The sequence below is a fragment of the Ricinus communis genome, chromosome 8 (genome assembly GCF_019578655.1).
Source record: "Ricinus communis isolate WT05 ecotype wild-type chromosome 8, ASM1957865v1, whole genome shotgun sequence".
In the NCBI taxonomy this organism is placed as follows: Eukaryota; Viridiplantae; Streptophyta; class Magnoliopsida; order Malpighiales; family Euphorbiaceae; genus Ricinus; species Ricinus communis.
The window spans coordinates 18,514,112-18,645,875 of NC_063263.1; the positions used below are offsets into that span (position 1 = coordinate 18,514,112).

At 28.5% G+C, this 131,764-nt stretch overlaps 10 protein-coding genes, 1 non-coding gene and 1 pseudogene across 24 annotated transcripts; 8 read left to right on the forward strand and 4 right to left on the reverse strand.

The window, feature by feature from the left end:
• Positions 1-2,585: 2,585 nt before the first annotated feature.
• Positions 2,586-5,284, reverse strand: LOC8269761. 3 transcript variants are annotated; one of them, XM_002530519.4, is made up of 4 exons: positions 5,148-5,284; positions 4,736-5,017; positions 3,319-3,555; positions 2,586-3,088 (listed from the first exon to the last, which is right to left on the reverse strand). In XM_002530519.4, the coding sequence occupies exons 2-4, from the start codon at positions 5,015-5,017 to the stop codon at positions 2,828-2,830; spliced, it is 780 nt and encodes a 259-aa protein (XP_002530565.2). In that variant the 5' UTR covers positions 5,148-5,284; the 3' UTR covers positions 2,586-2,827. The 3 variants fall into 3 exon arrangements, with proteins under 3 accessions (XP_002530565.2, XP_015581713.2, XP_015581712.2); XM_015726227.3 differs by having other exon boundaries at positions 4,736-5,053; positions 5,148-5,281; XM_015726226.3 differs by having other exon boundaries at positions 4,736-5,048; positions 5,148-5,243.
• Positions 5,285-5,389: 105 nt separating this feature from the next.
• LOC8269760 (2-(3-amino-3-carboxypropyl)histidine synthase subunit 2) lies at positions 5,390-13,038 on the forward strand. The gene is made up of 10 exons (XM_002530518.4): positions 5,390-5,543; positions 5,653-5,864; positions 6,051-6,159; positions 7,515-7,869; positions 8,313-8,382; positions 8,573-8,640; positions 9,754-9,869; positions 9,955-10,061; positions 11,301-11,440; positions 12,312-13,038. Exons 1-10 carry the CDS (start codon positions 5,463-5,465, stop codon positions 12,551-12,553), a joined length of 1,500 nt encoding a protein of 499 aa, XP_002530564.2. The 5' UTR covers positions 5,390-5,462; the 3' UTR covers positions 12,554-13,038.
• LOC8269787 (endochitinase PR4) lies at positions 12,560-17,753 on the forward strand. The gene is given in 4 exon segments (XM_048378391.1): positions 12,560-12,682; positions 12,951-12,957; positions 17,141-17,175; positions 17,177-17,753. Coding segments are annotated over 4 exon segments (537 nt in total). The 3' UTR covers positions 17,549-17,753.
• Positions 17,754-28,245: 10,492 nt separating this feature from the next.
• On the forward strand, positions 28,246-29,392 carry LOC8280812 (endochitinase EP3). The gene is made up of 2 exons (XM_002534502.4): positions 28,246-28,719; positions 28,848-29,392. Exons 1-2 carry the CDS (start codon positions 28,308-28,310, stop codon positions 29,249-29,251), a joined length of 816 nt encoding a protein of 271 aa, XP_002534548.2. The 5' UTR covers positions 28,246-28,307; the 3' UTR covers positions 29,252-29,392.
• A 2,957-nt stretch (positions 29,393-32,349) lies between these two features.
• LOC125370933 (endochitinase EP3-like) lies at positions 32,350-33,508 on the forward strand. Its single transcript, XM_048378392.1, has 2 exons — positions 32,350-32,641; positions 33,102-33,508. Exons 1-2 carry the CDS (start codon positions 32,350-32,352, stop codon positions 33,506-33,508), a joined length of 699 nt encoding a protein of 232 aa, XP_048234349.1.
• Positions 33,509-42,083: 8,575 nt separating this feature from the next.
• On the forward strand, positions 42,084-43,500 carry LOC107262489 (chitinase 6-like). Its single transcript, XM_048378746.1, is given in 2 exon segments — positions 42,084-42,797; positions 42,939-43,500. Coding segments are annotated over 2 exon segments (819 nt in total). The 5' UTR covers positions 42,084-42,382; the 3' UTR covers positions 43,343-43,500.
• Positions 43,501-47,014: 3,514 nt separating this feature from the next.
• Positions 47,015-48,836, forward strand: LOC8280782 (endochitinase EP3). The gene is made up of 2 exons (XM_048378745.1): positions 47,015-47,549; positions 48,214-48,836. The coding sequence occupies exons 1-2, from the start codon at positions 47,123-47,125 to the stop codon at positions 48,618-48,620; spliced, it is 834 nt and encodes a 277-aa protein (XP_048234702.1). The 5' UTR covers positions 47,015-47,122; the 3' UTR covers positions 48,621-48,836.
• A 15,803-nt stretch (positions 48,837-64,639) lies between these two features.
• LOC8263176 (membrane-associated 30 kDa protein, chloroplastic) lies at positions 64,640-72,470 on the reverse strand. Its single transcript, XM_048378241.1, has 11 exons — positions 72,160-72,470; positions 71,502-71,617; positions 71,257-71,367; positions 70,159-70,223; positions 69,874-69,955; positions 69,119-69,193; positions 68,391-68,461; positions 68,213-68,295; positions 66,938-67,002; positions 65,853-65,927; positions 64,640-65,042 (listed from the first exon to the last, which is right to left on the reverse strand). Exons 1-11 carry the CDS (start codon positions 72,326-72,328, stop codon positions 64,941-64,943), a joined length of 1,014 nt encoding a protein of 337 aa, XP_048234198.1. The 5' UTR covers positions 72,329-72,470; the 3' UTR covers positions 64,640-64,940.
• Positions 72,471-82,100: 9,630 nt separating this feature from the next.
• LOC8263174 (E3 ubiquitin-protein ligase RSL1) lies at positions 82,101-85,901 on the forward strand. 11 transcript variants are annotated; one of them, XM_048378638.1, is made up of 5 exons: positions 82,646-83,068; positions 83,531-83,677; positions 83,847-83,905; positions 84,125-84,860; positions 85,443-85,901. In XM_048378638.1, exons 4-5 carry the CDS (start codon positions 84,247-84,249, stop codon positions 85,606-85,608), a joined length of 780 nt encoding a protein of 259 aa, XP_048234595.1. In that variant the 5' UTR covers positions 82,646-83,068; positions 83,531-83,677; positions 83,847-83,905; positions 84,125-84,246; the 3' UTR covers positions 85,609-85,901. The 11 variants fall into 11 exon arrangements, with proteins under 11 accessions (XP_015581566.1, XP_015581567.1, XP_015581572.1 ...); XM_015726080.3 differs by lacking the exon at positions 82,646-83,068 and adding an exon at positions 82,101-82,465 and having other exon boundaries at positions 83,531-83,905; XM_015726081.3 differs by lacking the exon at positions 82,646-83,068 and adding an exon at positions 82,101-82,442 and having other exon boundaries at positions 83,531-83,905.
• A 5,867-nt stretch (positions 85,902-91,768) lies between these two features.
• Positions 91,769-92,620, forward strand: LOC8263172 (annotated as a pseudogene).
• Positions 92,621-95,805: 3,185 nt separating this feature from the next.
• Positions 95,806-107,168, reverse strand: LOC8263171 (pentatricopeptide repeat-containing protein At4g38150). Of its 2 annotated transcripts, none has more exons than XM_015726072.3 (2): positions 106,807-107,168; positions 95,806-97,028 (listed from the first exon to the last, which is right to left on the reverse strand). In XM_015726072.3, exons 1-2 carry the CDS (start codon positions 107,039-107,041, stop codon positions 96,004-96,006), a joined length of 1,260 nt encoding a protein of 419 aa, XP_015581558.2. In that variant the 5' UTR covers positions 107,042-107,168; the 3' UTR covers positions 95,806-96,003. The 2 variants fall into 2 exon arrangements, with proteins under 2 accessions (XP_015581558.2, XP_015581559.1); XM_015726073.3 differs by lacking the exon at positions 106,807-107,168 and adding an exon at positions 97,104-97,216.
• Positions 99,612-99,719, reverse strand: LOC112536555. Its single transcript, XR_003080547.1, has one exon. It is a non-coding gene; the product is annotated as a small nucleolar RNA R71 (small nucleolar RNA).
• Positions 107,169-131,764: the final 24,596 nt, after the last annotated feature.

A 131,764-nucleotide genomic window follows, 5' to 3' on the forward strand; every position in this document is an offset into this window, starting at 1 on the left:
AAAAATTTAAAAAAATATTTATTTTGTTATTTTACTAATACAATATCTAGTACACGTTATACAAAAGCGTGTTTAGCAAAATATAAAATTCAGAGAATTATTAATAAAATAAATATTATTTTTAATTTTTATAATTCAATTAAAATCAATAAATCTTATGTTGTTTTATTTTTTAAAAAAATTGATATTAAATGTATTTGACATTTAGACATAAATTCAAGGGATTATTTATTAAAAATTTAAATTATGTGTATTTGATCTTAGGTTCAGAGCAAGATGATCCTTTCTCCTTATTTTTATTTTATATATATATATACCTAATTACCAAATCAAAACCTGTCCTCATGTCTCAAGATGGATCTCATGGTCCATCGTGAAATAATTCATGCAAGGTTTTGTCTATTTACTGCAAGTAAATTCCACATTTAAGAAACAAAGTCATTACAGTCTTATAATCCAATACAACTTGACAAATAAAAAATAAAAGTAAGAAATCATACTAATTAAATTCTTTTTGATATAAAATAAAAGTAACAAATTATACTAATTAATTTTTTTTATGGATACATATTTAGAGTTAATTTAAAGTATGCTGGATAAGATTTTATAGGTAGCAAAGTAATAAAATATTTTTAAAAAAGATTAAACTCGAGACTTTGATTAAGTTAGAAAAAAAAAAATTTACCATCTCATCTATATTTCTCTTGAAAACTCTACTTTCTTAATTTAGATTCAATACTCTCTAATTAGTATTTCTAATTATACTAATTTAAAATAATACATATTTATATGAGAAATGTAAAAAAAGGGAATAAAATTATTAAAAAGGATAATTATTATTTACTCCTATTTATTTTAATATATGCGTTATCTCTCGTCAATTTATTATATTAAATTTCTATTTTATTTTTTCAGAATTAATTACTAATTTTGTCCCTCCAAAATCAATATAGTTAAAGAATTAAATTGAAAACTAAAATTATAATTTAGTCCTCAAACTTCTAACCAAATATGAAATTCATTTAGAATTAATTTTTTTATCATGTCAGAATGAAATTATTAATTTTAGTAGGAGTAATAGTTAGTTTTACAATAAGTTAATTTTAATATTTAACAAAATTAATTAATTATTATTTTTACTTGCTCTAATTTTTAGCACAATTTCATCCTAAAAATTTAAATATTCTAAAAATATTTATATTTAGAACAACACTATCAAATTACTATATAATTTAATTTGAATTACTAAAACAAACTATATGTTTATAACTAGAAATATTTATTTTTACTATTATTTTGATAGACATTAGAAAACTATGCAAGGAATTAAAAATTTTACTTGAATTTGATAATAAAATTATATTTGGATAATTTTAATACCTCATAGAAAAGTCTAAAAATCGAATTGTAATTTTATTTATCAATCTTATTTTTTAAATACATTTATTTTGGTCGTGAGGAAATAATAGTTAATTTTATAAAAATATAAGAGAGATTTAGTATAATAGGCAATTCGTACTCTAATAAAGATAATTACTCCTTAGTAAAAATTATATAATAAAACTTTTTAAGTACTTAGCCTTTAATTAATTCTAATCGATCAAGTTAGCAAACTAATCAACTTATACAATAATTACATTATTAACCTTCCACTAAAGGCAGAAAAGATAACGAAAGAATTAATTGATTTTTTATGCAATCATCTATTATGTCTCAGTAATGGGTGTCAAAATGTATTCGTGGGTTGTGTTCGTGTCGGATTAACCTAATCAAGTGATATGAGTATGGTCGACACGAACAAGACTCATTTAGTAATCGTGTCAATTTATCACAACCCTAACACGATACAAATTTTTATCGAGTGATATAAACATAACACGTATAACACATTTATTTAAATGGGTCGTGCATATATCATAAACCTTGACACGATCCGCTTAACTTGTTATACAAATAATATAAGATTTAATGTATTTTTACATGCAAAAAATTATAACTTTCAAATCATTAGAGACGGTATTAAATCATAAATAATATTTTCAGCTACTATAAGAAGCATCTTTAAAATTCATAGAGACAATATCAAATTACCAAATTATTTTGTTAGAATTTTATTTTACCGAATTATTTTGTTAGAATTTTATTTTCTTTTGTGAAAGGAGTGGCACAAGAGTAAAGAAGTAAAAAACTTTTTTAAGTTCATCATACTAATTAAGTCTTATTTTGTTATATTTTACTTTTTAACTGTTTTATTTTTATTTACTTTCACTTTAATATATAATTATTTTATTTTTTATTTTTAAAATTTACGAATTGTAAATGAGTTGGGTCGGGTTGACACAAGCCAACACAACATAAAAAATTAAACAGATTACAACGGATTCGCAAGTCAACCCGTTACGCAACTTGTTTCAAACTGTGTCATAAACAGGTCAACCCATTTACTGATTCGGACCTGCTAAGTCACAATCCCAACCCGTATTTTTTTCATGTTTGACAAATTGAGTTCTGCGTGTCGACCCATTTTGACACCCCTAGTCTCAGGACGCAGGATACTGAAAGCTGAAAGCTGAAAGCTGAAAGAATTAACTGCAAATCAGTCGCATCATAATGGTTATTTCATTCAGAACCATCCTAGTGAATCCTAAGAGAAGTTTCATAAACACCTCTAACAATCTAGACTCTACCCTGAGTTTATATTTTTAAATGCTATACAAAATTGCTCTGCCATAAACAAATAATCTAGACAACAAAAGGCCTTTATGAAATATTATGTCACTTCTACCTCTAGGCACAAACCATCTTCAGTAATAGCATGAGCTAGATTTTACTTGTCTGCATTTGATTGTAGCAAAGACTTGTAAATTTGCCTGTACTTTGCAGGGCTGTCATAGGCAGTTGGGGTGTTGACAATTGTCTTTTCCAGCCAAAACTTGTCAACCACCTCTGTCTCGGTGAGTTTCTGGTAGAGCCTCTTCCACTTGTTCATTGCTCTTTTCAGACGAACACTCTTACTGCCTTTCAAAAGATACTTGATGTAATCTTTTGCGAGTCGAGTCAATTCCTCACCAGTAATAATGTAAATATACTGCAATAAAACAATTCAACAATATATTAATTAACAAAAAAATCTATGCATCCTATAGAAGAAACAAAAAGCAAGAGATAAATGTGAAATTTTTTGGTTTTTTGGCCTTTTTTTATTAACTTTCTCTTCTACCAACATTAGACATTCCCATATAACTCGCAATGCTAGATGTAACACAGAGGTTGTAGGCTATTTGAAACACCACAACAGGTAAAAGAAGGTTTTATTACCAGAAAGATGAATCCGATGGTGGCCAAGACTACTTGAAGAGTTTCATCCATGATTCCTGCAAGGCCTTCATCCTCAGACTCTCCAGCGTCATCCCCACCACCGCCACCACCACGAGGTGGGTTTCTCCCACTTCCTCCATCATAAAATTCTTGCTTTTCTATCTGCTTCCGCAACACATCTTCTACCGACTGTCCTTTGAAATTTTCCATGACTTTCTCAAAGGACCATGAAAATGGCTGTTATTCAAATAAATATTGTATCAAAGGAGAAGAAAAATGATGTACAAGTAGAAATACGAGATTCTTTTGGCAAAAATCTTAACGCATCTGATCTATTCAGAATGTTCATGATATTGTCTGAAACTCTGAGGCACAACAAGTTTTGTAGACTATTTTCTACAAAAGTAAATGAATAAATGAAGAGAAAATAAATAAACAAAAGTCTATTCATGCAATCATGGCTATTCACAGAAAAGAACTCGTACTGATCCATTTCCAAGTATTGACAAGGTTTTATTCAAAGCCAAATAATATAGCCATATAAACTACAGGCATTGACATATTAATCCAGTAGTTCCAGTTTTAGAGGCAATCTTGGTGGTTTCTGACCCAGTTTGATCTAAAACAAACATAATTAAGTCCAACCTATGAAAAGCCCTAATTTTGAGGAAGTTTGAATTGGCTGTTTTTCTAATTCAAGCTACATTTCTCCTAGTTGGGGACTTGTTTCCAAACCAAGAACATATTTTGTTGGGTTTAGTAATTTTAATAAAGTTTTCACACTCAAACACCCACCCGATACGTATTCTTTATATGTTACAGTCAGTCAGATGAGGCTAAAATAAGAGTTGAGCAATGTCAAACTACAAATGGAAAATTCTCAGTTTTGAAAGGTGAACTTCACAACTGAATTGGAAATAAACTTATTATGAATAAAATCAAACTGAAGCAATAAAGTCTTCAACTTTAGGATTGAGCAATTAACAAACAAACCCCTGCTCATAATCAAATCATAACAGCACCACTAGAAAAAGGAACTGCAAGTCTATCCTTTATTGGAACTCTTTATTCACCCAATCTCAGGGTTGTTAAAAGAAAAGAAATAGCCATATAAAGTCATACATGTTCAAGCAGTTGCGACAAAAGTCATACATGTTCATTAGAGGACAGATGCAGGTCTTACATAAGTTTTACTCACAAACTTGCAATTAATTTGATAAATACCAAATAACAACTGTATAACCAATATAACCCTGTTAGCCATCATTCAAATACAAAGACTAAGGTATTGTTTAGACTAAAAAATGGGCAAATTGCATTCTTGAAACAATCATGTTAATTTTACTATAGCAACTATAAGCTCTCCAAACATGAGAATTGACTAAAGAAAATTTATTTGAATTCTAGCATATTTTACCTCCTTGTTTTTGTCAGCCTTGTCTTTACCGCCAAACAAGCAAACAATTGCGGCTTGCTGATATTTCCTTGCAGACTGTGGTTGTTTCATTACAACTCCGTATTGGGAAGACACTCTAGCATTAGCATCAAGTTTTAATGATGTCGTAGGGATATTATCCTTTAAACGAACAGGTAATCTGCACATTGTACCATGTTGCTGCTGTTGTTGTGATTTGGAAGCTTTTCTTGAGACATGGAGAGAAGGCCTCAACGGAGGACCCGCACGAACACAAGTCGCCATCTATCAACAATCACATTAATCTTCTCAAACCCTACACTTCAATTAATTAACAAAAAATTTGCCAATGGATTCTTACTTTAATACGACAAGGACGAACTAAAGAAAATAGAGCAGAGGATCGTTAACTCACCGGTGATTATTAGCCGTCGGAATATCCGCCGGTTGTCTCTGTTTCTTTTTTTCTTTTTCCTAAGCGGGGAAGATAGAGAAGATGCGATGAAATAATAAATATTATAGAACAGAAAGTGGGCTGACTGAAAGCCCAATTGTATGCAACACAAGTGGGTTTGTTGGGATGGGCTATATTTTTATTTAGGCCCAATAATATTGGCCTGTTCAGCCTATCGGTTTAAAATAGAATTTTCTGTATTCAATGGGTTTTTAGAAAAGAAAATATTTTCGAACTTTATTCTCTTGTTTGTGACACAGGAGGGAGAGTGTGTTCATGGATTTCGAGGAGAATTACGAAATTGACCTTACCACCGATTTCATCCATAGTCGGAACTTCACCAGAGTCGCTTTACAGGTAATCAAAGATTGACACAGATACATGCACCTGTTAAACCCTATCAAAACCTCTCATATAATAAGTTTGTATTTTATTTATTTATTTATTTTTGTTGGATTGGTCATAGTTTCCGGATGAGTTGTTGAAGGATTCAGTGAGAGTAGTGAGTGCTCTCAGGAACAAAGTTGAGTTACTTGAAGAAAATGGAGGAGATAGAAAGGAGATTAGACTGTTTGTGATGGCAGATACAGCGTATGGTAGTTGTTGTGTTGACGAAGTTGGAGCTTCTCATGCTAATGCTGATTGTGTTATTCATTATGGTCACACCTGTCTCAGCCCGTCAGTATTTCTTCGTTTCTCGTTGAAATGTTAATTTTGAGCGTCAACAATGTTATGTTGAGTATAATTTTATTTATTTATTTCTACTATTATTTTATTTATCTATAATGAATATTGTTTCCTTATAGATATAATTTCTATGCATAATGTCTGTGTTTAGTTGAAGCAAAGCTATTTCGTTCGCAGGACATCAAATCTTCCAGCGTTCTTCGTTTTTGGAAAGGCTTCCATTAATGTATCCAGTTGTGCTCAAAGTTTATCAGATTATGCCTTTAGCAGCACCAAGCCTATTATGGTATATTAAATAACTTCAACTTCTCTATTTTCACTTCTTGCCTGGTGATCAATGCCGATAATCAAGGATAGTTGAAAAGTGGATTGAGTAATTTTACTTGCAACATCCAATTACCCTGTTTCATCCTCATTCCTAAATTCTAGTTTCTTGAAATGTGTTGCACTTTTGCCTAAATCTAATCCTTACCTTCTCCACTTCTCTCTGCTGTGGGATCTGGGGAGCTACCTGATAGTGTAGATGCAGGGGCGTTTATGGAGAAATCTTAATGAAGCTTGTATGGATTGGAAGCTAGGAAGATTCTAGAAGCTCGTATATTTAGATGCCTTTGAGCAATATACAGTATGTACTGTATGGTCAACTGCATTTCCACTGTCACATTTATAACAATTTCAGCATCAATGCAGTTTAAGTATCATTCTTGCATCCTTAAGTGCTTTCTTCCTTCCTTGGCATAGCTCAGCCAACGTTGTTATCTTGATTGCCTACTTTGGCATGGGAAAGGCTTGACAATTGTGGGATCGAAATTGCTAGGACTGTTGGGTAAAACCATTGTGCCACAGTGCACACAAAGAGGATTAACCTCCCCTGGTATTGTAAATTATTTCTTCTATGGTAGAAGTTCCATGTTTGCAGGTATTTTTTAGATGCAGTAATTATGTGGAATAAGTGCAAGATTTCACAGGAACTTCTTTTTTTGGGTTTTGGAGGGTCTTGGTGGCAATGTGGTCTTGGGTTAAGGCCTAAGGGGAAGCTCCCTGCAAGTTTTAAACTCTGCACTGATAATGTTGGAGATTAGATGCTTGTTGCTATAATGCTTTGCCTTAAAATAAGGCCAGTAGATTGTTTGTTACAGTAGATGTAGCTGTACTGATGTGCTTGTATTCATAAGGATTTGATATACATATGATGCTAGGATGCTACTTTATCATAGATTTCTTTTTTTTTGCATTTGTAATATTTGTTCATTTTCTCCATAGTACTATAATTCAAGTGTATAAACTCATTTTTATTTTTCTCTGGTATTTAATTGATGTGATCTCTTTCTAACTTTAAGTTGAAATGCTACAAGAAAAACCCTGGCATGGGGTATTCATATCCTCCTAAAGTCTACATCATTTCAAAATGACTGAGTTAAAGTGTTCCATAGTTTGAAGTATGAGTGAAATTTGGCGACTATCTTCCTCTATTTCCAGTTTTCATTTATGTATTTCAGATTCTTTATTTCGCTTTTCCTTTTCTGTGCTGCAGCTTCCTCATATTGCTTATTGAATTAAAATGTTCTGATATAGGATTTCCTGCAAGGGCAATTAATCTACACCATGATAGCTCTTTTATGTATTTCTTTCTTGATGTAGGTCCTATATGGGTTGGAATATGCACATGCAATTCCACATATTAGACAAGAATTGATTGCAGCTGCATCAATGCAATCCAGGCCAAGGCATTCAGAACTCCATTTTGCTGATGTTATGTGCTCAGCAATAAATCCCTCCAACAACCAGAAAAAATCTGATGAGCCTGCCAGACTGATTGGTGACTGTGTTGCTACCAATGATGTTGGTGAGGCAGCTGGATGTAGACATAAGATTGGAGGGCTGATCTGGGACTTATCTCGTGGGCAGAGGATGGAAGACTATTTGCTTGTGTGGATTGGTTCTGGCAATTCGGCATTTGCAAATGTTGTACTGACTTTTAATGGCTGTGAAATAGGTACAAGTATTGCAATGTTTAAAACATTGTTCCTTCTATACCTAATGCCTAATTTTTGGATGCGCGTGGTATGAATGCTTTTTCAATGTAGACAATTGATTTCCTGACTGCTTGAGTTCAATGCGGTTAAAGATAGCCAGATACCCTCCCCTGATAATCTTCTTCTCATATTTTTCAAGCCTTTGGCTTTAACACAAGGCATGATCCACACTTGTTTTCATCATTGAGCTTGCCCAATCAGTGCCAGTTGAGAGAACCTTGAAATATGTTGTTTTAATCATTATGTTCTTGTCACTAATGGAAATTCTATAATGCCAATATTAATCTTGGTTAGGCATACACTTGAATAATATCCAGTATGCACAAAAATCACAATTAAAGTGAATTACTTCTTTGTCTTCTTCTAAGATGTTCCTCAATTTTACTTGATATCATTCTTTTAGTCAGGTATGATGCCAAAGAAAGTCGCTTGGTGACAGATTTATCTCAACAGAGAAGGATTCTCAAGCGTAGGTATTGCTTTACAATATAACAATTCCTGTTTTTCCTTTTTGAATCTCTGTCACTCAACTTAGATTCATTTTGTCTCTTGTATCCTAAAAAGTAAATTCTTGATATATTATCCTCCTTTGCTGAGGATGTTCTCCATTAGTGTTATATGTGTTGGCTGATCTTTTTTGACTCGCTAAATGCTTTCTCATAGATATTACCTGGTGGAGAAGGCAAAAGATGCTAACATTGTTGGGATTTTGGTGGGAACTCTTGGTGTAGGTATGCTCTATTTTTGTTTTGATGCTTATTGTTTATTTATATTTTTGGGACTAGTAGTTCATTACTACGTAAAAGAGTATGTTGTACTGCTGCTACTGCTTCTTTTCCCTATACCTTTTCGTGGGGGTAAGGGTAAGAGAGTTGCTGCAAATGTATCTTTGTGGCATTTCAAGCTTTTTTGGTCTCTCATCTCATAATAGGCTGCTTTCAGTGGATGAGCTAGCTTGGGCTTCACTTTTTTAGATGGCTTGAATTTCATTTTTAGGGGAACCAGCCAATATAATAAAATTTAATTCAAAATTAAATAGAATAACATAAATGATCTAGTAAATATTTTACTATTGAGAATCTTAGGGACTTCACCAGTAAAAAAAGTTAAATTAAATTGATGTGATATTTCAGATTAATGATCTATTGTAAACTTTGGTGGAGCCATGACACCATGGAAGCTCCCTTCCTGGCTGCTTTGCTTCCACAAACAGTGCAATTTATTCTTGAGCATGTTGCTCTGCACATATTTCTCTTTTCCCCAGTCAGAGATTGGATACTCACTTTTACTTTGTTCTGCTTGTGCGCATTCCACATAAAATGGTACATGGAGTACAACTTGTTGGTGTTTCTTTCTATTATTATTATTATTATTATTATTATTTTTCATTCTTATATTGCTCTTCCCCCTCCCTCCTGACATGTATACCAAATAATTGTTATTGATATGATTGGCTCATATATTCATCAATAAATAAAACCTTATTTGGTCGACCTGATATTATATGTAAATTGTGTGATTATCCTTTATGCATGTGGATATTTTCCTCTGACTGTATTCTGGATTTTTAATTGGTGATTAATTTTTTTTTAATCTTGAGAGAATGAAACTTCAACATGCTAGTTGCTCATTTTATTCTCTGATTAGGAAGTACAACTGATTGTAGCTGATAATTATTTAGACATAAACATCACCTTCATTGGGGTTTCCCTTTAGGTTTGAATACCGAAATTGTTTGGGATTTATGTGTTGCTATACCTATGTATTGACATGAATTTGTTTCTGATGATTTATTTATATAGATGTTCCCAGTCATTTGTTTAATTTTGTCCATTGTGATGCAGCTGGTTACCTTGACATGATTCATCAGATGAAAGACCTAATTACTAGTGCCGGAAAAAAGGCTTACACTCTTGTTATGGGAAGACCAAATCCTGCTAAACTTGCCAACTTCCCTGAGGTAAGACTCAATTGACAATTGCCTCATCCTGATTAGAGAGTTAGTATTTTAGATATATATTGTAACAAATTGCTGTTTGTGACAGTGTGATATTTTTATCTATGTTTCCTGTGCCCAAACTGCTCTCTTGGATAGTAAGGAGTTCTTAGCTCCAGTTATCACTCCATTCGAAGCCATGATAGCTTTCAACAGGTTTGCATGTTTTTACAGTTGTTATTGAAATGTTGAAGTCCTAGCAATAACTGAACTTACTAAACACATGTTAATACTACTAGATAAGAAGCCTCAAGGTCTTGTGGATAATATAACTTTTAGAAGTAATAGTTTACATCATTTTTTTTTTTTTATCAGAAGTTCTTATCATGTTTATAAGTCAAGTATTTAACTATTAATGTTCCTCTGGAATTAGTCTATCAGTGATGTAATTATGATGTTTTCTTCTATAAAGTTTCAAATCAAATGTTTAGATTAGCTTCTTTTTTTTATAAAAAAAAATGTGTTTTTGGTTATTTAAAAATCTTGAGAATTCTTTGCAACATATGAGCTTCCATGCAATGTTGTGTGGCCTCAATGTGGACATGGGTTTTTCTTTTGTATGAGTTTATCAAAGAATTAAGATAGTGATTTATTGAAGTGGTCTGTGCATCTCCTACATTACATAGACATGGAACTTGGTTGCATAAAAATTAAGCAACATGCGGAGGCATGTTTCCTTCTTTTTGTATCTGCTTGCTTCTCTTTAAATTGCAAATTTTTAAAGTAAATTCTTGTCTCAGTTTTAAGATTCACTTGTTTGTGTTTTAAATTACACGAGAGTAACAACTATCCTGAAATTCTGAGCATGCTTTCCAGTGTTTGCTGAAGAGTAAAATAAAACGAAAATTCATCCTGATTGTGGCAGATATATCACAAAGCAATATCATAAAGATGAAATGGTAAATCATCTGTCCAGTCCATTGTAATGAACACGCTATCAAGGTTGCTTCAAGAGATCTATTCTTTTTCTTTTGTCACTTAAAATATACAGATGTCAAGATCAGCCAGATTCTGCTTTATTTTGAGGACTGCAGTGGAGTTTTATTCATCGTGTTATTTTTTTTCTTTTGGCTGAAATATTTTGTTTCAGAGAGCTTTTATATAGTATCTTGCAAATGTTAATCCCAATTGTTTGAATAAGTGAACCTTTGACATTTACCTCTTCTATCCTTCAATCAAACATCTAAGCTACCCAGGCTACTTCTATTCTATCACATATTAGCTAAACATACATTGTGCGAAATGAGAGTGAAAATGGTTGGAAAGGAAATTGAGGGGTATTTAAATTGAAGTGTGCTTCTAAATTTTATGTTTAAAGATAAAAATACAATATTTTTAGAGTTTTGAATATTTTTCATTGCTGAATGCTTACATTTTGGATTTCATTATGTGCAGAGGAAGCCAATGGACAGGAGCTTATGTGATGGAGTTCAGGGATTTGATTGATTCATCTCCCGTGGAAGCAATGATCAAACCTGCAGAAGCAAGGTTTTCATTCATACAAGGCAGATATGTAGAAGATTTTGATTTGCAAGGTGGCTTTACTCACTTTAGTTTATATGTTGCCGCCGGATTTGCTGAAATTATGTAATTGAGTTGAAAATGCTTTTCTTTTGTCTGTGAACATGATGAGGAAGCATGGTTATCTGTGTTTTATTCTAATTTTTGTGACTTATTTTAGGTTAAATTTTATGATATTTTCTTAAAGCTCAGAAAAACTTCTAGGTATTATTGATGAATTATCAAACAATAAACAGTTTGAAATAGAGCGAAATTCTGGTCAGAACGTACTTGGAAATGTTTCAGTTAAACAGTTTTGTGCGTTTACATAAAAAGGCATAAAATATTAGATCTAACCGTTCCAGAAAGGACAGAGAAATTAAATTAAAGGTGGTGAAATTTTTTTGGGTAATGGAATTATCTAATGTCTGATACAGTCTCTTTCTTATTCTTTTATTAATTCTTTTTATTTTTCATATTTTGTCACCATACTGTAGTCATATATATTGAATGGTGGTGTTAATTCTAATTTTTCTGATTGATTATATTGATAAAATGTTATTGACGTTTGAGTTGTGGAAATTATATGTTATGGTTGCTTTGAATTATATTAGGTTGCAAGTATAGATACATGTTTTATGTCAGTATACAGAATGTAGATTAAGGTAATATCATAAAACATGACTTCTAGCGTAAGGAGGTTATATGCTAGTTGTTGCCCCCTCCTCTCTCTTGGTTTGGCACATAACATGAACTGTTGAAAATTGTGGTTATCTTGTAAAAATGGCATTTTCATTCTGTTTTCTGTATGTTATCCGGTTTCTGAGAATTATGAAGAGTGCAACATTCTGTTTTAAATTGCTTTAACAAGTTAAATACTAACTCTTCAAATTGTTGCTCAAGCAGAGAACATTGAAGAAGATAATGAAGGCCTTGCTTTAGCAAATGCAACAGAGAAGGCCCTGCAACTGCATGACCGGAATTCTACCTCACTTATCAAGGGAACAATAAAATCCGGAGCCGAGTACTTTGCTAATCGGTCTTATCAAGGTCTTGAAATGCATGGTGACAATTCCAAGCCTGGGGCATTTTTGATTGGTAGGACTGGAAAAGCATCAGGTTACGAAAATGAGAAAACCAAGCAGTGATCAACTATGAAAAGTATAGGGAAATCAGGAGAAAAGTTGGACCTGATACAGCTACTTGAATGTCGAAGTGGCAAAGCTCAGCAAGGAAGAGATGACAGGTTCGCAGACAAGATTCAAAGGTTTGCTCCTGTGTGACAGATGCCTGAGTTTATACTTGTACTGGAGCATGTTGCTGAGATAAATTTAAAGGGGCAGAATCAGTTAGTTTACACCTTTTTGTAAAATTTTAGAAATAGTAATTGATTAGGATTACCTTCAATTCATATTCTAGAGAGAGAAGGAGAGAAGTATGTTTTGGTGTAGTTTTGGGTTGAAAAGGTTCATTGGTTTGTTACCCATCTGTGATCTGTTTTTGTAACTCATGAACTCTTTGTTAAGTGTGTGCATTCTTGTTCAGGAAGTTGGTCTGCTATATGCATCTAACCAGAAATCTAGACATACTTTGTACAATTTAAACTCATATTATATAACACATGTTATTGTCAGGTGCTTTTTTTCTTTTTGCAATTTTCATGAGAATCATTGTTCTTGGTGGCACATCAAAGATGCACCTCTGAGATTAGCTAGTTTCAGGTTGTTAAAGCAGGATTAAAGAAAAGCATGTAGATCAGGAGCTGCAACTTTATTAATATTGTTGAATTGGATATGGAGTTTCCCCCATATTTCCTCTTTCCCTTCTTTGTCTTTCCTCTTGTTTGCGAGATGAAGTGGAACGTAATTATCTAATTATTATGTTAGAATACTTTTGTAGGCTTAATGCATAGTTTCACTTTCAAATCTTATTAATTTAATTTCTTACTCTTCAGCTGTTTAATTTTAACCTGCAACCCTTCTTAATTTTTGTTTTTGACCTCTTTCACATTTGTATACGTTTCTTTTATATTTTTATTTAAATTTTTACTATATATTGAATAAAATATCACAGTATATATATAGAGGCAAAAGGTAAAAAAAGATTAAAAAATAAAAATTAATGAGTGCTGAAAATTAAAATAATAATTGTGAAGTGCGAGAAGTTAAATCGATAAAGTTTAGGAGTGAAATTATATTATTTTTGTAAATGATGTTCATTGTGTTTTACCAAAGAAATAACATTAAATAATATATATGTTTAAATCTTATTTACTTCTCAATATTTAAAAAGGGAAAAGATTTAGAGAGAGGGAATGAATGTAATGAAGGATCTTGTCTTAAATTCATAGTTAGGCGAAGAAAAAGAAAATTATGTCTTGTGAGATGCACGTTTTGTCCACATTATAATGTACCAAGACATTCAATATTATTTGCCATGGTGACAACTTTCTATCAACCAAAGAAAATTATGTTATACTTATGTTTCTCTACCTTTCAAGTTATCTCAATTTCACTACAACATTGGGTTTGTGGGTTTTGGTTGAGTTTTCAAAATAATAATAATTTAAAAAAAATTATATTCTAGATAGATATGTTTTTCTAAAATACTCTAAATTGTTAGCATTTGGGGTCGAAAGCAACAATCAGAATTTCTAAAAATATGAATTGAAAGAATGCAGTGATCTAATACTTGCGGAATTCTTTAATTTTCAAAGGTGTGTTTGAGGTTGCGGTTGAGTGTTCCAAAGCAGGTTTTAAAATCTTATAATTTAATATATTAATTTTTTAATTTTTTTTATAAACTGTTTTTTTTTTAAATATATTTTTAAAGAAAACATCTATTCATCTGTTTTCTGGAAAAATAATTTTTAAAACTTGAAAAATCATTCAAAATAAAAATTAAAATTAGTTGAAAAAGTATTTTTCGAGCTCAATGTTAAGCTCACCCTAAGTAGATAATAACAAAACCTTTTTGCAGCCACCTTAATCTTGTTTGATTCTAACAGTAATTGATGCCGGATTATGTGGCCGAAATTATGAGTTCATGTTTGACTCCAACAAGGTATTTTCTTCAATGTTAACCCTCAGTATAATGATCTCCTTCAAAGTATATGCCTGCTTCCTTCTCTTATGGGCCTCTTTCAATTACACTTAGAGGAATTTTTGACATTTCATCTATATAATATTATTATTATTATTAAAGTTTAAAAATAAAATTATTAATTAAATTATCACCTATTTCTAATCTTGAGTCTAAACCAATTATAAAATGTGCAATTCATTTATTTTATAAATCAATTTAGCCATTGACATTGTGATTACTAGCGCAGTTCATTAGTTCAATGCACCTAATGAAAGTCTAATTCCTACTTTCCTAGGCTGGCATATGGTGTGATCCTCGCCCTATTGAGCCTTAAATTTGATTAAGGAAAGATTGCACATTGTATAGTATGCCTAATACATTAATTACATTCCTTAAATTCAGTTAAAATCTAAAAGAATGGAAGTACGTTAATTGGTAATCTATTCCTATTGGATACTCTCTTTTCAATGAGAATTTAATAACATGAGGAGCACTCCGGAACTTATTTTTAAATACATTAAAATGATATACAAAATGCACTTTTACCATTACTAGGAGTAATTACTATACTTTTTCATATTATAGTAGTTTCTTATAAATATTTAAAAATGATATATATGTTTTTTTATAATATTATACTAAAAATTCATTCCATTAAATTTTTATTAAACAATTGTTAACAATGTTTGATTTTATACTATTTATTTTTAAATTTCTAATGTAATATACAAATTATTTTTTATAATTTATTTATTACACCAAAACTTCATTGTTTTTAATAAAACTAATTATTACCTCTTTCATTCAAAGTCAAGATAGCTAAAAAACTAAACTGATAAAATAAATTCAATTTAATCACTAAATTTATTATTAAAAATCAAATTCTTCTAAACAAATTTTTCAATCAAATTAAACGAAATTCTATTTTTAGAAAAAATCAATTTTAGTATACGTACGAAAATATTTAATAAGTATTATTTTACTTGCTGAAATTTAAACATTTTGAAAGTATTTATGTTTATCAAAATATTAAAAATCCATATAATTTAACTTTAAATTATTAAAATAAAATAGATATTATCAGCACCCCTTTTTCCAGATCTAGGTATCGAAGAAAAAATGGAAAATCCTATGATGAAAATTACTACCTTCTCGGGTCTTGGGAGGTGAAGGACAGACGAATCTGAGGCTAGCGTCGATGTTAATTCAGCTGAAATTAGCTTTTTGAAATCAATTTAGACCTAATTGTTAAAAAAATTAAGTTTGAAGATTGAAACGATAATTTTTACAAATTTAGGGACCTAATTATAAATTTTTTATAAACTTTTCTTATATAGAGTTGATCGGGTGTACATAGAGTCGATCAGCTGTATATAAAGTCAATCAGCTCTATATAGTGCCAATTGAGATTTTTGCACTCCAACCTTATTTTTTGTGACGATTTCACGTCCATATAAAGATTCTAGATGTTTTCCTTAACGATAATCATTATCTTTTATCGATAATTATTTAAATTTTAAAAATAAAATTTAATATTTATCACTATATTTCTAAAATCTATCGCTTCCTTTAATGTTTTCTTTAAAATCTTATCTCTATAAATAGAAAGATGTGTTTAGGATTTTGGGGAGGAATCAAGAACTAAAGATCGGATATGAGTGAAATAGATATAGGAGAAACACTGAGAAAGAAAGAACAAAGAGAAAATCTAGAGAAAATATAAAGAAAAGCGCTGTTGATCATAGTTGCCTTTAGAAGATCCAAGCCACTCAAGAAAGAACCATTTTAAGAAACAAGCTAGAAGATCATTTTGAAAACTGTTTTTCAATCAACAGAAGATTTCTCAAAGCCAGATCTAGTATTGGATTCCTACCTGGTCTTCGATTCAACTGCATCCTCATCGACTGAGACTCGCAAATCCAATATCCACAGTGACAACCTGAGGGTTCCTTCAATATGACATTCACCATCATTCTAAAATCGGTCTTTTTATTCTTTTTTTAATTTTCTTTTATTATTTGATCTTAGAAACATGATTAGGATTTTCATTTATGATCAGTATTGTTAGATTAGTTTTTCTATGAATATGCATGCTAATAGAGTTTTGAATATGATAATAAGAACTTAGGATTTTGAGATTTGATATTTTATCAAATAGAGTTTTAAATTTAATTAGAAATATGTTGTGGGATTAATATGCAGACACTTTACTAATTTCACCTAAAAAGGTGGATCAATGTTATTATATCTTTGATTTAAATTGAAAAATAAGAAAAGATCTTAGAAATTTTATTCTTTGCAATATATAATCAACTTTTTCCCATTCTAATAAATTAAGGATTCTTTTTGCAGAAACCTATATGCCTGCAGAGGGTAGAAATAACCTTTTCATTTTTTTGGGCAGGATTTTTACATGTGGTAAAGAGAATTTTAATGTAAGTATATACTCAAAATTTGAACTCGAAACTTTAGTTAAACTAAAAATTATACTTTTAACGTTTCACCTGATCGCTGTTAAGTTAGATGTAACCTTTTTGTAAGACATAATAGATAACTTTCTATAGGTAGCGCATGCATGCATACAAGCAAATTGAGTTATTCTAGCAGCCAAAATCATTAACTAGAGTGAAAATATTACTTTGGTTTTGCAGACTTCTGCTACATAGAGGAGATAGATGGTGCATCAAAAGAACTACTGCGACGAATCAAACACTCAATACCCCTGTAATCCAGACAAGAAATACTTCGGCCGTGGTCCAATTCAACTAACATGGAATTACAACTACGGTCCAGCTGGACAGGACAACAACTTTGATGGGTTAGGCTCTCCTGAAACTGTACCCAATGATCCTGTTGTATCTTTTAAGACAGCTCTCTGGTTCTGGATGAAGAATGCCCACCCAGCAGTAAACCAAGGTTTTGGAGCAACCATTAGAGCCATTAATGGTGCAATAGAATGTAATGGTGGAAATCCTGGTGCTGTTCAAGCTCGTATTGGGTATTAGACTGATTATTGCAACAAGATTGGTGTTTCACCAGGAGATAACCTTAGTTGTTAATCAAATTATTGATCAACTTGATTATAGGACAATCTGAATAAGTCTGCTCTTGTAATTTCCTCGCTGGAGTAGCTTAAATAATCTGACTACTTGTCAGAGTTGTTGTATTACAACCTAAGGAAAATAACAAGAAATCGTAGAAGACTTCTATTCATGTATTGACATATATACTTTACAAACTTAATAGATAAATTTTTTTTTTTGGTATATATATATATATAGTTAATTTAGAGCGTGTCAGGTAAGATCTTTACGGGTGGTAAAGCATTCTGTCAAGAGTTTTAATGCAGTCAAGAATTTACTTTGCTTTAATTGAATAACTCATTGTCGATATTAAATTTTATTTTTTATTTTGTATAATTATATTTCTACTAAGATTATTATATATGAAAAATAATTTATTTTAATTGAATAATTATTCATTATTTTTTAAATAATTATTTTATAAAAATATTAAAATAATTCTCTATATTAATAAAGAAATAATTTGAGAAAAATTATATTTCAGGTTTAATAATTTTCTAATTTATAATATTATAATATAATACTTTTAATGGTATTATTATTTTTTATTTTTCAAAGAAAGGACAATAAAGAAAAAAGAACATAAAAAGAGATGAATTTTAAATTTTCATAATAAAAAGGAATAAAAAATTATTAAATAATAAATAAATATTTAAATATTTAAATGATATTTTCTTCTTTATTGCTTGATATATTGTATTGAATTTACTAATAATAAAGTAAGAATGAGTTTTTTGAATTTAAAATATCTCAAAATTTTATTTACATCATATACAACTTAAATCTACAATGAAATATTACAATAAAACTCAATTTTATATTTATATGGATATTTTGATCTATAATTAGTTTAATATTTAAAATAAATATTGACCATATGAAGTAATTCACTTATAATAATCATACTAATGAAGCATTATAATAATAATTAATATAAAAAAATAATATATTAATAAAATAAAATTAAAAGTATCTTCCCTTTTTTTGACTTTTTGTCTTCAATTTTTATGAGAATTTGGATTGATTTATATGAACTCCATATGTTATATATAGTGTGATATAGTAATTTATCAATTTCTTATAAGAAGAATATATATGGATTATTGGATGAATATATATGAAATTATAATAGGATTAGGATTGAATTAGAATACTAATTAATCCTACTAGGATTAGAAAATTAAATTAATTGCATGTATAATTAGAATAAGATTAAATTAATTAGTTATTAATTACTTATTATCATTATAAAGGTATTCTAGTCAGTTCAAAAATTCAACTGTGCGGTTGCATGAATTCGTATTTTAAATATATTAGTTTTTTTTTATTCACGTGCAACGCACACAAATATTAACTATTTTATTCATTATTATTTAGAAAGAAAATTTTTGAACTAACTAAAATATCTATAAAATTAATCAGTAATTACTAACTTTATCCCACCCTAATTACATACGTAATTAATTTAAATTTTTAATCCTAATAAAATTAATTAGTGATTAATTTCTTAATCCTAATAGAATTAATTAGTGATTACAATCTAATACAATCCTAATACTATCATAATTTCATATGCATTCCTAATCCTATAAAAAATTGATGAATGTATCACACTATATATATAGTTATGATAGAGTTCAAATAACTCACTATAAATTTTCATAAAAATTGAAGACAATAAGTAAAATTAAAATTGTATGGTATTTTTAATTTTATTTTAATAATTTATTTATTCACGTATATATTTTTTTAATTTTATAATATTTTTATATATATTTTTAATCCTATAAGAAATTGATGAATTATATATATATATATATATATATATACTTATAATAGAGTTCAAATAATTTAATACAAATTTTTATAAAAATTAAAGACAAGTTATAAGAAAAAATGTATGATACTTTCGATTTTTATTTTATTAATATATTAATTTATATGTTCGTTATTATTATAATAATACTTATTAGTAGGATAATTTACTGTTTAATATTATATTATATATTAATTTATTAAATAAAATTATATTATAACTTTTATAATAATAATTCGCGCGTGACGAGCGATACTAATTAATATAATATATATATATATATATATATATATATATATATATATTAGAATTTAGCATCATGAATATTTTTATTGTTAAAATAATAAAAAAAATCAATTATAATAAATTGATTGATAAATCAATCTATTTATAATTTAAAAATTTATACCGATTATTTTTATAGCTCGGTTAATAAATTTAATTAAATTAATTTTTTATTTTAATAAATTCAAATATAACAAGTTGTTTAGTTTAATCTAATTTTATATCTTTATACTTTAAAAAATTAAAATTAGATCTTTGAATTTTAATATTTATAAAATGTTAAAAATTATAATAAAGTTCAATTTCTAAACTTATTCATATCCTTTAATAAATTTATAATATTATTCATAAGATTTTCTTTAATAGCTTTTTGGATTTTAGATTATTAAAACCCCACTCTACTATCATCGCTTTACTGATGCAGTTTCTTAATTTGGTGGTCTCATTAATATATTCTTCTTTTTCTTTCTAGTTTTATTTTACATGAATTCCCTATGATTCTTTGATACATCTGTGTTCCTTAAATACTTTTACTACTTCCTCTTAGGGGAATATTATTATATCATGGACCAGAAATATATTCAATATCAAAATACGCATATATTGTTATATTATAAAGTTAGGTATTTGTTTTAATAAATTATAAAGCAAGAGCTTATTTGATTAGACATTAAAAAAATAAATTAGTACTGCAGATTTAAATTCATTACAAAATAGATTAATTAATATAATTTAAAATATTTTTTATCATGTCTAATCCATTAATTTTATATTATATTATTATTTTTATACTATAACACAAAAAGAAATTTTAGAATACGTTGATATTTCTATAAGAAAAATACTATATATTAAAATAATAGAAATTTTAATTAACATAATTAACAGTAAACATAAGAAAAAGTTTATGTTTCCAAAAGAATAAAAATAATTTCAACCTTTTTTCCTCTAAACATCATCATTTATATATTTATAAAATAACTTGTAGGTTCATATATTGTAAATTGTAGATTTATCACACGTATACCTAAGGTTCATAGATTATAGCCTAAAAAATCATAAATTAAGAAATATATTTATATGTTAAGAATAAGTTCACCAATAAAATTTAATGAATATACACTTCATATTTAATGAATCTTATATTGATAATAGATGAATATACAACTTATAAGTAATGAATCTAAAATTTATGACTAATAACATCTGAATACACATTTTATAAGTAAGGAATCTAAAGTTTATATTTAATTAACCTGACACTAATAATAAATAAATAAACTTTATAATAAATAACAAATTCATATGTTAAGAACAAGTTCATAAGTAAAAATTAATGAATATACACTTTTATATTTAATGAATTTTACACTAATAACATATGGATATACAATTTCTAAGTAATAAATCTAAAATTTTATGTTTAATAAATCTAACACTAATAACAAATAAATAAATACTTTATAAGTGATGAATCTAAAATTTATGAAACTGACATTAATAATAAATAAATATATATTGTGTAAGTAATGAATATACAATGTTTATAGATTAAAAATAACATATTCATTCCCTACAAACTATAAGTTCATCAATGTACGCTTAATGTTCATTTAATATATTACACATATTAATATTTATAGAAGAGTCATTTAGTCTGAATTAGCTATTTGTTTCCTACAATTAAACCTATTAAATGCCTTTTTAATCCAAATAAAATATTAAAAATGTTAATTAGTATGGAATGAAAAGATTACTATTAATAAAATTTTAAATAAGAAAATAACTAATATTTAATAAAAAATAAAATTATTTTTACTTAATAAAATTATTACTTTATCAAATACTAAATATAAAAATTATATTATAATCTTATAATTTTATAACATATGACTATTTTATTATCTAAAAGACTATAGAAAATGGATATAATTAAGAAAATAACTAAAAAAGCTCTAAAATAAGTATTATGCACGTATAATGATATAATTTTCCCCTAATGATATGTGTGCTCTTCTAATAAATCCTTATTTACAGACTTTTTGACTTTTTTTCTTTTCTTTATTTCATTGTCTTTAATTTTGCCGGTATTGCCAATATATAAATATACATTCGTTGCATTTTTTTATCAACTATTTAACGTATCTTGGCTGTAGAAGCTTTTGAGTTTATAATAAGTAGGTATATCTAAGCTTTCTTTTTTCTTTCCTACAATTTAATATTTCTAGAAATATGGATATTCATTAATGAAAATTCACAAATATATTTTGATATAAAATAAAAATAAATATCAAATATTAAAAAAATACATATAAAGAAATTTATTTTTATTAATTATCAATCATGTTGATGGAGTAATTATGCAGAAAGAACCCTATATTCGGCAGTGCTACGCTACATATCGACCTTATAAATGCTTTTAACGAGTGTGGACGGTGGTTTTGGGCATACACCCAAGTTTCTTTAATGACTACGGCACTGCAAGACTTTTCAATCTAATTGAGGATACGCTAACTAGTCACAGAGACTAGCTCAGAAATGAGAGTCGCCACTCAAATAATTCACCAGAACACATTTTTACTAATGAGTGACGTTTCTCTTTGTCTTTAATTTTATTTTTTAATAGGTTATTCCCTATAAATGCAACTGTTATAATTTTATACATTAAGCACTATAGTATGTGAGGTACACCTAAGTCTAACCCATTTTATTAAGGTCAGCCCATGGTTAAAGTTATTAACCTAATGTACTAGTTAATTATATATAAGGCCCACCTAATCTAGCCTAATTAAAAATTATACTTTAATTACTAAATTTTTAACCTAAATGGACTACTTTTTATGTAAAAGCCCAATTATGTGGTCTTAAAGCTAATATGACTCAATTATAATTAAAATATGGCAAAACCCACTAGGTCTGTATTGATTTTAGGTTTAACCCAATTACCATATGATTAACATAATGTGCTACAATTTTTATGTTGGGTCCAATTTTTAATCTAGGGTCTATATGTGCAGTTTTAATCAAAATCACATCTCAACTATTTGACATATATCAGACATAAAATAAAAATAAAAATATAAAAAATTAAATCTAATTATTACGACCTTTTCTACAACTAAAAGAATGAAAGAAAATTGTCTAAAAACTGAGTATAGAATATGAAATTACCAAAATACACTAAAAATTAAAAAATCATGAGCTAAGATATGCAAAGTCAATTGGCTTAGGGTATAAAGCCGATCGGCTTTAAGGCTTCAGATAGTCTATCTGTGAGTTTCCTTCTGTTTCTCACACCCAAGAGCCGATTTCACATGTATAGAAGATATAAAATCGATCAAAACATGTAAAATGAATAACAAGCATAAAAACATGAAATTTAGTTAGAAACCTAAAAAAATAATTTAAACCTTAAGAAATTATAACAAACAGTAGGTAAATATAATATTTTTAAATAAATTTCAATTTTTAATTATATAATCCTAAACTCTAATTCAATTGCATAAAATTATAAAGCATTATGTTTACCTACTCATTAACTAATCAGATTCAAAATCCAATAAAATCATATTATCATATTCAAAACCTGAGAATATAAAAGTTATCCGTTTCAAAACTCAAGAAACATGCATACCATAAAAATATGTAAATCATGCAAGAATTCCAATTCTAACACATATAATAATCATAGAAAGAAACCATAAAATCCTAACATGTTTTTAACAAAGAAACAGAAAAAAAAAATTATAAAGAAAATTAAAAGAGAAAGAAAAGATGATGATATGAATGCTTTGAAACCTTTAAATTATCACTGTATTATGCAGATCCATGAGTCTCAAGAGTAGAGGAGAAAGTTGATCCAAAGATAAGGTAGGAACCTAGAGTGTTTCATGGTTTTGTATTTACTTTTGAAAATCACAGTACCTATGATAAAATCTTATTAATCATTTTGTACTCAGTTGCCCCCCCAAAGTCTAGGTTTTTCTTTTCTATTTATAGGAAAAAGTTAAAAAAAAAAACCCTAGAGACTTCAATATACATTCTAATTTGTTTGATAAATATTCATAATTAAAAAACTTAGCTTTTGGACTTATCAAAATGTTAAATGATAAAATTATCAATAAATATATAAAAATATTATAAAAATCATTAAAATTTAAATAATTATCAATAAAACATTCTAAAATATGTATTTTTATTTATTTTACCATTTTAAAGTGAAAATACTCAAAAACTACGCAAAAATTCAATTTTTTGACCAACCGGTACTACATAGAGCCGACCTGCATTGCACAAAGCCGATTTGGCTCTACACTAAGCCGATGAGCTTAGAGATAAAATGTTCTAAAAGAATTTACGGTTTAATCCCTAAACTTGCGAAAATCATTATGTTGATCCTTAAATTTAATTTTTCGCTAATTGGGTCCAAATTGATTCTAGAAAAGCAATTTTGATTTAATTATTCTTAAAACCCTATTCTCTGATTTGCCCGTCCTCAATCTCCCGAGACCCAAGAAAAACAGTAACTTTCATCATAGGATTTTCTTGTAATTCCATTGATATCTAGATTCGAAAAATGGTTGCTGACAGCGAGCTCGATTATTTGGATGTCAAGTTAATATCTTTTTTCTCTTCAACACATATAGAGGGAGAATTCAATACTGCTATAATGGAAGACCATAAAATTTTTATAAAAGGAGAACTCAGACCTTCTATAAGGATTATTAAACTCTTAAAAATTAATATTTAATTATTAAACTAATTAATAATAAAAAAAGATCACCATTTATCTAAAAATAATTAGCAGTGATAAAAAAAAATTGATAAAAATAAGAAAATAGAAAAAAAAAAGGAAAAAACTGCTAAAATTTTCTTAAAATTAGAGTTTTTCTTTTCTACTCAAACGATATAAAAATTATAATTTAATATACTACTTCTATATAAATTTTCTATCTCAATATATAAATTTTATTACTACAATTTTTTTAAATTAGTAACAACTAAGCCGACCAATCTTAATAGCATCAATAATAATTTTTTTTAATAAATTTATCTGTGTCTTTTTAAATATATATATATATATATATACTTGAAATTTCATTGTTTTTATCTCTTTCTTCTTTTAGATTTTTTAAATATATATATAAAAGATATAAACGTGGCAGCGTACAACGAATCCCACAATCTAATTTAACACAATGCTTTTGCACTTATGCCTGGAACAACTGAATCTGTGTGCCAGAAAAAATTATTATACCATTTTAACGTTTCATATTTCATTAAAATACTCATCTAATAAAATTATAATATATATTTTATTTTATTTTTAAAAATAATTATTCAATTAATTGTTTGTTAATCTTAAGCTAAAATCGATATATTCAAATTGAATTAAATATTATCATTCTATTAGATGAATTAAGTTTGATAAACATAATGAATTGAGTTAGATATAATAACTTTTTATACATATAAACAATGTCGCTTTATTCTTTTACATTGAATACATAAAATAATGTCTTTTTAAATTAAAAAGTTCAGAAAAGATTGATAGATAAAAATTAAGAAATAATTATCTGAAAGTTTTAATTTTTTAGTTTTGAAATCTAAGTTAATTATTTTTATTAACAGAGAAAAAAATTTATTTACGTTATTTGTTATTGAATTATTTAATTTAATTTAATAAATAATTTTTTTGTTGAAATTATATCATCTAAATTTATTTTATTAATTTCAATTAAAACGGTCATTTCAGTCTAATCTCGAACATTTTAATCTAAAATGGTCGAAATTTTAATTGAGAATAAAAATATTTTATTTTTTAATTTATTATTTTTATCAAAACCAAACGGAATAAAAAATGATTTTAATCTCTCTGGAGGCCACATTCATGCATTCGTCCACGTGTCTACAAGCATTTACACCTGTCATTTCTCACTCTACCGACCTTAATTTCCTTAGTTTGATTTCGCTCTTATGTTCCTTCAAACGGCGCCGTTACGGTGGGCCATTTGTCCTTTCACAATTATTCTGGAAAACCTTAGTTTTTTACTTACGGTAATACTTGTCGACAAAATACTTTTATCATCTAAAGAAAGAGTCATGTTTTTTGACTGTCTATAGAGTTGGCCCCTTAATACTTCCATTTCCTTCGCTTTCAAAGATTTACATTGATTTCGGATGCATCTCTTACTCATGTTTTTGTTTTCTGATGCCACAATGCATCCGAATGCAACTTCTACACCATAAGCATTCCTTTATATATATATATATATATATATATATAAACTTATTGCTTCTTTTTACAATTTTTAATATTTCATTTCTATTTAAATTCCTATTTTAATATAAATTTTATTCTATATTTACTATTATTTATTATTTTTTATATCAGATTTTATTAAATTAATAAAAATTTAAATCGGTCAATCTTATTATCAATAATAAAATTCTCTTTAGTAAGTTATATTTTTATACATTATTAATGACTATATATATTAATACTTTAATCTTAAAAGTGATAAATATTTTTTAGTTCATCTTAAGTTATAGTTAAATTCTTTAGTATTATCCCATAGATAAAAAGATTAATACAGTCATTTTAAGATTTAATGATAAAAAAAATTAATAATATTAACTAAAAAATATAGTCCGTGTATAAATTAAAAGGGGACGATATGTCTAGAATGGAAGGTGCATATATTATGGTTTAGATCTAGCTACAAAGTAATCCTAATTGATAGGCTTGGAAACGTATACAAACTTCATACTCAAAATTGGAGGCCAAATCCTTTGAAATATAAATAAAAAAATATATTATAAAACTGGATATATATATATATATATATATATATATATATATCTGGATTTAAATAATTAGTTTATAATTAAAATATATTAATAGTGAAAGTAGTAGTTGTATACATTTAGCTATATTAGTTAAAAGTAAATTCTTGTGAAGGGTAAACAAATTTATTGAATAAGAGTGAGAATAATAATAAATATAAAATAAAATAATATATAACAAGTAATGCCACATTACAATTAGTCTTTATTTGTATTAATATTAAATATTTAGTTTATAATTAAAATTTTATTTATATAAATATCCAATAATAAAATTTATATTATTTATTTATTTTAATTAATTAACTTTCTTTTCTCATTTATTACCTCGAAATTCTCTTGTTACTTGATATTACATATTATTCAGACGTAGATATAGATATATCTACTCAATAAATCATCTTAAAACTAATGTGCATTAGTTTTTATCCTGAAAGAAAAAAAAGAAATCAATATAAAGCTTATCAAATTTACAAATCTGAAATATAAACTGGTAATAGCCCTAAATTTTACAAAATTCTTAATGAAATTCATCTTTTTACATATTATATATAGAGTTTATTTAATATAGTTAAAAGTTTTATTTTAGGAAAAAATATAAAAAAGTCCCTTGTGAATTAGCGCTTAAGAGGCTGTGATTTTTTTTCATGACAAAAAAATATCATGTAATTCAGTTTCCTTATATTTTTACTATCCTATAAACAAATATTTTTAAATTTATATGATTTAATGTCAGTATAACACTCATTCTTAATAGTAAAATCACTTATGATGTGATTTAACATATAACTAATTATACTGAATTCAGGTTAAATAAAATTAATATATATTTTTTAATTTTATTATAAATAAAAAATAATATTAAAATAAAATTATAATAATTTAGAAGTATCATGATAGTTGATTTGGTGGTAACTCGCCTATAAAATAATTTTATTATTAAAAATAAATATTATACTAATATTAAATAATAAAAATTTAAAAATATTAATTTATAAAATAATAAAAAATATAAGAAAATCAAATTACAGAGTATTTCTCATAGTTCTGTAAGTGCAAAAACACCTAATGATAATATATTTTTTTATACTTTTTTTATTATTTTTTTATACTTTTTGTATTATTTTATTGGCTCATAATCTAATTTCATTCGTTTTTGTAGAAATTAGAAGGTCAAATACCATTATCTATCCCAAACATATTTCTTGAGAGATCGAGTCAATGCATCAAATACACTTTGCAAATTTTCTTTTTTTCCTTTTAAATGGAGATTTTTTTTTTTTTTTTTTCATTTCATTGCCATTTGCCACAACCTTTAGTAGCAATAATTACGATTCCTTTTTTTTATTTTTTGCTTTTTTCATTCTCAAATAACTTTTAGAAGATATTACAATTTTATAGCGATTACCAAATTAATAATTTTAAGATTTCGAAAATAGAAAAAAAAAAAAGAATAAAAGTAATAATTAGAAATATTTATCCATCAGTAACAACATTGTACAACCATGTCTACCAAAGTAGACTCTTGTGTTCCATGTTCACACTTCTTTTTCATATAAAATTAAACAAAGCCTCTGCACAAGTCAAGTCAATGGAGATTTATGGGACTCCCAGTCTTTACGTCAATCTACTTTTTGTTTTTATTTTTTTTTTAATTTTATCATTTCAGAAATCGAAAATTTAGAACATCTTTTAACATGTATAAATCAATAAACCTGTCAATCTTAATTGGCATTATCACTCACTTTTTTTTCTCTGTTTTTGGCCAATTTGTCCCTCAAAGTCAAAATGTTAACCCGCCATCTACTGACCATCACCGCCTTAGCAATAATTCTCGCAGGAGCCCTGCTGCCCAAAAACGTAATGGGTCAGAATTGCGGGTGCTCCCCAGGTCTATGCTGCAGCCAATATGGGTATTGTGGCTCTGGCAAAGACTATTGCGGCCCCGGGTGCCGACAGGGCCCTTGTTTCGCAGCCCCTGGCAACAATGCTGTTTCAGTGCCCGATCTTGTCACACCAGATTTTTTCAATCGCATAATCAATCAAGCTGCTCCAAGTTGTCCTGGGAAGAATTTCTACACTAGAAAGGCATTTCTTGAAGCTCTCAATTCTTATTCAGGATTTGGAAAGATAGGTTCTAGTGACGATTCTAAACGTGAGGTTGCTGCTTTTTTTGCTCATGTCACCCACGAGACTGGATGTAAGATCTCTCCATCTTCTCTCTTTTTTAGATGAATTCACTTATAGATTTATTATAGTTTATGTGCACAGAATGTTGAGGCCATTGTCAGCTCAGAAGCTAACTTATCATCTCGGTTTTCTTTTCAGATTTTTGTTACAGGGAGGAGCAGAACACAGGTGATAAAAGCTTCTGCGACCCAAGTTACAGGGATTACCCATGTACTCCAGGCAAACGCTACTATGGGCGTGGCCCAATTCAACTGACATGGAATTACAACTATGGAGCAGCAGGAAGGAGCAACAACTTTGATGGATTGAACAATCCTGAAATTGTTTCACAAAACCCTGTTATCTCATTTAAGAGTGCTTTGTGGTTCTGGATGAACAACGTTCATTCTCGGGTAACACAAGGATTTGGGGCTACAATTCAAGCCATTAACAGTGGTGAATGCGGTGGCAAAGAAACCAGAAAGGTTCAAGCTCGAGTTGATTTGTACACAAAATATTGTAGCCAATTTGGTGTGTCTCCTGGTGGTAATCTATACTGCTAAGAGAAAAAAGAAAAATCATGTACTGGAATGGACTGATTTATTAAATAATCATAGATAGATACATCTGTCTATTAAATGTCCTCTTCTTCTTAGTGTCATGTATCAGTATTATGTCTAAATTTATGTAATTAGTTTGTGAAACTAACGTGTAAGGATTAATTGTCAAAATAAAATAAAATAAAGGACAGTGGGATTGAATAGTGTTAGAGATTTTAGAAGCCCTTATTGAATCACAATTTCTTAGAAAAATATATGTGATAACAATAATCGAAATACTTAAGTTAGGACCATGAGTACTTATTATTGGACTTTTGCCAATTCCGTGATGAAGATGATAACAATCTAAGATGTGGATGGCCAATTATTAGTAGTGGACCTATTTGTTAAAATAGTTAAAATAAGACTTATTTAGCCTTGAGTTATAAGTTCGGGAAAATATTTTACTCTTTATTTAAATTTTTTATGTAATTTTTATGGTTTAATTTCTTAAATAGCTTTTAAAGGAAATTTCATATTTTTTTATAAAATATTATATTTATTTTTGTATGATATTAAATTTTTATTGTCACATATGTTTATATAATAAGTTATAAATTTATTAAATATAAATTATAAATTTATTGATAATAAATTTATTTATAAACAATACAATCATTAAGTATTACTTATAGATTTATCATATTTAACATTTAGATTAATCATTTGATGACTATAAATTTATTAATTAATATATAAATTTATTAAAAATTTATTGAACTATAATTTATATATTAGGTATACGTATATGATGAACCGATAATTTATAATTTATGAACTCTTTTTATTTTTAATCTGTGTTCCTTATTTCTTTTTTTTTTTTCTTTTTAGAGTATAATGTATAAACATATGTAATGAATTTATATTCTATAATTGATGAACCGGTTATTTTTAACTTAAAAACATATAGTTATAGTTTCTATTAATAAATTTATGTTGATTGTCTATGATTATTTTATAATTTATAATTATAAATATGAAATTATTAATTATATTAATATTTCAATATAATTTATAAATCTTTAAACTTAAAATATCATTATATAATAATACAAATTCAAATTTAAATTTTATGAAATGAGATGTAATACAATTTAAAATATGTATACTAGATACACCAAATATCATCTACCCAAATCCATGATATAACAATGGCAAATTGTTAGTCAAGAAGACTTAAACTCTAGTGCTTCTCTAGAAGGCCTTGCTACCCTTTCGACCCTAGCTATTGCAATCGTTATTTATTGGGTTTTTTTTTATTCATATAAATGTAACTATAGGATCCTATATACATCTAAACTGACTTAATGTTAAAACTTGAGGCCAATTTTTATTAGCATATCAATTAGAAGACATAAATGACAAAATATCTATAAACCAGTATCAATACCTTATAATTAACCCATTAAGCTTCCACACCAACTTTAACTTCTAATTGCCTTTTTCTTTTTTTTCTTTTCTCTTATATGGCTCTTGTAATAAGTACTTTTACTTTACAACGTTAGCTCCCATAAGTTCTACTCTAAAAACCAATTATAATTTTTACACTTTATTATACTTTCATAAAATCCATCCATTAAATTATATGCATAAAACTATATCTTATAAAAATATAAGGATAAAATTGAAAATTAAACTTTAGGAGATAAAATGAGAAAGGGCACTATTGTAATTTCTAAGTGCAAGTAGCCTACTTTTTCTTTACATGTCAGGACTACTTTGATGTCAAATAGTCTTACGTATAATGGATGTGGCGAGTTGTTTGTGGGCGAATCTCATTTGATTGAGGCTGATCGATGATATTTGAAATATAATAAACAAATTAAAAGTTTGCCCAAACTTTATTATTCGATTAATGGAATATTTAAATTCAATAATAATCAATCATCATCAAACAGTTAAGATTAAAATCGAATAGTCCAAGTATTGAGTAATTACTGAATTTACTTAAAACTTTATATGATCCAATACACTAAACTTTATATTCTCTAAAGTATATATTTGTGTGATGTTTAAGTAACGAGTATTATTCGAGTTTACTCAAATTAAGACTTAATTGATTATAAATTAATGATAATACTTTTTATATTTATAATCTTAGTCTTTAATAGAATTAAGTTTTGACTTAGTTTGGTTACACATCTAATTTAGAAGTACTAAATTTTTATAATATAATTAGTGTTTAAATCAGATAAATATATGAAATTATTTCTAATAGTGTTCTTTATTTTGAAAGATATATTTTTATAATAAAGATAACTTAAAGGAGTATTTATATAAAAACAATAAATTTTTTTATTTAAATTCAATACTCTTTATATTTTACACTATATTATACTCTTTTCAATAAATATTCATAATTGAGATTTTTTAAATTTTTATAGGTACATTAAAATTAAATGCAATGTAAAGTTTGACTGGGTAAGGGAATGTAGAAAACCAAACTGAATTTTTATTTTATATTTAATAAATAACAAGTTTATTAAAATCTTATTTTATTGAATAAATAAATAAAAGAACTTAATATAGAGAGAGTATTTTAGAGATAGTCCGAACTTGGTCTAAAATGATAACATTGTTGAATTGAAAGGTACATATTCGTCTAAAATGATAACATTGTTGAATTGAAAGGTACATATTGAGAGTCATAATTTTCCAATTTTCATATCTTTCTAGAAAATTACACTGAAATAATACTTATCTCTAACACACTTGTCGAAATATTAAGAGAAGGCACAGACTAGACTTTTCAATCCTAAGGTTTAAGCCGCATAGAGTTTTACTGCTGAGAAGACTCCCAGTCTACACGTCGAGTCGACCTGCTTCATGCAGTCGTGGCATTAAGCGGCAGCCGTTAGGCCAGAAATTGGGTACATATATTTTTCTTTTATGTTGAATTTTAATCAAATACGCAAACCCTATTCTTCTTCAAATTATCTCTATAAATAACCTCTTAACCTTTCTTTAGTATGCATGTCATTTCAGTTCTCTCATACAGTCATAGTCTCACTCTCAACCCTAATCTTCATTTCTCTAAGAAAACGTTTGCCCGCATTAGTACCATGAGAAACAATAATGTACTCATCTTCACCTTAGCAATAGCTCTTACAGGAGCCCTGCTGTTCAAAGATGTAAAGGGTCAAGGTGTTTCAGTTCCTGATATTGTTACACCAGATTTCTTTAATGGCATAATTAGTCAAGCTCCTGCAACTTGTGCTGGGAAGAACTTTTACTCCAGAGATGCATTTCTTAATGCTCTCAATTCTTATTCTCAGTTTGGAAAACTTGGTACCGCTGATGACTCTAAACGCGAGATTGCTGCTTTCTTTGCTCATGTCACCCATGAGACTGGATGTAAGATCTCTCTTTTTATCTATTTTGTTTCTTATACTTAACCGAAAACTTTGATCTCTTTCGTTTCAATCATTCGACCAAATTAAGTGGAAAGTTCGGTATAAATGAACATTTATATTATTATTTATATTTATATGGATACATCTATATGTAAATGACAGTTTGTCAACGGAAGCTATAATCTTATTCTTCTTAACTATCCTCAGTGTAAGAAAAATATATACTGAAAAAGCTAACATAGTAAAATATTTATATAACTTAATCGTCAAATAAAAAATATCCAAAAACAAATTCGTGTGATATCTTTTTTGTGTATTCTTCGCTAAGAATAAATAAATATATAAATAAAAGTAGTACTTAATATGACTTGGTATTAAGTCTGAGGAATGGTGAAATGCTTGTTCGACTAATAACCTTAAAGAGATCTTACTGTAGTAACATATTTTTCTTCTGATTTTAGATTTCTGCAATATTGAGGAGCAAAATGTTGGTGCTGAGACATACTGCGACACAACAAGGACAGATTATCCATGTGCTCAAGGAAAGAGATACTACGGGCGGGGTCCCATGCAACTAACATGGAACTACAACTATGGAGCAGCAGGGAAGAGCAACAACTTTGACGGACTGGGAAATCCTGAAATTGTAGCAACAGATGCTGTCATATCATTCAAGACTGCCTTATGGTACTGGATGGAAAATGTCCGCCCTTCTGTCTCCCAAGGATTTGGAGCTACAATTAGGGCCATCAATGGTGCTGTTGAATGTGATGGCAAAGAACCTGCTAAAGTTCAAGCTCGTATTGATTTGTATACCAAATACTGTGGCCAATTTGGTGTTTCTCCTGGACCTAATCTCCAATGCTAAGATATGTGTCATGCATTTGCATTGGTAAATGGCTTCTAGTCGTTTTCATAGTTAAAATGAAATAAGAGTTGCACCCTTCTGTTTAGTTCAATGGTGCAAAAATAGATGCTTACATGTCATAACTTTCAAAAATACTCAAAGTTTATGAGTTTTCATATGTCTTAAAGTTATGTACTAGATGTGTTTTTATTTAAAGATTATCATAAAATAAAAAAAAGTTATTAGTTATCTACTCTCTTGAATGCACATTAATCCAAGTAGTTGAAACTTCTTCCATACGATTATTTTTAATTTGAAAATATTTTGTATATTTTAATTTATTATGCTCAAATAATTACTGGACAGTTAGTATTAAAGTGTGAAAATAAAAAAGTCTGAACCAAATTTAAAAATTCAATTCGACTTGTCCAAAATCTGACATAACCAAAGTTAAATTTAATAAAAAATTGAAGATTCGAATTCAAAATGACTCAAATCTGAAGCGAGTTAAGATCGAAATAATTCGAGACTCAAGTGCCTCGGGATCGAATTAATTTGAGTCTTAAAAAGTCAAAAATTGAAAATAATATGAACCCAGGATAGATCCGGCTCAAGATCCAAAAATAGGAATTTATTTTCGACACAATCCAATTCAAGATACAAAATGATTTGAAATATAATTTTCTATTAATATAAAAATAATATCTTTATAAGATTTAATTATTATATATATGAGCAATAAATTTTGATATTAATATATCAAAAATAAAAATATTAATTAGTAACTAGACAAGATAATTTAATTCAAATTATAGATATTTACATTTGTTATCCGGTGATTTAGTTATTTTCTTATCTTAAATTCTTTTAGAAAACATAAAAAAAAAAGTACTTTAAGTAGCTTGTCCTGCAAGATTTATTTGATTCGATATTTATAAATAAATTAATTAAAATTAGAAGTACATTAAACTCATATTAACTATTAACTAATTAAATATATTCATTATTCTATTGGGTGGTAAATAATAAGTATAATAAATTTTAAAAATAGTTTTATTTAATAAATATTCATAAATTAATTAATTAGAAGTACATTGAATCTATAATAATAGTTAAGTATATTCATAATTTTACTAGTTATCTAGTTAAAATAATTATAAATTAACTGATAAATTAATTAATTATTCATTAATTGATAAATTAATTAATTGTTTAATAATCAATTTATTAATACTTTTCTCACTTAATAGATTAATTAATCCTAAGTTTCGTGAGATTAAAAAGCAAAATTTGATAAATTAATTCAAAAATTTAACTAGAATCCGATAATTTGATCCAAAATTTTTTAAAATTTGAGACAATTCAAACAAAATATTATCTGAATCAAACTCCGAACAGAATCCATAATTATCCAAACTCAAAAAGAAAAAGCAGGACCAACAAGCTCGAACTATACCCAACTTAAACCTAATCTAAACTAAACTCAAACTTAGTAGAGTCTAAAATTATCCAAATTCAAGATAGCCTAAATTCAAAATATAATTAAATCTAAAATGATTCAAAATCTGAAATAATTTTGTCAGCTAACCCGCGTTTACCATCTCTATTAGAGCATTCAACTCACATAGAGTAGTCAACTCATTTCTTAGAAGGGTGTATTTAATTAAGATTTTTAAAGATATTTATAGATTTCTTTTAAGTGAATGAATTTTGCAGAGTTTACAGTTGATTTTTATAAAGTTTATGAATTTATGACTTTTACAAGCTTTATTTTGAAAGACTTTTATAGAATTTATACATTTGTTAATGATTTTTATAAACATTATTTTGAGAGGCTTTTATATATATTTATAGCTTTTATAGACATTAAACAACTTTTATTGATTTTTATATATATAGTTTTATGTAATTTATTTATTAAAATATAACAAAATAAAAATTCTAAAATAATTAATAAAATTTGATATTTTTTATTAGTTTTTTTAAACTTAAAAAAAATTAAAGAATTGTTTCGACTAATAGATTTTTCTTTTACACCCAAAATAAAAACAACTCAAAGATTCAAGTGCCAAATTCAACATAAAAACTGTAAATATTTTCTTCTTTAAGAAGATCTAACTAAAACATCTAACTAACTCTATGTAACAAAACTTAAGATAATATTAAAAAAAGAAATTACATGCTCAATATCATTCCACACATTAGCTATAGCTGTCTTTGATTCATTGAAGGTATTTCTTGAAAAAGCCTGTTCAAATTTTGAGATTTTCTATTTGTATCAACTTACAAAAAATCATTCAAAGTATATTAAATTTCATTGTTTATAAAAATTCATGATTTTTTGAATATGAGTTTATTTTTATTAACTATTTAAAAATTCATCCTTTAATTTTTATAGATTTTTTTTTTAAATTTGTCAAAGTCATTATTAATAGTTTGTATAAACTATTATTAAATACACCATAATTTTTAAAAATTTTAAAAATTAGAATTGAATATCTCATAATTTTTTGAGGTCCAAATTGAATACATCCCCTCGTTTCTCTATAGCCTCTGCTATAATGGGCACACTTTGAGACTTGGTCAAACATAGTGGGTAAGCCCAATTTTGATCGTCCTTGATCCAATCTCTATCCAACCACTTGGACCAAGATCTTTGTCCAAGCATTATTCATCTTTTTCAAGCAACGAAGAGATTATAATGGATTGTTTATATGTTAGTTTTCTAGAAAATATTTTAAATAAAAATAAAAAAATAAAATTTTGTGTTTAACTAAAGATTTTGCTATTGGAAATTAAAAAGCCATCGGCTGCTATCTGATAATTATGTTAAACAGCCTCTTAGTTAATTTTTTTAAACAACAACCAATAGACGTTAAAACATCTAATAACTTCAGCTCAAAAGAATTTAAATTTAGAGTTTTTCACCAACAGTTCTTAGAGCTTGTTTAGTTTGGCTGATCAATGTAGCTGATAGATGATGGCTGATAAATTAAACTATTTAGTAAAATTTTATTAGTGTTTGCTATTAGTATATTAAATGAACATTGAAGGTAATAATTTATTGTTAAATATAATTTATTTTTATTATATCATATTCACTGATATAATTTAATAGAAATAATTTATAATAATTAAAAATATTATAGTTAATTTTTTTTAGTTCAATTGTATTTATTAATTAAAATATTTATAACAGTTATTTTACAAGTAGAAATTTAAATTTAAATTCTACTATTAAAATTTCTAATTTCAAATACTATAATTATAAGGATTAGAATTATTTAACTATTAAGAATAATTTTAAAATAATATTTATTATAAAATATAAAAATTTAATTGTATGAGATCAACTTAACGTAAGTTATTATTAATAAGTTTTAATAATGATAATAGTGTCCAAATAAATAAATAAAATAAAATCAGCTATCAGCTGATAAGAAAAATTTCTAAAATAAAGTAATACAATCAGCAGATGATTGGAACTAAATCAACTATCAGCTGCTATTTCTTAAGTCTTTACCAAACGCTTTAATATAATTGTTCAACGAGAAACAGCTACTTCATGCATCAAACCTTTGAATCAAATACCTTTTTAGTTTTAAAATAATAGACTAAAACCTTTTTATTATTTACTTAATATTATTTATTATTCTTTTAATTTTAATTTATAATAATTTAATTTAATTTTTTATATATAAATAACAATTTAAAGTATTTTCTATATCTCTTAAATTATTCTTACTTCTTAGCTACTCATCATTTTCTTATCTTTATTATTATTATTTCTTTGTTGAATTAACAATATTGCTATTTTAACAATAATTTTAAAATAATAACCATTAAATTAATGTCTATATTGATCATTAAATATATAAACAACAATAGCTATATCATGTATATGTGCGGGTGGTGGCAAAAGCTAGGTAGTTGTAATAGTTTTCTTCTATAATGCTATTTTAACCATCATCAAATGTGTTATAAACAAATAACACGTTTAGGCAAGATACAAAGAACCTGAGATGGTCCTCTCTAATATCTAATGCTTATTCTCTTGAGTTTTTTCAATAATAAGTCACAGTTAAATCTCTAAAATATAATTTCATTTTTCTTAATTCATGAGATTTGTATGATTATAATATAAATAATAATTTTTTTATACTCGTTAAAAAAATAATAATTCACCTATTATAAAAATAAAAATTTAAATTCGTGACCTTTATTTTTAAAAAATAAATATTTTTACTGCTTAAACTAAATCTAAAGATTATATGAGTAAACATTAAACACGTGCTATGTGAAAGGATTTAAAAAGAAAACATTAAAATCATGTAAATTTGACGTAGAATTTAATATTCTATTTGTTTTATGAAAACAATGGATGACTTAGCCGTATCCTGTTTTGAATTTGCCGAGTGGGTTATCATCCATTCCGACCAGAATCTGCATGTAAAAAAACCTGGTAAAACTAAAGTTTCTTCACCAAAGTAATTTCTTAACCCATTTAGGATTACATATGGCTCTAAATCTGGGAACTTTGCTGATTATAAGGTGGTCGGCGTCCCTATTTTTTCTTTATAAAAAAGGTGGGTAGATTTTGAATTTGAGTCTTTTCTTTAACTATTCATAAATGGTGATTTTTATTATATTATGATGAGTGATAAAATATAATTCTTTCATATTATTCTTTTTAAAAGAATAATCCTTCATATTTAGACTTTTAATAAATAATTTTTTTTTAAAAAAATGAGAAATTCAGGAACCTTCATTATGACTTCCTAGCTGGCCTCTATTATTTCTTTATTAATCTATAATCAGAATATTTATACTTTCTGTTTAAAAAGGCTTTTAAATTATAGATAAATTAAGAAAGTTAATGTTCTAATAGTGGAAACCTTTTTTTTTGTTACAAAATAACTTTTTTTTTTTAAGTATTAATTATTCAAATTAATCTTATTATAACTGTCGACTAATATAATTTTGTTGCATAATTTGTAACTATTGAAATTCAAATAAAAGAATATATTATTATACTGGAATTCAAAATTTAATCAATAAAAATTATAATTTTTAAAAAAAGTAGAATTTGATTTTAGATTATATTTATGTTAATAAATAAATTACATATTTTTTACTATTAGGATTTCTTCTTTTAATGAAAAATAATAATAGAATTCAAAGTGGTGAAAACTTCACAAGAATCTATTATTATTTATTAATTGAAAATTTAAATTTAAATTTATAAAAATTAAATTTAGAAAAGATAAGTTTAGATATGTAAAAAAGATGACTCCCAAAAAGATTTTTAATCTCAAACTTTTTATATTACATTAAATTTAAAAGACAAGATTTATTTCATTTCAAATTATTGGTTAATCTTTTCTAATAAAAAAACATTCTTATTTTAAAATGAGATTTCTATAATCTGTACGAAAAGAATAGCCCTTTAGTGAAAAATGGACTATAATTTTAGATTTTTGTTAGAGTTATTATAAGTAGAGTTTTTAATTAAGATTATTAATCGGTAAATCTGTTTAAATCTTGGGTCGGGCCAAGTTTTGATCAGATTTGAAGTTTTTAAATTTAGGTTTGAGCCCGGATTATGCGTCGCCTAAAATTTTGACCAAATCTGACCTGTTATAAAAATATACCATTTTCTTTAATAATTTTCGAGCTGAATCAGATTTGTTGGATGCCCTTTAAAAAAAATAATATTCAAGTTCGTCTAAAAATAAGCCGATTTTTGCAAGTTCGACTTGGACGAACTTCACATAAAAAGAGGCGTCCAAGCTCAAGAATTGTCAGACGGGCTTAAGCAGGCTAGGTGGGTATACAAGCTCATGAATAAATCTATTAATCGGAAATTGTTTTAAATTATTTATTAGTTATATATGTCATTCTATTAATTTTGATTATTAGTAAATTTATAACTAATTTTTAATTATTTTTATAAATCAAAATTATATAGGTGAATGTCATGGTTGTAAAGTACCACTGATTAAATATTAAAATAAATAAAAAATTTCAATAAATAAAAAATATATTTAGTTGATCAATAACTAAATAGTATTATATAATTTACTAATTTAATATTTAATTAAAAAACACTTTAAGGTACGAGATACATGAATAAATCAAATTACACATCGAAATGGGGCGGGAAATGATTGATAACATATATGTAAAGAGTTAGAATTAATTAGCCTTTTAGTTGTTTGGCTGTGTAGTCGTAGGAACTCCAAGGTTAAATGTGCTTGGTTCAGAAGAATTCCAGAATGGAGGATGTCCTGGAAAGTTCTCAAACCCGCTAAAGGGACAAAACCATGAAGTGAGTAAAGGGCCAAAGCGGACAATATTTCATGTGATCTAGTTCCAAGTCATTACAATAAGTATTATTTTGAAATAATTAGATAAAATATTAAATGTGTAAAGTTGATAATTTAATTAGTAATCAAAACATTAAAACTCATATTTTTTATTTAATATCCAAATACAAAATGCAATCTTTCTTTACAAATACACTCTGAAAACACGTGTATAACTTAAGAAGATGAATGGAGATAGATAGAATATGTTTGGTTAAGGATCTTGGGGTATTAGCTATTAAGAAAAGATAGAGAGGTAGTGTGTTGCATATCAGTTTCCTCTTTTCTCAGGTTTCCTCATTAAAAAATTATCTTTTAATTATTTGAGTATAAAATATCATTTTCCAGTTAAAGAAACATAAATCTTCACAAATAGATCCTCTTGACTTCCATTTTCCTATTCTTTTTATTTCAAAAGCCAAGGGCCAAAATAAGGGTGGCTCTATTGCCAAGTGACTAAAATATTTAAATAACATTTTCATTTCAACATATTTTTATTATCAACTCATAGTTTAATGAAATAATAATTAATTACCCATTAGCTAATCATTTAAGAACTAGACAGTTCTTATTTAAAAAATTCAAAGTCAATAAAAGTGAAATCTTTTGCAAATTACTTATATATTATTTTAACAAAGGGACTAAAGTGTTTTAAAACAAATAAAATAAAAAGTAATTTATTCAGCTTTTGAATAAGAGGCTGTAAGTATAAATCTTGTCAGAAATCAGGTAGCTTTTTAATAATTTTAGTCAATCATTAAGTTTTTCTTTTTCAAAAATAAAAAAACCTAATCAATCATATTTCACTTAAACTTATCTTCTATTTACTATTTAAATAGCTTGATTTATTGAAATTCAAAAATATATTCAACAAAATTCCATAACTTTGAAAATATATTAAGAATTTAATTTTAGATGATAATATTTATGTTTATAAATGAATAATATTTTATTAATATTAATAAGACAATGAAAAATATTTTATTGTACTCCTGTTAGTGTGTTGGAAAATTGGTGCAACACATAGTAATGAATTTGTTAAAATTTGGGAACTTCGCTAGTTATTTTCGGATTGATATTTTTATTTATAAAAATTAAATACATTATAAATTTAAATTATTTTGTTAATTATCTATTAATACTTACCAGAAAGTATCTATTGATATTATATAAACAATGTTTCATTAAGCCTCTCAGGAATAGAAAGGATAAAATAAAATTTAGTGATCTCCAAGACGGCTTCCTATCCGGCGTCTACTATTGTCGTATTCGCTCATAATTAACTTTGTCTTTTTTCTTTTTTTCTTTTCTTTTTCGGGTTGATTTATAATAAGAACATATGTTCAAATATATTAATCCTCAATTAATGTTGTTATTTAATGTAATTATTTATCGTCTATTTTTGCTCTTTATTTTTTTTGGAAAATCTATTCTTGTTACATTTTAGTGCACTTTTTAGTTCAATCTATAGCCCGAAATTCTTTAGTTTCTGAAATAAATACTCTTTAGTTTCAAAAATATATTCACTCTTAATTTATAGATAAATTAAATAATATAATTTTTTTTAGTTGATGTTGTTAATTCTATTATTATTTTCTTAAAATATTCTTTAAAGAGCAGGGTCGGGGACTCGATGGTTATTGCGCTTATTCCTCCCACTTGGGATACCATACCTTTTGCGATTCTTAACTTAATAATCCGAAATAAGCTACGATTATAAAGTACAAGAATATAAAAGTTAATTGTTGTGTTAATATTTATATTAACTATTGAAGAATATTATTTGATAATACTTGCCAACTAACAATTAGAAAAAAATAGATTATAATTTAAGACGTACCTTAAAGAACTATTATTTAGAGCGGAAAGAATACTTTATTTAACCTTGAACCTGAATTATATTTAGGGAATTGAACCACATAATTAATTAACTAACATTCAATGAATTAAATTAATTAAAATATGTAAAACTATTAAATTAAAGAATATTAATTAAAATTATTAAACTAGAAAAAATTTCAAAGCAATTTTAACACAACCGAGAAGCCTTTGCTTTTGGCTCATATATCTACAAATTATAATCCTCTTACAATTTGATTCAGCTACTCCTACTCGTTGAGAGTAACTAAATTAATCACTGAAAGTGATTCATTTGGTCATTAGCTGATTCTCGAGATAATCTTTTTTTCTTATTTTTGTCAGGTTCTCTTTTTAATAATAAGGCCTAATGATAGAGCAGATTTTAATCACCACCTTGTAATGGCACAAGAATAATGTGAAAAACCATTTAGATGTTTTTAGTAAAGGATCTAACATTATCAATTCCTACTAAGAGAGAAACTAAAGAATGTAAAACCCAGAAAACTACAAGCGAACTTGATTTAGTCATGCATTAATTAATTAATGCAAGAACACACCCTTTTGATCCCTATACATGTATATATACACACACAGATCAGGCTCTGCTGTATGTGCACAAAAAAAAAAAAAAATTATTCTTCTATCTCCTCCTTAAATATTACTAAAGAAAATGGTAGCCTTCCATATCAGAATCGTTGTCTTAGCTGCTGCATTTCTTGTTCTAGGAGTCATCCCTGGAAATGTAATGAGTCAGAACTGCGGTTGCCTCGATAACACATGCTGCAGCAGATTTGGTTACTGCGGCTATGGCCCTGACTACTGTGGCTGGCCAGGCTGCCAGGAAGGTCCTTGCGATCCCCCTCCTACCCCTATTTATAATATATCCAACATCGCTAATATTGTGACAGAGTCTTTTTCTACGAGGCGATGATGAGCCGAACTGACCCAATGTGTGCGGGGTGGGATTTCTACACGAGAGAACTTTCTTAAAGCTGCTGGTCGTCAGCCTTTGTTTTGTACACTTGGTTTGAATATTAAACGTGAGATAGCAGCTTATTTAGCTCTTGCATCCCAGTTAACTACAGGTAGGTTCTTCTCTCAATTTCTCTGTTTAAGTTGAACTGTTACTTTCCTGAAAATCAAAACTTGGCTTTCGATTTAAAATATGAAACGCAAGGTTGCGATTGAAACTCATAATCCTGTCTTTCTATTTGTTGCATGTGCAGGCTTCTGTTTTGTGCAATCTCTAAATCAGGACAAGGATTACTGTGACCCTCTTTTTAATTCCACCTATCCCTGCTACCCTGGCGAGAAGTATTACGGGCGTGGACCTCTTCAATTGACATGGAATTATAACTACGGAAAAGTTGGAAAATACTTGCAACTCGATCTTCTAAAATATCCTGACATAGTACACGAGGACCCTATTGTCAGCTACGAGGCTTCCATGTGGTACTGGATATACAATGTTCATCAGGAATTCGAAAAAGGTTTTGGATATGCAGTTCGAGCTGTTAATCCAGGGATATGCGACGGAAAAGACCCAACTGCTTTGGAAGCAGCTGTTAATTATTTCAGGCTGTATTGCTATCGATTGGGGACTTATACCGGTGAAACCCTCTACTGCTAGGATATGTATCCCATATCCCTGATCTCAAATAATTTATCTCTCAGCTACTTTACACATGTGTTCATAAGTTATAATTACAGGGATATATGTGATAAATAAATACATGCTCAGAGAAATTATCTACTTAATGGTTTCATCTTGTATTGATTCTCTATGAAAATGACCAACTTGGTCATCTTCAGTGGATATGTATTTTATCTTTACATGCTATATAATATAAGTTTGATTATATTCTTCTCTCCCCATTAACATGTTGCTGTTTTAACCCTTACCTAAATTTTAAAAGAAAAAAAATATTAATGACTCTGATCTATTTACTTACAGAAAATTATGTCAATTTTCTAGAGAATTTTTCAAATGAAAACAAAAAATATAACTTTATAATTGCTTGTGCTTTTTTCTAAAATGAACATAAAAATAATTTTTCATGTTTTTAAAATAATAACTAAATTTTGAAAAAATTTTAAAAATAAGTTTAACATATTATTTTATATATTTTTTAATATAAAAAGTCACTTGTTTTCAAATGAAAATAAAGAGTTTTCACTTAATTTATTCTAAATCTATCTTTTATACTTAAAATATAATACAAATATAAAATAAATAGTTTTTTTATAAAGTAAACATGTTTTACAAATTTTTATTTTTTAAAAAAATTAGAAAATAAAAATAGAGAAATTTTCTACAAATAAACATGCCCATCTTTTTAGAAACAAAAATGAAAATTTCAAACACAAAATTCTGATTTTTTATAAATGAAAGAATAAGGGTATGTTTACTTATAGAAAACTATGTCCGTTTTTTAGAAATTTTTTGAAATAAAAATAGAAAATAGAACTTTTTATTTATTTGTAGTATTTTTCTAAAATTAAAATAGAATTTTTTTTTTATATTTTCAAAATTGTAACTACATTTTGAAAAACTTTTGAAAATATATGTTTTTCTTTATCAAGTGACTCAAATGAAAACAAGCAGTTTTCATTTCTTTAGGGTAAATGCTCTATTATTTAATTAATACTATACTCTATGAGTACTAAATTTTTTGACTTAATATCTAAATGCTCTAATAAACAGCGATGGAGGAGCTGTCGGGGAGAGAGATTGGGACCGCAACTATAATAGTAATTTGACAATATTAACAAATTATTGATAAGCCTTCATAGATATATTTTTATACAATAAAACACTTAATATATTTTTGTAAACCTAAGTAAAAGGTAAAATAATCATTTTCACAAAATTCATATACCCACTGAAAGAAAAAACTTTTAATGTATAATTCTCGAGTTTAAATATATTAATTTTTTGAAAAATATTTTTTTTATTTTCTAATTACAATCTAATAACATTTATTAATTAAATTATATTAAAATAAATATCAAAATAATATAAAATAAATACAATAAATTAAATTCATAAAATATAATAACGCCCACATATAAATTATTAAAATAATTAGTCAATTTGATCACAAGTAAATATGTTATTAGTTCCGGATACTAGTCACAAAACAAGATGTATACTAAATATAATACTAAATAAATACCAATGTATGTGAAATTGACTAAAAAAGTAAAGTTAATTTCAATATCATTTTTCAAATAGTATAGTAGTTATATACCTAATGAATATTCTAATATATCTTAAAACATATACTTAAATATTTTAAAATGGATATCAAAAAAATAGTCTCATATATAAATTATATATCAAATATATATCTAATGTGTATTAAATACATACTAAAATATATAAAATTGATTTCAAAAATTAGTTTTAGATACTAATTACGTATACTAAATTAATATTATCAAATGGATACTAAATATATATCAAAAAACTAAATTGCATAAACATTATTGAAAACATATACTAAATTGTTAATAATACATTTTATAAAAAAAATACATCTAATATATATCACTATATTTTTGAAATAATTTTTTAAAGTATAATATTTTATTTAAAAAGAATTAACAGTGAAAATGATATGTTTAGTATTTCTTAGATATTTATAATAAAATTATTACAAGTTTTCTGAGTGAGTCAGATTTGTCGAAGGGTCCTTAAAAGAAACAATATTATCCAATTGTTTCAAACTCTTCCACATTCAGGGTCGGGCCTCAAATGGTCGCCTGGCTTTAATGCTTGTCGATATCACCTTTTCGGTGTTTAGTGGAATACTTAACAATTCAACGGTTTAGACTTTTGATTCCAATAGTTGACATTAAAATGCAATCTTACTTTTAAATGTCAAAATTCAACCCTCTAGAATAAGTTCAGATTATTACTACAAACACCCAAATACATTTAAATTGAAGAACGAAAATTATAGAGTACTTGATCAATCTAAAAATAAAGATAAATATAATAGAGAAATATGAAAATAAGTCTTAATTAAATAATACGAATTTATGTTTATATTCTTCAATAGTGTTATTAGGATTCTTTTGCTATACAACTTGGTCATTCGTATCTCCACTCTGTTTCTATTTTAAATAATAAATTAATAACTTTTATATAATTTTAATTAAAGAATTTCTATTTTAATATTTTAAATCTATAGAATTTCACAAATATATTTATAAAAAAATATAATTATTAAATCTAAAAAAATAAAATATTTAATAGAAATCAAATATTTCATAAAAGAAAATTCAAGAGATTCTAATAATAAATAAAATTAAGAGATTTGTATTTATTAAATGAAATAAAAAAGAAAAGAAACAGCTGCCCATCTAAAAAACGATGGACTAAAAGTAAAACTTAGACAAAAAAATTGATATTTTATTTTATATTTTTATAAATAATTTTTTTTTTAAAAAATTCGTGAGAGGGCCAACTGGTAATAAATTATACAATGTTACCATTTTTTTTATAATCGCCATAAATGTGAAAACATAGTGCAAAAGAGATAATCTAAATCTGAAACTTCTCATTTCCAAAAGATGACGCTTTTATCACTTGAGTTAGACTTTGATTATAAAATTTTAAATTTTATTACTATTATAACATATGTTGTTATTGTATTTAATAATCTGCAATAATATTTTAAAATCTTAACATCGACATAGGTGCAATGACTTCTTCTAATTATACTATTATATGATATAACTTAATATTTTAATTAAGAGAATTAAGGATGTTTCAATGTATTTCCTCTAATCTGAAGATTAATTGAGCATCTTATACAAGAAAACAAACGAACTTAGCGGACCCCTATGCTGAACTCAGCGTTGAGGGCTTGTTATTGTTGGATTTTTTCTAGTCTGGTTTTATCACTCTTTCATTATTGTTAATTAGTGAACAAACAATAGCCGATAGCTGAGCAGCCGCAAATTGAAGTAAGACTTTTCAAAATTATGAGATCCAAAGTGAATACAATACTTCTAATAGAAGAGTGATACGTATATATAAATATTTTAGATTTAGATATTTAATAATTTAAATTTAATAAATGTATATCAATCATCTATGAATTTAATATATAAATTGGAACACAAGCTAAATTTTGACAAAAAGATTTTTAAAAAGTATTGCACCCCCAATATAAAAAGTCAAAGTCAGAGCATATACCCGGAATGCACACGCCTTCTTCTAGATATGGCTGCATGTCCATGTTTGAATTTCAAGCACACACCTTCACATCTTTTACATTTAATTTCTATAAATACTTGCCCCAGTTTCTCTATTCGCATATCCCAGACATATCTTCTTCTTCTTTTCTTTTCTTTCTTTCCTCTCTACATATATCTATAAGCTATAATTCCTAGCTGAGAAATGGGACCTTTCTCTACGAGAAGAAACAAGCTAGCACTCATTGTTTTAGCAGGAATATTTCTTGCTGGAATCATGCCGGAGTCTGTAGTAGTGGCCCAGAACTGTGGCTGCCCTTCAGACCAGTGTTGTAGCAGGTGGGGGTTTTGCGGCACCACTGAGGAGTACTGTGGCACAGGGTGTCAGGAGGGTCCTTGTATTGCTGCTCCTCCGACAAATGATGTATCAGTAGCTGATATTGTTACAGATGAATTTTTCAATGGTATAATTGCTCAGGCAGATGATAGTTGCGTTGGGAAGAGCTTCTATTCGCGTGCTGTGTTTCTGGAAGCCCTGGAATCGTACCCTCGGTTTGGTAGAGTTGGTTCTGTTGATGATTCCAGGCGTGAGATTGCTGCTTTCTTTGCTCATGTTACCCATGAGACTGGACGTAAGATTTCCTCATTAGCTACTTCTTTTGTTTTTCCCTTCATTTTTTTTTTTAAAATTTTGGATACATTTAAATTTAATTAAATTTTATATAATTATATTAAAACTTTTTAAGATAATAATTTACTACTAGCAATAGCAAGAGTTCTGTCCAATACACTTTAAATTAAAATTAATTAAATTAATTTTAGATACTATATAAAAAAAGTTATATATCCTTTTATTTATTTATTTTAGAATAAGATAAGGTTCAACTTTGATCAAGCACATATGACCAATAATTATTCTACTGACTTAATTATTTTAAGTAGCATAATTTAGTGAAAAAGTTGCTTTCTTCTTCTTCTTTTTTCTCCTAAGGTATGTTTATTAATGGGAGATATCTCTAGGCTAATCTCACCAACTTGAGCAAATCGTCACTAAGTCAATAACACAATATTAATATTCTCAATTGCCAACTTGTTTTAAGTTTAATCTTAATCTTTAAAACTTTTATATACATTATTGTCTTTATTTTTGTGACCGTTTGACCACGCATGCGTAGACCTAATGTTAGAGGTGGTACCATTGGCAATATTATACATATAAAATAAAAGCTTGAGGCAGAGTGATTACTTAAAAATAATAATAATAATAATAATAAAGATTATGTTGCCTACGTGCAGACTTTTGCTTCATAGAAGAGATAAATGGTGCATCAAGGGACTACTGTGACGAGGATAACACACAATACCCATGCAACCCTGACAAAGGTTACTACGGGAGAGGACCCATTCAACTGTCGTGGAACTTCAACTACGGACCTGCAGGAGAAAGCATAGGGTTTGATGGACTGAACGCTCCTGAAACTGTAGCCAACGACCCCCTAATCTCATTCAAGACCGCACTTTGGTATTGGGAGAACAACGTCCAACCGGTCATCGGCCAAGGGTTCGGAGCCACCATTAGAGCTATTAATGGTGCTCTTGAGTGTGATGGTGGGAACCCTGCCACTGTTCAAGCTCGTGTACAATATTACACCGACTATTGCAACCAACTTGGGGTAGCTCCCGGAGATAATTTAACTTGCTAGTTGAAGTTTATGGTTTATTATCTGCTCCATTTTATACCCCAACCAATAAATGGTGGAACCCAGTCCTAGTGTTTTCATTGGACAAATATACTTTCTTTTTTCTTTCTTTAACCGAATGATTACCATTTACTTTAATCAATTAATAATGCTATATACCTCACCTTGATTGTATCAATATTTATCCACCTGAAATAATATATTAGAATATTATTATTATTTTTTTTATATGTTAAATTTTTTATTTTAAAGAATTGTATAATAAAATATTTATTTTTTATTTTTAAATATATAATAAATAGTTAATTTCGCTCTTTTATATATCACTTTATGGGTTATCTTATATTTAACAAATACATTATAAATTTTAATACATTTAATTATTGGTACTTGTAATTTTACTTTTTATCTATAAAAATTTAAAAAATAAAAAATTTAATATTTATGAAAATAAAAATAAAATAAAAATAAAATAAAAAATTCAGTGCATTTAAATAAAATATTTTATTTTTTATATTCTATTACTTTTTTATAAAATTATAGAAATTATACTCTTTAAAATAAAAAATATTATCAAAAAAGTTCTAATGTTCTTATAGAATTATTTTTAGTGTTTTAAAACTATTTCTTAATTAATAAAATAATTTTATAAAAATATTTTATGTAGCATATATTGATTTGTATTTAGTTGAAATTCATAAAATTCATAAAATCCATTTGCGAATCTAAAATTTATATACTTTAAATGGAGTAAAAATTAATTTTTTATTTTATATAATCGGATTTGTATTAAATTGATTATAATTAAACTAAATTTTAACAAAATAAGTAAAATTTAAAATTAAATTTCAAATTAATAAGTCAATACATCTCATAGCACTAAAATATCTCTTTATACTTTATTATTTCTATTTTATTTTTTTTATATTTTTTAAATAAAATAAATTCTTTTCTAAATTTCAACCAATCATAACTATATTTTATCCTTTTAACTTTTATTTTCAAAAAATCAAATACCGTGTAATATTGAGCCATCTTTCTTGGCGAGAATTTTATTCTATTTCTTTCGCTGTATCAAAAGACCTGCATGTTATTACTTATTTCATAAGAGAACTATATGGACAACTATGTGATAAAAGAATAAAACAAATAATATATATATATATGGTGGTAGTCCTATTTTTCTGTAGAACTAATTTGGGCATTAATTCGAATAAATTGACCAGTTGATATTGCTTTATCCAACTGCAAGCATTAACATGGAGTTATTGAATCAGTCCACTCAATTAATACATATCTACAAGTAATGAAAATTCAAATTCTTTCTTAATTAGAAAAGGAAAAAGAAAAAGTGGAGCACCCAAAGTATGGCCCTCTTTCCTGTTTTTTATGAGAGCTGTTCGGCTAAGTTGCATAATATTTTAGGAATTATATATAATATGTTATTTTTATTATAAAAAGAAAATTTATATTAACATTAACATACGGTAATAAAAGGATTTAAACTCAATACTTCAAAATATAATACTATCTAAATCATTCTTTATTTGGTTAATTTTTATTAAAATAATATAATTATAATTAAATTATATAAATTATACTTATAACCATACTAAAGATGGGGTTACAATTGCAAATAAAAATGTCTTCTCAAAAAGGTATTGGGTTCAGGGGCAAATAGCAGGGAATGTCCTGAAGATTCCGAGAGGTACAAGCAATGTCATGGTTAGCAACACCAGCAATAACAGCAAGAGGATAAGCAAAATGCCAGCCAACTACAATGATTATGCCGATGATATTGATGACTATGACCTTACTGCCACTCCTGAAAATCAATAGTTCCAATCCGAAATTAAGCTATAAGCTTGATACACTTATAATTCTCCAGAATAGCTTCAGCAGACTGTATGTTTTCTTTTCTACTATTTAAGAACCTCTTTTTAATTTGTTTTAAGATATGGATTACATTTACTTATACCCAAAACCCATAACTTTTTCAGGTTTTTTTTTTCTTTGCTATTTACGAGAAATGTTTTTCCAATTTTTCTTAACTTATACTTTTATTCTCCACACACACACACACACACACAGATATATATATATATATATATATATATATATATATATATATATATATATATATATATAATTTTTCTTATAAATTTCTTTTTTTTCTTTTTAATTTACAAAATATTCAGATAAAACATTACAATATACTAATATTATTTTTACTAAAAAAATCAATAAATCACCATAATATCTAAATTAATATAAACTGCATATCATCAAAAACACTTCCCATCATACTTTACATCATTAATTTTTTTTTTAAATACAACATCATACTTAAAATAAAATATAATAAAATCCTAAAGTCATTCAATAATAAAATTTAATATTTGCTTTAGATTAAAAAATAATAAGATAATAATCAATTTTATCTTTCTTCAAACTTGTAAGTCTAAAATATTGATTTCTAAAAGTGATACATAGTCACTATACTTTTTAAAAAGAAACTGCAACAGATTGGGTCAACTAGGCTAGAATCAACTAATTCTCCTATAGCATAAAAAAGTAATTTTTGTTGCAATATCATTCATAGTCATGTAGATCACTCAAAAGCATAAAACTTGAATATCCCTAGAAGTATTTGACTTACTGAATTATTGGCTGACTGCACAAAGAAGTTTAACATTTAATAAGTAAAAATAATTATTTAAATTATTTTAGTAATATATTATTAAATAGAATAAAGAGAAATTTCTACTAAATATGTTTTAAATTATAATGTTACTATCTCGTTGCAGATAGATATAAACTTTAAAATTCTAAAAAGAAAAGAATATATCTTGTAAATATATAAAAGAAATTCTGTAGAAAAAGCCCTGATAAAACCTTTTTAAATGATTGATTGATTTAATAAATCCTTGGGACAATGAACAATAAAAACACATTGCATTCATCACCTTTCAAATCCCCTACCTAACCCCTGCTACCTCTGAACAATAAGAGCCAAGCCAAAAATGGCTTTTAACTAAGTAAAATATAATTTAGTAAAAGCAAAAATAGAAAACATATCATGCAAAAGCAAAAATTAACTCATGGAAAAGCCAAATAATATATATATATATATATATATATATATATATATATAAATACAGTAACATTCCACTATTATAAGATTAAGAAAACGACAATAATATAGCCAATCATGCTTAGTCTCTCGATGTTTTCAGATTCTTAAGCTACAACTTGTACAGACTGCTCAAAGTAATAAAATAAACTTAAAGAAGAACAGAAAAAACATGCATCAAAAGATATTAGCCGATTTCATGAATAACTTGGAGTTAGAGAATGAAGAAAACCTGAATTCCATTATTAATCTTCAAGAAAAAATGGTTTTTCTAAGGCAATAGAGGAGAATACCAGCTTATGTTTTCTCTCTTGTGATGGGAGGCAGGAGAGAATGTTGTATATATACGAGAATTATCATATGCTTTGGGGATCATAATACCCATTGGATTATTGGGTCACTTATGTCTTAGGCCCATCATGTATGTTATTTTTGGTTAGGGCTCTACAAGAATACAGAGTAGCCAAAATAAATATAATTTTGTTAAGGGCTATTTATACAAATATTTTTTTTAGGGTATAAAATTACATTTAAACCTAAACAATACATCATTTTTAAGTTAATATTTTGTAGAAAAAGTTCAAATGGTGGCAAGGGTTAAATACCATTTACCTCTTGTAATTGGTCTAATATATAAGCTTGTTTCTGTATTTCTTTTATTACATTAAATTTTTTTTAGTTTTAATAATACTATTTATTACTTCATTCTCTGTTAGTCGAAGAACTAAAATAGTGATTTAATACTAAAATTTAATTTTTGAACTTATTATCAATATCAAACTCGTCCAAATTAATTCTATTATCAAATTAGAGTAAGATTTTATTTTTTTAGCATAAATTAATTTTAGTGTCTAATTAAAATAATAAATTTAATATTCTTTTATTTTTTATATCTTTTCTTCTCTTAGCATAATTTTATTCTAAAAAATCTAAATGTATTGAAAATATTTTTATTTAATATCATTAACTTACTATGAAGTTTAATTTTAAACTTTTAAATAAAATAAATAGTTAAAAGTTGTTATTTTTATTAGACACTAAAATTAAACTAATATTAAAAGTAAAAATTTTACTCTTATTAATTTCATTTTAATGATTAATAAAAACCTCAATTTTAATATACAAAATTATTATAGTCTTCTTCATTGATAGGATTTGTCAACTTAATATCTAGATTATTTCGCTAGATTAAGAAATCATTATTTAATCTGATTTTTACTTTTAATATAATTTAACTATAATATATAATAAAAAATAATAGAATAAATTTTTCTAACTAGAAATGGTCATTTTATATTAATAACTAAAATTAAACTATATAGTAATATAATAATATTGTTGTAAATATAAATAATTTTAAAATATTTAAATTTACTTGAATTAAAATTTTATTAAAAATAAAAATTAGAGTAAGAAAAAATATTAAATTTATTATTTTAATTAGACACTAAAACTAACTAGTGTTAAAAATAAGATTTTACTCTAATTTGAAGATAAGATTAATTTTGAACGAACTTGATAATAAGTTGAAGGATCAAATTGTAATATTAAATTACCAGTTTAATTTTTTGACTAACACAAAAAAGACAGAGAAAAATAGTCGTTAATTTTATTAAAATCTAAATTTTTTTAATATAATATAATAATACAGAAACCTACTCATATATTAGACTAAATTTTAAGATGAATAGTATTTTATTCTATCGGTAACAAAGAAAGAGGTATTGTCAAATCTTATAAGAATTAGGCACATGATTTTATATTTCTCTGCCATTCTTTTTCTTTTTAGTCCTCTAAAATTACAGCCTAATTTATCAATTAAGGTGCATTGTTTTAGTCAAATTTATAATTTAAAATTAATTAAAAGTTGCATGTGATATTTTTGGAACACTAATATTGTGTTACACTTCTTTAAGCAATTTTTAAGCATGAAATTCTAGAATAAATGTTTTAGAATTGAGTTGTAAATACATGAGAGAATTCATCTTCAATCTCTTTTTATTTTCATAAGGACAAAGAAATTGTCATCCTAATCTTTTGATAAGACGTTAACACATCTATTCCTTTTCTACTGCCAACTTTCTATTTTTTATTTTATTTTTTTAACTCTCTAATTAATTTAATAAACTTTTCTTCTTCTTGGTACATTAATTTCTTTCTATTTTAAATTATTTTAAAAGTTTAATTTATTAATTTTGATTGTCTCTTTTAGAATTGACTTATTTATCAAAATTTATTTTTTATATATTTAAAAATCAAATAAATATTAACACAATCAATCAACTACAGTAATAAATGCCTAAAATTAATAAAAAATAAAATTTAATAAATAATTAAAATAAATAATAAAACAAATTTCTTTAAATTTTAATATAATAAAAAAATATAAAATCAATTTATATATTATGTCGAACCATATGGGATAACTAATATTTAATTTCTTTTATAATTTACACGTCTTAATTTCCTTTTATAATTATATACGGTAAGATGGCATATGTGTTTTTAGTTTATAATACTGATACACAATACATAAGAATCAAGATTCTGCATTATTTGAATTATATATATATACCAATCAAAAAAATTTATCATAAACTTGATGTATTTTGTGCAAGTTGAGGTGTTGTATGTGGGCATTCGGCCTAAAAACAATATGAAACAAAGGTTTATAGACCAATCAGAAAAAATAAATTTTATTTTATTTTTCTTCAGGAACCAATTGACAAATTTATCTTGGTCCAAAAAAATTGACAAATTGATAGAGGAAGCAGAAAAGTTGTTTTTTTATAAGTCTAAATAGATATATTATTCAAATATGGTCAAACTCATTTAATGCATTATTTAAAAATAAATTTTATAAGCATTTAAATAAATAGTGTTATGTACGTGATGTCAATGTATGTCCCCAGTCCTTAGCGTTTCTTGTTTCCTCTCTAGGAAGTTTCGTCCCTAACCTTGAGTTAGGGTTTACATCTCGTTTTTAGGGCTTCTGTATTCCTTCTTTTCTTTAGTCTATCTGAATTCTCTTTAGATCAGTGTCGTCCTCTCCAATGTCTTTATTGTAATTTGTTTCTTTTGACCTAGTCGTAATAATTTGTTTTTAGGGTTTGAGTTTTCCTTTGTTTTGTGTGCGTCCCGTCTTGGAGTATTGTATTTTCTTGCCATTTAGATTATACTATTCCAATACTCTATCACTATTGCCTGACTGAAGGGTCTAAAATATTTATTTATCTTAACCATTTACAATAATTAAACTTTAAAATATATTAACAAATATCAATAAAAAAACTATAAATTAAACTAATAAAATAAAAAAATTATAAAATCTAAACTGATTAAATCCAAAATTTAAAATAATAATACAGCTCAAATATAAATTTATCATATTTAAATGATATTATACATATCAAATAAAAATTAGATGCAATATTTAATATTTCTAAAATTACAAAATTAAATTTAGATATTAGAAATTGAACCCAAATTTGATATAAATATTAAAATTTAAAATTAAATCTATTTCATTATAATTATTATTATCTGAACACGTCTCTCGTTAGAATTCAGGTAGGACGGGTATGTGAAAGCACCTGCTCCGCCCATCCCTACCTGTATGTCTCATCAAGTGTTTCTTCTTTATCTTGGATTTTCTCTTTACTTTTTCTTTTTCTTCTTCCACTTCTTGTTCCTAAAGTTGTTCTTGTTCTTATTCTTGCTGTGTTGTAAATCTTGATGCGGAGTGAAATGGGCAGTGGCAGTAGTAGTAGTAGTTGTTGCAATAGAGGTATTTGTTTCTTTATTGTTGGTTAGTTATTTATAAAAGTAATAGATTAGAGATTGCTCTCACTCCCCGGATATAAGTGTGAAATGAATTTGTCAAAATGTCTCTCAATGCTAATATAATGTTTATAATTTCTTTTTCAACCTTACCACAAATCCCAATTCAACTTTATTTTCTTGTCAAATTATATAGCATTATTCATAAAAGAAAAAGAAAACTTTGTTTGTACATTATTGTTCATAAAAAGGGTTATAACATTATTCTGTAATCAAGAGCACCAATCCAGATTTCACTAACCTTATAAAAATCCAACAAAAAAAAATTAAAAATTTACTAATTAGCTACAATTTATAACAAATAATGAACAATTATTTTCTGTAATTAGTGTAAGCTCCATGACCTCTTTAGCTCTAGTGACCACGGCCTCTAGGGCTAGGTCCTGAAGCTAACCGTTCAAGCCAACATGACATGTGACTCTTTGCCTTTTCGTACACTGACGAATACGTCTCTAAATGGTTGGTACTCGCAAAATCTTCCGGTAGCACTCTAGTCGCCTCGACCTTGACCTGGCTTAAAATAGCTAAAGTAATTAAGAAAATAACCAAAAAAATGGTTGTTTTTCTGCAATTCATCGTCTTGCTCCTCAAAAAAGGTATATAAATTGCTGAGAATTTTTTCAAAAAATGAAGTTAAAATTTTTGTATTTTGTTGTACTAGTTTGTTTGCTCAAAACTAGCTTTTGGGGTGCCTCTTTGTGGATTGTTTATGTATGAAGAGGATGAGATGCAAAGACAAGAGAGTTTTGAAGTATTTATAGTATAGCACAACTGTTGAAGTCCTGTGTGTGGGTCTGCTTGGACTTTTGCCTTGATAGATCTTTGAAAGTTTATTTAATTAGAGACCATTACGTGTTGACCCAATATTTATTGAAATAGTCGTAATAATGAATGCTTAATATAATTAATGGGTTTACCCATCTGCCAACGTAGCTGAAACATTGGATTTCATGTTTGAATGCCTCAACATTCAAAATACAACAATTTTATTCTCCTTGAATTTTTTTTCTATCATATCTATTTATATTCCAAATAATAAAATATATTCCAAAATGTGTATTTTTAAAAAGAAAATTAAATTATTTGTGTTGTTAATCTTATATTTTTGTCATGTTCCTTTTTGCCTGAGATTCTTATGCTCTAATAATGACTAGGATTCAAATAAAAAGTACCATTTATTTTTTTAGAGGGTACCATTTGTTTTGTCTCATGTTGTCCATTTTTTTAAACATTTTCAATTGTAAAGAATAACTAATGTTATCATGTCTTTGCCTTCACATATAAAAATTATATATAAAACAAAACAATTATCTACTTATTTTACATTGTCTTATATTCTGTTACAACCATTTAAACCAATTGCACCCTGAGGATTTGAAGTTTGAACATGTGTTCTAAGTATGCCTTTGTGATTTTATGTGGATGATTAGAAATTCGATCGTTAAATTTAAATAACAATACTGACAGAGTAATTTAATACTTTTGGTATAACAATATCAATTGATCTTCTTTTATTAATTAAATAAATATATTTTTAAAAATAAACTATAATAAAATAAAATAATATCAAATTAATTGGTGTACTAAATGCTAAATTGAACATCATTTTTTCATACTGAAATAACAAAGAAAAGAACTTTAGTAGCATGTGTATTAGAATTAAGTCCAATATACGAAATTTTTGAATTGACCAAACACCATATATATATATATATATATATATATATAATCTTGTCCATTGTTGAATGGACTATTACTATATGTGCAAGAAAAATGAAAAATCGTGTAGATCAAGTAAAGGGCAGCTGAGAATGTTGGTAACATAGACCAAATTACTAAGGCTACAATCACATGTTTTGGACTAGTAAATATATATTGTTTTAGTAGTTTAATGGGATTATATATGAACACTTTTAGGGTTGGTGGGTACTGAAAAAGGTTTAATTTTCTTAAAAAGTTTCAAATGTTTTGGCGTGTGAATTATGGCACTGGCTTGTAATTGCCTACTCATAGTAATATAGTCTACTTGCCTTGGTTTGTACTTAGTAGCACAAGTAAACGTAACCTTTTCCTTTTTTTTCTTTTTCTTCGTTTTGTGTTTTGGGTTAACCATTGTTTTCTTCTGTTCTGATCTTGGTTTAATTCAAACTCTGAACCCCACATGTAAAATACTATATGTCGAGTACATGGAGAAGGTGATTATTACTTGTTGTTGCTATTTGTTTTAGTCAAGCTAATAAAGGCATATACATGGTTCAGAATAGAATTTAGAATAATTTTTTCTAATGAAATTTATTGATATATTAACCATTAAATAATTGATATAATATTTATTTGTAAGTTTAAATAATTGAATGTATATTAATCATTAATATTAAATTATAAAATATTCAATATATACATGCGTGTCAACCACTTGTTACTAAGAAACGGGAAATCTAATATATGTGAAAGAAGAAGTTGCCATGTTTTTTCTATTAGAGAAGCAAGATATTGAAGGCAGCAGCACACAATTGTTGGCTTGAGAAGCCATCTATCTATGTAAATTCTCTACTTTTGACCAGCGACCTAATATTATAGCTACTTTTATGGACCCAAGACCTCCTGTGGCAGCGTCTAAGCCGTCGTAAACTGAGGGTCTGTGAGGCAACGGTTTGAGCTATTATATTAATGCTGACATGCATGAAGGTAATGTGATGGGTTACCCTGTCGCTTCCCTTCACGCCCGGGCATAACATTATTAAGACGTGATATTTTGCAACTATTTTGTTACTGCTTTTGTTTAGGCATTGAGGCCTAATTATCACATATATTGCTTTGTTTTAAAACAAAGTAATTATATTTTTATTTTAATTTATTAATAAAATAATGATAGCTTACATAATCTTTTAAAAAAAAAATTAGTAATATGTAATTATAGGTTACCAATTAAAATAGAATATACTAAAGTAACATAATTTTAAAAATTTATAAACTCTTAAAATAAACAAAATTAATTTAATTTATGAAAAAATATAAAGATAATTGTCATTTTTCATAATTTTGCTAATTTTTTTGTAAATTATTAAATTTTATAAAAGTTATCATTTTTTCATTAATATCATTCATTTTTTCGCAACTAGTAACACTTACAAAAAAATTAGTATAATTTACGAAAAAAATATGAAGAAGATTTTCATTTTTCATAATTTAGCAATATATTTCGCGATTACAAAAAGTATTATTAATTTTTCTTAAATCATTAAATTTCGCAAAAGTAATTATTTTTTCATAATATTATTCATTTTTTCTAATTAGTAACACTTACGAAAAATAGTATAATTTGCGAAAAAAATGAAAAAGATTGTCATTTTTTGTAATTTAACAATATATTTCGCGATTACGAAAAATTTAATGTTTTTCGTAATTTATCAATTTTTCGTAAATTATTAGATTTCGTAAAAATAATTATTTTTCATAATATCATCCATTTTTTCGTAACTAGTAACACTTACAAAAAATTAGTATAATTTATGAAAAAATATGAAGAAGATTGTCATTTTTTGTAATTTAGCAATATATTTCACAAATTATAAAAATTTTAATATTTTTCATAAATTTGTCAATTTTTTGGTAAATCATTAAATTTTAGTAAAGTAATCAATTTTTCGTAATATCATTCATTTTTTCGGAACTAGTAACACTTATGAAAATTTAGCATAATTTAAAAAAAATATAAAAAATATTATCACTTTTCATAAAATATTAATTATCTCCATAATTATAAAATTGTAGAGAGTTTAATAGATTGCTAGTCATCTTTACTTATAAATTTAAAGGATAAAATTTAAACTAATTAAGAATCAATATGTTTAAAACAAAGTAAAGTTACTTTGTTTTACACAAAGTCACTCTAGAAAGCACCATATATATATATATATATATATATATAATACTTCACGAAATGTTAGAATTGTTATTCAAGTATAAATGAACATGTGTCAAAAATAGTACATATGCCAAAAGAAAAATTTTATGTGTCAAAAATTAAGTATATGTATCAAAAAGATTTTAGTTCTTAAAAATTAATATATGTATATATATAAAGATTACAAAGTTTTTTTTTTTTTATATAATCTTGATTTTTGAATAATTTTGATTTTTTTTTGGAATATATTTGTGTGTATAATTTCTAACAAAATTAGAAAAGTTTATATCTAGTTACCACTTACCATTTATATATTTTTTCAATAAAACTTATTGATTGTTAGTCGTTTACCCATGTGTTGCACGACCGTTATTGTTATTTTGATTATAAAATTAAGTTAATAGATATAATTTAATAAAATTTTAATATTTAATTTTAATTAACAATATTTTAAAAATAATAGCAAACTAACTATTTTTAAAAGTCTTTAATTTTCTTAAAATTCTAAAAATTTTACTAGTACAATAATATAAAAATTATTTTAAAAATTTTTATTAATAAATTTTAGTATTATATGAATTAATACTGTCAATATAATTGATATTATTATTTTTAGAATTATAACTTTATTACATAATTAAAAATATTAATTTATTATTGAATATAATATTAAAATATAATTTAAAATATTATTGTCTAGAATTAGAACTATTATCTAATTAGAAAATTAATTTATTAGTTAATATAATATTAAAATATAATTAATATGTTATGTTTTAGGATAAAAATTAGTATTGTTATCTGATTAGAAAACTATTTATTAGTTAATATAATATTAAAATATAGTTAATATATTATTTTTTAGAATTAGAGTCAGTATTTAATTAGGAGTATAATTTATTAATCAATAAATTAATAAAAAATTTATAGAATTATACATCAGCTTGAATCCTATGTGTAAAAAATAAGTACACATGTCAAAATAAAAATTCTATGTATCAAAAATTAAGCACACATGTCAAATAAATTTTAAGTCTCAAAATTAATATATATATATATATATATATATATATATATATATATATATATATATATATATATATATATATCGAGATCAATTTTATTCCTATTATATTTTCAGAGCGAAAATGCTAAACATCTTATTTTATTGTCTCAACTTTTGTCCGCCTAATATGACATCTAATACTTTTACAAAAACGTTTTTAATTTTAAAATATCAAAGGATAATTTTGTAAAAATATTAATACCACATCAGATGGGCAAGAATTGAAATAAATATAAAATGACTTTTTTTTAGGGCTAACCAAATGTGATAAATACATAAATAGAGATGGGTAAATGAGTGGGTTGAGTTAAATTTAGATAAAATTATTATAGATTATAGATTATTTTGGGTCCATTTTAGGTTCAACAAAATTATTATATCTTTATATTATTCCGAGTTTAGTTATTTTAGATTTCGCTTATCTCAAATACAAATTCGTTTAAATTCAAAAGTTTTAAGGCTTTTTAGAATGTATTTTTTTAGGCTCATACGGACATAAATTTAAGAGTTTTACTAGAGTACCATTGTGGCAGTTTACTATTATAAATTTATTTTTTTAATTACAGACAATCAGTCGGGTATTATTTTAAATAATTTATTTATTTTATACGTCATTTTACTAATATAGATCGGGAATGAATTTACATATAACTTTTAATTGTTTATACAAGTCAAATTTATATACATTAATCTCATAATTGTCAAGTACCTTTGGTTGAATTTTAAAAATAGATAGAATTTTTAAATAAATAAAAATAATATATTTGATTGATTAATAACTAAGTACTATATATAATTGACTAATTTAGTATTTAATTATATTAATAAATTATTAAAATTAAAATATATCAATTCTTATAGATTTATATGGTACTATACATCTATGGTACATTAGAATGATTCTGAGTTTGAATAACCTTTAGCCTGGATTGTCTCAGGTTTAAGACCGAATTTTAAATTAACTTATCGACTTTGTTAGATTTTCAAACTAATTTATTTGATTTTATTTTCTTAATCTCATAAATTTATACAATAAAACTTTACAAATTTAACACATTTGCGATGGTAGAAATCTAATTTTTCAGCTCAATTAACTAATAAACTGTTAATTAATTTATTGGTCAATGACTTATCTATTAACTAATTGATTAATAAATAATTGACTAATTTATCAATTAATGACATATAATATAATTATAAAAATACTTATTTAACAATGAAAAAAGCAGTATATTTCTAATTAATCTGTCTATTAAATTCAATCAAATAAAATCATACGTTTAGCTAAAGATAGATGTTATTCTAGCTAATTTATTCATTCAATTGGTCTAAATTATAATTAAGCTAACAATAAACACGATGCAGCTTGAATGTGTAGCAATTTAAAGATCTATATGCATATGCCCCATCAACTTAATTTTTTCACCAAAGTAGGATCGGCCAGATTGGACTACCTTAACTCCAAAATAATAAAAAAAATTAAAGAAATAGCCAAAATCTCACCGGCCGGAAACCGTTTGGATTTTCTTATGATGTCAACTGCTGAAAATTGTAGATAAATGATGAACTGTTACGTTGAATTCTGCATGTTCTTACATGAAAAAACTGATACTCTTTCTTGCTTATTATGACAACCACAGAAAATCTTTCTCTGCTTAAACATACATGAAGAAAAGAAATAAAGTAAAATAAACTTTGCCATTATTTTATAAAAATGAAAAAATTGTATGTTTCATTTACATTTGTAGTTTCTTTTTCCCAGCATAATCTTATAGACCCAGCAGCCTACAATAATGTTTCGACTCTAAAAACAAAGCAAAAACAAATAAAAAGAACAACAAAGCAGAAAATTTGCTTTTCCTTTTCTTGAAATCTATAAATTAAGATCTGTCGTGAGGCAGTGATGATGATCACAAGCTACTAGTGACCAGGGCCTTTGGGGCTAGGTCCTGATGCTAGCCGTTCAAGCCAGCATGCCATGGTGCTCTTTGCCTTGTCATAAACTGAAGAGTATGATTCCAAGTGATTTGCACTTGCAAAGTCATCTGCCAGCACCCTTGTAGCCTCCACTCTGACCTGGCTCAGAATAGCCACTGAGATGAACAAAACGACCAAAAGAGTGGCTGTTCTTGACAAACTCATCGTCTCCAGAAAAAGGAAGAAGTGTACTTTAACTAAAAAGTTTTTTTTGGTAATGTTTGATCTGAACCCAGAAGAAAGAGTCTCTTAAATCTTGTGTTTGCTGAGTGCTGTGTGAAGAGATGTGAAGATGGTCGATGTTATTTATAGTGGCAGAGGTGCGTGTGTACGCTTATGCTGGGAATTTGTGTTGAATGGAAGGCTCCGCGTTGACCAAAGAGTTCCTGAAATGGTCGTCGTGCTTGCAGGCTGGTTCTTATTGGTTTAGTATAGCTCATTTGGGTCAGGGTAAAACATGGGATTTGAATACGTCCAATGGATTGTGGGGGGAGGGGGCTTTGAACATTTTGATGTAGTCAAGGGTATATGGGCAATTTGGTCATTTCAAGGTAGGTAGCTAGAGTGGGCAATGCTGAGTTTTTAAGGGAAGAATTTTAGTGCCATGTGTTGTGTAGCCTCAAGAGTTTTCCTATTCATCAAGTCCAAGATTAGAAATTTTGAATTGAATAAAACTATATATATTTATATATATTTCCTTAATTTGAATGGAATTGCAAGGAAAATCAAAAATTGTGTGCATGAATAAAACTATATATATTTCCTTATTTTAGTTGTTTGCTTGGACTTTTTGAAAGATTTGAGTAGTCTTGCTTGAAATTATGGAGCATTTTGAAGGGTGGGTTGGTGGATATATAATGAAAGCCTTTGAATTTTTATCGACCAAATTTATTAATTTTTTCTTTTTAAATCTTTTTATAGTGCACCTTATACATTGGTGCATTTTTTATCTATTGAATTTCTTACTTTTAATTTTGATTGCTTACTTATATTCTTCTGTAATATATTTATTCAAAACTCGAATTAGACAGATTTGATTGAATTTAAATATCTTAAATTTTAATTCGATATATCAAATTATGCCGACTTAAGATTTTTACCAACTTAATTTACAATTGAAAATATATAATTTTTGGATGGAACCTTTTATATTAGGCGCCTCGAAGAAATAAAAATCTTAAATCTACTAAAAGAAACTAATCAAATTTTTTCAGCCTCGGATTTAAATAGTTCTAATAAAATATGTGTTCAAATCCGAAAATTTTTGGTTGCTTGAGCAAGTAGAATGGGTGCCCAAACCTACAAACAAGCTACCTAAAAGCAACATAAGTTAAAGGTTAAAGAATAAATTATAGGTACAATACCCTAAGCAAACAAGAGAATTTGAAATGAGTGAGAGTTGACGATAAAATCTATATTTATTTGATATTATATATAAAGATAATAATAATTTATATAAAATCCCTTTTATTATAATAATTATTACTAAGTATATACTTCATACTTCAAGTTATATTTTCAATATCAATAAATAAAGATAATGCTGGCCTCGCTAGCAAATATGCTTTGATAAATAAACCAAATTTGATTTTATTAACTTTTAATAATAAAATAAAACCAGAGTGAGCCTGACTTTTTTTCTTTCTTTCTTCTTTTTCTATAATAATTATTTTCTGGTTCCTGATTTTAAGAAAAGCAAACTAAGCTTTTGGCAGGTTTTAGAGAAGCAAAAATTTTAAAAATAGGGTGGTACCCATAAACTTAGAAAGTAAAATCATTCCGAAAAAACTTAACTGATATGAAAAATCAATTCTCAGCAGTCTGCTTGGTGGTAAAACAAGTAGACATGAAATGGGTTGGGTGGTGGTAATACAAGTAAACATGCCGTGTACGCAGAAGACATGCTTCCGTTAATCTTCCCTTTCTATCTAAATTCAGGAACCTGCATTGTTTCAGGTCAAGCACATGCACATAGTTGAATGGAGACTTCAAAATAAGCTTTGACCCATCTGGACGTTCTTCTGCGGACTGGACTGCGGGCAGCCATGGCAGTCATCACTGACGCAAAGCATAAAAAGGAATTCTTTGTTTTGAATGCATATTTAAACGGCCAAAATATTATAATAATGTCAAACTCATATTCGATGTTGGAACTACAATCCGAAATCATAAAGTTTGCTGCAAATAATGCATAATTACAATTACAAGGTGGCGGATTGGCGTGTGGCTTCATACCCATTCCAAACTGGGGAAAAAAATAAAACATTTCTAGGTCATTCGAGTCTGGTATAACTATACAATGGCTGTCGATTTGGCCTTTTATCTCTACAAAGTTAATTTCTTGGCAAAAGACCTATTCCAACTCTGTACTTGGAACTTGGAAGTACAGATTATAACACTTTAGAAATCCTTTCTCTTTTGTCTCAATTCATTCAGCTCCATCTCGATCTCAGGATCTCGAAAGCTGGTCACAACTGTTCTACCAGGCGGCAGTTCTCCTTTCTGTTAAACAGGATAAAATGTCAAACAAATAATTTAAGAAGGGCATTTTACAAGCAGAAATGTTGACATCCTCTGTTATCCTTAGGTTCCTGAACAAACAAAAACAGCATTACCTGATACCTATTGCAAAAGCATCGTTCAGACAAAAGCTTTAAGATATTTTCATGTAGTTGTTTTTCTGAACAAAGGAAAAATAGAAGGCTACTGGCCTAAGAAGAATCCAAAACCTCAAATATTAATTGATGACTAATTGCCTTAATTCCGAAATTCTCCTTCCAAGAACTCGTAACAATCGCACTTTGTTTGTTGAGCTCTACAATTTTATCCACAAAAATAGCGGCAGAGGCCGTGAATAAATTTAATATTCAGTGCATCTTGATTTTTCTATTATTTTTTCTTAATGTAATTTGAGGCTTCTGAAATGCTTTGTAATAATATTTGCATACAGTTGCGTGTAGAGTGTTGGGGGAGAAAATGGGAACATGATGAGAAAAGAAATGAAACCAAGGAGAAAACAGGTAAGACGAGAGATAAATTGCTGCTTTTCTTTTTTCTTTTTTCTTTTTTTCTTTTTTTGCTCAAGAAGGTTATTTAAAGGAATTTTATAGATATTTTAAGTCATTGACCAGTTTGACTAATGGTTAAACTATAGAAAACTTAGCAGGGTTATAATATGATTTTAAAAGGGGGCTTGGGGCGCAGTGGTAGTTACAACTAGCCTGGGGGAATAGTAAATTACATAGAGATAGGGTAAATTATATGGCTCCAATTTCTCTACTTTTCTCACATAGTCAGATGTGTAGTGTGTACCTTCGAGCCACCAGAAAGTTCCTTCTTCAGGTTCTCAAGATCATCATCGACTGATGAGCTCTCAAGTAACGCAAACTGCAAAACACATAACAAGCATACAAATGGTAAGGATAAAGAAGGTGAAACTTTCAATAAGAAATCATTAATGCAAGTTCAAGCACACTGTTTGATGTAGGACAACTCTTAAGTTCTTCATTATAATAATTATGATTAACGCCAGAAGTCGACGAACTCGGGAGTTACTAAGAAATGGTTAGCAGGATTGGGGGGCTTTACATCTCTATTACATTGCAAAGGCTGCAGACCTGTGATACACACAAGAAGAAGAAACACCCTAGCCAGCAAACCCACAACTTTTCGAAGTTGATAATAAACCAAAAGGTTTTAACAGTCTAGAAACCAAAAAATCTCATTTGTACACTAATAGTATTATACAAATGCCAAGAGAAAAATTTTAAAAAGAAAAACCAGTCTTGCTTAGTGCTAGAATTGTAAGATTATACCACAATGAGATCATTCTTGTTGAATTCAAAGGGAAGGGGAAGGAGAAGCAAGGTTTCAATACCTGGCTGCCTAAAACAAAGCAGATATAATTGCGGTAGCTTGAATCATATAATTCTAAGAAATATAAAATCAAAACTACAAATACCTATAGACATCACCTAATTGAGAGCTTTCCATGGATACTTGTTTGCAAACCACAAAGATCTCCAAGTCACTTAGTAATGGATCATTAAAGACAACAATTCTTCTTGAACAACAAAGTAGTTCCTATATTTAGTTTTGTATGCCGAACAAGAAGCATGAACAAGAAACGTAAAATATTGAACCTAACATGCAAACATGACTAGCATACAACATGAAATTAGATGCTGGCGGTAATGAGTTAACAGATGCATAGCTATCATCTATACTTCTACCTCTAAGATTGTCTATTTATAAGCTTCAGATGATTTTGTGGTAATAAAAATCATAGAACCAAAATTTTTTAAGAAAAATATGTAAGATCAATGGTAAAACTGAGAAAGAAAAAATGTCGCCAAAAATCAAAAATAGCAGTATAGGACATGAAAAATAATAGATACCTTCCCATCCAGCTCATTTGTAGCCAACTGGCCAAAAGCTTCTGCTTCTGATTCCATTGCCATCACTATCAAGATAGAATTATAAGAAAACAAGCAGTTAAGATCCCACTCAGCACCAACTCACTATATTATAGTACAGCCTACAGGACAGCTGTGGGTCTTTTTGGCATTTCTATGTAGCTTCTGTTGCAAAAAGCAAACTACTTTGATTTAAAAAAAATTAAAATTACTTTAAGGTGCTTTGGCATGTTTTGAGACATAAGAACTCTACAACAGAAAAAGAAAAAACTCAAATTGCTTTTAGAAAAAGCACCTAACACAGTTTCTTAAAAAGCATACAATATGAAAAGCAAAATGTCTTCTAGTAGAGCCAATTTGAAAACATGTAAGAGATATATCTTGATGCATATCAACTTGATAATTTTAACTTTAAATTGTTCAATAAGGAAATTTTGTCATATAACTCATGGCGTTTAGATGATACAAGATATACAGCAAGATATAACTTTCATTTACACAAGAAATGGTAAAGCACAAGAATAGTCATGGCAAAAAAAATGCAGTTTAAGACTAAGGTGCACTATTTAGAACACAGAGTAGAAACACCATAGAGACTGAAAGTTGTCACTTCCGTACATCTTATGCTGTAACTACAGGTTAAAGCAGAAGTGATATAGTACTCATTACGGCATGACTAAGTAAATAATAAAAGGATGTAAGTTGATGGTATAATAGAGAGGCTGAAGTAACCTAAGATGGATTGAAACAGTAAAGATAACAACAATATATATCATAAAGCTTAAGTTTACACAGATCATTGTAACACTGATTTAAATAGAGAGATAGTTAACCATTATAGGAATAAGCCTTAACTAATTGACTATAATTGGAGAGAGGAAATAAAATTATCATTATGTGAAACAACTGATTTGTTAAGCATACAAATAGGACTCAATTTTTCAATATAAATTTAACCACAATAACTTCTAAAACGAATTACAATAGAATGGTTAAGACTTGTGTAACATATTATTATTTACTAGTAGGATATAAAGCCTCGGAATCTCTGATACAATATCTGGAGATCCACATACTGTTTTTTCCACATAAGTATAAATGGACGCTAGAACCAATCAACCAAAACAAAGGAGACATGGAAATAACAGACATAAACATATTCCATGGAAATGGGCTAAATATCTCAGGGGAAATGAAATACATACAAACAAAGAAATCATATATAGTGAAATATAAAATTTGATCCAGATGGCTTACCTTTCTCTTCCATCTTTTCAAAAGCTGAAAGAGCATTACTTGTATTGACATTACCCAGCATCTCATTCACTTTGGTTTGAGTTCTAAAGCAAGCAACAAGGAGCTATTAACAGCCAAACAAAGACACTATGCAAAAAGAAAAGGAAGATGTCAACAGGAATTGGTGGCAGAGACAAACTTTGCAGATTGAGCACGTGCTTTCAGGGTATCTTTCTTAGACTTTGCCTCTTGCATCTTGCTCTCCAAAAGCTACAGAAAAGATATGGAACCATAACAAGTTAACTAATACATAATTATACCAATCAAGAAAGATCTATCAAGTTGCAAAAATTAGAGGTATTTTATATGCCCATTAAAAAGTGGGATGTTAAATTAGACAGTTAGCAACCAAAAGAGGGAAAAGGTCAATCTTTTCATTCTTTGGACCCCAAACAAAATCCTAGAAGTAAAGCAGATCTCAACTATCTTTTAAATATTAATATTTTGGATTGCTCATCCACAAAACAAGAGAAAGCAAATAGCCTGCATATATTAATTAACTTTGTTTCTTTTCAATAACAATTTGAAATAGAACTCCAAAATTGATAAGAGATTATATCCCCTGCTTCTATCCCCACCTATTCCTGGATCATGTTGACCCCATAAAACACATCAATTCAAGCATTCAGCATCTATCTATTCCTCTTCTCAAAAAAAGAAAGGAATTCCCAATAGTATCACTTCCATTCTTTCCTGCCGGAAATTTTATTGAAACTGTATCTTAAATTTCAATATTTTGTACATAACCTGAATGCATGATTACAGAACAGATCATTCATAAAAAAATTTAGCATGAAAGCAGGTCAAAACAATAGCAATGGACTACCTATGCACAATATGATGCAGGAAATACAAGAACTAACATACCCGAGTATTAGAGACAAGGTTATCAACAACACTTCTCTGTTGATCAAGTTGAGATTTCAAGGACTTAGCATTATCCTGCAAGACTTAAAATAGAACCATTAATTTTCACAAGAATTTTTGTAACTATGACACCTGAATGGACCAATTTGCATGCATTTCTAAGTCTGCAGTCACATCATATTGCATTACAATCACACAGCAAACAACAAATAACAAGTTCAACACTTAGTTTCAAGGTAATAAGATTTTAATTAAAAATACATCATCAAATAAAAAGAAAACACAGGATATATATCTAATTAGTTCTCCCAGCATACATAATTATTAATCATTAATTAAGTCAGCTAGTTTACGTTTCTTCGATCAACAGTTATGATTATAATATACCTGCAGCTCCTTCGCAGAGTAATAAGAGTCATCCCCGCTGTTCTTATTTCTAATCTCATTAAGATCCATGGGTATTATTAAGAATGAAGGCTTGAAGATTATGAGCAGCTAAGTGAGCTCTTGATAACTAGAATAGAAAAATTTATTCATTAATATGATCTACGAGTGAATGGAACAGATGATTCTTTTTTACCACAATAAGCTGAAGCTAGCTGCATTACTTATGAATATGGAAGGGGGCCAACTTAGAGAAGTTGAAATTATACCAAAAGCTTGTCAATTTATGTTATACTGTATACTCTATGATAAAATTATTGAACTCTGAACATGCATTTAGCATTAAGTCTTTCAGGAAGATGCCAACTTACAGCATAAGATTTACGCCTCTTAAGAGCTTCACGTGCAAGATCTTCCTCTCCTTTCTGAAGAGCAAGTTGTGCTTTACGATACCTATATGGAATTTTGTAGTGGAAAAAATGATTCATTGCTACAGTAAAATAACTCTGAATTTTGATTATCCAATGTAACAACTGAGGGTCGCTGAATTAGTCTATAGCTAATTGTTGATGAGAAAATAGATTCAACACCCATGCCTTTTGCTTATTAACCAATATAATTCAACAATTAATAAATCAAAATGAGTTTATTTTTACCAATCCTCAGAAGCTTGTTCTGCAGCTTTGTATTTATTCTCCAAACGTTTTTGAGATGCCAAAACCTATATAGAACAAAAAGAAGAAAGCCAATTGTCAAAGCCCATTTAGGCAAGATAAATAGGTGGCGTTTAGTTTATGTTTAAGCAACTTAGATTTGAATAGTACATGTACAACACTTATCATAACATATATAAAACTGTGAAGGGAGTGAGGAACCGATAAATTTACTGATAGGACCTTACTAGTTCTTTAGTTAGGAATTCAACAAGTAGGAATTTCATACTCATAGTAATATGAACAATCAGCTACATTATATAATTATCTAATTCATAGTTATTCGTAATAGCTACATTTTTAGATAAGAGTAACAAAATAATTTATCATAAAGTATATTTAATATAATTTAAAATAATTAAAACGTGGATAATATTTGTTCATGTATAATCTTAAGTGCATATTATCTTATAATAATTAATAATAATAAAGTAATTATAACAGTAGTGCTCTAACTGAATTATATTAACAAAAAGTACTTAATTCATTTAATATTGATTCTAATTGAAATGCAATTTTAGAACTATGTAAATATACCTACTTTATATATATACTACCTAGAATTTAGGATTTTATGGATGATAGTAGATTCATAATGCAATAAATATGAATACAAGGTTATATTTGAATTATAAATTAAGATAATTGTAACAAGTTATAGGAAACAAACAAAACAAAGAAGTAATTGTGGTATATAAAGCATATTTATACGAAGTGTTAAATTATTATGCATATTATAAGAGTTTTATGTATTAATCTATTTTTATCATTATATTAAGTTGTGCATTTGTAGATAATTTTACTATAATTTAAAGATTTTGTCATTATCATAACATTAGAAATGTTTATGATGCTAAAATTTAAAATATTTCTTTCTTTTTTAATTAATAACGAGTTAAATAGTTAATATTCACATGCAATGTATGTGACTAAAAAACCAATCTTTTTTAGCAAAAGAAACAAAAGACAAAAAATAAAGATATGGAAAGGAAGGAACTCACGGGGAGCATAGAAAAAGCAGTACTAGATCATGATACTTACTTGTGCTGTAGCCTGACGCATTTTTGTCAAGTCATCATTCATTTCAAGTACTGTCTGATCTAGAATTTTCTCTGGGTCTTCAAAACTACTCAAGATTGCATTTGCATATGACTGTAATTAGGAGAGAACAAAATTATGTTATTCTTGAAAGATGAAAAGATTGCAATTACTAGCCAAACTGGACCATATAAAGGATACCAGAATATTATTATATGAATACAGGTCAAAATTCCCAGGAATGTCACCTTGACAACTCTAGAAAACCGATCAAAAAGGTTCATTCGAGTGCCAAGACCACCTCCACCATGTGCAAAACAATGGGATCTACTGGTCCTTGTCCTAGTAACTTTTAGAGCTTTAACTGCAAACAAAATCAGATGTCACCCAAGATATGATCATTAGTTGGGTCATTGAAGTAGAATGGCATTCCATCAATTGCATAAATCCTATTTAAAATAAAGAGATGTATTTCTAACCCCGCCATCATATAATTGTGTGTTAATACCAAACCTAAGGTTATTAAACAATTCTATCCAATGATTAAAATTTCGAGAACTATCTTCTATAAAGTTTTCTGCTTCAGTTAGTAACACACTTCTACATAAACTTAATAGCACAATCTCAAACTTCAAACTTTAAGACATACTCTTATGCATTATACAACATCTCCCCATATGTTGTTAATGATCATCATTTTCCTTCTATCAAAAGGACTCAAATCCAAAATATAACTAGAAAATTCTAGTTAAGATAACCAAATGGGTTCTTAATATAAAAAATGCATTAAAATCAGCTCTAAAAAAAACTAAAAATAAAAGAAGATCATACTCTAGAATTATTAGAGAAAAAGTGGAAAAACTAAGAGATTCCCATTAATAGTAAAGGGAAAATAATAAGGGGTACCTCCGCCATTAAAAAAGGAGGTGGTGAGATACGGTGGCTTAACCATAGAGAGAGTGTTGCCGCTGCTGCTGCTGCTGTTACAGTTTGATGACGAAGAAGTGGAGGCATGTGGTGGAGGCGGTGGCACTGGCAAGGTCAATCCTGTAATTAATTGAGATTTTATAGCCATTCTTGTAAGATTTCGATTGCTCCAGCTACTGATCAGAGAATGGCTTCAAAACAAAATCTCAGTTCTGGATAGAAAAGAAGAGACTATTACTATCGCTTCCTGTTCTCTTTCGATTTCCTTTTTCTTTTTCTTTTTTTAAATATATGTATATTTTTATTTTCAATTTTCTATGTTTATTAATTATTACAGTATTATTATTATTTAACAGGGCCGGATTACTCGTCTGGGTGAACTAGGGTTGGGCTCTCTGTCTCATATATTCCTTCTGTTTCTTATTTTATTCTTTTAATAAGTACAAAATTAATTTGGAATCTCAAAGCCCTTATATACTGCTTCGGCCCGTATTAATTGTGGTCCGATACAGATACGACACGTGCATCAGAAAATTAATATATATTTATTAATTAATAAACCGCCAAATATCAAATATGGAAATAAAAAATAAAATAAAAAAATTATTTATTTTGCTGAGATATAAATAAAGAGCAAAAAGACTCATGTCAAATCAATAGATAATTTTAAAAATATTTCGTTTTTTTTTTTATCAGATTGGTTTAAATTATTTGTGTGCACTTAAGTTCAAAATTTTATTTAAATTGATCCTGAAGGGACATTGTGGTCACCCTGAAGAATAATTCTGACTAACGGCACAATGACAAGCAAATAACAGTTGCTAGTATGGAAGATTAGGAGGAAATGAGAGAGCAGAAACATTCCAGAATAATAACACCAATCCCACAGTCTCCTCCTCTCCTAAATCACTCAAGCCATATCAGCAGAAGGTTTAGACCAAGGGACATCCACATTGCTCACATTAAATTTAAATTTTAGTTTCTATTTCTATTTATATATTAAATTGATAAAATAATTAATTCTAAATTAATAAATAAATATCGATCATCTATTTTAAAATATAAAAAAATATAAATATATATCACTTATCTATTAATTATTATATATGGACTTAACAAAAAATAAAATAAATTATCTATTAGTCCTGACATTATATGTATAGTTTTTAACTTTAAGTTATTATGCATTAAAAACGTCAGTAACTAATTATTCATACTTAATAAAAATAATTATTTTTATGTATATTAAACTGGGTTAAATTATTTAATTTGGCGTGATAATAATTCTCATATCATATCATGGTACATTAATTTCAATAATAAGTAATAGTAATTTCCATGATTTCTTAAATATTTTTGTAGTGTCTTATTTTTTATTTCTTTTTTGACTAAATTAATTATGATCACATTGTTTTAAAAAAATTAATATTTTTAACATAAGTTAAATAATTAATCAAAACCTATTTTTATTTTTTGCATCTATTGCATACATATCATAATATGTTCATAAGTGAAACCAAATTAATGACAATATGATTATCATTAAAATTTATTATCAAATAATTAAATAATGTACAACATTGTTAAAATTTCATATTATCAATCTGAAAACCAAGTGATAGATAGCTTAAGAATCATAAAATTTATACTAATAGGAGCTAAAGAAAAATAAATAAAATTACTTATTGAATATCAAACGGAATAAAGTATGAAAAATTAGTAAAAAAAAAGATCAACATTTGATCTCTAATTTCAAGAATCCAACTTATTATTCTTTGATGAATCATATGATCTTACAACATTAAAAAAATGGATAATAGGTTGTCATATCGTTTGCTAATTATTTTGCATCTTAATAAAAAAAAATTATTTTACATATTCAAAGCTTATAATTACAAATTATCAAAGAATAAATCATGGGTAATAAAATTTAGTTTTTGATTTTTAATTTTTTAATTTTTTATTCTAATCACATAAAATATATTCTTATATTTTAAATATAAATCAAATAATTAATTAAGGCATTTGATTTTTATTTTTTGCTTACATCTATTACATGAATAATATAACATGTTTAAAAGTAAAACCAAATCCATATGATTATTACCAAGATTTATTGTGAAATAATTAATTGATGTATAACATTAATTAACTTTTATATTATATATTATAAATAGTATAAGAATTGTATAACTTATACTAATAAGAGCAAGCAATAAATTTCTATGATTTAGCAAAGCTTGAAACTTTAAAATTAATTTAATTATTAATAGCTTAAATTAAAGAAAAAACAAAAAGTTGAATCTAAGAGAAAATGAAATAATTTTTTTCTTATAGTTACAATTAAATAATACATAAGCATCAAATATTGAGTACCGAGCGTATACGTTCCCTAATTTCTTAATTTATTTCTATTTAATTTTTGTTACATTTTAAGAATGATTGTTCTTAAATTAACTATTATATATTAATAATCAAATGAGAAAGAAGAAGAATATATTAAATAATTAGAATTTTTGAAAAATATAATAGAGTGACAAGTCACATCTATTGATTAAATAATATAGAAAAAAAAGGTGCATCAAGGAGCGGATTGGCTCCAATTAATCTATCAAAAATTTGCTATCCATGCCCCTGGCGACAAACAGAGTAAACTTCTTTTTATTTTATTTGAGTAATAAAAAATACGGGTTAACACCTCATTTTTTCTTTCTTCTCCATCATTAAAAAAATATTAAAAAACAGAGAGTACATATTACACTATGTTTCCTTTATATCTTCTTACTTTCCTTCACCGATGAAGAATTCTGATGCTACAATGAGATTATAACAACAATCAAAATCTAAATCATATGAAAGACTCGGTCATGTACGTCTATTCAAGAATATTTTGTTTGCTAATTCTTCTCTCTTCTTTGCTTTCACTTCTTCCTTCATAAAGACGATAGATTCTTTTAACTCAGTGCTTCCAATTTGTAACCGATTTGGTCTTTGTTCTTTGATTCAGTTCGTCATCAAGTCATTGTTGAATAATTTTTTTTTGTTTGTAATCGGTTCTCTTTTAAAGATTTGTCTGTTTATTTCGTTCTTTCGCGTTTTGCCACTTCCTCACTCTGCTACAAACTGATCTACTCTTAATTATTTATTTTATGTGGATGAAAATTGCTCTTGATTTTGATAATTTGGATTTTGATTTGGGACTGTTGAAGCGGCATTTTTTGGAGCAAGAAGATTCCAAATGCTGTCAATGTTGTGGCTTATAGGAACTCTCTTTGTTCCTTGATTTTGGTCCTCTCTTTATTATTGCTTTATACGTTTAATTGATTTTGAGCTCTGTTTATCACATCTTTAACTAGCCTAATGATTTTTCCAATTCCAAAATTTGCCAATTGAGCTTTAAACCTCAAATAAAATCCTTTTGATCCCACCAAAAATAACCTATATTCTTTTATCTTTTCTTAATTTCATAGTGATTTTACGAGATTAAAAAAAAAAAAAAGAAAAAGAACTTGTAATGTCATCTAAAACTGTTGCTAAACATATCCTCACTCTACGTGGTTCTGCAGCGATTGTCTATGAGTTCTTCGGTTATGCAGCAAACAGTATACTATACAATCGTGGGGGTTATCCAGAAGAGAGTTTTGTGAAGGTGAAGAAATATGGGTTACCAATCTCACTCTAGATGAAGGTGTTAAATCATTTATAGCCAACCTAAACGCCCAGTTATCAGAGTAGTCAGAAGCTGGGAAGTTAGAAAGGGTTGTTCCTGTGATAATGAGCAAGGCCACCAACATTTTATTGAGTTGTTTTTGTTGAAATGGGAATGAAGAACACAGCATTCCTACTAAAAAGAAAAACTAGCCTAATGGTCGCTAAGTGTTTGTCCAAGCATGAATAGACGCAAAACAGCCGCTGCTTGAATCATATCAGCTTTCAACAAATGAAATCAATTTTACTTATTTGATTGATAGCCTTCGAAGACATTCAAAACGGAGAAAGCAAGGATCCCCTCATATATATGAACTAGTAGGTAATCAGTAGTTTGTGTATTTGTCATGGTGGCGAAGGTAAGATGGAGGAGAGATGGTGGTGGCATGCAGGAGAGGAGATGATAATAATGGAGAAATCAATAGTCTTGTGTTTTTAAATTAAAAAAGGAAATAAAAGATTTTATTTTTTTATACAGTTTTGGAAAGAAAAGATGGTACTTTACTCTGAGTCAAGGAAAGAAATCTTAACGGAAGTTTATATCGTTTAATTTTAAATTATATAAAAGAGACATCAATATCGTTGAATGACTTTTTTACACCCAAAAATAATTTAAGGGCCAATCTGCTCCTCGCCCTAAAATGTTAAAGGCAAAAAGATGCACATTTTTCCAGTAGTATACAGCAGGTGACAAGCTGTTGTTAATTCATTCTCTTTATTTCAGCTTCCATATATAAGCGTTACTGCAATTGTTATTATTATATAATTATAAAATTAATTCTATAATAAAATTTAATAGAATATTTAATACTTAATATTTAATCATCATATTTAAAAATAACAGCAAGTTAAATATCTTTAATTTTTTTCTTAACTTTTTAATATTTTAATATTCTATTAGTGTATTAATATAAAGATTATTCTAAAATTACGTATTAATTAATTCTATATTAAATAAATTAATACTATCAATATAATTGATATTACTATTTTCTAGAATTAAAAATTATTATATAATTAAAAAATTAATATTTTAATAAATATAGTATTTAAAAATATTATTTTTTAGAATTAGAATCAATATCTAATTAAAAATTAATTAATTAAATATTAAAATATAATTAATATTCTATTTTTTAGGATAATTATGATTTAATTAAAAACTAATTTATTATTAATATGTTATTTCTTAGAATTAGAGTAAGTATTTAATAAGAAATTTAAAATGTAACTTATTAATCAATAAATCAATAAAAATAAATTATAAAATTACATATAAGCTTAAATCTAATTTTTCAAAAATAAATACACATGTCAAAATAAAAATCTTATATATTATAACAAAAGACATATTAAAAAATCTCTTAGGTCTTATAAATTAATATATATATATGATTAAATTGGCTTTCTTATACATTAAAAATTAATTTTTGTTATAATGGTAATTATAGAATCCTAAAATATTGTCTATTATGTTAAATCCTTCACTTAACTTATTTTAAATTTTTATTATTTTAAAATATATCAACAAATTTAAAAATGTTAAAAAGTGAAGACGTATGATTTTCACTATCTATTTTAACTGTTATTATTTTTAATTATGCAAACAATTCTAAGACGTATGATTAATATGTCTTACTAAACTAATTTTATTTTTGAAAAATGTGTCCCACGAAATTTCCTCAAAACATAAAACAATGGGTTTAAGAATCTGGGTGGAACACCTAATAAACCCAAACCGGGTTTTAAAAAATAATTAAAATTTTTCTAATATTATATATCTAATTTAAAATATAAAGTATTTAAGATAAAAACACTTACCCATATTTAATGCAATTTCCCAGCCAACTTAAGTATTATCATATTTAGTTGGGCAAGGTTCTGATAGATACTATATATATATATATATATGATTGGGTACTTTCAAGTTTCATTATAATTTTCTACCACACTGATGAAAGTTCATATCTATTACCACTAATGTAGTTCCAGAAATTAATGTTTCATCCAAAGGGTAATAATTTATTAGTTCAAAAACACTTAATTTTAAAGAACTCTTTATTGACTAGGAAATTTCTGATCTCCTTCTTCCTTTCCAAATTCCAGCCATGAAAGCTGTTGCCTGTCCTTTTCACTATCAGGGCAATCATTCACTTCTGCAACTATATATTTAATTGTCTTCCCTGATTTGGTAATAGTTCTCAACTAAAGCATCCTTTTCTGTTTGCAATTTCTGGGCAATAAAGAAAATTGTTGGGTTTCTTTTTTAGGCAAAATATACTTTTAAGTCCTTCAATTTTTCAGCTTTATTTTATTGAACCCTTTAATTGTTATTTTATATCATTAAATTCTTATACTTTTATTTTTATTTTTATTGAGTGTCTAATGGTCCTTAATTAAAATAAAAATAAAAATACAAAGACTTATATAACAATATATAAATATTTTTAATAAGACTAAGAATAATAAAATAAAATAGAAAAATTCAATAACTTAATAATAGATTTTACCTTTTTTTTGTTGTTATTTGGCCATGTGATGAAATAGTGGCAAAGCACCCACCAATTCATGTAAAGGCAGTGAAGCTTTCAGGAAAGAGGTTGGGTTATTTCCTTCTTAAACTTTATAAGATGAAGAAGATAAAACTATTTTAATTTTTCTTTTTAAGTTTCTATATTTAATTTTTCAAATTGCATTGACTGGAGAAACTTCTTTCTCTCTTCCTCTCACTATTCCAAAGAGTTCCTTTTTTTTTTTTTTTTTTGCTTTTCTCTTGCTAGTATTTTATCTTCATTAACTTTTGTACTTTGAGCCACCAACCTGAACTTTCTTCTTTCTTTTTAATTTAATGACATTTTCAGTCAAGTTCTTCAAGTTACTTTTAAATATCATGCATTTAAAATCAATCATAATTACTATAGAGTAATTCAGAATATCATCATATCAAGTAACTAAGGCCTTAGTAAAAATTAATAAACTTATTCATTTAAAACAATTTTGATATAATAATTTATTTTTAGAAATAAGAAGTTTTAAGTTCGAATTTTCTTTTTTATATGAAAACATCTTTCAAATTCAACCAATTGCTCCCTCATTTTATTTTTCCAGTGTGCCATTGTAGAGAAATAGCAATCCTCAAGCAACCTTGGACTGTTGCTAATCCAAACTGAAGGCTTTTTTTTTTTCTTCCTTTTGGGTGTAGAAACAATTGGGGGTGGATCTTGAATATACTTTAATTGGTTTGATTAGGCTTCATTTGATGTGGTTTTTGTTGTAGTTTGAAAGGCATATGTAGTGCTCAATTTCTAGTAGCTTTAGTATTTTACCATAAAAGACATATTAGTTAAATTACAGTTTAATAATATTAAAAGAAATGCCAATATTGAAGTTAAGACCTAAATTGCATTTGTTGTCACATTTGTCTAAATATTCAAACTAATATAAAATTCTTGTTTATGAGTTTATTTGACAATCATTCACAGTCATGTGTGATGATTAGTAGCCCATAAATTCTACTAATTGAGACTTCTATTTAGAATATGAAGATTTTAAAAACTTATTATAATTTCTTAAGTTATGGAAATAAATTATGTTATTTTATAATTCTTGGGATTAAATCACAAATATACTTAATAATAGTAGAGTTTATATATAAGATTATGTTTGGTTGCCTAAGTCATTCATTTTTCTTAATTTTACACAATTATTTTGTGAGAGAGAAAAAGATTTAAATAAATAATTAATCCATAACTAAAAACCATCATACAAAAACAAAAATTGTTCCTTGTACATGAGCATGTCATCTTTGCCCACTTCCTTGAATATTAAATAACCTTTTGGGTCATCCTTTTCTTTCCTTGTTATTTTGTATGCTTGGTTCTTTGTAATAAATTGCTGGAGGCTTAATTAGATTATGAGTTAATTTGACCATATATATTCTTATACACAAAAACAAGTTTTATAGAACATGAATTTGTATTCAAATAAGTCCTTTTCTTATACCTTCTTTTTGCAACATAATCTCTTATTTGGTATCAAAATAGTTATGGCTCATTGCATATATAGCATGAGTCCAAGGAATTCCTTTTAAATCCTAAGACCTAAAAGTGCAATTCTGTTGCCTAAGATCAATAATGTTACCATATTTCCTTTCAGATCTTAGCAACTCATTTCCTTCTTTTTTTTTCCTCCATTACTTAGGTTCGAATATAGGACCTTAAATATACAGGAGCTTGAAAATACTTAGGTTTGATGTTGTGCACCTTAAAATCATCATTAATAGTAAAAAAATTTAAGTGAAGTTTAAATAGTAAATGTAGATAAAAAAAATTAATCGGATCACTATAAATCATGTGTTTAATTAATTATTTTTACTAATATTATTTTTAATATTTAAATTTCTTAAACCAAATTTTTCTTTTAATGGAAATTGATTTTTATAGAAACCATTCCCCCCTCCCTCCCTCCAATTGCCATAAGATATTTCAATTTAGATAATTTGATATTTAGCTAAGAAATAATCTCATCCAACCATGATACCATCTCAATTTTACAAGCCCATCCATAACAAATTCTAATAAAAAATGAAAAAAAATAAGAAATCACATTATAAGAAGCCAAACAATGGACTACAAAGGGAAAAAACATGGAATTTCTTGCATTAAGAAAAGCCCCTATAAGTTTAACAACATATTAACTAATTAATAACTCTAATTTCAAAAAGAAAACTTTTTTCAATTTCTTACTTTCCTAAAAGTTATATTTATTATACAAACAAAATCACCAGCAAAATGTTTTGACAGTACACAATAATAAAAAAAACATAAAAAATATTTGTTAAGTAAATAAGTAGTTTCTCTTCTCTAGTTCTCAGTTCCAACTTCAAAATTTTCTTTCTCAATTATTTTGTAAAAGTAATAACACAACTTCAACAGCTTTCAACTTTTCTAAATTCAAAATCAATTTGCACCAAGTTCTCAATTTTGAAATTAATTTAGGCTTAGTCTTCCATTGTTTAGTTTAAGTATTCAATTTTGCTTTTAGAGATTTGCAATATGTTTTAAGTATTCAATATCTTTAATTATTGTGCTAATATTACTATCAAATTAGTTGGACAAAAGAGAAAGATAAATATGTGTCTTGCCATCTTCTATTGCTGACATGTCAAATCTTTTAACTAAATTCAAAGTGAATGTTTAATATATATAAATTAAAGGTTTTGCTAGAATATTATAGTGACCCTTTATTATTATAAATTTATTTTTTAGTAATAGATATTAATTTTATACATTTTTTCATTATATTATTGATGAATTTATATAGAACTTTAAATTATTTATACAAATCAAAACCAAATAAGTAAATTTCATAGTTGTTTCAAGTACCCATGATTAAATTATAGATAGAAATTTTTAGTAAATTAAAATAATATATTTTGATTAATAATAATTAAGTGCTATATATATATAATTGATTAGTCTAGAATGGCTCATAAATTAAAATACAGTTAAATATTAATGGTTATTGCATACATTTAAAACTCAATAGGCAATAAGTTTTTTCTTTCAAATTCAGATGTTGATTTACTGATATTCTTACAAAAGAGAAAAGAATACATCTTTATATTTTTGAGTTATGAACTTGTCTTTAGCTTTCCACTTTGGACATGTCAAAATTATCAATACAAAACCCTCTATCCATTTGTCCACTAAAATTAGTGGGAAAAGGTTTAAGAAAATTGTTGGTCCTCCTATAACAAATTAATAAATAATTCATCTTTTCTTTTTAAAATGCATATTTTGGAATATTTATATCTATCTCTTACAAAATTAATTAATACACTTACTGAACTTAGCACACTTAACCTAGTTCTGGATGGGCTTTGTCTCCTACACTACCAATAAGAAATTTAACTCTGGAGTTAAACCTTACATATAAAAATAATCTATTCATTTAACTTCATATAAAAAGTTAATTGTTGCTAATTAATATCTTTGGAATATATATAACTAAATGTAAAAAAAACTATTCATTGAATAATATACTTCATTCATTTTATATTAACCGTTATTTTTTAGCAGTTTAACCGGATTAAAAAATATTTAATAAATTTATCATAAAAAAATAGTTAAATAAAATAAAATTATATTTATTTTAATACAAGAATAAAATAAAAAAATAATTTTACATACAATGTAAAAAGTAATAAGTATATTGAATTTTTTTATTATTTTTAATTTTAAAAAAGCGACAATTAATACAAAATGGGTATGGAAAAACTAGAATAATTTATTAGGAATTAAAAATTATGGATTATGTCACAGGGATTTGGCCAAGAAAATTAGCATAAGGAAAAAAGAAAAGAAAAAACCCATGCCCTACTTACTACTTATACTGCAAGTTCTTACTAATTTCTTCCAGCAAGAAATGTGTTGTCCAAACTAACCAAAAAAGAAAAAAAAAAAAAAAGAGAAAAGAAGAAAAGAAAGAAAGAAGAAGTAAAGCAGAAATTACTCTGTTTGCTCTCACTCGCACATTGTTGTTGGTCTCCTACAGTAATAATTCTCCTTTTACTCTTGTCAGTATTAATTCTTCTTCTCTTCTTCTGTCTGTCTCTCTCACCCTCTGTCTTTGTTTCACCACAAAAACAAAAGAAAAAGGAAAAGGAAATACAAAACACTTGGAATTATTGCTGTTATTATTATTATTATTATTATTATTATTGGACTCTGTGTAAGTTTCATTACCTTTCTGTTTTGATTTGATCAGTAGTTATTGTGGGGTTTTGTTTGTTTGTTTATTTTAACAATCTTTAATTATTAAACCTCTAAACTACTGCTGCTGCAAGTTTTGTACTTCTGTTGATATTTTCTTTTTCTGCTGTGGAAATTATTAGCTGATTTTAGTTTCATTATATTGTTTTTGATTTTGGAATTTTTGGCTTTTCAATTTTGTGAACATGGGAACCTTTTTTTTTTTCTTTTCTTGTTTTGTTTTTGCAATGTTACTTGTCATTTCTGTTTGTTTGCCAAGAAAATGCTAGAAAGTGAATCAAGTGCATACACATACCTTGAATTGTGAATCATGTGTGTCGAAGTACAAACAAATTCTTGACATTTCTCCTATTTAAGCTGTTGATCTTCTTTATGTTTCTTCTCTTGTGGTTGCTCATATACTACAGGTACTCCAAAATGTTAAAAGCTTTAGTGTATACTTCTTTTGTAATTTAGTTCTTTCTCTTTTCTGAGTTTCTGCTTGGTTTCTGAGAAAATATTATGAAATGAAAGAACTGTAGGATCAGATGGTATTAGAATTTTGTTAATCGGAAAGTACTGGAAATTTGGCTGTGTGCCTTCTACCTTACTCACTGCATCCATTTGATTGGTGGGAAAATGAAGAAGAGTTGTTACAATTATTATCATTTTTAATTTTTGGGTTGATTTTGTGATATTCTTGAGTTTTTTGGGTAAGTTTCATCTTCCAAGTTCTAAAGTTGTGTTAAAATGACAATATGAGCTCAAATTTCCTTCCCAGTTTCATGAATTATATTAATGGTTATCGATGTGCAGTACCTTTAATACCTTTATCTCACTTTTCTATGTCAACCATTTTTGCTCAAAACTAATTGGCATGAGATTTGCAGACCAACTATATTATGGCAACACAAATAAGCTCCTGCCTTGTAAGCATAAAGAATATAGATACAGAGATACCAAGAATCGTTGCATGAAGGAACCTGGTGGAATTATCAGATATTTCATGACAATCTGACTGTTGGATGCAAGAAAATGTAGTGCACTCGCAACTCAACACAACCAAGCTGAATTCTTTTGCTGCTCTAGTGTTGTGATTAGTAGTTTAAAGCGGAATTCAGAAAATATGATCATTACTACTAGCATTTTCCTTTTAGGTTTGCAAACTTTGCGACTTTTGCATTGATAAGTTCTTTCCCTAAACAGGCGATGCAATTGGGCATATTTCAAACAGTCCCCTGCTCCAGTGTGAAAGTGCCTTTTTGGTAGAGATATTTTTCTTGCTTATATGTGAAACTAGAATTTGTTTAACCCTTGATGTGGATATCTCTAAAAGATGAGAATTGAAGATTAACAAATCAATTGACTTCTGGAAATAGTTGTTGTCAATCATTCTTTTTTTTTTTTTTTTGTCATTTTTTTTTTTTGTTAAGTGAAATAGTGTATATGATAGTTTTAAACACATGTATGATGAATTGTTGCAGTGTTGAGGTTGAGGATTGCCATATCACCCTAGAGAAGGACCCCAATTTCCAATTTCAGAAGTGGGGGGAGGCTAACCCCAGCACGTTTGTGTGAACTTTGTAAGCAAAGGGCATATCACAGCATGGGTAACAAATTGCAGAAGCCCCAAGAAACAAATGTAGTAGAAGAACATGAGCAAAAAGAAGAAGTTGTTTCAAGTTTCACTTGTGAAATATGCATTGAACCCATGCTATCAAACAAGAAATTTGAGAATGCTAGTTTGTGTACTCATCCCTTCTGCCTGGACTGCATATCTAAATATGTCGAAGTAAAAGTTGAAGGATTCATTGGAAACATCAAATGCCCGGGAACAAGCTGCAAGCACCCACTAGATCCTCTCTCATGCAGGTCTATCATCTCAAAGCCAGTGTTTGACAAATGGTGTGATCTTCTATGTGATTCAGTGGTCTCAGGGGTCGAAAGGTGCTATTGTCCATATCGGGATTGCTCGGCTTTGGTTTTAAATGAGTGCAAGGATAAACTGAAGAAAATCAAATGTCCTAACTGCAAGAAAAACTTATGCTATGTATGCAAGATCCCATGGCATGCAGGTTATCAGTGCAATGAGAGTGGACAATTGAGAGATAGAAATGATGTTCTGATTGGGGAACTTATAGAAGAGAAGAAGTGGACTAGATGCTATAATTGTGGTCACTCTGTTGAGCGAGTTAGTGGCTGCAGAGATGTAAAATGCAAGTATGCCTTCCATCTCTCTCTCTCTCTCTCTCTCTCTGTGTTGTGTGTTTTGATGCATATGCAATATATTTGCTGCTTTATTCCTTTCTTCCCATTTCCTTCTCCAAACAAGCATAAAAACAATTACAAATACACATGTATACAAGTTTGCAAAAATGTAATGCACAGGACACCAAATATCTCAACTAAACATCCCGTGATATACTTGTAGGTTCTCAGACTATAAACTGTCACATACTAGTGGCTTTTTCAAATTCTATTGATGAATAAACTTAAATTAGCTCACTCCACTCCTCAAGTATAGTGTTGTGCGGTATTCTAAATATCTCTGGCAACTCCGTGGCTAAGCCTAAGTTCATTGTTTACGAGCAATTTAGTTTTGGAAGTAGAATGAATTAGTACTAGAAACAAAATAAATAATGAAGTCGATTGTCATTTATAATTATATTAATTATCAGACAACCATGCAAATGGAGCAGTAGTTGTGACAGGAGATGAAAAGCAAAGTTCCGTATCCTGAAACTAGGAATTATTCAGATACACAATCACTGATCTATTTCTTTGGTATGATCTCTGATGCAGATGTGGGGTTCGTTTTTGTCATCAATGTGGAGGACGGTTCCATTTGGGTCCTTGTAAGCACAAGTGTTGTGGAGATGCTTTCTGCATGCTCTTATTTTTTATAATATTGATGGTTTTTTGCTATCTCTTTTATCATCAAGTAAATCTACTATCCCCTTCTGTATAGCCTACTGGTGCAGAAGAATTGCCTCGAAAGTCCTTTGCTACATCATGTTGTTTAGCAAATATTAAAATAGGTTGTAAATAATGTTTATCCATGTACTGGAGAAAAGTTAAACTTGCTATTACTACTATCACTGTTATTAGCACTGTCATTAAATCATGTACAGGCATAAACATATATAATAGGTAGCTTTGAGTCTTCTCTTTAATATCTCTATCTTGGTTGTGATAATAATTTTTCATTTGTAAAGACGCATGCAAGTGGCATTCCAGATGACCCCTTTATGTTTTTCTGCACTGGTTCTATTTCATAATGTATCCATGCTTTGCTAAAATCTGTGTGTTAATTTGAAAGCTTGATGCAACAAGTCCACTCTGTTAAATGGCTCAAAGCATGCAAGAGCTGCTGCTAAGAGAGGGCAAGATGTTTGGATGATTTGTAGTTTCCGATTTGTAACTTTTTGGAAATGGTGATCCCATAGTTGTTTAGGATTCCTATAGTTTTTGTGAAGAATTATTTTCCAAATTTGGTAGTAAAGATTATTGTTGTTCTTCAGGTGTGGGTGAAGCAGGCCAAATAAAGCTCCTTTTCTTCACAGGAACCCCTGCAATATTAGGACCGGATTACCCACCAAAGGATTTTGACCGCAGTCTGTAATAATTAACGATTCAGACAACAAACAATCTTAGTTATTTAAAATTGATAATATCTTAAATAAACAAAAGTAAATAAACATATAATGATTTTACTCAAAAGAATTTATATTTTATAATATTATTATTCTTTCACTCAAAATACAAAATCAGTTCACACAAAATACAAAATCAATTAACTACAATAATGAACAAAACTTAACAATTTCTTAATCTAAAACAACAAGCAAATAGAAACTAGCTATTAAACTATTCTAAGCAGCGCATATACGTGGAAATTTCATTCCCCATATATCTTCCATTAGTAAACTAATGGTGCTTTCTGGAGGATAATGAAGTGCAACGATTTGTCCTGGAGAAAAATCTACTGCAAAATTTGCCAGTGCATCGGCCACTCGATTGCCTTCTCGATATTGATGTTGTAGTTTGATGTTCCATTCCTTTGTTAACATTTCCTTGATAGAAGTAATCAAAAGATCTTCTAAATCACCCATCCGCTTGGTATCAGAATCTCCATATATTTTATCTACACTTGTTTTATTATCCGTCTCCAAAATTATATTTCTAAAACCTGCATTCCATGCTATGTTTAAACCATTTAAAATGCCAAATAATTCAGCAACAAAAGCTGAATAGCAATCCCTTAACTTTATAGCAAAGCCGCCACACCATTGTCCATTACAGTTACGGAAAAGTCCTGCAGCTGTTGCAATACCTGAAGATTTCTTCCAAGTGCCATCGGTGTTAATTTTAAACCATCCTTGGGGAGGAGGTATCCAACCGACCATTTTGAGAACTTTACCAGAATCATTCTTAAACACGTAGGGCTGCGGGTGACCGTAAACATAGAAAGGAGGTAGAAACAGTGGGTGATATACGGAAACTGGAAAAGGAACAATAGGAAACGAAGTCATCGGCTGGCACTAATTAATTAACTTTCACTTGTTAATTTTCGTTTTCTGCCCGTGCCTGTGAATGATGTTTATTTTTTGAACAAGGAAGGAGGTAACACGTCTAAGGAATCTTGGCAAAGAGACGTCAATGCCAGTGATATTTATAAGCAGCAACATATCCTAATCCTACATGTAGACGGAAAAACAAAAGGCCACTGATCCTAATCCTACATGTAGACGGAAAAACAAAAGGCCACTGATCCTAATCCTACATGTAGACGGAAAATTAAACATATGAAACTAACAAACTCTCCACTTTCCGTTTCTCTCTAGAAGTGCCGCTCCTTCACTTTACCCACCAGTTGGGTCTCTGTAAAGGGTTAGTTTACTTATGTTATTAGTATTAGGAAACGTAGTATTGGTAGTATTTTCAGCTACCGTGGAGCATATTTTGCCCCATTTAATTAAATAGAAAGTAGCATTATTATCAAAAAAGGAAAAGGGACAATTTTCCAGCAACATCAATGGCTTCTTTCTTGATATGAAGAGGAACGATTCTGAAGCAGTACTTGTGACTATATATATAGCTCCTTCCCTTTTATTCTCCTTCAATGTCCCTTTAAAATTTTGATTGATGAACTTCAATTCAGAAGGCAGCCATATTTTGGTGTTGTTATACTTGTATCAAAGCCAACAAGCGGAAAGAATGCAACAGATGGTGGTGTGTTCATCTCACACATACAGTAATAATTATATATAAATATATATTCCATTCTTTCATACACACCTTTACCTGCTTTCTTTACTCTTGTCAATATTAACTCTTCTCCTGTTTCTCTCTCTATTTCTCCTACTCTCTCCGGGAAATACAAAAAATTGAATTATCATTTTTATTATTTTTGGGCTCTGTAATTTTCACCACCTTTCTGTTTTAATTTGGTCAGTAATTATTGTGGGTTTTTGTTTATCTTAACAAACTTTTGTTGCTCAAACTTTACTTATTAAACCTCTAAACTGCTGCCGCTGCTGCTTGCTGCAAGTTTTGTACTTCTCTTGATATTTTCTTTTACTGCTGTGGAGATTGTTAGCTGATTTTATTTTCATTATATTGTTTGTAGTTTGGGTTTTTTTCCTTTTCAATTTTGTGAAATTGGGAAACTTTTTTTTCTTGTTTTGTTTTTGCGATGTTACTTGTCATTTCTGTTTGGTTGCCAAGAAAATGCTAGAAAGTGAATCAAGTGCATACACATACCTTGAATTGTGAATCATGTGTGTCGAAGTACAAACAAATTCTTGACAGTTCTCCTATTTAAGCTGTCGATCTTCTTTATGTTTCTTCTCTTGTGGTTGCTCAGATACTACCGGTACTCCAAAATGTCAAAAGCTTTGTTAGTGCATACTTCTTTTGTAATTTAGTTCTTTTTCTTTTGTGTTTCTGAGAAGATATTATGAAATGAAAGAACTTTCCTGTCTGCAGTACCTTTAATACCTTTATCTCACTTTTTTTATGTCAACCAATTTTGCGCAAAACTAATTGGCATGAGATTTGCAGACCAACTATATTATGGCAACACAAATAAGCTCCTGCCTTTTAAGCATAAAGAACATAGATACAGAGCTGCCAAGGATGGTTGCATGAAGGAACCTGATGGAATTATCAGATAATTCATGACATTCTGACTGTTGGATGCAAGAAAAGGTAGTGCACTCGCAACTCAACACAACCAAGTTGAACTCTTTTGCTGCTCCAGTGTTGTGATTAGTAGCTTCGAGCTGAGTTGAGCAAGTATGATCCACTTAGTGAACCATAATTAGTTTGTAGAGGTTTTTTCTGATAGGAGGCAAGGGGCTTCTTGAACTTTGAAACTGTGGGAATTGAGAGAGCTTTTATGAAAAAAATTATGTATTCATTTGAATTTAGTTTTGTATTTTTCACCAAAATGGCATGTTAAAATAAAGAAATGAGACATAAATTTTCACCTAAGGGTTCATTAATATGTAAGAATTGGATCTAGGTGGTCTTATTTGATCTTGAGAAATCTACTATAACCTTGATGGATTCACTAGGATTAGGGATAAGACTTTGCTTGTCCTGGATCTATTTCTTTTTATTTTTTATTTTTTATTTTATTTTGGGGGTCTTTAGGGTCTTTTAGACTCATTTATTTTCCTATATATGATTCTTTAAGAGATATATAATTCATTTGGGGACCTAATTAAATAAACAAACTCAAGTGAGGACTAAATTGTATGTGAAAGCTAAAAAAAACACTAAAATTGATATTTTTTTTTTATAAGAGATTCTTATAAACAGAGGTGTTCATAATTGCCCTTGACTGGTGTTGTTTGTATGAAGCTACTTTGATGATAATGAAGACCCTGATGCTATTGAGATGTCTCAGTAGTGATGTGTTTGGTCATTGAAGAGTCTTGGAAAAGATGTGGTATAGCAACTATATATTCACACATGTTATTTGAGAAATAATTTTACATAATTCAGATGTATGTCCTTATCTATATATAAAATCGAAAAATAATTAATATATATTTATTAATTTTATATAATAAAGTATGTGTTAATTATTTAATACAAATATATATATATATATATATATATATATATATATATATATATATATATATATAATTTTTTATTCATTACGGTGTGGACATCCGGTATAAATAAAAATTACTTTATTCATACTAAAGTTTCATGTATCTCAGGGAATGTAAAGGAAGCCATGGCACACTAGATCTAAAATAGATCTCAAGATGGCGGAACAAAAGAAACCTAGTTGAGAGAAAATAAAGCCAAATAAAATTTAAACAAACCAAAAACATATATTGAACCCAACTTGATAAAAGACTTAATGCAATGAGTCCATACTATACAAGCATCATGGCAACGAATTAAGTGTATATATCCAAGTTCTTCTTGAGGCATTTCCAAAGATTTTATCATGAACCTTGTCGAAGTCAATTGTGATCAGTTTTGTGGTATCGTCAGGATTCTTCCAATAATGCATTTCGTTGAACTTTTCCTTGCTCAGAACATGAATATGATTGATGTGTAGAAGCTTGAGAATCCCCACTGAATTGTGACTTGTGCGAGTTGAGCCACATTGTGTAGCCCTCACATATTTGAGGATCAACAATCTGAAAAGAAACTTGGTTGCTTATATAGCTCTTGCCAGTTCGGAACATCAGCCTGCAGGTTCACATCAGGCATGCACCTCTGGTGAATGGTCAAATCCGAACCTTTGCACTCATAAAATAATTGGTTCCGATCCGTTCTACTACAAATACTTCAATCTTGGTTATACTTTAGAGCAGAGGGTGGAACTATATTGAACATTATTTATTTTATAAAGAAATGATGCTTGGTATAATGCAATCCCATACTTCTCTTGCACTAATATATATATAGTCTCGGACAACATGACAAATTATATCCCTTTTTACTCCACACTTATCGCATAATTCTCCGTTGATAACTTTATTAGATTATAAATTTAACAATTAATTTTTATTATTATTGTATATTTTTTATAATTTTAATTGATATATTAATTTTTTATTTATTTAATCATATTATAATTGATCTGACTTAATTTTTTTGAATGCATTTTCTAAGAGAAATGAATAAATAGGCGATCTATATTGATATAAGACTCTAGTGTAATTCCAAAGTATTTTTTAATAAAGGAAATACTAATTCCAATTCTAATGTTGATGAAGCAAACAAGTCATTGTTGTCCTCATAGCCTAGCGAAGGGTAAATTAAGAATCTTGTTCCATCTTCAAATGCAAGCCAAATTCTTCTAAAGGAAAACATCAAGCCAAATCTTGTTTTGCTAATTAAAGTTGTGCAGACACAAACTTTACTCAGTGAAAATTTATTATTTAAGCAAATTGTTATGCCAAGGTAGACAATTGTAGACCAGAAACACATTGTTAAAAGTATCACAAATGATAAATATTTCACTAAAAGTAATTACAATCACTTTCCTCCTGAAGCATTTTAATTCAAATGCTGCTGTTGCTATTTCGAATTTGGTATTCTTTTCATTATGTATTTTCAACTTATAATTTCCTATAAGAAATAAGATTTAATTTGGCTCTCGAATTTGTTGAAAATGATCAACTCACCCTTTTTACTTTTTTGTTCAAATGAGTCAATAACTTTGCTTTTTTAATTTAAATTCTCCTTAGTAGAGATTAGTGATATTAATAAATAAAAAATAAATTTATAATTCTTAAAATCTATTTTATAATATAAACACATCTTAAATATTTAATTATATTCCAAAATATAGTGATATTAAATTGAGATTTTTAATTTAATTTAAAATTTTAATATTTAATATTTTTCTTTTTATATTACTCTCCTATTAGAGGGAGTGAAACTCACTCCCCAAGAAATAAATTTAATTTAAAAATAAAATTTTGGGTTAAATAAACCTTAGTCCTTCATATAAATATTTATAGGGGACCTTCGCATATCTCTGATAGAATTATATTAGAAGTCCAATTCCAATTGTAATTTATATTTGACTGTAAGTCTAATTCCACAATAGTTATATGTATTCTTTCGTTGTTCATTCCTTGTGGATCAGAATGGGAAACTGGCTGCCGAAAATTCAAGAAACAAAACCTGAGGAAGAAGAAAAAGAAGAAGAAGAAAGAAAACATGAAGAGGATCAAAAACTTCACTTGTGAGATATGTATTGAGCCAACGCTATCCAACAGGAAATTCAAGAACGGAAACGGTTGTACCCATCCATTCTGCAATGACTGCATAGCCAAATACGTTGAAGTAAAAGTCATAGACAATGTAGCCAACATTAAATGCCCAAGTCTAGGCTGTGATCGACCATTAGAACCTACGTCGTGCATGGCTTTAATCCCAAAAGCAATTTTCGATAAATGGTCGGATCTTCTATGTGAGGTTAGGGTTTTAGAGTGGGAGAGGTGCTATTGCCCATATGAGAATTGCTCAGCTTTGATCCTGAATGAGTGCAGATATCATAAAGTGAAGAAGGTTACGTGCCCAAACTGCAAGAAGAACTTCTGCTTCAATTGCAAGATACCTTGGCATGGCGGATACTGGTGCAGAGAGAGCAGACAACTGAGAGATGGTAACGATGTTTTGGCAGGAGAATTAATAGAAAACCAGAGATGGACTAGATGCTACAACTGTGGTCATTCTGTTGAGCGAGTCGATGGCTGCAAGTTTATCAGCTGCAGGTAATTCCTAACTAATACTAATAGAATAACCAAAACTGGAATAATAATATAGTTTATTATTTTAATCATTAAAGTTTAAATTATTTTTAAAAAATCACCATTCGACTAATAAACTTATTTGTTTTTTTTTGCAGATGCGGTGTTCAATTCTGCCATGAATGTGGATATCTGCGCATTGCGGTCCATGTAGCCTTGAGAAACGGGCTGTTTGGTATTGGTTAAAAGAGTCGTTGCTGAGCTTTATTCTGATATTATTACTCATAGCTGCAGTTGATTGGATAGCAATGTTCATTTATTCTTTTTTGTAGTGCCTGAATGTCAGTATATTATTTCCAAGTCCCACCAATGTTAGCCTGATGTGTTTCTTATCTTTATTTATCAACACATTACATTTTTGTATGGATGGGTTTTGCTTGGAAAAGCTAAGCTAAATGTCAGAAGCAACTTGTTCAGAAGCTGTTTTGGATGCCTCTCGTACATTTTGGCATAGATGACCATATGTCACTCATCCAATATTTTGGTATAATATCACTTGAAGTAGCCAAGAATTTTCTATATTTATCTTCTTTTCTGCCCTTTTCTCTTCTTGTAATTGCATTTTAAAACCAAATTAATTCAATTAATAGTTGGCCATTTCGAGTTAGAAATCAAGTATAAGATTTTTATTCGAGTTCACCCCTATCAGAATGATTGACTAATATATTTATTTGAGAGGGAGACATTACTAAAGTTGCACCATAACCCAATACTTCATGAGCAATTATTGATTTATTGATTTTATTTACCTTTCAAACCTCCATAACTTGTTGGGAAAATTCTAGGGACGAAATTCTCTAATTTATTTATTTTAAATAGTATCTTTTATGCTCTTTACTTATATATGTATATAATAATATACTATTTACAATTAATTAGAAATAGTATTTAATTTAAATTTTTTGGTTGTAAAAAATTTTAAAAATTTAATACAAAAACATTAACTCTGCACTGACTAACTCTGCAGTCATAATAAAATATGACTTAACTTTATTTTTATATTATTTTCAAATAAAAGAGATTTTTTTATAAGAAAAGTTTTTATTAATCATATGCCTACAACTAATAGAAAGTGATTTTTGAATAACATATTTATGAAACATTCTATAAATTCATATCTATAAGTTTTTTTTAGAAAAAAAATTCATATCTATAAACTAGAATTGTGTACATATTTTAAATTAATTTAATATATCTTCATATTGACTAAATTTGAGTTTTGTCTATAACTGATTCCATAAATCTAATGATAAAAAAATAACATTTACAAATATGAAACTCGCATGATTTATCGACTTCCATTCATAAATTAAATATAAAAAAAAAATAATATCTTTACTTCGCCAACCTACTAGACAAAAAATTAAAGGCTATAGCCTTTTAATGGTATACATTATAATTATAGTACAAATTATTAGAGGTCTAATGGTTTGTGGGTCTCATCATAAATTACTAAATTCTAATTAATATTGATAGACAATAGTAAAAAGACTTAGACTTTTTTCTCACAAATAAAAATACTAAATATATAATTTTTTTATTCACGAGATTCTTTATTTAACTGAATCTACAACAACTAAAACTTATCTATTTAGTTGATTATTTAAACACTATATAAAATAGTAATTAAAAAATCAATAATAATATCAAATGCATATATAAAAAATGATAGATAAAGAACAATAAAAATTATATAGAAAAAAATAAAATCAAAAGATTAAAGGTAATGAGTTTGGATAAATTCAAAAAGATTTAATAATAATTTATAAAATTTGTGTCTAAAATATTTTCTTCAAACAAATTTAATAATTTATTATGTATAATGTTAGATTTTTATTTTAATATATCTTTATATTATATAGTAATATTTTTTTGTAGGATTTTTGTTGTAGTTTTCTCTATTTTTTTAATTAAAAATCATATTCTACCAAAAGAAAAAACCAATAAGGGGAATGTCATATTTAATTGTTTTTAGAATTTTTTTTATCAAATTTAATAGTCTATTATGTTTAAAATTATTTTCAATAAAAATTTATTTTATAATTATATTAAAATTTTTAATAGAATCGGACTTTTAGAGGTAGGCTTATACTTGATGAATTATTAATAAATTTGATTAACAAATGACCAAATTAATCAGATTATGAAATCAGTAAGGCTTTTTCAGTAAATTTATATGTCCTCTCCATTTCACACTTTTATATAACTCATTATATTTTAATAATAAAAAATAATACTTTGAATGTTACATAATAACATGGTTTTTAATTAGATTAGTTCACCTAAATATTTAGAACAACTATTAAATTTACAATCAAAGAATTTTTAATATTAAATTTTTTTTATAAAATTCTTAAATTACAAGATTCGTTATTGATCAAATAAGTTTTGTTTTAGATAACGAAGTTATATATTTGATATTACCTGAAGAATAGATAAATCTATATAGAAAATATAGACTATACTATAAGTGTGGTATTTCTCATATATAAAAAATTTATGACAGTTTAAATTATGAATGTATAATAATTCATATACTTAAAAAGATATTTAAATTGAATGAATCATATTCACGAAATAAACATACAATATATAATATTATATAGAAAACTTTTAATAAAACTCTAACTCCATTAGGACTTTACTAAATAAACTAATAAAAATATCAAACAAAAAATATATTACATTTTTAGAGACTATTTTAATATTTGATGATATTTGTATCATAATCTTATCATATGATTGAGTTTTATCTTATTTGAGCAACTAAATATTAACTTGGTCTATACAGTATCATAGGAGGCAATTTGAAGCATCTTAGAACATAAGATGTGATTAAGCAAGAATATCTTAGCTAAATACTTGAGATATAAAATTTTATTTAAATTATATATTTTACATTTTAATTAATTTTTTAAAATTCTAAAATAGATTAAATAAAAAAAGGAGATAAATAACTACTAAAAATAACTTGAGTAAGTAATTTAAAGATAGACAAAAAAATTTATAGTTAAAGATAATATAGTGTTAAGAAAATATTTGTTTCTGTATTTTTATCATATATATATATATATATATATATATACATATATATATTTTATTTTTAGAATTATTAATATGATGAACATATCAACTAAATAACAATTTCAAATAGATGTATTTTCTTCATTAATTATTTTATATTTTATTTAATATTCATTATTAATTAAAACAGTTCTAAAATATTTTATAATGATGAGTTTAAGTAAATCTATTATTATATTTAAATTAATATATATAAAAGTTACACAAGAAAGTAATATATGAAAAACTAGTACTGCACAACTAGTACTATACTAAGCAACTCATATCCATGATGGAAATCAAGCATCTATGCAAGAGACCAAATAACATTGTAGCCATTGAAAAAGCTTGGAAGTTGCACTTGCGCAAGACCATGACAAGGTTAACATATATCAAACACCCAAAAGAGAAAGGATAATCATTTTACACAGTTCCATGACTACAAAGATCAAAACTAAAATTCATAAGCTCTGATGCCTAAAACCAAGAAGAATTCTAGTTACAAACTACTTGTCAAATAAAATGTTGATGACAGTTCTGAATACCTGGCCTCGCTTGTTATTCAAAACCTCACGAACAGCCTTCTCTTCAGGCACAAATCCTTTTCCCTTCATCTGTTGCAACAGAAGTTTAGCCTCGTCGACCTTTTGCGCCTTCGCATACGCTTCAAACACAGTAGAGTAAGTACCCGCATTTGGACGCATACCCTTTCCCATCATTTCCAGAACATACTTATTAGCATCAGCCAATTTTCCATCACCAGCAAGTCCCTTAATAAGGACAGTGTAAGTATAAGCATTAGGAGCAACCCCGGCCGCCAGCATGCGCATAAAAGCCTTGAGAGCCTCCTTAGACTGGCCACCGGCATTCGCGTAAGCCTCAATTACAGCGGTATATGCAACCACGTCAGGCATGTGACCTTTATTTTTAATCTGAGAGAAGAGTTCTAATGCCTCGTGGGTTAGTCCGTCTTTAGACAATGCGTCGAACATCTTGACTGCACTATTGAGGAGACCTTCAGAACGCATCTTGTGGAAGATGAGTTGAAGATTATTAGGATCATCAGGCTCCTCGATGACGGGTTTCTTGTTGAATGGATCGTAAGGGGGAGGGAGTTTCGTCTTGTCTATTTCTTTGTTTTTACTATCTTCAGAATCCAGGTCGGAGTCAGAATCGGAATCGGATAGAGAAAAGTTTACTTTGGTGTTGGTGATTGTCTTTGTAGTCTCCTTCTCGCTGGTGGGTTTACTGCAGAATGATCTAAGTTGATTTTGATGTTGCAAATACGCAAGTGCATTGAGTACTGGAGGTTGTTGTGGCGGTAGCCGTGAGGGACTGGAACGGACAAGGCGGAGCAGCCATGGCGGACAGAGAGGGCCGGGAGTTGCTTTACTAGTAGCAGTAGATGTGAAAGACAATTTCGAGAGAAGTGACCGCTTCAAGAAGAGTCTCAGTCTGGTTGCTTGTGACATTGCCAGTACTTCCATTTGCATAATCAGCGAAGAAGGAAGATAAGCAGAGTTCTGGAAACCTGCGAGTATCAACTATCAAACGCTCACAGTTTGCAGAATGGAGATAATTGGTCTTAAATCGATATAACAGATACCTTTCTGCTTCTATGATTCATTAATGGATTTCAATTTCCCTCTCAATCATCCATACAGAAGCTCTTTGGAAATGTTTTCGAAATTTTAATAAGCATTTTTAATTATTATTTTTTATTTATTCTTTGGAAATACACTTGTCATACTATTTAGAAGATCTTGGAGAAACTTTCTAGCAGGAACAAAAAATAGTTAAAATATGGCTAATTAATTATTATTTGCCCTATGCAATTTTTCATATCATTTTATTTAGTCTTTAATATTTCAAAAATTATATTATATTTTAATTTCTTATTTTGTAATTTTATACTAAAAACTTGTTATGACAGAATTTTATTAAATAATTTTTAACTAAATTTAATTTTATACTATTTATCTATGATTTTCGATATAATGTATAAATTTTCTTATAGTTTGTTTATTACACTGGAATCTTTTATCTTTTAATAAAACTAATTATCACATCTTTTATCTAAAATTAAGACGGTTAAAAATCTAAATTGAAAAAAAAATTATTTTAATAATTAATTTGATTATTTAGTATCAAATTCTTCTATTTTTAAATGAAATTAAAATAAAATTTTATTTTAGTAAAAATCAATATTACTATTTGCACAAAAATAATTAACTAATATTCTTTTACTTGCTATAATTTCTAGCATAATTAAATTCTAATAAAATTTAATGATAGGTCCAAATTATTTGTAAATATTTAGAGTGTTTTAAAGCTTTAATGATATATTTCTACATATAATATAGTAAAAATATGTGATTTTACCTCACTTAAGTTTAATTGTCTAATTCCAGGTAATATTAGCAAAGAGAGAAAATTATGGAGAAAAATATTCAAAAAAAAAAACTTAATTACACATGTTCGTGTCAAAATCCAAGATTAAAACGCAAGACTGCTATTTGCAAGGCCTAGCTGAAAATTACAAAGCCTAAAAGGGACATTTTAGTCATTTTGTATTATTATTAGGATTTATTTTAAGACTTATTTGTTGGATAGTATTTGGTGAAGATAATAATACTTATAGTATTATCTATTAGATAGACTTATATTGCGTATATTTATCTTTAGGGAGACTTACGTAAAGGAAGACTCTTCTCTATATATATTTCTGCAAACCTAATTCTAGGAGAGGATGAGAGGTTTCTCCTATATGCTCTCTGCATCTGTCCACTATTATTTCTCTGCAGTTCTTCCATAAACACTTTAGTTTAGTTTTCATTACTCTTTTTAAGATCTAAGGAGCTTTTCAAGAAGTGGAGAGTGATGACCAGTCATCTTCCTACTTGAAGAAATTTTAGATCTAGAGGGAGCTTTTAATTTATTATTTTATGTTTTTCTATTTAATACCATGATCATTGGGTAAATATGTTATGCTAGTTTTTATAAGTGTTTAATTTAGCTTTTTTACTTTTGTATGAACCTTGTTATTTATTTATTTAATGAACGATTTATTTACCTTCATATCTTTATCAGTTTCAGTTATTATTGTTAGTTAAACATCATATTAATTCAACAATACTAATTGTTATGTACAGGTCGAATATATTAGAGATGTCAACTTTGCTTCAATCTATGTAAGTATAAAAAACTTTAGTTGCATCATTGGTTTGAGTGACTAAAGGAAAAAGGCACATTATCATCTCATTCATCAGATCTAGGCTTAAAGTAAAGCAAGAAGATTACTAAGTAAATGACTAGGCTAAATACTATATTTAACATATAGTTTTCATACATCACATCATTGCATATTTACTTTATAGTTTATTTAATTTGTTTTATGAATATTATTCTTTCAAAAATGCTAGTTTAAAGTATTTAGATTTACTTTTATTGTTTTGTATTGATAATTAGTCTTTATACTAAGTGGCCTCATAGTTCCTTAAGATATCGACCTCATAGTGAACTTACCCTTAATATAGGAACGGTTCGTGCACTTGCAAGTACTAACTTAGACACGTCAAGTTTTTGGCACTGTTGCTGGAGAACTATATGCAAATTTTATTATATTGATTGATTGTCAAAAGTATCTTGTGTTTGTTTGTTTGTTTTATGTTTTATATTTTGTTTATGGATTTTTGTTTTGTTTTTAAATTTTATTTTATGTGGAGAAGAAAAATCAAATCAAGTGATTCTTCAACTTAAAACATTGAAGAGGAATCAAAAGAAGAAGTTGAAATCATCGTAAACCCATCAAAAGAAGTAGAAGCTGAAAGGCGAATGGCTATAAAAAATTATGCACAGCTTAATATGCTTTCTTTATTTTATGGTATTGCCTAATAAGGATACATTAACATTTATTAGAGAATTTTATGATATAGTTCATACTTTTCCATTATCTGGACTTAATAAGGATCAACTAAGAATGAAGTGTTTCCCTTATTCATTGAAAGAAAAAGCAAAGACTTGGTTAATGACCTTGCCTCCTAATCCTTTGAGAACTTGGGATGAATTTTATAAAAAATTTATAAGTAAATTTTACTCACATCAAAAGACTAAAGAATTAAAGGCTAAAATTTCTAGCTTTTATCAAAAGGATACTGAACCCTTTCATAAAGCATGAGATCGCTTCAAATCACTTTTATTACAATGCCCACACCACTGATACCCACTTCCAGTAACTAACCAATCATTCTATGATAGTTTAACACAACAATATCAATGTATGGTTGATAATGCAGCTGGGGGTGCTATGCTATAAAAAATGCTGATGCAATTTATGATATCTTTGAGATATTAGGAGCCAATTTACAATAAAAGAGTGTGAGAAAAAAAAGAATAGGAGTGAATGAAGTTGTGTCTAATAATGAGATAGCTATGCAAATAGCTGAATTAACTAAACAAGTTCAAATTCTTGCTTCAACTAAGAATGTACCAAGCAATGAGGTTTATGGTATATGTGGTGTTTATGGTCATGGTGCTAATGTTAGCTCATCTTATGAGACTTATGCAGGAAATGATTATGCACGGGTTAATTTGATGGAATCTTACCAACTTATGCATCCTACAAATGATCCTTATTCCAACATATATAACTCGGGTTAGAGAAACCATCTAAATTTTTCTAGGAGATACAATGATAAAAACCCACCACAATTATTGAGAAACCAAATCAACCTCATTACCAAAACCAATAGTCTCAATTCCAAAAGAACTCTAGTCCTTTCTTTTAAGATCAAGAATAAACTTTTCAATCTAATGAGCAAAGGAAGTAAGTTTAGAAGAAACACTTCAATCATTTATGATTGCTTCTCATAATAGGATGGAGAAGAATGAGAAAAAGACAGATTCCATTAAGGCTTCAATAAAATAGAAGTTCGAATAAAACAAATTGTTGAAGTTGTTCAAGAGCACAAGAAAAAAAAACTATCAAGTCAACCTGAACAAGCCAATTCTATTACTATTATTAAAAAAAAGGTGAGGTTGTTGATAATAAAATTGATATGGAGACTGAAAGAAATTCTTCTTCTTATACAAGTATACCTAAAGATGATGTACTAGAAGAAATATAAATAAATGAGGAAAAACATACAAAAAGAAGAAAAAGTAGAGCCTAATCTTAGGCTTGAGAAGAAAGAAAATGAAGTATTTTGTAGACCTGAATTTCATAAGGCAGCTCAGTTTTATAGGCTACCTATTCCTTTTTCCAACCGACTAAAAGAGAGAATTTTTTTTTTAAAATATTGAGATACTTTCTAAACTCGATACTAATTTATCTTTGTTGAATGTTATTAGAAATAAGCCAGCTTATACAAAGTCTTTTAAAAAGTTGAATACTAATAAAAGGCGATATGCGAACAATGAAAAAGTACAAGTAGAAAATGTAGTACTTCAACATCAATTGCCCCTTAAAATGAAAGATCCTTGTAGCTTCACCATTGATATTAAAATAGGTGACAAAAAGATTACAAAAACCATATTAGATTTGGGAGTAAGCATCAACTTGATTCCTTAGTTGATGAATGAACAAGTTGGCATTGGAGAATTGAAGCTTACCACTATGTCTTTACAATTTGCTGATAGATCGATAAATATTCTAGAGGTACAGTGGAAGATATGCTAGTTCAAATAGATAAGTTAATAATTCATGTTGATTTTGTAGTGCTTGAGATAGAAAATACACCAACAAGGGATAAGAAGCAAACTATACTCCTTAGTAGACCTTTCATGAAAACTACTAGAACTGTGATTGATGTGCATAATGAAAAACTTACCATGACAATTTTAAAAAAACTGTGGAATTTAAAATGTTTGATTCTCTAACTTTATCTCTTAAAGCTACTATAGATAAGTATTCATATAATTATTTAGATTCTCTTGTTTATAAACAATTATATGCTGATATTCCATTCTCAATTGATAAAAGTTTTCGTGACACTTTAGATGTTGGCATTAAAAGTATAAATCCATACTTAAAATGAATGGCTTATGACTAAGAGGCGGAGTGCGTGGATGAACGTCCACCATGAGCATAATCAGGAATGTCTAGCTATAGACAATAAACTTAGCACTTGTATTTTTATTTTTTATGCATTTAAGTTATTTTTATTTTTATTTTCTTTTACTTTTAAAATTTAGTATTTTATGTTTACTTTGTAGACCTTACGGCAGCAAAATCTCACACGGGCTCGTAAGAATAATCAATAGCGAGCTGCGGCTCGCAGAAGCATCAGCGACAAAGACAGCCGCAGGAGCAAGATGCCTCTTGCGAGCGCGGGGCTCCTCGTGAGGAAGGTAGACACAACAGGTGAGAGTAGCTAATGCCCTCAGTAAGGTTGTGAAGCAGTCGCGAGGTCGTGGGCCGCTCGACGCAACTAAGCGAGGCGTGGAAGTTCCCACGAGCAGGACAGGTGCTGCAAGACAAGAGGATGATGCCATCTGTGAGGCGCAGGCAAGCAGCGAGGTCACGGGACATGGAGCCACGATGAGTCGCGGACGGGGCCGCGATATAGGCAAAAGCTACACCAGCACTCATACCTCGAGCTCGCGGAGTCGCCAGGCGCGGAAGGCGTGACTCCACCACTTAGTCAAATCTGACTTAAAATTAAATATTTTAATTAGAAAAATAAAAGATAATTGACACATGTACAAAATTAAGTCCTTTTCAAGTTAAAACACTATTTTTAAACTCTAAACAACCAAATATAATATCTCTTTTTCTCTCAAGAATACATATCCATCTCCTCCACATACATAGTCATGTCTTTGATTTAGAACTTTATTTTAGATTTTATTATATTTATTTATTTTTAGGATCTAACTTTTTATTATCTTAGGATTTAATCTTTCTAGTTTATTTAGGATAGTTCACTATTTTCAGTTCTTTATTTCTTTTATAATTATTAATAACGTGTGTTCAAGTGTACTTTTAAGTTTTGGATGGTGGAGATTAGAATTCAAGTTCATAGCTTACTATGCATTACAAAACTCCAGGAGAGTATTCTATCTTTTTCCTCCTCTCTTCTTGTTCTTTATTTTTATATATGCAATGACATTTTAGGACAATATCAAATTTAAGTGTGGGAAAAGAAAATAGAATATTTCTTCAATTATATTTTCTATGCAATGAGAATTAACAATTTTGGTTAATTTTTATAAAATTTTAAATTTTTCTACTCAATTTTTTTGTTATTTTTCTTTATAAGAATGTTATTATGCCAAGTTTCTTGAACTCTTGAGTTAGTATTTAACATGTATAAATGTAAACTAATGAGTTATTTGTACTTAAATGATCAAGTGTTCATCTTTTGCATATGGACAATAATGAATAGTTTGGCAAATTTGAGTTGGGTATTATTAGAAGTGTATGATTTAGATTATTATTTATTTGTTATTAAATTGGCTTGCCTAAGTTTGTGAGATATGATATAGGCAAGTTAAAGCTCTAAGTAATATATTCTACTCCACTAATTTTAATTGCTTAATAACCTGAAATCTTCATGATGAATGTTGATTTTCATGTAAGAAGGTAATTGAGATTATGAGTATGCAAAACATCTTGATGTATGTGTTGTTGAGTAACCAGGTGCGTTCATCACCCATGTTTGTATTTGCATAAAAAGACATAACATCTAAAAAAAATCTCAAATATCAAAGATTAAAAGTTCAAGGGGTATAAAGAAAAGAAAAAAAAAAGCAAGTGATATAAAAAATATATAAATGCCTTTTAATCTCTTGTTATGAATAAAGGTTTTGCCTCTTGAATAAAGTTATAATGATTTGGATTATGCATCATAGTTGTATCCTTTGAAGATGAGTTAGGCTATTTATTGTGAAACATGTGTGAATGATTGGGTGTTTGAGTCTTTTAATTAACAATGATTGAGTTTATATTTTTTTAAAAAATTATTAAGATTCAAATGTTCTTGGGTTGACATGATCTTTGCATTAATGAGATTCTTTTGAGTGATATCTTGAAGTTGAGTATGAATGTTCTTCATTATTTTTGTAAATGTTAATTCCTAAATTGCTACAAGTAAAGGTTTAAGTGTGAAGGTATTTGATAGGTTCAAATTATATATAGATATTTAAGGTATTTTAGAGCTTTAATGATATATTTCTATATGTAATATGGTGAAAATATGTGCATTTACCTCACTTAAACTTAATTGTCTAATTCCAAGTACTATTAGCCAATAGAGAAAAATATGAAAAACAATATTCAAAAAAGAGCTTAATTAAATATGTTCGTGCCAAGGTCCAAGATTAAGATGCATGACTAAATGCAGAGGAAGCTTTTACTTTATTGTTTTATATCTTTCTATTTAATACCATTGATCATTGGATTAAATATATTAGGCTAATTTTTATAAGTATTTAATTGGCCTTTTTATTTTTCTATGAACCTTGTTATTTATTTATTTAATTAACAATTTCTTTACCTTCATATCTTTATTAGTTTCAGTTATTGTTAACCGTCATATTATTCAGCAATAGTAATTTTTATGAACATATTTAGGTTGAATGCATTAGAGATACCAACTTTGCTTCAATCTATATAAGTATAAAAAAATTTAGTTGCATCATTACTTTGAATGACTAAAGCAAAAAACACATTACCATCTTTTTCATTAGATCTAGCCTTAAAGTAAAATAAGGAGATTACTAAGTAAATGGCTAGGCTAAATACTGTATTTAGCATATAGGTTTCATACATCACATAATTACATATTTATTTTATAGTTTATTTAATTTACTTTATGAATATTATTCTCTTATAAATACTAATTTAGAGTGTTAAGATTTACTTTTATTATTTTGCACTGATAATTAGTCTTTATAACAAGTGGCCTCATAGTTCCTTGAGAGATCGACATCGTGGTGAATTTACCCTTACTATAAAAATAGTTTATGCACTTACGAATACTAACTTGACACATTATTTAACATTTTAAAAATATTTATATTTATTTTTGGTCATTAATTATATTATTTTTAAATATAAAAAACTTCAACTATTATTATTATTGTTATTTTTATCAACATTAAGAATGAAAGTTTTCAATATTGACAAAATTAATACTTCAACAAAACTTTTAAAAATACAAATAAAATTTAGATTCAACATTAGAAGATCAATTAATTTTAAAACTAGAGCTATAAATAGACCAAACTGCTCGGAAGTTAGTTGAAACTTATCTCAGAACAAATTTATTTGAGCCAATTATCTAATAGAGTTCAACGAACTGTGTAAAGCTCCACTTATTATTAGACTCTTAAAATAAGCGTGTGAGGTAGCTCATGAATAAATGTATTAATAGCTAAAATATGAATATAATAAATGCACATGTTTGTGCTTATATTAGATATAGAAATAGCTATTTAAATATATTTATTAGATTAAATTTATAAATTTATTAAATATATTATAATCTTTATATTAATTTTAATTTTTAAAATAAATTGATAAATAATTTTAAATTTTTTAATAACTCAAATTATTAGTAGCCAGTTTAATATTCGAGCTTTACCAAATGTCATTGCACTCTTTCCCTCTAGGTTATCATGACTTCTCTCGTCCTCCTAATGGAATTTATCTTTGGCTGAACCAAGATATATGTGGTGTCTCTCATCCTCACTCTGTTTTATTGTAGTTCTTATCTCTTTTTTATGAAAAAAATACATTAATAAAATTATTTATTAGTCGTTTACCTACACATTACACATATGAGTTAAGGGAAATATTATACAATAATAAGTTTGAAATCCAAAAAATTGACTGACATAGTTAGCAATTTTTCACAAGAAAATTTTTAAATTGTCTACATCTAGCCAAAAGTGACATTCTAAACATCCTAAGTTAAAAGTAAAAGAAACTAGAACAATAAGAAAAATAGCACCATATAAGACTGCAGTCCTATAATGCATAAGCTCAAGAATAGGAGATGAGAATGGTTCTCAACATATATAAACATGTTGAATGGAATGAGATTTGAACTGTAGCAGTTCATAAGTGAATTTCAATTTGTGAACATAACATGTCTAAAATAATGCATGAACTCAATTAAAGGACATTGCAGGTAAGCTTAATTATCTAAGTTGGCAAGCTATGCCCATTTGGATGACGAATCAAAGAATAAATAGCCAAATACAACTGTTTTGCCCAGCTAAACTACTCAGGAAGCCCTCCTTGTTTTTTGAACAATAATTAGAATTCATATGTTAATCATTAGAAAACTCACATATATGTTGATAAGTCCAATGCCTAGGAAGATCACCCTAACCCGTGGGGTTAGTCAAAACGAAATATCGGTCTTTTCAAACATGATAAGACTTCGGCAAGGAACCAAATAACACTCTACTAGGACAACCAAAAAATGGTAATGTTCATCTCTTTTGCTAAGGAGCCACAAATGTTGAAAGACATTCATTCTGGGCTCAAAACCTAACCTGAAATAGATCCGGGTGAAAGAACAAATGAACATCCACCCATTGGGGTTAGTTGGCTAATAGGAATATCATAAAGCCTTAGCAGATTCACAAAAGAGCTAGATTAGGGGAAAAAGGAGACCAACATGGAGAGTCTTCTCATAGACGACTATCTCGTTATCTACAAGGACACTGTTAACTCTTTGGTCTCTAGGCAGGGATAAGGAATAACCAGTAGGAAAGCCATAACTATTCTGGATCTCCATTAACTGGTTAGCAGTAAGACGAGAAGATCAGCCTAGTGTTCGAACTGACATTAACCTCCTCCACTTTGTCGTCAAGACTGGCAGACACACCAGTAGAGGCACTACCACAGGTGACAAGATGCCACTGCCTGAGAGGGGTCGCGGCTATAGCAGTGCTAGATGTCAGAAAGCCGACGTGACTCTTACTCATGTCTATCACTTTGCGGCGTCCTCTAAAGACAGTTCTTTCGGACACTCGACCCTTGGAACTGTCGATAATATTACCACCATTATAAGAAAAATTCTCCCTGTAAACCTTAGAATCACCATCTACTCAAGCAAAACAAAAGAGATACCAAAAAGCTAAAAGAATACCCAATGAAAAACTAAACAGCGGCATAAGAGCGAAAATAAAAGGAAATAACGCAGAGGAGATAAAAAATAATAATTTTAAATAAAAGGAGAGGACGAAGACAAGATAACAAAGGCGAAATGAGAAAACAAGCACATATAAAAAAACGAGAGCAAAAGAAAAGAAGAAAAGACAACGCAAGAAATAAAGGTAGCAGGCAAAGGACTTACTGCTGTTGGAAGCCATCGTCGGAATAGGATGAAGATTGGAACAAATACAAGCAGTAAAGCCATAAGGCAGAAAAAAGAAAAGGTACGAGAGAAAATGCTGAAAATAAAATGAAAGAAAAATGGATAATAAAGGAAAAACTGAAAAATTAGGGAGACATGAGAGCCAATAGACGCGTGGCAGCCTAGGAGATGACAGTTGCCTGACATGTATGATGCAGTTACTTCGAAAAAACATGGAAACCGTCACTCACGTCTTTTCCAAAATTAAAAGTCTCGCCTAGAAGTAGAACAGTCAAAGCACATATGCGCAAAAATGGAGAAAGGCACACCCAACAAAGCACTGAACATAAATGATTAATGAACTGCGGTTGTACTAGTGATAATAGGTCTCCATCAAGCAGACCGGCGGGTCTCCATGGAGATCGTACCTGGTCTCCTAAGCATATCGAACCAGAAAGGCTAAAGTCTAAGTGGGCCCATCTCACTACACGTGTCATTACTGTCAGATTGATTATTGAAAATGACTCGATCCAGGAGACTCAATGGGTCATCTAAAAACCTAGCTTAAGGATGAAGCAAAAAGGACAGGACTAGTGTTCGCCTCTGAACACCACGCTACCAGCAACCAATGAAATGAGTACTAAAAGGAGCAACTAATAAAAAGGTATGAAAAGGATGGACCGATGGCAGCAAAGATCCCTTAAAACCCTATCCATATGTCATATATATATATATATAATAATATAATATGATGAGATGAATAAGGTAGAAAAACCCTAACCCTTGAACCTTTTGTTCTTTTCTTCCTTCATTTCCTAAATCCTCACTAACTTGCTCGTCGAATTGGCCTTACTGGTCTTCCGACCAACATTGTCTTCTCACTCTCGTTGCCGTGTAGGATAAATCCAAACATGCTCGACCATAGTCATTATATATTCTTTTTTCTTACTCACAAGCCACAACAATAAGTAGATTCAAGCCTTCCATCTGCCCCCCTTCAAACCAACCTATCATCATCTTACATAGAGAGCTAAAATGGAATTTCTAGTTTGGTCTTGCAATAGCTCACAATTTTGGCTTTACTGAGACTCAAGTTGAAAGTGTCTTTCTTGCTACTATGAATGTTATTAAGGACCAATTAAATTTCAAAGATTAACAATTGCCTCTCATCTAATTAAACAAGTTTTTCATTTAGGAGTGTCTCTTTTGATTTAATTTGTTCCAGAAATAAGTAGCACATTTTATTTCCTAGTTGGCTATGCAAATTAATGGCGAGTTACCCTTACAAGGATTGATATTACTTCGCTCTTTTGTGTTTTTCTTAAGGATAGTTCCTACTATAAAAGAACAAAAGAAAATTACGAACAAAAGAAAATTACTAACAAAATTGTAAAACTAACGAATCCAATGAACTAATTTGGTTTATTATTCTTGAACAATCCATAAGATCTTCTTTTTGATCTTACATCATATATAAACAATCTTCCATACAAACGTATTGGTTCTTCAACACTTAATAGTTTCGATCTTGGCGTTCTTATTACCTTCATCTGTTAGATTCAGGATAAATAATAGGCTGCTCAATTCATTGAGGGGAAACTTGCTTTAGTTTTTTCTTGCTTATAAAAAAATCAACATGGCTCCATCAAGTATGCACTTGAAGTGGATGTTCAAATTTGGATCTTTGCACATATAGAACAATTGGCCTGTTTCTACATTCTATTCACAAATATCATAAGAATGTTTGCTTGGATCATTTGGAGGAGAACAAATAGATGTGAGGATGAAACTAAGTTGGCCATTTCTCATTATAATAGTTCCTTGTAATATACAATACACATGAACATCATAATTGTAGTCATTGCATTCAAAGTATTTATAGCTAACATAACTTCCAATTTTATTACAAGTGCTACATTTATATTGATAGTTATACCTGTGTGGCATATGATAATGAAATTAAATAAATGTGTCTTATTGTTTATGATTAAGAATCGTTGGTACAAACCCATTGCAGATATGGATTATGAGGCAATCATAACAATTGTGTAAAAGTTCTTCACTTTTGTTGCATTTGTAGGTCTCTTGAAAATTATAATGATCACTTTTCACATCCGGCCAAAAGGGGGGGGGGGGGGGGGGTGGTGGGGGGGTGTGGGGTGGGGGGTGCTATGGGAAAGAACGTCTATATTTGGGATGACTCGTAAGGAATTTATGAAGAGTGAATTCGTCACACTCTACACAGTGATATGAGGACCTAGAAAGAAGGTTGGAGCAACATTTGCATAAAAGTATATCCTTCCTTGGTTTGTCGGAAAGCATAATGCTCAAGTCAGAGATAACTTTCCTTACATCAAATGATTTTCTATCAACATTGAGCTTAGGGATCTTTCTGACATCTTAGTCATCCTTCTTATCCTCTGAGTTACATTCGATGACGATCAAATGAGCCTCCTTAGACTTTGCTAGCTGCACTAATCTTTTGAGATGGGCACCATCAGAGAGTGGAGAATTAATGTGAAATTTGATGTTCAAATTGAGTTGGGTTGAAGAAATTTGACAGACAACTTCAAAAGGCAAATTATACACAAGTTCATTGAAAATTTGAGTTTTGATTGGGCTGGGAATAGATTGGGTGACATCATTTTGGTCAATAAGGGGAAATTCAAGGAATGAAGCAAGTTTATGAGCAATTTTGCTACAATGGGAATTGCAATTATTCCACTTTTTGAACTTCGTTTGCGGATTCTATTTTGTCACTAAATATACCTTTTTGGCTTTTTATACTATGTGGTTGTATCAAAATAAATTTCAACACTAACATGTTAAAATACCTTTAACCAAATTATTTATGTTGAAAGTTTAACATAATCTTTAATATAATATGAAGCCATGTATTGTAAAATTCGTCGAATAAAATATTCATCAATAATAAAAAAATGTAATAAAACTTCATGACTTCTGTTACTAAAAGAAAATCTACATATTTTTTAATTTGAATTACTCACTTTTAAATCCTTTCATCCAAATAAGGCATTACTAAAATAGAGATTCCAAACTTTAGCCAAAACAAAGGGCTAAGCATCTTGTACCATCCTTAAATCCTAAGCAATTCTAGCAAAAGGAAAGCATCTTGGACTGTCTTTAGATCCAAGGAAAATCTTGTTTTCTTTATTCTTAGACAAAAATTGTGCAAACAAAAATTTAACACGAAATTTAGTTATTTTTAAGTCAAGGAGAATATTAGACACTATGTTTCAAATCTATGATTTTTACATTTCATTAAGTTTGTTTAGACTTGGGAGACATAAAAAAATTTAATAGACTCAATTCGAGCTTGACTTGATAAGTAATATACGAGTCTAGTCTAAGCTTGTCAAAGTTCGGGTTGGCTTGTCGATTATAGTCCTAATCATACATTAGTTATTATGAATTTATTTATATTATTAATATTAGATAAGGCACTTTAAGATTTGATATTATTTTTATTAATATTTTATGATGATGAAAAATATAGTTTCTAATTGGGCAAAATGCATATTTAAACATCTTCAATCACTTGATTACTTTGACATTTTAATCTTCAATTTAATATGATAAATATTTGAGTTTTATTTTTATAAAAACTTTAATTTTTAAACTTAACTTAACAAATATATGAACTCTATTTTTTAATAATATTACAACATCTACACGTAGTACTCATAAACGTGCTAAATAAAGCCAAATATAAAAAATTATTTAAATTACAAAAAAAAAATTAAAATATCTATCAAGTTACCTTAAAAATCAAAATGTTAAAGTGACTAAATAGATAAAATCTCGCATATCTAAAGATTTATTTGACTTTTTAATTATTTTTAAATTATCAATAATTATGAAAAAGGTCATAAGTAAAGTTACATAGTCATAATAAAGTACATTAGTGAAATTATATATTAGGCCTACAAAATAAATAGCATCCATCCTTCTATTACTTTCAATCTTCTTCCTTATACCACTATCTCAACAAAAACAATATTGCAAAAAGAGTCTTAGTTTACAAGCATGGAAAGGAGGATTCTAACTTAAAACTTACTCAAGTTCAGATATATACCAATAATAAATTATATATTTGATTCTGCTATGCGCATATTAAACTATTGTTTTTGTTAGAATATGTAAAATATTCTTTTATAATTTTTGAGATTATTTCATTTTAAGTATGTAAAATTATAGCCTTATAGTCTAGAATATTGCACTAAATTGTAGCTTAGAATATTGCATTGTACATTGTATATATCTTTAACTTATGCTAATGAGAAGGACAAGGAACTTGCTTCATGGTATCAGAGCATTACTCTACCCTAACCGTGCCTAGCCGTCATCCTCCTCCTTCCTCCTCCTTCTCCTTCTTTTTTCCTCTCACCTTCTTCTCTTCCATGGCTGAACCTACCAAATTTCATCCCGCTCTTGCTGTGAATAACATCAAGAACTTCATCCCTATCACTCTCGAGATGGAGAAGGTTCAATACTCGTCATGGGCTGAATTATTTAAGATCCATTCTTGTGTTTACCAAGTTATAGATCACATCCTCCCCCCTAATACTAAGAATATGGAGCCATCTCTTGATGTTGATAAAGCACTTTGGACACAATTGGATGCGATTGTCCTTCAATGGATATACAGCACTATCTCGAATGATCTATTACATACCATCATCAAAACGGACGCCACTGCACAGTAAGCATGAGAGAGATTGGAGAGCATCTTCCATGACAATAAAAACCAACGTGCCTTATACTTGAAAAATCAATTCAAGGACGTTCAACTAGATGATTTTCCTAATGCTTCTGCTTACTATCAAGAGCTTAAGATGTTGGTCGATCAACTATCGAACGTTGCAATAATTCTTCAACAAAGCGATCCTTTGCCTCCGTTCTATGAGGCTCGTTCAAGACTAGTTCTCGAAGAAACCCGCAAAGCTAAGCGTGCCGCCAGTGTTGGCACCATTGACACTGCTCTCCTCTTCGCCGGGAAAAATGCCACTGATACAAAAAGGTCTTACTTGGGTCAACAGTGTGGCAGCAATAATGGTCAGAAGCACCGTGGATAACACTGTGGCAATAACAAAGGGAAAAATGGTGGTAAAGGCCGCGGTGGTCGCACCGGAAGCAACCATACCGGAGGTGGCGAATAAGCCCCACAAAGAAGACTAGTACTAGCGGCAGCCAGATGGGCCACGTGGTCTCAAGACTCACCGTAGGGCTCCTTCAAATTGGGCAGCCCCTCCTTGCCCTTACCCCACTTCTTCTTGGGCCAGGCCACTAGCAACTCGTCCGCCATGAGTCTTAGGAACTCGTCCACAACAAGCTTATTCAGCCTATGTCTCTCCTCCTCCGGGTTATGTACCAACTGATATCGAAGTGGCTATGCATATTATGACCATCAATGCTCCCGATGAAAATTGGTACATGGATACCATGCAACCTCACATATGACTGCATCTCAAGGTACTCTCTCATCTTATTTTAATATGAGCAAAAATAAAAATATTATTGTTGGCAGTGGACATGAAATTCCAATTCGTGGTCTTCTATTTTTTCAGCTATTTCTCCTATTTTATGGCATAATCGTTTGGGACACTCGGGAGCATCTGTTTTGCGCTCCCTTAGAAATAATAATTTTATTGATCGTAACCAATTTTCATGCTCTACTACTTGTCAATCGTGTGTGTTTGGGAAACATGTTAAGTTGCCATTTTATGCTTCTAATTCTTACACTTCCATGCCATTTGATATTATGCATAGTGATTTGTGGACTTCTCCCATTTTAAGTTCTACAGGGCATAGATATTATATTCTTCTTTTAGATGACTACTCTAATTTTCTATGGACCTTTCCCATTGGAAAGAAATCACAAGTTTATTCCATTTTCTTGTCTTTTAGTGCACTCATCCGTACTCAATTTGAGAAGAATATAAAATGTTTTCAATGTGACAATGGGAGGGAATTCGATAATGACTCATTTAAATTTTTTTATCATAAAAATAGGATGGTTTTCTGCTTCTCGTGTCCTCACACTTCTCAAAATGGGAAAGCATAACGGAAAATAAGAACCATCAACAATTTGGTTCAAACACTCCTTACTCACTCATCTATGCCTCCATCATTTTGGCACCATACCTTACAAATGGTAACCTATCTCCTAAACATCCTCCCTAGCAAGTTACTCTCAAAATATTCTCCAACTCAAATTCTCTATCGACAGGATCCCTCTTCCACTCATATTCGGATGTTTAGGTGCTTATGTTATCCTCTCATACCCTTCACCACAATCAATAAGCTCCAATCTTGTTCCACCCCATGTGTCTTTTTGGGATATCCATCAAATAATAGGGGTTATAAATATTATGACTTGTCTAGTGGAAAAGTTATTATTTCGAGGCATATGTTATTTTTGACGAGTCTCAATTCCCTTTTGTGAAGCTACATTCTCCCACTTCACAAAGTTATGAGTTCTTGGATCATGGTCTTCATCCTCTATTGTACCATAATCGTTTAGCTCCTCAAAATGTAGCCCACACTCCTCTAGTGGCCCAGGATGTTCCAACGACCCAAACACCATTCCAGGCCAGCTTGCCGCCCACTCCTCCTCCTACCCAACCAACTACTATCTCAGAACCTAGCTCTCCGTAGCCCAGCCCACCTGTGCCCCATTCCTAGCCTTCCTTGCGCAGGCCTGGGCTTCCTCTGTCACTGTTCGGCCCAGTCCGCTAACATTAACCCAACAACCTAACATTCCACCATAGCACCTCCCTGCTCACTCTTCCTCACCTATCAGTATTGGGCTTACTCCAACAGCCCAATCCCAACCAAGCTTACATCAGCAGCACCCAACCCAAGCTCTAATTCGTACCATGGCCACCCATAGCATGTATGGGATTTTCAAGCCTAAATGTCAATTTAATTTATCATCTTCGGTTACTCCTTACCCATACCCCGTAATCTGAAAGATGTTTTGTCCAACCCGAATTGGAAGGCTGCTATGTTGGATGAATTTAATGCTCTTATTAAAAATAATACGTGGGACTTGGTGCCCTATTCTTCTGGTGTGAATGTTATTTGATTTATATGGATTTTGTCATAAAAAGAAATCTAATGGTGATTTTGAGAGGCATAAAGCCCGACTTGTTGGTGATGGCAGCAGTCAACAGGTTGGTGTAGATTATGACGAGACTTTTAGCCCAGTGGTGAAGCCGGCTACTATACAAACTGTTCTCAGCATTGCTTTGTCAAAATCGTGGCCCATTCATCAATTGGATGTCAAAAATGCATTTCTGCATGGTAATCTTAATGAAACCATTTATATGCATTAACCTATGGAATTTAGAGATCATGTACATCCGAGTTATATCTATTTGTTGAAAAAGTCACTATATGGCTTGAAACAAGCTCCTCGTGCTTGGTACCAACGGTTTGCAAATTTTGTCTCCACTATTAGTTTTTTGCATAGCAAATCTGATCATTTTCTATTTATTTATAGTAGTGGACATGACATGGCTTACATTCTTCTTTATGTTGATGACATCATTCTCACAGCATCATCTGATACTCTTCGCCAGTCTATCATGTCACTTTTTGCTTCTGAATTTGCTATGAAAGATTTGGGCCCTTTAAGCTATATTTTAGGCATTGCAGTAACACGATATGCAGGTGGGTTATTTCTATGCCAACAAAGATATGCCGAGGAGATTATTGAGAGAGCTGGCATTACTTCTTGTAAGCCTGCACCTATACCTATTGACACTAAGGCAAAGTTAGGTGCTTATTCAAGTTCTCCTTTTGAGGATCCAAGTCACTATCGCAGTCTCGCTGGAGCTTTACAATATCTCACCTTCACGAGACCAGATATATCCTATGTTATGCAACAGGTTTGTCTCCATATGCATGACCCCAAAGACGAACATATGACTGCTGTGAAAAGGATTCTGCGATACATTCAGGGTACTCTTGATTTTGGCTTGAACCTATACAAGTCTTATGTCTTTGGTCTTATTTCTTACACTGATGCAGATTGGGGCGGTTGTCCTGACACCAGACGATCCACTTCTGGTTATTGTATTTTCTTTGGAGACAACTTGATTTCCTAGTCTTCTAAGCGACAACCGACTCTTTCTTGGTCTAGTGCCAAAGAAGAATACAAGGGGGCAATGTTGTTTATGAGTCTTGCTAGATACAAAATCTTCTTTTGGAGTTGCACTGTCCGTTCCAGAAGGCTACCCTAGTTTATTGTGACAATGTTAGTGCCATATACATCACTCGTAACCCAGTTCAACATCAGCGCACTAAACATATAGAATTGGATATACATTTTGTACGTGAAAAGGTTGCACGTGGACAAGTCCGAGTGCTTTGCAGTTATCTTCACTAAAGGGCTTATGCGCATACTCTTTGATGATTTTCGGGACCGTCTCAGCGTACAACAACCTCCTGCTGCGACTGCGGGTGTGTGTTAGAATATGTATAATATTCTTTTGTAATCTTTGAGAATATCTCATTTTAAGTATGTAAATTATAGCCTTATATATCCTACGTTAATTTTCAAAATTGTAGCCTAGAATATTGTACTAAATTGTAGCCTAGAATATTGCATTGTACGTTGTATATATCTTTGATTTATGCTAATGAGAAGTACAAGGATCATGCTTCAATTTTTTCTCTTTCTTCTTTTCACTTTGTCCTCCTTTCTTGCATTTCAGTGCACATCCATGTATATCTCTGTTATTACTTTGTGTGCGACTTCTTTGTTGAATCAAATTACTTTGTCCTTACACTTCCAAGCTTCTATCTTTTCGTCTCATTGCAGCATTGGGTGCCTCATGGTTTCATTTCTTTTTATCTAGGAAATTAGAATATATCGGATAAGAGCCTTGCGAATAGTAAAATACTATCCCAAGAGTTTTAATACAACTACATATTTTAGAATTTCAATTTTAATTGTAAAGGAGAGCATAATTTATTTAACTCTAGGAATTGAAATGTAGAATGATCCATTTGTTTCGGAAAATAATCTTCTCTTTGGGAAAAAATATGATATTTTTCGATGTTTAGTTGTAATATTGAAAACCACTTGAAAAATATTTTTTAATATTTGATTGGAGTTTAAATTTATTTTTGTCTGATGTATGTTATCTCATCTCAAATATGTAATGGACTTACTTTGTTGAGCCTATAAATAGTATTGAAGATAGAAGCAAGGAAAGATATTGTATTTAAAAGAATCTGTAACGTTGATCTTTTTATTTATATAACTTTGTATTTAATAAATATCAAAAACCTAGTAGACATGTTTTTAAGTGTTGCAAAATAACTTTCTATTCTCGAAACGGAAAGTTACTTTACTGTAATTTGAAATAATTTTTTTTTATCGATAAATTATTTTTCTTTAATTTATTTTCTTTTAGTGTCTCAAATATTAAAAAATAAAATAAAAAATATTTCCTAAAACAATATTTTTTGCAGACAAACGAACCACCTGTATATTGTGTATATTGTGAAATTTGTGGCATCAGTGCGCAGAATGTGCAGAATGCTAGAAACATTCCATGTTTCGTAAAAGCAAAAAGGAAATTATGTGGTAAGGATGTTGTTTAATTTGATCGAGAATGTCATGCCTGAAGAGTGCAGAGGTGAAGTCTTAGGTTGTACGAAAACCTCTAGAAAAATAATGTTTTCTTATTGGATATATGTTTTAGACAGATAAATTTTTTGAAAACATTGTCAATATTTTAAAATGAATTTTAATAATTCTTTTATTTATTTTTTGGAACACTTAAAGATTCTTTTAGCAAATTTTGGAGAAACTTTCAAGAAGGAATAAATTTAAACATTGAAACAAAGGTTTGATTATAATTCAACAGGTTAAATACTTAAAAAATGAAAAGAAAAGAATATAAATAAGTACTTAATTTTGATATTTATTTTACTTTTCTTATATTTTTAGATATAGAAGTAAACTTTAAAATTTTGTGTTATACTTTTATTATTGTTAACTTATAATAATTAATTTATCAATTATATGATGTTATAAATAAGACCTATTAAAAATAAGACTTATGCTATATTTTATGTCTATAAAAATAAAAATATATATTTTTATTATAATATTTTTCTAATGTCTATCCTACTATTTTAAAGAATTTCATATTTTTATAAATATCATATCTGTTCAAGTCCTGTGAAAGCTAGATGAAGATGGTTCCCTCTAGTAGGTTTGTGTGTTACGATAAATAGGGAAGTGACATCATCTTCGCCCACCTTTTAACTAACAGCCTGTTCGGATAAAATACATTGATGGTCACTAAACTTTACACTTTATAATAAAAAAATATTAAAATTTTAATTTGTAATTAAATGGTTATTGGACTTTAATTTTAATAATACTGGTAGATTTTTTCGGCACACTTAGAAGGTAAAGTACATGTATAATCACTAAACTTTACACTTTGTAATAAAAAGGTACAAAAACTTTTGATTTGTTACAAAAAAAGTATCATCTATCTATCTTTTAAAATTAAAATCTTAGTACTATTTTATTATAAAATATAAAATTTAGTGACTGTTTATGTAAGTTTTATTCACTTGTCAGAAAATTTCATTGGTGTTATTAATAATAAATTTCAATAACTATTTAGTTATAAATTAAAAATTTAATACCTTTTTATTATAAAATGTAAAATTTAATAAGTCCGAATACAATTTATCTTATCCTAGTTATAGTTACTTAGAGATGCAAACGAACGCGGAACTAAGTGGTCCTCTGATAGAGCGGTGGTGCCTCTAAAATGTTTCTTAACTACAAATTTCACCTATAAAGTATTTTATTACTTTTTGAAAAGTACTTAGTAGCTCCTTAGAAAGTTTGTATTTATAGTTCTGCCTCTATTGTTTAATTAAATTTGAGTCATGTTCTTTTAGCTATTTAATTTTAATTTTGTTTTATTCATTATATTATTATGTTTTTACTCATATCCTCTTTAATATTTTTATTTTGACTCCATATCTTTTTTAAAAAAAATTAGCCCCCCATACATTAATTTCTATTCCCCCATGGATGCAAATGAGAGTGCTTTGGTCTATATCTGAAGAAACGTTTCTGTAAATTGGACTGTTGATGTAGCAGTAGCGGCAGCCTTGTTGTTTGGTCTTGCTCTTGCATCAAAGTTTTGGCTTTACTGTTGAAAGTGATGCTCTTGGGATTATTAATGCTATTTATATTAAGAACAAAGCTCATAGATTATCATTTGTGTCTTATTTTGTTGAAGATTGTGGGTAAGGTTACCCTTATTGTTATTGTCTATTCCTCTACTAACAGCTACATGTTTTAGATGCTATTTATTTGCTCTTTTGAGCTTTTTGAAACATACATAAAACCGATCAATCAAGCTGAACCAAATCGGATTTCTGATTTTATTAAAATTTATAAAGTTCTTTTTTATTCATAACCTGATGAGTTGTGAACTACACAGTAAAAAATAATTGTCTTTTTATATTCGTCGTAAAAATAATGACTCAATTAATGCAAAGACAAGGACTTGGATGTGAGATTTCTACCCTTAAGAGTAGAAACAAATTACTGCTAAATCACTTCGCATATATTCGTGTTATTTCTGCAGAGGTCAACCCTTTGGCTTCAGGTGCTTTTCGGTAAATATCAGCCTACAAAATTCCTTTCTCTCTTTCCATGTTTTTTTAGTAATAGATCCACATCTTCAGGAATCACCCCTGGAAGACTTTTTAATATATCCTCAATGAAAGATTCTCCAAAAAGATTAGCAGGCAGCCCAGTTTCTTGAGTGGAATTCTTTTGTTTTATCAAAACATCTACACGGTGTTCATCACGTATCATGCACTTGTGGTGAATTTTCAATTTTGGAACTTTGCAATGATAAAACAATTGACCCTTTTCTATGAATTCCTTGCAAATATCACAAGGATGTTTGCTTGGATCATAATAAGGAGAAGATTTAGAAGTGAGGAAGAACCTAAGTTGACCATTTCTCATTATAATAGTTTCTTGTAATACACAATTGACATGAACATCATAATTATAGTCATTGCATTCAAAGCATTTATAGCTAACTGAACTGCCAAGTTTATCACAAATGCAACATTTATATTGATAGTTATATCTAGGTGGTATGATGATGAAATTAAGGAAATGTGGGTGTTGTTGTTTATGATTAAGAATTGTTGGCACAAACCCATTACGAATATGGGTTAGAAAGAGGCAATCATAACAGCTATGTAAAAATTCTTCACATTTGTTGCATTTATAGGTCTTTTGAAAATTATAGTGATCACTTTGCATCCCGATCAAAAAAGGAGGGGGGCTATAGGAAAGAATGTTTATGTTTGAGGCAGACTCTGCGCAGAATTTATGAAGAGTGAATTCATCACACTCTATACAGTGATATGAGGACCCAGAAAGAAGCTTGGAACAACATGTGCATACAAGTTTATCCTTTCTTGGTTTATTGGATAAAATTAATGCATGCAAATGGTCATTTATAGGTTGTCTTACTTCATTTTTATCTTGACCGACATTCTCTTTAATAGACTTACCTTTAGATACCTCATCTTTTTCCATGTGGGAAAGCATAATATATAAGTCAGACACAACTTTCCTCACATCAAATGACTTAGTATCAATGTTGAGCTTAGGAATCTTTCCAACATCATAATCATCCTTCGAGTTGCATTTGATGATGATCAAATGAGCCTCCCTAGACCTTGCTAGCTGCACCAATCTGTCGAGATGGTCATCGTTAGAGATTGGAGAATTGATGACAACTTTGATTTTCAAGTTGAGTTGGGTTGAAGCAATTTGACAAACAACTTCGAAAGGCAAAGAATGCGCAAGTTCATTGGGGATTTGGGTTTTGGTTGAGTTGAGAATGGCTTGAGTGACATCATTTTGGTCAATGAGAGGAAATTTGAGGAATGAAGCAAGTTTTTGAGCAATTTTACTACACTGATTGTTGGATCCCGAGACATCTTTCATTGCTATAACCAATGGGAACTGCAATTGTTCCACTTCTTGAACTTCATTTGCTGGTTCCATTTTTTCTCTAAATACACCTCGTTCTCTTCCAAAATTATGTGGTTGTATTAGACCAAGTTTTAAAGCTAATATGTTTAAGCACTTTTAACTGAATTGGTTATTTATATTGAAAGTTTAACATATAATCATTAATATAATATGAAGCCTTTCGTAAGTATTTTAAAATTCCTTGAATAAAATATTCATCGACAATAAAATAATATAATGCAACATGGCAAATTCCATTAATAAAAAAAATCTATATATTATAGAATTCGAATTACTTACTTTTAAATTCTTTCATCCAAATAATGCAATATTGAAACAAAGATTCTAAACTTTAAGAGCCAAAGCAAAGGGGTAAACATCTTGTACCATCCTTAAATCCTAAGCAATTCTAGTACAAGGATAAGCATCTTGGACCATCTTTAGATTTTTTTTCTTTATCACGTGAGGTGTTTTGATAAAACAAAAGAATTTTACTCAAGAAACTAGGCTCCCTGCTAATCTTTTTGAAGAATCTTTCGTTAAGGATATATTAAAAAGTCTTCCAGGGCTGAGCCGTGAAGATGTGGATCAGTTTCTAAAAGAATTGAGAAGACAAAAAATATCTTTGCAGGCTGATATTTTACGGAAAGCACTTGAAGCCAAGGGGTTGACCTCTGTACAAATAGCATGATTGTATGCGGAGTGATTTAGCAGTAATTTATTTTTACTCCTGATGGTATAAATCTTATATCCAGGTCCTTGTCTTTGCATTAGTCGAGTCATTACCTTTACGACGAATATAAAAAATCATTATTTTTACTGTGTAATTCACGACTCATAAAATTATGAATAAAAAAAGAAACTTTATAAATTTTAATAGACTCAGAAATCAGATTCGTTTAAGCTTGATTGATCGGTTTTATGTATGTTTCAAAAAGCTCAAAAGAGCAACTAAATAGCATCCACGACATATAGTTGTTAATAGAGGAATAGACCATAACAATAAGGGTAACCTTACCCACAATCTTCAACTAAATGAGAGACAACTGATAATCTATGAGCTTTGTCCTTAATATAAATAGCATTAAAATCATAAGAGCATCACTTTTAACAATAAAGCCAAAATTCTGATGCAAGAGCAAGACCAAACAACAAGGCTGCAGCCAGTGCTACATCAACAGTCCAATTTACAGCAACGTTTCTTCAGATATAAACCAAAGCACTCTCATTTGCATCCATGGGGGAATAGAAATTAACGTAGGGGGGCTAATTTTAAAAGAAAAATATATGGAGTCAAATAAAAATATCAAAGATGATACAGTTGAAAAATAATAATATAATGAATAAAATAAAATTAAAATTAAATAGCTAAAAGAACATGACTCAAATTTAATTAGACAATAGAGGCAGAATTATAAATACAAAATTTCTAAGGAGCTACTAAGTATTTCTCAAAAGATAATAAAATACTTTATAGGTGAAATTTGCAGTTAAGAAAAATCTTAGAGGCACTGCCGCTTCATCAGAGGACCACTTAGTTCCGTCTCCTTTTGCATCTCTAAGTAACACTCATTAAATTTTACATTTATAATAAAAAAAATGTTAAATTTTTAATTTATAACTAAATAGTTATTAAATTTTATTATTAATAATATTGATGGATTTTTCTGACAAGTGAGTAAAAATTACATAAACAGTCACTAAAAATTTTACATTTTGTAATGAAAAGGTACTAAAATTTTAATTTTAAAAGATAAATAGGTGAAATTTTTTTTGGTAACAAATCAAAAGTTTTTGTACATTTTTATTACAAAGTGTAAAGTTTAGTGACTATATATGTAATTTACCTTTTAAGTTTGCTGAAAAAATTTACGGGTATTATTAAAATTAAAATTCAGCAACCATTTAATTACAAATTAAAGATTTAATAATTTTTTTACTATAATACAAGATTTAGTGATTATTAATGTATTTTATCTGACTAGGCTGTTAGCTAAAAGGTGGCGGAAGATGATGTTGCTTCCACATTTATCGTAACACACAAAACTACTAGAGGGAACCTCCTATATTTTCTTTATCTAGCTTTCACAGGACTTGAACATATATGATAAATATAAAAATAATTTTTTTTTTTTAAAAAGTAGGATAGACATTAGAAAAATATTATAATAAAAATACATTTTTTATTTATTTTTATAGACATAAAATAAAGCATAGTCTTATTTTAATAGATATTATTTATAACGTCATATAATTGATAAATTAATTATTACAAGTTAATAATAATATTTTTTGATAAAAATAACAGTAAAGGATGAACCATTATAAACTATAACACAAAATTTTAAAATTCACTTGTATATCTAACAATATAAGAAAAGTAAAATAAATTTCAAAATTAAGTACCTATTTATATTCTTTTTTTTTTTTAAGTATTTAACTTGTTGAATTATAATCAAACCTTTGTGTCAATATTTAACTATTTTTCTTGAAAGTTTCTCTGAAATTTGCTAAAAGGATGTTTAAGTGTTCCAAACAATAAATAAAAGAATTATTAAAATTCATTTTAAAATATTGAAAATGTTTTCAAAAAATTTATGTGTAGAAAATATATATCCAATAAGAAAACATTATTTTTCTAGAGGATTTCGTACAACCTAAGACTTCACCTTTGCATTCTACAGGCGTGACAACAGCATCCTTACCACAAAATTTCCTTTTGCTTTTACCAAACATGGAATGTTTCTAGCATTCCGCACATTCTGCGCCCTGATGACACAAATTTCACAATATACAGGTGGTTCGTTTGTCTGCGGAAAATATTCTTTTAGGATATATTTTTTAATATTTTGAGGAGAAAATAAATTAAAGAAAAATAATTTATGGATAAAAAGAAAATTATTTTAAATTACAGTAAAATAACTTCCTTTTTTAGAACAGGGAATTATTTTCAACACTTAAAAACTTATTAAATACAAAGACATATAAAAAAATATCAATGTTACAAATTTTTTTAAATACAATATTCTTTCTTGCTTCTCTCTTCATTACTATTTATAGTTCAACAAACTAATTACAATACATATATAAAATGAGATAACATACATTAGTCAAAAAGAAATTTAAACTCCAATCAAATATTGAAAAGTATTTTTCAAGTAGTTCTTAATATTGCGACTAAACGCCGGAAATTTTTTTTTTTTCCAAAGAGAGAATTATTTTCCACAAACAAACAGAGCATTCTACCTTTTAATTCCTAGAATTAAATAAATTATGCTCTCTTTTACAATTAAAATTGAAATTCCAGAATATGTAGTTGCATTAGAACTCTTGAGATCATAATTTACTATTTGCAGGGCTCTTACTCGGTATTATTCTAATTTACCGGATAAAAAGAAATGAAAGAGAGAAGTTGAAAGTCTAAGGACAAAGTAATTTGATTCAAAAAAAAGTCACACACAGAGTAATAACAGAGATATACATGGATGTGCACTAAAATTCAAGAAAGAAGAATAAAGTGAAAAAAAAAAGAGAGAGAAAACAACAGTTCAATATGAGCATAGCAGAATCAAAATTGTACATCAATTTCTAAATATTGTATTCGCAACCTAGTACCAGATACATTTGACAATCGTAGATAATATCAAAGTAAGTCTATTTTTATTTCTTTCACCTGTAAAGGTCTCGTCTGACACACTTTAAATTATTTTAAATTATTAAATAAAAGAAGTAAGACTTTTATTTACATCTATATATTTAATTTATTGTTGGTGTATATCTCAACTTTAGTAAGGTTTAAGTTAGAATCCTCATTTGCTTGTAAACTAAGACTCCTTTTGCAATATTTTTTTTGTCTAGATGGTGGTATAAGGAAGAACATGGAAAGTAATAGAAGGGTGGATGATATTTATTTATATAGGCCTAATACATAATTTCACCAATGTACTTGATTATGACTATGTAACTTTACTTATGACTTTTTTCATAGCACTTAGCAAAGTCGAAGCACATGTATCAAATTTGCTATTGATAATTTGAAAATAATTAAAGAGTCAAATAAATATTTAGATATGTGAAATTTTATCTATTTAGTTACTTTAATATTATGATGTTTAATGCAACTTGATAGATATTTTAACTCTTTTTTGAAATTTTAAACAATTTTTGATATTTGGCTTTATTTAGCACGTTTATGTATATTGTGTGTAGTTGTTGTAATATTATTAAAAAATAGAGTTTATATATTTGTTAAGTAAAATTTAAAAATTAAAGGTGTTATAAAAATAAAATTAAAATATTTATCAGATTAAATTGAAGATTAAAGTGTCAAAATAACCAAGTGATTGAAGATGTTTAAATATGTATTTTGCCTAATTAGAAACTATATTTTTCATCATTATAAAATATTAATGAAAATAATATTAAATTTTAAAGTGTCTTAACTATTATTAATAATACAAATATATTCATAATAACTAATGTATGATTAGGACTATAATCGATAAGCCAACCTGAACTTTAACAAGCTTAGACTAGACTCGTATATTACTTATCAAGTCAAGCTCGAACTAAGCCTATTAAATTTTTTTATGTCTCACAAGTCTAAATAAACTTAATGAAACCTAAAAGTTATAGATTTGAAACATAGTGTCTAATATTCTCCTTGACTTAAAAATAACTAAATTTCGTGTTAAATTTTTGTTTGCACAATTTTTGTTCAAGAATAAAGAAAACAAGATTTTCCTTGGATCTAAAGACAGTCCAAGATGCTTGCCCTTTCCTGGAATTCCTTAGGATTTAAGGATGGTACGAGATGCTTACCCCTTTGTTTTGGCTCTTAAAGTTTGGAATCTCTATTTTAGTAATGCCTTCTTTGAACGAAAAGATTTAAAAATGAGTAATTCAAATTAAAAAATATATAGATTTTCTTTTAGCAACAGAAGTCATGAAGTTTCATTATATTCTTTTTATTGTCGATGAATATTTTATTCGAGAAATTTTACAATACATTGCTTCATATTATATTAAAGATCATGTTAAACTTCCAATACAAATAATTTGGTTAAAGGTATTTTAATATGTTAGTGTTGAAATTTATTTTGATACAACCACATATATAAGAAAAGAAAGAGGTGTATTTAGTGACAAAACCCGTAAAGGAAGTTGAAAAAGTGAAACAATTGCAATTCCCATTGAGTATAGTAATGAAAGATGTCTTGGGTTCAACAATCATCATAGTAGCAAAATTGCTCATAATCTTGTTTCATTCCTTGAATTTCCCCTTATTAACCAAAATGATGCCACCCAAGCCATTCTCAGCTCAATCAAAAGTCAAATTTCCAATGAACTTGTGTATAATTTACCTTTTGAAGTTGTCTCTAAAATTGCTTCAACCTAACTCAATTTGAAAAGTTCTCATTAATTTTTCGCTCTCTAATGGTGCCCATCTCGATAGATTGGTGCAGTTAGCAAGGTCTAGGGAGGCTCATTTGATCGTCATCGAATGTAACTCAGAGGATAAGAAGGATGACTACGATATCAGAAAGATCCATAAGCTCAACATTGATACAAAGTCATTTGATGTAAGGAAAGTTATCTCTGACTTGAGCATTATGCTTTCCTACATGGAAAAAAATGAGGTATCTAAAGGTAAGACAATTTGAGAGAATGTCAATTAAGATAAAAATAAAATAAGACAACCCAAAAATGACCACTTGCATGCATTAATTTTATCCAACAAACTAAGAAAGGATAAACTTTTATGTAAATGTTGCTCCAAGCTTCTTTCTAAATTCTCATATCTCTATGTAGAGTGTGATGAATTCACTCTTCATAAATTTGCACCAAGTCTGTTCCAAATATAGACGTTCTTTCCTATAGCCCCCCTCCTTTTTTGACAGATATGAAAAGCGATCACTATAATTCTCAAGAGACCTACAAATGCAACAAATGTGAATAACTTTTACACAACTATTATGATTGCCTCCTTCTAATCCATATCCACAATGGGTTTGTGCCAACGATTCTTAATCATAAGAAATAAGACATATTTATTTAATTTCATCATCCTGCCATCTAGGTATAACTATCAATATAAATGTTGCACTTTTGGAAATTCTCTTACCTATAAATGCAATGACTACAATTATGATGTTCATGTGAATTTTATATTACAAGGAACTATTATAATGGGAAATGGCAAACTTAGTTTTATCCTCACATCTATTTGTTCTCCTCTAAATGATCCAAGCAAACATTCTTATAATATTTGTGAATAAAATGTAGAAATGAGCCAATTGTTCTATATGTGCAAAGATCCGAATTTGAACATCCACTTCAAATGCATACTTGATGAGAGCTATGTTGATTGTCTTGTAAGCAAGAAAAAGCTAAAGCAAGTTTACCCTCAAGGAATTGGGCAGCCTGTTATTTATCCTGAATTTGACATATGAAGGTAATAAGAACGCCAAGATCGAAATTAGTAAGTGTTGAAGAACCGGTACATTTGTATGGAAGATTATTTATATGATGTAATATCAAAAAAAGATCTTATGGATTGTTCAAGAATAATAAACCAAATTAGTTCATTTGATTCGTCAGTTTTACAATTTTATTAGTAATTTTTTTTTGTTCTTTTATAGTATGAACTATCTTAAAAAAAAAAACTCAAAAGAGAAAAGTAATATCAGTCCTTGTAAAGATAACTCACCATTAATTTTCATAGCCAACTAAGAAATAAAATGTGCTACTTATTTATTACAATGTTCTCGAACAAATTAAATCAAAAGAGATACTCCTAAATGAAAATTTTCTTTAATTAGATGAGAGGAAATTGTTCATCTTTAAGCTTTAATTTGTCCTTAATAGCATTCATAGTAGCAAGAAAGACACTTTCAACTTGAGTCTCAGTAAAGTCAAAATTGTGAGCTATTGCAAGACCAAACTAGAAATTCCTTTTTAGCTCTCTATGTAAGATGATGAAAGGTTGGTTTGAAGAGGGACATATGAAAAGCTTGAATCTCCTTATTAAAGTGCTTATTTGACTTATTTTAAATAGTATATTGACTTAAATACCCTCCTTTAAGATAATATCATATTTTTTTCTTCTTTTTATCTTATTTTTATCCATTTTCAGCCCTACTTCTTTTTAATTTTATTTATTTCTCAAAGGATTAAAGAATAAAATTATTTTTTCTCATTCATTCAAACAAAAATTAGAAAAATTAATTTTATTTACTTATTTTTTTATTTTTATGCGTTCATCTCAAAAAATAAAAATACAATATATTCTTTCACCTTACATCAATAAGAGAAGAAAGAGAAAGATATAAGTTGTTCTGAAAAAAATAATTTTTAGAAATAAAAAGATAATGAGTAAATTTTTTAAAATTAAAAGAATTTAATCCAACATATTCTTTAGTACTAAAAGAAGATTTAGTAGAAAATAGAAAAAAGAAAAAAAGAAAAAAAGAAAGAAAAGAAGAAATAAAAATTATAAATAAGAATGCATAAGAATATTTAGGTCAATTATAAGTAAGAATGAATAAGAATATTTAGGTTATTTTATGTGTAAAATGAGTTAAATTATTACTTTAATATGTAAAACTTGTAAGAGGCACTATAATACATATAACTTAGCATATTGAAATAGTTGATTGAATAAAAATAATTTAAATATGAAAATTAAAAATTAAAAAAATTAAGATACTAAATTTATAATTATGCCATAAAAAAATAAGGATTATTTTTGTATCCATACATTTAATTTAGAGTTGGTGCATATCTTGAGTAAGGTTTACATTCGAATTCTCCTCTCCTCCTTGTAAATAATACTCATTCGCAATTTTTTTTTTGGCAAAAGTTATAGAAATGCCTTTGAACTTATTAGACAAGTCCAATTAAGGGGTTAATTGGGCTTATTACAAAGAAGAATAGTAATTTTTTTCCTCAGTTGAAATGGTAGCAATATTTTCATCTTCTTCATTACACTCATTTGTAAGTAGAGGGTGAGTGCAAGTTGTTGAGTTAGATTACATCCCACCACCTCCAATATGTTTTTGCAATAAAACTACAAAGATGTACATTTATTGGAGGGAGACCAATCCTGGAAGGAAGTCTTACGATTGTAGGAGCTATAATATAAGTTAAATAAAGAAAAAAATATGACTTTCTCTCCCTCACGTGATATAGGCATGACTTTAAAATATTCAGAGCGGTTATTATTCGCGCTCTCAAAATACCGAGACTCTTATGCTTAATGGCATTTTGGATGTTAGCATTAGGGGTTAATTGGACTTTTATAAAAGTTAATAGGTTTAATTGGCCAAAAAAAAGAATAGAAACTTAATTGGACCTTTTATAAAAGTTAATGATGAGCCTAAAAAAAGGATAAAAACTTAATTAACTTTTCTAATAAGTTCAAGGTTATTTTTATAATTTTTGCAAAAAAAATATTAAAAAAGAGTATTATTTTATGAGGGAAAGGAGAATTCGAATGTAAACCTTACTCAAGATATGCACCAACTCTAAATTAAATGTATGAATATAAAAAAAAAAATCCTTATTTTTTTATAACATAATTATAAATTTAGTATTTTTATTTTTTTCTTTTTTATTTTTTTATTTAAATTATTTTTATTCAATCAAGTGTCTCAATCTGCTAAGTTATATGTATTATAGTGTCTCTTACTGTAACACCCAGAATTTTTTGTATATATTTAAAATGAGTTATTTTCTATACCCAATTAGTTTGAAATTTTAAGAAATTATTCAAGTAAATTATTTGAGAAATGATTATATTTTGGCTATTCAAATTTTCCCAACTGCATATTTATATAAGTAAAATTATATATTGAAAAAATTTGGAAGAAATTATAAAGGATGTGTTTATAAAAGAATTTTGGAAAAATTGGTATTATAATTGATTAGTAGTATTAAATTTTAAGTTGGAAATTGATTATTTAATTTAATTGTGTGTTAGGACTAAATTGGAAATTTATTTTGGAATAAGGATTGAAAGTATAATGTTATTTTTATGGGGTTTTAATGGAAATTTGTGAGTTTGGTATTTTCGTAAGTAAATATGTCGGTCAGGGGTATTTTTGTAATTGTGTATTTTCAATAATTCGGATTTGGCCCAAATTAATTAGTTAAGGGCTTAATTGAAAGGCTAAAAAGAAGTTTGGGGGTCAAATTGGAATTCTGCGGGATGAAATTGTAAGTAATTAAGGAAGTTAAGGGACCAAATTGTAATAAGAAAAAGTTCAAGGGTCAAATGTCGATATTGAAAGGAATGGAAATCGGGGAGAGAGAAAAGAAAGAAGGAAGAAGAAGAAAGGGAGGAGAGAGAGAGCCGGCGTCCATGGTGGACGGATCTTTGGAGGCCGGCCGTGTTGACGTCGGAAGGAGAGCGCACGGCCACGGCGAGCACGATGGTGGCGGTGGAGGCGGTGGCCCGTGAATCGCGGCGTGTGGCCTTCGAGGCCGTTCGCCGTTCCGGCCTTTCAGCCGATCTCGGTGGCGATCAGCTCCCCTTGGAGAGAGCTTCCTTTTGGCGGCAGCGGCGTCGGTTTTGGTGGCCGAAGGAGAGAGTTCTGGTGAAGTGGTGGCAGCCGTGTTTTCTGGTTTTTTCTCCTCAGCTCAAGCTTCGCGATGGCACTGGTTTCGTGGCGATCGGGCTTCGTTTGCAAATCGACGGTCGAGATCGTCCGCAAATTTCTCCGGATGATCGGGTGTCAGATCGGAAAATCGAAAGCGGGGATCATCATCAGCGCGTCGTTGTGAGTCCGATGGTGTGTTCGGATCGTCGATCGGACTCCGGCGGCTGGAGGTGAGTCGACCGAGCGATCGAGCGTCTCGGTAATTTTTCTTTGGCCCGTTAATTTTAGAAATTCTTGGTTTAATTGTGTCTATTGGGTTATATTGAGTATTTGATGTTATTGTGAGTCAAAAATAATTGTCTGTCAGTTGCCTGCCTTGTGTTTTGTGCTGTGTGGCGGAGTCGGGAGATAGTGAAGTTTGGGGACCCGACTCCCGTTGTTTAAATTGTTGGATATTGGAAGTGTTCTTCTGGCAGGTCCTGGACCCGTTTTTACGGGGGGTAATGTTCGTGTTGTAAGGGAGGTTCTGCCGGATTTTCGGTAGAATTCTCCCGAGTCGAGATTCTTAGACAGTCAGTCCTAGGAGTCTAGACCTAGGATTAATGATCGATTGTTTCATCGTTTTGATAAATTGTTTTCCGTGACTTGATTGTCAGTTCGTTCGGCTCGCTCCTACCGAGGCACCGGAGCAGAGCTAGGAGGTCGCCAAACCTGTGAGTTAAAGTCATATATCGCTTACGCACGTGTTATGCATAAAATTTGATTTGCTACTGTGAATATTTATTTGCAATTTCAATTTTTCATTTAATTATTATTATTATCATTTGCATGATGCTTTTAATTACTATTTAAATATGTTTTTCCTTTATTACCAATTTTAATATTGCATGATGACTCGGGATGGGACTAGAGAACATAGGAGTTGGATGAGTGTCCCAAATATAATCCGAGAGATAGGGAAAGGGTAAAGAGGTAAAAATTTTAAGAAAGAAAGATTAGGACTCGCCTACGAGCATCGCTCTCTGGGCTTAGTAGAGTGTGGTTACGGAGTAAAGGTCCCCGGTCGAGCATTGCTCTCTGGGCCGGCTTATTTGGAAATTTAAGTGACCGGTGGAGGTAAGGTCCTGGTCGAGCATTGCTCTCTGGGCCGGCTTATTTGGAAATTTAAGTGACCGGTGGAGGTAAGGTCCTGGTCGAGCTAAGCTCTCTGGCCAGTCTTATTGGATAAGAGAGCCGAAAGGCTAAGGCCGAGTTAAGTGACCGGATCGGAGGTAAGGTCCCTGGTCGAGCTTTGCTCTGGCCAGTCTGTTGGAATGAGAGGTTTGAGATGATAGAGTTGAGGTTAGTTGAGACATAAGTGTTGAAATAATCGAGATTTTAGAGTTGGGATTAGAGTTCTCAAGTACTCCGTCCCGTTGCATGTGGAATAAATTTTGTTTAAGCATGGCATGACACATATGTTTTAACATGACACGTATGGTTCGCGTGATTTATTAATTATTTTAAAATTAAATAAGGTGAAATTGAGATATTTGAAACTGTTTTAGATATATGATTTTAACTCACTCTCGAGACTGACAGTCTCATTTTTACTGTTTTTCAGATTCGTGACTGTTAGTCCTCTCGCGACTCTTATTCAGTAACCCGACTCCTTCATCATCGGGTGATGTATTTGATTTGGTATGTAAATTGATAAATCTTAGATTCTCCGCAGTAGTAATAGTAAATGTATCGGTTGTAAATTTTCTGAGCTTCGGGTCTCGCCTAGTTTTTCTAGTAGACCGAAGTAATTTTGTAAAGTGTAACTATTAAGATAATTTGTGGTTTTAATAATATTAATTTGAAATGAGATTTGTTTAAATCAGTGAGTGTCAGGCTTACTACGGGTTTCGATGGCCTTAAGCCTACCCATTCCCTAGTGCCGGTCACGGGCCCACGGGTGAGGTCGTGACACTTACTTATAATTTTGGTTTCTTCTTTTCTTTTTTTCTTTATTTTTTTTTATTTTTTTCTATTTTCTATTAAATCTTCTTTGAGCACTTACGAAAATGTTGGATTAAATTTTTTAAAATTTTATTTATTTTTAAAAAAGAGATTTACTCATTATCTTTTTATTTCTAAAAGTTATTTTTTTATAACAGCTACCATCTTTTTCTTTCTCCTCTTAATGATTTGAGGTGAAAGAATATATTGTATTTTTATTTTTTAAGATGAATGCATAAAAATAAAAGAATAAGTAAATAAAATTTATTTGTTTGAATAAATGAGAAAGAAATATTTTATTTTT

Coding starts and splice junctions, on each gene's coding strand:
- LOC125370933 (XM_048378392.1), top strand. CDS start 32,350: ATGAGAAACAATAATGTACTCATCTTCACCTTAGCAATAGCTCTTACA. Junction 32,642..33,101: donor TGTCACCCATGAGACTGGAT/GTAAGATCTCTC, acceptor TTCTGATTTTAG/ATTTCTGCAATATTGAGGAG.
- LOC8280812 (XM_002534502.4), top strand. CDS start 28,308: ATGTTAACCCGCCATCTACTGACCATCACCGCCTTAGCAATAATTCTC. Junction 28,720..28,847: donor TGTCACCCACGAGACTGGAT/GTAAGATCTCTC, acceptor TTTTCTTTTCAG/ATTTTTGTTACAGGGAGGAG.
- LOC8263171 (XM_015726072.3), bottom strand. CDS start 107,041: ATGTTTTTTCGAAGTAACTGCATCATACATGTCAGGCAACTGTCATCT. Junction 97,029..106,806: donor GACGATGGCTTCCAACAGCA/GTAAGTCCTTTG, acceptor TGATACTCGCAG/GTTTCCAGAACTCTGCTTAT.
- LOC8263176 (XM_048378241.1), bottom strand. CDS start 72,328: ATGGCTATAAAATCTCAATTAATTACAGGATTGACCTTGCCAGTGCCA. Junction 70,224..71,256: donor TGCGTCAGGCTACAGCACAA/GTAAGTATCATG, acceptor TGTTCTATATAG/GTTTTGGCATCTCAAAAACG. Junction 69,194..69,873: donor AGAGGCGTAAATCTTATGCT/GTAAGTTGGCAT, acceptor TAAGTCTTGCAG/GATAATGCTAAGTCCTTGAA.
- LOC8269761 (XM_002530519.4), bottom strand. CDS start 5,017: ATGGCGACTTGTGTTCGTGCGGGTCCTCCGTTGAGGCCTTCTCTCCAT. Junction 3,556..4,735: donor AGGCTGACAAAAACAAGGAG/GTAAAATATGCT, acceptor TTTGAATAACAG/CCATTTTCATGGTCCTTTGA. Junction 3,089..3,318: donor CCATCGGATTCATCTTTCTG/GTAATAAAACCT, acceptor GTTTTATTGCAG/TATATTTACATTATTACTGG.
- LOC8263174 (XM_015726080.3), top strand. CDS start 84,247: ATGGGTAACAAATTGCAGAAGCCCCAAGAAACAAATGTAGTAGAAGAA. Junction 84,861..85,442: donor TGCAGAGATGTAAAATGCAA/GTATGCCTTCCA, acceptor TCTCTGATGCAG/ATGTGGGGTTCGTTTTTGTC.
- LOC8280782 (XM_048378745.1), top strand. CDS start 47,123: ATGGGACCTTTCTCTACGAGAAGAAACAAGCTAGCACTCATTGTTTTA. Junction 47,550..48,213: donor TGTTACCCATGAGACTGGAC/GTAAGATTTCCT, acceptor GCCTACGTGCAG/ACTTTTGCTTCATAGAAGAG.
- LOC8269760 (XM_002530518.4), top strand. CDS start 5,463: ATGGATTTCGAGGAGAATTACGAAATTGACCTTACCACCGATTTCATC. Junction 7,870..8,312: donor TTTTAATGGCTGTGAAATAG/GTACAAGTATTG, acceptor TCATTCTTTTAG/TCAGGTATGATGCCAAAGAA. Junction 10,062..11,300: donor GCCATGATAGCTTTCAACAG/GTTTGCATGTTT, acceptor CATTATGTGCAG/AGGAAGCCAATGGACAGGAG.